Source organism: Vicugna pacos, chromosome 13 (genome assembly GCF_048564905.1).
Source record: "Vicugna pacos chromosome 13, VicPac4, whole genome shotgun sequence".
In the NCBI taxonomy this organism is placed as follows: Eukaryota; Metazoa; Chordata; class Mammalia; order Artiodactyla; family Camelidae; genus Vicugna; species Vicugna pacos.
This window is the reverse complement of record NC_132999.1, coordinates 44,833,204-44,944,227: the sequence shown is the minus strand read 5'-3', so window position 1 is coordinate 44,944,227 and position 111,024 is coordinate 44,833,204. Positions and strand designations below refer to the sequence as shown.

The 111,024-nt window shown below is 46.4% G+C and overlaps 6 protein-coding genes and 1 long non-coding RNA gene across 17 annotated transcripts; 3 read left to right on the top strand and 4 right to left on the bottom strand.

The window, feature by feature from the left end:
• The first annotated feature begins 739 nt into the window (after positions 1-739).
• HDAC1 (histone deacetylase 1) lies at positions 740-27,785 on the top strand. The gene is made up of 14 exons (XM_006196932.4): positions 740-897; positions 7,063-7,175; positions 15,615-15,732; positions 20,109-20,183; positions 21,604-21,742; positions 22,203-22,344; positions 23,427-23,519; positions 24,716-24,824; positions 24,906-25,046; positions 25,570-25,678; positions 25,776-25,906; positions 26,182-26,334; positions 26,872-26,920; positions 27,204-27,785. The coding sequence occupies exons 1-14, from the start codon at positions 849-851 to the stop codon at positions 27,229-27,231; spliced, it is 1,449 nt and encodes a 482-aa protein (XP_006196994.1). The 5' UTR covers positions 740-848; the 3' UTR covers positions 27,232-27,785.
• Positions 27,786-27,970: 185 nt separating this feature from the next.
• On the bottom strand, positions 27,971-30,367 carry MARCKSL1 (MARCKS like 1). The gene is made up of 2 exons (XM_072974874.1): positions 30,073-30,367; positions 27,971-29,242 (listed from the first exon to the last, which is right to left on the bottom strand). The coding sequence occupies exons 1-2, from the start codon at positions 30,157-30,159 to the stop codon at positions 28,730-28,732; spliced, it is 600 nt and encodes a 199-aa protein (XP_072830975.1). The 5' UTR covers positions 30,160-30,367; the 3' UTR covers positions 27,971-28,729.
• A 1,878-nt stretch (positions 30,368-32,245) lies between these two features.
• LOC116282963 (uncharacterized) lies at positions 32,246-41,917 on the bottom strand. Its single transcript, XR_012079337.1, has 5 exons — positions 41,846-41,917; positions 41,578-41,661; positions 38,118-38,200; positions 36,926-37,036; positions 32,246-35,938 (listed from the first exon to the last, which is right to left on the bottom strand). It is a non-coding gene; the product is annotated as an uncharacterized lncRNA (long non-coding RNA).
• An 8,343-nt stretch (positions 41,918-50,260) lies between these two features.
• FAM229A (family with sequence similarity 229 member A) lies at positions 50,261-51,129 on the bottom strand. The gene is made up of 3 exons (XM_072974875.1): positions 50,924-51,129; positions 50,696-50,842; positions 50,261-50,501 (listed from the first exon to the last, which is right to left on the bottom strand). The coding sequence occupies exons 1-3, from the start codon at positions 51,058-51,060 to the stop codon at positions 50,399-50,401; spliced, it is 387 nt and encodes a 128-aa protein (XP_072830976.1). The 5' UTR covers positions 51,061-51,129; the 3' UTR covers positions 50,261-50,398.
• A 474-nt stretch (positions 51,130-51,603) lies between these two features.
• Positions 51,604-53,177, top strand: TSSK3 (testis specific serine kinase 3). Its single transcript, XM_031683962.2, has 2 exons — positions 51,604-51,748; positions 52,457-53,177. Exons 1-2 carry the CDS (start codon positions 51,604-51,606, stop codon positions 53,116-53,118), a joined length of 807 nt encoding a protein of 268 aa, XP_031539822.1. The 3' UTR covers positions 53,119-53,177.
• A 116-nt stretch (positions 53,178-53,293) lies between these two features.
• Positions 53,294-76,636, bottom strand: BSDC1 (BSD domain containing 1). 6 transcript variants are annotated; one of them, XM_072974869.1, is made up of 11 exons: positions 76,528-76,636; positions 75,915-75,975; positions 70,684-70,800; positions 67,843-68,010; positions 66,438-66,492; positions 64,450-64,565; positions 63,959-64,027; positions 63,726-63,804; positions 62,438-62,917; positions 56,729-56,832; positions 53,294-54,461 (listed from the first exon to the last, which is right to left on the bottom strand). In XM_072974869.1, the coding sequence occupies exons 1-11, from the start codon at positions 76,548-76,550 to the stop codon at positions 54,420-54,422; spliced, it is 1,314 nt and encodes a 437-aa protein (XP_072830970.1). In that variant the 5' UTR covers positions 76,551-76,636; the 3' UTR covers positions 53,294-54,419. The 6 variants fall into 6 exon arrangements, with proteins under 6 accessions (XP_072830970.1, XP_072830972.1, XP_015096365.2 ...); XM_072974871.1 differs by lacking the exon at positions 76,528-76,636 and adding an exon at positions 76,285-76,356; XM_015240879.3 differs by lacking the exon at positions 76,528-76,636 and adding an exon at positions 76,241-76,282.
• On the top strand, positions 73,037-110,546 carry ZBTB8B (zinc finger and BTB domain containing 8B). 6 transcript variants are annotated; one of them, XM_072974865.1, is made up of 7 exons: positions 73,037-73,225; positions 79,184-79,360; positions 88,803-88,838; positions 92,378-92,851; positions 97,597-98,630; positions 106,761-106,939; positions 109,925-110,546. In XM_072974865.1, exons 4-7 carry the CDS (start codon positions 92,790-92,792, stop codon positions 110,240-110,242), a joined length of 1,593 nt encoding a protein of 530 aa, XP_072830966.1. In that variant the 5' UTR covers positions 73,037-73,225; positions 79,184-79,360; positions 88,803-88,838; positions 92,378-92,789; the 3' UTR covers positions 110,243-110,546. The 6 variants fall into 6 exon arrangements, with proteins under 6 accessions (XP_072830966.1, XP_072830965.1, XP_072830968.1 ...); XM_072974864.1 differs by lacking the exon at positions 73,037-73,225 and adding an exon at positions 78,116-79,094; XM_072974867.1 differs by lacking the exons at positions 73,037-73,225; positions 79,184-79,360; positions 88,803-88,838; positions 92,378-92,851 and adding an exon at positions 96,712-96,854.
• Positions 110,547-111,024: the final 478 nt, after the last annotated feature.

Genomic DNA, 111,024 nt, shown 5'->3' with positions numbered 1-111,024 from the left:
CCCACAGTGCACAGGGGAAGGACAATCCCCTTAGTCCTCCTAGATGACTGCATCAAGTAGGCTTTGGAGTAAGAAGGGCTGGGTTCCACCACTTTGTTATGTGCCTCTGGTGCACAAGTAGGCATTCAAAATCTATGACTGAAAATTGTGTGTAATGAAATTTGTAACTGAATGTGTGACTCTGAGGAAGCCACAAAGTTCTGAGCTTCATTATCTTTATCTGTAAAACTGCGGGGGAAAGCCCCCCTCCAAAGCCATTGTGAGGAATAACGGGGATCACTGAGATAACATCGATAACACCGGTAAAGCTATTATATAGCCCTTGGCTTACAGTAGTTTCCTGTCCTTTGTCGGCTTATTTCTCCTCGTTCAAACCCGCGTTCTACTCCAGGTCCAGCCGTTTCCTTAACTAAGTGACCTTGCGCAAGTCACTTTCTCCCCGTAGGCCTCAGCTGGTTCTCTGTCAAATGACAAAGTTGGCCTCTGATCTTCAAGCACGCTCCCAACGCCGGATGGGACGGCAAAGTTTGCAGCCCGGCTTTCTTCCCCCGGGACGAATGGTACGGTCCCGGGGCAGCCCCACCCCCCTGTCGCGGACCATGGTACAGGCCCAGGGGGCCCTGGGCCGCCTCGCCGGGCTGCCCTTGCCCCCCGCCGAGTTCCGGGCCGTCCCGGCGCCGCTGATTGGCTGGAGCGGTGCCCGGGCTGCGCGGCTATAGGTGAGCCCGGGCGGGGACGGGCGGAGCCCGCTGGAGGCCCGCCCCCTCCCCGCTGGGTCCGACGCTGAGCAGAGCCGCTGGCGGGAGGGTAGACGGACCGACTGACGGGAGGGATAGGAGGCGAGCAAAATGGCGCAGACTCAGGGCACCAGGAGGAAAGTCTGTTACTACTACGATGGTGAGCACCGTCCTCGCGCCGGAGGCGGGGGCGGGGCCGGGGCCGGGCCGGATCCAGGAGTGGGAGCCTGGGAGATCTGAGGGGGGAGGCTGAGACATTGGGGAGAGGCTGAGGGAGGAGGCTGGCAGGAGGACGAGGCTGCGAGAAGGAGGTAGAGGCTGAGAGAAGGAGGTCGAGGCTGAGGGCGGAGGCCGAAAAGAGGTCGGGGCTGGGGGAGGAGGCTAAGAGGAAAGGAGGTGGAGCTTGAGGGAGGAGGCTGGGGGGAAGGAGGTCGAGGCTGAGAGAGGAGGCTAAGGGGAAGGAGGTCGGAGCTGAGGAAGGAGGCCGAGGCCGAGGCCGAGGCCGAGAGGGTGGCCCGGGGAAGCCTGAGGTCACCTTGGTGGGGAATTCTGGAGAAGTCGGCTGTGGAGTTTGAGGGGGCCTCCTAGAGGGGAGGCTGAGTCCAAGAGGGGAGGTAGAACTTGATCGAGAAGGTTGCAGGATGACATGTTCCTGCTGAGAATCTGAAGATCTCTCACGTCCCTTTCCTTCCTCATCTGTTCCGATGAGAGGCCTGCAGGGTTCACCACCTAGTGGTCACCAATTCCCCTCCCCCTGTCTCCCAGCGGTGCCTGCAGTTGCTGCTGGGAAATGGGACCTCTGGGGTTGAGAAAAGAAGGATACAACCTGTTAAAAGACTTTTTCATTGAACAGAAATCTGTTGAGCAGCTGTTCTAGGTAGTGTTTAGGGGCTGGGGCTGTGCGACAATCAAGGCACTGCCATCTTCCTCTCAGTCTGGAGAGACTGCTCTCCACTATGAGGCTGAGAGGAAGGACAGCTCTCAGAGGGTTCTGGGAGCACAGAGAAGCACCCGCCCAGCCTGAGGTGTCAGGGAAGGAGGTGCCATCTCAGTTAGGACCTGAAGAACAGGAGTTATTAGCCAGGCCTCGGAAGGGCAAAGATAACAGAAAGCTGAAAGGTGAGAGAGAGGACAGCACCTTTAAAATGTACAGTGTGATGGAGGCATAGATTTGAGGGTACAGTGTTAGAAAGTAGGGAGCAGGGGTGAGGGAAAAGTTGCAAGTGATGAGACTGGAGAAGTAAATGCGGACCAGATCATGAAGGGTGGGGCACACTACCCTAAGGAAGTTGGACTTTATTCTGAGAGCCCTGTGAATCATTGAAGTTGTATGCAGGTTAGTGACATCATCAGATTTATACCTTAGAACTATCATCTGGGACAGAGATTAAATTCATGAATGGAAGAGTGAGGAAGAAGACAAGGTTTCTCGTTTGGGCAGTTTGATGCTGAGTGTTTGGAGAAGGCCATGTCAGTTGATAACTTAGGGTTTCATTTTTTAAAGAAATACTTGTTGAGATGTCTGGGGGATATCCAACTAGAGGTGTCCAGTAGGCAATTGGTGATTCAGGTCTGCAATTTAGAAGACAAATGAGAAGACAGACATTTTTAGTAGCTGCCAGCATGCATACATATAGGTGGTAATTTTAGTTATGGAAGAGGATGCGATCACCTCCGCATCCTATACAGGAAGTTGTATAGGATGGAAAGAGGTGAGGATCCAGGGTGAAATTCTAAGGAAGTGGATGAGAAAAAACCTAGTGTTCTTTATGGTCAGTACTCCCTTGTCATAGCACTTGTCACTGTGTATTGGAATTGCCCATTTGTTCTTACTTCTCACAGATAATAAGCTCCTTAGGGAAGGGGATCATGTCTTGTCTGCCTTTGTATGCTTGGTCCCCAAGACAGTGCCTAACTCATAATAAGTTCTGAATAAATACTTGCTGATTAATTGGATAAAGATACAGATAGAATGACCAGAGACATAAGTGAACCAGAAAGTGTTGGGTAATAGAAGCCAAAATAAGGAGGTAGTGGCCAAATCTTGGCAAGAACTGTTTCCTGTACAGGGTTTGGAACTGAAGATAAATTGCAGTAGCTTGAAGAATGAATGGATGAGTGAAGAGAAGACATCAGGTTGGACTCTTTTTAAAGGAAGCTTGTTGGAGCAGAGAGAGGATTGTTTGATAAAGAGATGTAGTGGCTGAGAGCTGAGTATTTGCAAATTCTTATGGAAAATAGCCAGAGAGAGAGGGTGAAGACATTGGAGAGAAGGGCTAGTAATTATGAGGGTTCCTGAGGAGACCAGGTGAGATGGAAACCAGAGCATAGGGAGGTACACTAGCCTTCCAACAGGAAGTTCCATTGGAACGAGAGGGTGAGTGGCAAGAACAAGTTCAAAGGTAGATAAGTTTGAAGGGGAGAAGATGGGGAGAAAGTGGAGGGGGTTTTCAAGATGAGGTAAGAGAATATTCCTTTTCCTGTGAGTAGGGGGAGGGCAGTTAGTAATGCAGGAATCTTGAAGAGAGACAGCTATTAAATAGCTGTTATGAAAGAAGGAGCCAGAAAATAAATTGGGAAGAGTTGCTGGGCAGTGGTAAGGGCCCATTTGAGGCTGAAGTCTGTGACTTTGTAGCCGTATTAGTTTGCACAGTTTTGTGATCTCCACACTCAGTTCAAAAAGAGAAAAAGTAGAAAGACTTCAGTCTTTAGAGAAGGGACATTTCTTACTTTTTGAGAAACTACTTGTGAATTTTGCAGTGAGGTCACTAGTTTGGGACTTAGATTTGGCTCTGCCACTCAGAAGCTTTGAAGTATTGGGCAAGTCATGTTACCTTTCCAAGGTTCAGGCCACTCCCCTATGAAACTGAAAAACTATCAGAATAGTGAGATAAGCTCTTTAAAAGTTTAAAAGTAGTACAGTGGTCCCTCAGTATCCACAGGGCAGGGTTAGAGGGGAGCTGCGGGGGTGTGTGGGGTGGGATTGGTTCTAGGACCCCTGCAAAGGATGTTCAAGTTCCTTATATAAAATGGCATAGTACAGGACCCCCCCCCCACCTTTTTAGGAACCTGTTCTTATCCAGGCTTCTGCATAGTGGATAGGGAGGGCCAAAAGTATCTAAAAGGATTATTTCTTTTAAAATCTCTCAGCAACCTGATTAAAAACTGTTAAGGAAAGGATGGTGTCTTTAGGCCCAAACCTCAGCTGCCACCTTAGCCTTCTAGATAAGTTATCTCAGTTTCCCGGGTCTCAACCTTGGTTGGATTCAGGGTTCATAGGCAAGGGAGTTGCTAGGGATCAAGGCCCTTGCCCAGGAATTCAGTTATATAACATAGTAATGACCATGTGACTTCTGACTGCCCAGAAATTTGGTCTGCATCTGAATGTCTCAGCAAATGCCTTGAGAACCTGTTCTCCCCATCCCAATGTTGATAAGGTTGTCTGAAGAGCCCTGGGAACAAACTTTTCTGCCTACCTTCCCTGCTACTGCATCTTAAAGTCTGTGTCTGTATGGGACAAGGGTCCCTATTGAATGCCACTGCATGCAGTGCTCTGGCTTGTGACTCTGGCTGAGAGCACAGTTCCTGCCCTTGGAGGCTTCACTAAGATTAAGAGAAGAGGATGAAAGGACATTTGGTAAAAACTAAGGAAATCTGAATAAGGTATGGACTTTTAGTTATTCTACTAATGTAAAATGTTAATAATAGAGGAAACTGGATGTGGAGTATCTAAGAACTCTGTACTTTGCAATTCTTCTGTATATCTAGAATTCTTTCAAAAAATAAGATTTATTTAAAAAGAGAGAGAAGAGGATGAGACCCTAAATATCCGGCTGTTCAGAAGTTTCGGATTATCCTAGGCCATGTCTATGCCAGAGAGAATTGGAGTATGGCATGGATGCTACTGGTGGCATTCCCCACAGTGCATTGCTCCCTGGAATGAACCCTGTTTCTGGAATTACCAAATCACAGTACATAAGAGGTTGGGACCTTTTTTTCACTGGTGCTGAAAGATCTGCCTCATCCTGATGGACTTCCAAGGAGAGATCTTTGGGTGTGTAGTTCATGTGATTTTGAAATACTGTTCTGGGAACTTTCTACCAAGTAGACTCATAGAGCCCTCCAGATTAAGTACAAACTGATACAGGTACCTGGGAAATCCCAAGTAGCTTTTAGCATACTGGATTTGGAACTAGAAGGGTTGACTCCCAGATCACTCATTAGCTGTGTGATCTTGAGCAGGCACTTAACTTCTCTGAGTCTCAGTTCAATTCCTTGAATCTTTATTGAGCCTATGTGATGTATAGGGCATATTCTTCGTTGCCTTTGAGGAGCACTAGACTTATAAAATATATATGTAAATAATTCAGATACAAAACAAGATTAAATGCTATATACAAAACTGCATGCAGAGGAAGAGACCATTTGTTCTGATCATAAATATGTTTGGAGCTTGAGCTGGGTTTTGTAGTATGAAGATCATCAGAGAAGAAAGGACATTCCAGGTCAAAGGCACAGGATACTTTGGTGTGGAGGTGAATGCCATGTTCAGGAAGCTGATAATAATCTAGTGTATTTACAGCAGAGATTGGCAAACTTTCTGTAAAGGGGCAGATAGTAAATATTTTAGGCTTTGTGTGCCATATGGGTGGGTCTCTGGTAACTGTTTAATTACCCAACTCTGCCATTATGATCTGAAGGCAGCCATAGACAATATATAAACTAATGGGCATGGTTGTGTTCCAGTAACATCATGTATCCAGAAAACAGGCAGCTAGTTGTATTTGGCCCAAGGGCCATAGTTTGCCTATTCAGGTCTAGAGCAGAGTGTGTGTGGTAGGGTAGGGTGGTGGTAGGAAGCTGGAAAAGTAGATTAAGAAAGTCCTTGAATGCCAGGCTACTGAAGTTGTTCTTTATTTTTTATCCTGTAGGTATGGGGGACCATAAAGGATTTCTGAGCAGGGGAGTGATGCTATCTATCAAAGCTGTGTGTTAGGAAAATAACTTGTGATAGTGTGGCAGATAGTTTGAATTGAAGGCAGAGGGACCAATTAGAAGGCTCTTACTATAGATGAAGCAAGAGATGATGAGTTTAGTTTTTTTTATCTATGAAATGAGAATACTCCCGGTCCTAACTATCTTACCGGGTATTGTGAGAATCCAGTAAGAAAATGAATGTGAATGTGTTTTGACACCGTAAAGTGTCACAATGTGCAAGAGGTGAACTGTGTTAGCTTAGGCCAAGAAAAGCCTTTCTCTGGAGCAAGAGATGTGTCAGTCCCACTAAGAGGATGGCTACTACATAATGGGAGAAGGGTGGGATGGATGCCAGAGAGGCAACCAATAGTTTTAGCTACAGTTTGTCTATTTGAAACCCATAGAAAAAGAATTCTGTACAATCAAGTTTCCAGACAGCTAGGGGTTCACTTCACTCCTTATGTGTTTATATATATATATATATAACCAGTTTGGATAACAGTTCAAAAGTGTACTTTTTATATCTTCTACTTTTAACAGAAGTATATCAAACATAAATTAATCATTTAATGATGATTTGAGATTATCCTGCTATAAATTTATTATTGTATCAATTATAATACAGAGACTGAACCTAGGAGTTACTGAACTGTGCATTGCATGCTTATGGCCCATTAAATGGAACACTCTGTACTTCAACAAATTGTAGGGGGGGAGGCTATAGCTCAAGCGTTAGAGTGCATGCTGAGTGCATGTCTAGAATGCACGAGGCCCTGGGTTCAGTACCCAGTACCTCCCCCCAAAACAAACAAATAAATCCAATTACCTCCCCCCACCAAAAGAAAAAATTGTATCTACTTTTTATGACTTTTCTTTCTCTTTTATTTAAACTGCTACTTCTAATCTACAGTGGAATTGGGAACCACATAATGAAGCTTTTTAAATTGTGTATAAATTAAAAGTAAAAAGAAATTGCCTAGGTGGAAAAACACAAAGAGGTGAACTGCGACTTACAATAATTCTCAGTATTGATGGTTACTTTTCTGTTGTGGGAGTGAATTCACTGGCTGCTGTTCCCCAGTAGCTTTGGAATGGCCCCCTCACACTAGTGCCTGTGAGTTTCAGGGGAAGAAACTAGGCTAGACTGACATCCTTAAGTGCTGACCTCACTGGAGTCCCCTGCTATTTTTGTTTTCTTTTGGAGTTACCCTTCCTTGAGGTGGGTGAGAATCTTGGAGCCTAGAATGAACCAGAGAGTTTGCCCGGAAGTTTGTTGTAAAAATTGGTGGGTTCTCCTGGGAGTGTGTGTCTAACTGTGTCACTGAAACCATCACTCTTTTTTCTTCAGGGGATGTTGGAAATTACTATTATGGACAAGGCCACCCAATGAAGCCTCACCGAATCCGCATGACTCACAATTTGCTGCTTAATTATGGTCTCTACCGAAAAATGGAAATCTATGTGAGTTACTGGGAGCTTCACCCCTCGTTAGCTCTGGTTCCCCATATGTCATTCATTATCTTATTTTTTCAACTACTCATTTATCACATGTGTTGGCTGGCTGTTCTGTGGCAGATACTGTAAATGATAGAGATCCTCTGTGGTTTTTTTGGAGGGGGAGAGGGGGGAGGTAATTAGGTTTTATTTATTTGTTAATGGAAGTAATGGGAATTGAACCCAGGACCTCGTGCATGCTTAGCATGCACTCTACCACTGACCTATATCCTCCCGCCAGAGATCCTCATTTTTAAGGAGCTTACTCTAGTGCTGGAGACCGACATGTACACAGATAAATTGTACAACAGTGTGTAAGTGCAACAATTAAAAAATGTGTAAGATGCAGAGATAATGAGGAGTGAAGGAGGGAGCCTTGGAATGTTTTCTAGAGGTGATATCTGAGCAGTGCTTTAAAGATTGAATAGAATTTAGCCTGGATTTCAGGAGGGGACTGGCAGACCAGGCCAAGAGAAGAATGTATACAAAAAGGCAGAGAGCTAAGAAAAATACAGTGTGTTTGGGGAAAATGTAAGTAATTCAGGGTGTAGGTATTGCTGTGTGTAAAGTTCACAGGTGTAAGCAAATCGAGCTGGAGGTGGAAAGGTCAGCAGTGATTGGATATATTATACTTAGCTACTCTGCTGGGCCAGAGTCAAAAAAATCCAATACCAAAAAAAAAAAAAGAGTGATTGAGACCTTGTTGAACTAGGTGCCAAGTCTCTAATACTTGAGAATATAGACTGTCTAAGCTCTTGACTCAGCTCTAACTGATGATTTTTGCCTCACCTACCAGTTTTTAAAGAGGAGCCAGCACTCTAGATTATTATATAAAATCTCCCAGGTTTAAAATGTTGGCCCAAGTTTGTTTGTACAAACAAAAATACATGAGTATATCTGTAGACCATATTTGGTCTGGAGGTTCCCAGTTTGAACCTTGTTTGGAGTCTGTGAAGAACAAATGAAGTATTTTAAATGAGAGAGTGGGATAGGCATGCATTTTAGAAGCAGGGAGGTCAGTTAGGAGGCTGTTCCAAGGGTCCAAATGAGAAAATTAAAAGAGGGGCTGGTGGCCTGTGTTGCCTTATGATTAGCATGTAAGAGTCTGTTGTTAAAGTCCGTACTGACAGCTTAGGTAACCTCACAACAACAGTATCCTTCCTCACAATTCTAGAGACTGAAAGATGAGTTTTCTGTCCCAGATGGTCATGTCATGTCCCGAGCCACTGGAGGCAGCTGGGGAAGCGAGGAAGGGAGGTAGACAGAGGAGCAGACGGGTCTTGGGACCAGAGAGCATTTTTAGGTGTGAAGGGCATCTGGGAATGAAAAACATGAAAGTTAGCAGAGGTTCTCAGGGACTCTAGGGAGCAGGCTAGCATTTAGATAAAGAGATGTCTGAATATGGAATAGTACGCACCAGGGCCTCAAGGAGCTGCCTGTAGCTTGTGCGTCTGCAGCAGGCTGATCTGACCTGGGCTTGCCTCCTTTCCTGCCACTCCCCCTCCAAGGCAGTCAGATCAGATTCTGCCTCTTTCCACCCCATCGTGATTGGGAGGATTATTTACTCTGCCCAGTCATATCTTACTCATTTTCAAAGTTACCTCAAGCACTGTTTCTTTTTTCTTTTATTCAACATATTTTTTTGAGTTCTTGTCATACCGCAGGGACTATATTAACCTCTATGAGTGATATTAATATTTAAAAATGGGTCCTACCTTTAAGTGGGAGGAAAAATGAACTAACATTTATTGTAGGTTGTTAGGGAAAAAGCCAAGGCTACTTGTTATTTCATGTAATCCTTATAACAACCCTAATTTGGATCACTTTCCACTGCCCTCACCCTACACTGTATTTTTTTTTAATTAAAGAGGCAAAACCGTTCCTTTACAAGCTTCCTAACAGATTTCCCCTTAAATCTCATTGGGTCATTTGCCATTCTTAGACCATTCACCAGCAATTGGCTTAGACTAATCACATTTGACCCTTGGGGCTGGGTACCTTAACATGCACCAAATTGAAATCTGTTAACAAGAAAGGAGAGAATGGCTTTTTGGGAAACAACCAACAGTGGCTGTCATAGGAGATAATAATACTTTATTGGTGGTTACTTCATTTGTGTGGTATTCTTGTTGTAAACTTCTGGAGCAAAACCCCAGTATAATCTCTTTCTGAAATCTCTAGACGTTGTTCTCTTTCACGTGATCTTTTTCCTTCTCTGGTTTTACCTCTTTATTAAGTTTAAATCTTTAGTCCTCTTCCCCCAACAGTGTTTCTCTGCATTCATCCCTTTGTCCTCCCTCTTCTCTGGGCTATAATCCTAGCATCCCTTTCCCAAAGCACAAACATCCATTTATTTTACTGTCTGTCCTGAAAGTGATGGCTTTTGAGAGTCAGTCCTGAAAGAAGTTCCCTAGACTTCTCATAGAAGTCGCTGTATTCTGTTCCTTTACCTGAAGGAGGCACGTTGGAGTCTTTTTTACGCGATGTCATCCTCCATGCTTCCTCCTCACCTCCTCCTCCAATTCCGTCTCTACACATTTAATTAGTCCCTCCCAGAACCTAATTCCTCACTTTTCATCCAGGCACCTTCCTATTTACGTAGTTAAGAATCCTGTTCTCTTCCTTGCCTTGGATGCTAATTTTGTATATTTGCAGGCTTCTTATTCATTGCCTCTGTTTTTTTTTTATGTCTTTATAAAATATTGAGTAGAATTTTTATAAAATATATGTAGGGTATAAAGAATCACATTATAATTAATACTACCTAGTTTAAGAAAAGGAATATGTTCATGGCTGCTAAAGCCCCTGTATGTCCTTCCCTGATCCTTTCTTCTTCCCCAGAGTTAATCTCTGCCCTGAACTTGGGGGTTTATTATTTCCTTGTTTTTTTTTATAAGTTTATCAGTATATATTCTTAAAAATTACATTTTTCAGTTTTACATGTTTGAATGTTATGTAAATAGAGCCATACAGTATTTATTATGTGACTTTCCTGTTTTGCTCAACATGTTCCTGAGAGTCATTCATGTTGATACATGTAGCTGTATTTATTTTCACTGTATTTCATGGAAAGAATATACTACAAGTTGTCTATTTTATTATTGGTGGGCATTTGATTTGTTTCTAATTTTGAGCTATTACAAACACTGCTGCTGTGAACATTCTTGAACATGTTCCTTGGTGCACATATGCTGTAGAGTTTCACTAAGGGATGTACTAGGAGTAGAGTTGCTGGGTCAGGATGTATGCACAGTCACCCTTATTAGGCAATGCCAGAATGGTTTCCAGTTGCCACCAGTGTAGAATTGCAGTTGCTCCAAGTCCTTGCCAACACTTGATTTTGTCATGTTTACATTTTTTTGGCCAGTTTAGATATACACGAAATGGTATCTTACTACTTTAATTTGTATTTCCCTGGTTACTAGTGAGGTTGAGGATCTTTTTACAGATTTCCCCATTGAAGTTCCTGTTCAAGCCTTCTATATATTTTTCTTTTTGATTGTCTGGTTTTTGTTTTCTTTTTGTTTTAATAGGACCTCAGATACACAGGATTGGGTTACTCATTATCTTTGGCTTATAAGCATCAAAAGAAGGTTCATGCTTGGCCTTCTTTTTAAAAATTTTTTTATTTATTCATTCACTTTTTTACTTAAATATTTTAATAGTGCAATGAACATCTATATTCCTACATCCCAGTGTTCTAAATTTCATGTTTGTCATTCTCTTGCTTATCATATTATTCTCCTATGTTTATCATGTGTGCATGTGCCTAAACAATGTATAGTATTCATTTACTTGTTTTTGACTTTTTGAGAAAGGTCTCATGCTATGTATAGTCTTCTGGGACTTGCTTTTATCTCACTATTGTATTTGTAAAATCCATCCACCTGAATTATTTCATTTTTCTCTGCTGAATAATATTTTATCATGTTAGTATACTGCAATTTATCCATTGACCTATGATCTTAATTTGTATCTAAGCTTTAAATATTAGGACTATGAATATTCTTGTACATGTCTCTTAGTGCATACATGTAAAATTTTCTTGGGGCTATTTCTCTAGGAGTGGAATTGCTGGACAGTAGGGTATATGAATATTAAATGCCAAGTGTTTTTCAGTGTGGTTGAATAAACTGTCAATGTGTAAGAGATACCCTGATTCACATCCTCTCCTACATTTGGAATTAGACTTTAAATTTTGTCAATCAAATGGATGAAAAAAACGATATGTAATTGTGGTCTTGATTTGCATTTTGCTAGTGACCAGTGAAACTGGGTATCTCTTTATATGTTTATTAGCCATTTGTATGTCCTCTACTGTGAAATGTCTTCATTTCTTTTGCCCATTTTCCTCTTGAGTTGTTTGCCTTTCTTTTTCTTACCAATTCATAACAGTTCTTTATATATTTTGGTATATATACTTCATTGTTAGTATATTGCTATAAATATTTTCTACTCTGGTTTTGTTTTTCAATCTAATGTATCTTTAATGAACAGAGATAATTTTAATATAGCCATATTTATTGTTTCTTTTATAAGTGCTTTTTATGTCTTAAGAAATCCTTCCCAACCCATAAAGTATTCTTCTATGTTAATGTTTTAAAATCTTTATAGGTTTGCTTTTCACACACAGGTATTTACTATATCTAGAATTGATTTTTTAAATAAGGTTTGAAGTAGGGAATCCACTGAAATTTTTCCCCCATATAGTCCTACCTGATTTATTGAAAAGTCTATTGTTTCCCTCCTAATCTAAGTGCCACCACTTTTATATATGAAATGTCCATATTTATTAATTAATTGCACAAATACTTATTAAGCACCTACTTTATGCCGGGTACTATGTATGAGTCTGGTTCTCGGCTCTATGTTCTGTTGACTTGGTCTGTTTATTGCCCCATATGCCAGTACCACAGTGGGTTAATTATAATAGCTTTTTATTAAGTCTTCATATCTAGTAGCACAAGTCCTCCCACCTTGTTATTCTTAAAAAAAAAAGAAAAAGTGACTTGCTATTTGCTCTTTGTACTTCTGTATAAATTTTAGAGTTAACTCATCAAGTGCTACAAATAAATCTACTGGGATATTGGTTGAAATTTCATTGACTCTATTCATTAGCTTAGGGAGAATTGATATTTTGAGAATATTAACTCTTTGAATCCATGAACATGGTATATCGCCATTTATTTAGGTCTTTTTAAATGTCTCATATAAAGGTTTACTTTAGCTTCTTTACTGTGAAATATAACACATGTACAGAAAAGTGCATAAAACAAATGTGCAATTTAACACATTGATATAAAATTGATATAAAGTAAATGTACGTGTAAACACCAACTATTTCAAGAAGTAGGACATTGCCAGTACCTCAGAAACCTACATGTGTCCCTTCCTAATTCCAGCTTCTTTCCCCAGAGGTAACTAGAATCCTGACTTTTCTGTTAATTGCTTCCTTGCTCTTCATCATAATTTAAATACCTAATTATCCACACCTAAATAATTTAATTTTGCTGAACTTGATATAAGTGAAATTATACAGTATACATTTTGTGTGTGTAGCTGTAGCTTGTTTATATTAATTGCTGTATAGTATTTAATTGCAGATTATTCCACAACTTATCCATGCTATTGTAGATGGGCAGTTGAGATTTGGGCTATTAATACAAAGTTTTATAACTTTCTCTATAAAGGTGATGTACATCTTTTATTAGATTTTTTTCCAAGTACTTCATTTTTTTAATGCTACCATAAATTACATCTCATTTATTTTAAAATTATTTGCTAGTGTATGGAAATGCAATGAAGTTCTTTTTTATTTAAACATATATCTAAGGCCCCTGCAGATCTGATTCTGCTGTTGGTTGCTTCTGTGGGCTCTCATTCCTGGTGCTTTTGTTTCCTCATGTGTTTTTTTGATTGTGAGGTCATGTTTCTTGGAACTTTGTGGCCTGGGATGAAGATGGGTTCTTAGGGTGAGATTTGCTTTTACTTTGTAAAAGAGGTGGTTTTTGAGATGGGTTTTGTCCTTCAGACTCTTGGGATAGGGATGAATTTCAAATGGTAGGAAGGCGTGATCACAGACACTGAGGTGGGAAGCTCTCTAGGTCTTGTTGAGGAAGGGTTGTTTGTCTAGAGTATAATATTTACAAAAGCGGGTAGGGAAGAGTTAGATTGGAAATGGAACCTTGCAAAGTTTCTTGATTACCATGTTAGAATTTAGAATCTTTTCTTGTGCCATTGAATGTTTTAGAGGAGGACATTGACTTTTTAAAGATTTTTGTGACACCATTATGGAAGATAGTTTGGAAGAGGATAAGGCTGGATATAAATGGAACCAATTAGGAGGCCAAAAAATAATCCAAATGAGAGTTAATTTATTAGGACAACAGATATTTATTGAGCATCTGCTAAGTGCCAGGAGTCTGTGCTATTTTCTAGAATGAAGACAGGCCTGCTCCTGGCCTCAGAGTAGATCTGGCAGTTGGGCCCAGATTCCTTCATGGCAGCAGTCAGCTAGAGCTGTGTAAAGGCTTGCCCTGTGCTCACTAGTTTTTTATTTGTTTTAAGTACCAAGTTAGCTAAACTTCCTGACTCTTATAAGGGCTTTAAATTTGGGCTACAGCATAAAATATTTAGAGGGATTCTAGAGAAGTGAGCAGGGACCCTACTATTTTGATTTTTCAAGCCAGGTTAAAGAGTTTAAGCTTGATCTTGTGAGTAATGAAGCTGCTGACAGGTTTTTAGAGGGGAGTGACATGATTCAGTTTGAATTTTAGACAGATTACTCTGGCTGTAGGATTGAGAACAGATTCACAGTTGTTACGGTTGAGAGTGGAATACCAGTTAGGAGATTGTTGCCATGATCCAAGCTAGAATGTGGTGGCCCGGGGATGGAATTGGACAGATTTGATGTCTGTCTTGAGCAACTGAGTGGGTGGTGGTGAGAATAGGAAACCTGGGAAAGAAGCACATAGGAGAAATAAGGTGGTGGATGCAATTGAGATGACGGAGATATAATGAAAGGGATTGGCAGTGGATTGAAATGGAAGTCAGGAGAGGACAGAGTTAAAGATGACACTTCGGTTTTCAGCAGGAGTAGATGAAGTTAAGTTAAATTTGAATGCCTCTAGGCTCTCAACAAGTCATGTCCAGTTGAATTTGAAGTGCCTCTAGGGTTCGTGAGTGGGGCTGGTTGGAAAGTTGTTTGAACTGTGAATCTGGAGCTCAGAACAGAGATAAAGATGGAGTGAGAGTCTGGGCAGTCACCTATGTAGACGAGATAGTCAAAGCAAGGCTTTGACGACATTGCCAAGAGGGTCAGGGCTTAGTATAGTACAAACAACTTAGTATTTGGAGCCAGATCATGCTTCTTTCACTATGGGTGTTTTTAATAAAGCAGTATCTGTCTTTCAGTCTTAATATTCCTCATTATATTAAGTGAGGATTAAAAGAGAGTTAAATAGTACCTGGAGCCAGACCTCTGGGTTCCTAGTCCAGCTTACTAGCTGTGTAACCTTGAGTAAATTACATTTAACCCCTCTCTACTGTAGTTTCCTTATTGTAAAGTAAAGATAATCATAGTATGAGCTTTAAAAGATTGTTGTGAGGATCATATGAGATAGCATATAAAGTGCCTGAAACAGTGGCTGGTACAGAGTAAACACAATTAATGTTAGTGTATTGAAAATGCTTTATAAACTACGAAAGTACTGGTAATTAGAAAAGAAGAGGGTTATCTTTGAAGGAGACCCACCTTTAAGGGATGAGAGGAAGAGAAGAGAACTTTTTAAAAAGAAGGGGCGGGTAAATCAGAATGTTGTGATAATCAGGAAGTTACTATGTCAAGGAAGTTTTAATGGGGAGGATGTGAGCAGAATTGTTGGTGTGATGATGATTTATACAGGGTTTCCCATCTGTTTCAGCTATTACTAATCACTCCTTTTTGAACTCTAAAGAGCCATTTGGCCCATAATTATATATTATATTTAATACTAAAAAGAAGTAATAATTTGTAAAGTGCTTTACAGCTTACAAAGAGATGTAACAGTCTCACCCAATTCTCACAACTTCCCTGTGTGGTAGATGTCATTATCCCTGTTTAGTCAATGAAACTGAGGCTCAAGAGATAGACTTGCTACCACTACAATTAAAAACTTAAAAACAATTTTTTAAAATGAAAAACAACAAAAAAAGCAGACTTGCCTAAGCAATGAGCTTGAGTTGCAGTCTAGGTCTTGAGATACTGAATATCTCTTGATAATCTTATTTGCTTACCTAGGTTGTGAGTTTCTTGAGACCTGAATCTGATCAGTAATTTTTTTTATTCCGTGTAGCTCAGTGCTCAGTGCTGAGTGAAGACTGGCAGTGGTCAAGAATAACATGCTCTTTCTCCCCTCTGCCCTCTAGCGCCCCCACAAAGCCAATGCTGAGGAGATGACCAAGTACCACAGTGATGACTACATTAAATTCTTGCGCTCCATCCGCCCAGATAACATGTCTGAATACAGCAAGCAGATGCAGAGATGTAAGTCCATTCTGTTTCCTCCCTACTCTCAAGCCCCCAGTTGGATCGCCCTTCAGTTAGAGAGGCTCACCCTGCCTTCCCTTGTGTCCCCTATTCAGCTGACACCTGATTTTCCCTGCTTTGTAATAAGGGTGCCGAAGTGCTTCTTTTTTCTCGAGTCTGGTTTTCCTTATTTCCTGATTGTAAGGAATAGAGATTGAACTTTGTCCAGTTTGGTTCACAACACTATACCCCCAAACTGTAATTGTTGTAATGGAGAAAGCACTGACGTGGAGGGGGAGACAGGAGATATAGGTCCCAGCTCTGACTCTTTAACTGACTGGGCAAGTCACTTCCCCTAAGATTTTTCTTTTGTAAAATGAACTGGATGTCATTCCATGCAACTGTAACTACTCTTACTTTGTGCATATTAATTGAGAATTTAGCACCACTTTAGAATAGACTCTCTATGATGTAACCTTTGAGTTGAGGTGATTCTACCCGTGTTTCCTGGGACTTGAAACTCAGAACAGGTCCCATCTCAGAAGCCACACTCTGTTTGTAGGAATTACCAGGATTATTTTAGCTGTGAGGGAAAAATATGTTAAAATTTGGCAAGAAACTGTCATATCTGATTTCTCCCTTGTGTTATTTTATAAAATATTTCTTAGCACCTAAGATCTCATAATCAAACAATGTAACAGCATTGTCCAGAAGAAGTTTTGATTAGTTTATTATAGCTTATTTTGAGCTATCAGGAAATCTGTGGCACGTTTTTGTTGCTACTGGCCACAAGGTAGTCTGATTTCCAAGGTTATTTGTTACAACAATTGTGCAGTGGTAATGATTACAGAACCACAGAGACCTTTTCTGAAGCATTAAGCTTTTTTGCCACCCACAACTCCAGGAGCTGCTGCCCCGTCTAAGTGAAGTATTTACGGTCTGAATTGGCAGGGTCCTGTTTCCTTCCAAGGTGAGGCAGTTTTATTCCTTTGCACTAGATGGCTTTAGGGGTTTCCATAACTTATTTAGGCCAGCAATCAGGGTCCACTATCAGCAGAGAGGGCTCTCATTAGAGAAGCAACTTGGTATTGAAGCAAGAGAATGAACTTTGATATCTTGATTTGAATCCTTTAGCTCTGCCACTTAGCTGTGTGTTCTTTAGTAATCCCCTAGCCTCTCAGAGCCTTGTTTTCCCTTTAAAAAGGAGACAAGGTGGGGGGGTATAGCTGATATAGTAGAGCTCATACTTAGCATGCATGAGGTCCTGGGTTCAATCCCCAGAACCTCCATTAAAAAAAAAAACGCAAATAATAAATAAGTAGACCTAATGACCACTCCCCCCCAAAAAATAAAAAAAAAAAGGAAGGCAGTAGTGCCTATTTCATAATGGAAGTTGGGGGATAAGTAAGATAATGTATTTAAAGTACCGACTATCAGTAAGTGGTAGCTTTTGCTCTCCTTAGCTATTTTCAAATCTGTCAAGGCAGACAACATATTAGGCCCTTGGGAGGGCACAGGTTTGGCTCTGGCTCCCAGTCTGCTCCAGTTTTCTTGAAACCAGCTTTCTCAAGTTGTGCATGAGAAAATTAGGTCTGAGATTTTCTCTCATTGAAGGTGGCGGTAGGAAGAACGAGGCTTTCTGAGGACTTCAAGGCACCTTACTGACTTGATTCAGGAAGTTCTAGAGGGGAGGGTATAGCTCAAGAGGTAGAGCATATGCTTAGCTTAGCATGCAGGAGATCCTGGGTTCAATCCCCAGTACCTCCTCTAAAAGTAAATAAACCTAATTCCTTCCCCCCCAAAAAATAATAAATTAAAAAAAAAAGAAGGTTCTAGAGAGGTGTCACTTAGGGCAGTGCTTTATAATCAGAGTTGTCTACAGAAATAATAATAGCGTTATAAAAACTGAACTCTTTTTCAGTATTTACCAACACCTGACCTAGGAAGTTATACCTGTAATAAGAGCAAATAAATAAGGTTTCCTTGCTCCTGGCTAGCATATAATTTAAATGCTTTGTGGTCACTTTGAGAATCTTAATGAGAAGTTCTAACCTAGTATTTAAGAATTGAAAATGGGAACATGAATAAATGCCGTTTTTTTTGACAGATAGTCTATCAGAACATGAGGCCCATGATAGAAACATGATAAAAGGGACTTGCGGTAGTAAAATTTAGGGGCATTCTTGTCCATTTTATAGATATATAAACTGAGACCCAGGGAGGTGAATGGACTTTCCCAGGGTCATACAAGATAGTGGTAGAATGGAGAATGGAAATCTAGTCTCTTAATTCTGGAGTATTTTAAAATATGCTGCATATAAAATATTTCAGACATAGCAAAAAAAGTGTAAAAATAATATAATGAACATCCATGTCCCCACAATCACCCTAAGAAAGAAAACATTACCAGTACAGTTGAAGCCCCCCGGGCGCATCTCCTAGATCACATGCCCTTTCTCTTCTACTCCCACCTCCCCCAAATTACCACCACCCCCAAGGCTTAAGCACCATCCTGAAGTCAGTGTTTAATCCCATGCATCTCTTTCTGCAATAGGCTTTATACTGCCTTCTCCACCTATGTCTGCTTCACCATCTCTCACCCAGTATTGCTCCCGTTCAGTCCAAAGCCAGCCTAAGAATGAGAAAAGTATTTATAGTGGGAAGAGGGAAAACTCATATTAAAGTCTTCCCTTGCTTCACAGATTAGCCCACGTGAAGGTCTGCTCTCCCATTTTACCCTTCTTCCATCTGTAATCACACAGCTCCATTGGGCTGGGAATAATGGGCTGGCCATTTGAGCTACATGTTGGTTTAAGGCCTGAAGGAAAATACTTTTTTCCCCATTTCTAAAATACTGATTTAGTCTCATGGGGGCCCCACATCCCAAACAGGAGTATAAGCAAAGCTTTGGAAACCCAGGCAGGCCAAACTCACCGAAGGAGGAAGTAGCCAGAGGGGGAAATCGATTGCCAGTGGATAAATAAATAACTTAGCCTTAGGGAGCAAAGTTCTTATTGACACAGCCTCCCAGTGTTTACCTGTTAAGTGGGGGAGAGAGCTGCCCACTGCTCACCACTTCGTGCACGCCACACTTCCTCGGAGCACTTTTCTTGGCAGGGCACCAGATCAGGGCATCCTCCAAGTTTAGGACAGTGCCAGTGCCAGAGTTGGTAACTCTTGTGGTTACTGCCAATCTTGAGCTTCAGCTGTGTCTCAAGAGGCTACTACAGTCCAAGCTGGGCTGTCCTGCCTGCCTCATCCTAGAGCTCCTCCTCCATGTTCTGCTTTGGGAAACCCTGTGGATAATAGTGGGTGCAGTGGGAAGGCTGGGGCAAGAGAACAAGGATCTAGCCCAACCCCTGCCTCTAACTTCTGTGTATCATTGATGTCTCAGCAGTTTTCCTTTTCTGTGAGAGGAGACTTGGAGCCATAAGGTTCCTCTCTAGCTCTGAGTCTGCAACCTTCAGGTGTGCTTCCCTTCCTGTCTTTTTCATTTCATTTGCATTTTTGTTTGCATGTGTTTCCTCATTACGTGTTAGTTTGTACTTTTACCCCTTTAGGCCTGAAATAACCTTACTCCAGTTGTCACTTGGTGTAGTAGAAAAAGCACTGGACTGTGGGAGTCAAGACACCTGGACTCTGGTTCTGCCACTGCCTGGTTCTATAACCTTGGGCAAGTCGCTTAACTTCTCCACATCTGTTTGTTCCTCTGCACAGTGGGGCTGATATTTGTCTTGTCCAGCTTTTATGGGTTGTTAGGAGAATCATGTGAGATTGTCTATATGAAATTACGGGGGAAAAGGCCAGCATATATTTTCACAGGCTTTTAGACAGACCAAATGCTTGAATACCACCTCTGTCACTTACTGGCAGATCTCCTCTGTGAGCTTGTTTCCCCATTTGTAAAATAGGACCACATCCTACTTCAGAAGTTGTGTGAGGATAAGTGTCATCAGGTATTTAAAGCACTTAGCACAGCGTCTGGCACACTGTTACGCATTCAGTTGGTGATAGCATGGGTTTCTGTTCCTTGCTGGTCAGCTGCAGTGAGGTCCAGGAACGAACCCAGGGTGGAGTAAGAGGCTAAATTTTTCTCCCTCAGGAATGAGCCAACATTTTCCAAGTACTTACTTGCTAAATGCTTCCCCATGTAGGATTTCTGTCAATCTTCTCAACAGTTGGGTGAGGTGGGTGTCATTATTGCTTGTTATAGATACCAAGCCAAGGCTCAGGAAAGTTACGTGACGCGGTCACACGGCCATTACATAGAAGAGCCTAGACGAGAAGCCAGGTCTTCTGAATCCAGATTCTGTGTTTTTTCCATCAGCTCATAAATATGTAAATAAAACCTAAAGGAAATTGTGGAAACTAACCTTCTGCTTATGTGTTTCAAGTCAACGTTGGTGAGGACTGTCCAGTATTTGATGGCCTGTTTGAGTTCTGTCAGCTGTCTACTGGTGGCTCTGTGGGTAAGGAATATACATCCCTTCTCAAGGGCTGCTCTGGGTTGTGCTGGGAGGTCTGTCTGTTAGGCCGCTATCCCAGTGGGGCTGAGCTGTGACCGTGTGAAATGGTCCTGTGGGTTTTCACCTTAGGTTTTTAAAATGTCCTTCTGGCCCAGTCCCGGCCCAGGTTCAATCTGACATTGAACAAGGACAGGTGTCCTTGACTGTCCTCTCCTACCAAGACATCCTGTGTACAGGAATTCCCTGCAGACCTCATGGGGTTACTGAGATGCTATACTTGCAAGCAATTTGTGAACTGCAAAGTGCTATAAAAATGGGAAGTGTCATCATCTGTGTCTTACAAAAGAGCATGGTAATTACCTTTAGAGGCCAGAAATACTCTCCACATATCTCTCGCTTCCATTAGTAATTTCTAGATTACCTCCAGGATTACTCTACTCCTTCTTAACAAATATTTATTTTTCTATGATCATTGTTTTCTTTCCTCCTTACTTCCTACTGCCTCACAATATAATCTCAGAAAACAAAGAAGTGCATAGGAAGAAAAATGCCTACAATCACACTGTCCACAGATAACCATCATTACCATTTTGATGTTTGTACATCCATTCTTTTTTCTGTGTGCATGTATCTGGACATAACATATATACATCTATATTTTACAAAAATGTGTGATTTATATAGATGTAGTTTTGCACCTACATTTTTTGCTTAGTACATCTTTAAAATTTCTCTAACTGTAATAATCTATAGCATGATTTCCTGTGGCTCCATAATCATTCCATGTTACGGACCAACTTCAGTTGATATAATTGATTCCCTCGGGTTGCTCTCTTTCTGCTGCTGTTTTAAGTTAGGCTGCCATGAATGCACTTGTACATATGAGTGTGCATTTCTCTCACTTCTTCTTGTACCTATTTGTACTTTAAGCCTCTGCTACCTTTGGTATCTTCAAAATTTTTTGACCATGAACGACAGTAAGAAATACATTTACACTTGCAATCTGGGTTGTGCATGCACATGTGTACACACACTGTGCGCCACCCCCCCGAAGCCAGTTTCACAAAAGAGCTAAAAAAGGTAACAAAAGGTTACCATTACTGTTAATTCTGTTATTTCCATTGTAGTCTATCTCATTAAAAAAAAAATATATATATATATATACTAATCATGACCCACTAAATGAATTTAAGGCCTACTGATGAGTTATCACCCTCAGCTTGGAAAACAGGGTTTTTTAGAGTAGCCAATATCATGTTTATTCCTGGTTGGAATAGAGTGTGGGGAGAGGACTGGCTTGTGAACTGTGGAATACAGCTGTTGAATAGGTAGGTCCCACCTCTCAACTGGGTTCCCTTGGCTTTTTGGGGGAAGGGGGAGTGTGGCTTGGTCACAGGCTTGTGTTCTTTCTTCCCATGCCCAGCAAGTGCCGTGAAGCTTAATAAGCAGCAGACGGACATCGCTGTGAATTGGGCTGGGGGCCTGCACCATGCAAAGAAGTCCGAAGCATCTGGTTTCTGTTACGTCAATGATATCGTCTTGGCCATCCTGGAACTGCTAAAGTATGCCTGCCTGGCCTTGTCTCTTGGAGGAGCACCTTAGGCCAGGTTCCCACTTCCCTCTCCCTTGGGCTTGCCTCCCTAGTTTGCTTTTCCTAGCGTTGTGCTGGCTAGGATGTGTTCGGTGAGTGTCTCTGGCCATCCTCTCCTTGACGGGGTCTTGATTTGATCTGAGCCCACGGCAAGATCAGGGGCAGGCGCTGCTCAGATCCTGCCTCCAGAGTGTCCCTGTGTGGCTGGAGTTGACCCTGGCTGTAGAGTAGGAAGATCGGACTTGGTCGGCTTGGTCAGGCCTCTGGAGACACCCTGCCGCTCTTCCACCTTCCTTCAGCCAGTTTCCACGTCTCTGGTGCTTAGAGATACCTGAGGGAGGCAGCCAGCCCGGTAAGCTGGGACCTGGCGCCCTTGGCGCGTCCCACTCCCAAAGAGCCCCCAGACCCCCCTGACCCCCTTCTGATCCTAGGTATCATCAGAGGGTGCTGTATATTGACATTGATATTCACCATGGCGATGGCGTGGAAGAGGCCTTCTATACCACAGACCGAGTCATGACTGTGTCCTTTCATAAATATGGAGAGTACTTCCCAGGAACTGGGGACCTACGGGTGAGAATTCCCTTCAGGGGCCAACCAGCTCACCCTCAGCTGCCAGCTCTAACTCTCCTATCTCATGTCACCAAAAACCACCTTCTGCCTCTACTGCCATTCAGACCACCACACCCCAGCCTGGGACACCTGCCATGGTCTCTTTCCTTCTCTTATTCTGGAGGAAGGGAATGATGGTACATAAAGGGTTGGGAGGGATGGGGGTCTCCTGACTCACGTCACTTCCCTCCTGGTCACAACTGAGTTGCATTACACTATTCAGATGTCCCAGACAGCATGAATTTTAGGCTAGAAACATCAGATTCTCTCCCATGGGCTAGGAATTGAGACCTTTATGGACCATCTCAAGGGTTCTTAACATTTTTAGGTTACCTTCCCCTTTGACCATCTGACTGATAGCTATGTACTCTCGCCTCAGAAAAGTACATGAAATTTTACATTTGATATCAAATTGTTAATAGACACTTCTTACTGAAGCCCATCCATGGACCTCAGGATGAGAATCCTTGGAAGCTCATTTATTAAACTGTTCTGCCTGTATTAGCATGAATACAATGAGACCAGCCACTTTGCCGTGCCAGTAGCCCTTGGGTGAAAAAGTGGCAGTAATTCAGTTGTTTGCTATGGCAAACATTAGAATAAGTGAGCATTTATAGTCTTGAAGAATTCTTCCCTTTCTGCTTTCCTTCCACACCTCGCTAGAGAGGAGAGTGGGGAGTAGAGGAGTGAGCAGTAAAGCTCTCTGGAAGGGAAAGGGTTGTCATGAGGTAGGTGTTATTTCTGTGGCCAAGCCCCCAGCCACAGGCCAGAGCGAGAGGTCTCATGTTGCGGGGTAGGATATTCAGTCTCTGGCCCCATGAGCAGTTCTCAGTCTGGGTGCAGACTCAGTGGTGTGTCCAGAGACGTGAACCAGACTTGCCAGTGAGGGGAATGGTACTAACCTGCTTTGTCCCTGGCCCACCTCATGGGCCCAGCTTATCTCTCTTAGAACCACTGCCTCTTTCCTTAGCCTTCCAGCCCCCAGCCTTGAACTTCTCCCTAGCTTCATCTTTCAGTTTTACTTTAATGTTCCTCTTGATTAGGATATTGGGGCTGGCAAAGGCAAGTATTATGCTGTTAACTACCCGCTCCGAGATGGGATTGATGACGAGTCCTATGAGGCCATTTTCAAGCCGGTAAGTGGCTTATCTGTCACCTGGGTTATAAACTGGGTTGGTCTAAGGGAGGGGTAGCAAAGCACCCCCAGAACAGCTCAGGGATCTCTCCCCGCGGAGGGGCTGGTTGGAAGATGAGATATGTTTCAACCCTGGATTGCATGCTGTATGGCCAGTTAGGGGAACAAAATTCATCCAGATATTTATTGATGCCTTCTGTTGGATACAAGAATATCTAAGACAGTCTGTGCCCTTGAAGACCTTAGTCTGTGTTGTGGGAGGCAGGCACATCCCCAGCGGTATGTGGTCAGTGCTGTTTCTGAGGGATGAACAGAGAAGCAAGAGAGAAACTGCTGCCTAGGCTGGGGAAAGGGCAGTCAGAGATGATTTCACAGAGGTGGTGACATTTGAGCTGGACTTTGAAAAATGAGGAGTTACCTGTGTGAAGGAGGAGGTGGGGGCTGGAGGGGAGGGGTGGCATTCAGCAGAGGGAACAGCACCAGCAGAAGCACAGAGGTGCCAGTATGTAGTACGTAGGCTAGTATGATGTCGGGGAGGAGTGTTGAAGGATGTGGTAGGAAATGTTTGTGGGGTCAGTATTTCAAAGGGAACCTTGAATGTCATGCTAGGGAGTTAATATCTTCACCTGTAAGCAACAAGGAACCAACCATTACTAGAGTAGTAACCTAATAAGTTCAGGTAGTTATTTAGCAAACACCAGTGCCTACTACGTGCCTTGTAATAAGGGCAACAGAGAAGCCTGAGTTATGGTCTCTGTCCTCAGAATCTAGTTGTGAGAATGATGTATACGAAAGTGAAGTTCCTCACAGTATAAGGCTCAAAGTCTGTAGGACCAAATGCATGGGGCAGATGCAGTGAAGGGTCAGAAAGACTTCTTAGAGCAAGTGGTACTGGAGCTTGGAGCAGAGATAGAAGGGAAAGATTCAGGAATCGATGAGGAGGCCATTTTAGGTTCAGCATTACTGAAGCTAGAAGGCTCTTGGCGATCCTTTCAAATTGGAGAACTGAACAAAGTAGGGAAATGAGAACCCCAAGTTGGTACTCCCTTTTCTGTATGTCAGCACCCAGCATGAGGGAGTGTGGAAAGGTAGGAGTGGGTAATAAGGAGCAGAAAAAAGTGCTGCACCGACACTTTTCAACCTGAACCTTGCATAGCTTTTCTTGAGGCTGGTAGTGAGCAGGTCACGTCCTTTCAGGTCATGTCCAAAGTAATGGAGATGTTCCAGCCCAGTGCGGTCGTCTTACAGTGTGGCTCGGACTCCCTGTCTGGGGATCGGTTAGGTTGCTTCAATTTGACCATCAAAGGTGAGACTGAGTAGTGTAGGGATGGGTGGGCAGGGTCCTGCTGGGTGCTCCTGTAACTCAGCACTCCTTCTCCCACCAAAGGGCACGCCAAGTGTGTGGAATTTGTGAAGAGCTTCAACCTGCCTATGCTGATGCTGGGAGGAGGTGGCTACACCATTCGTAATGTTGCACGGTGCTGGACATACGAAACAGCTGTGGCCCTGGACACAGAGATCCCAAATGGTAATAGCTCCAGGGCCAGGCTGGAGCTCTTGGGTCCTTAAGTTCACGGCCCCTTTCCCATTGGCTATACAACCTCTCCTCTTCTGACTCTGATTCTCCTGCCTGTCCTGTTATGATTTTTCAGTCCATGGCGGTCAGTTTTTCCTGAGTCCTGCAGTTGACCTGTCCCATCTCCCCCTTGCTTCTGGTCTGGACAGAATTGTCAGTGGTTATTTACAGCTCTGGAGTTTGTGCTCTGTAGGGTAACTGTGGTAGTGAGTAAGGGAGTTTTCCCAATGAGCATTGCCTAAATTTTTCTAAACGAGGGTCTTTGGCCTCCTCAGTGACACACACACACACACACACACTACTGGTATGGACACTGGAGACTGGCTTTAGAAAAATTAAAATCCAATAGGTACCCAAGTCTCACCCTATCTTGGAGGCATGCTTCTCTGATAGTTGGGATAAACCTACAAATGCTTTTCTCGGGGTCCCCTGGTGGCCAGGTCTCTTGACTCTCTTATCCCCCTGCCCCAATTAGAGCTTCCATACAACGACTACTTCGAATACTTTGGACCAGATTTCAAACTTCACATCAGTCCTTCCAATATGACCAACCAGAATACTAATGAGTATCTGGAAAAGATCAAGTGAGTATACCCCACCCCACCCCCCAATTGAACATTCCAGGCTCTGGTTGATCGCTGACCAGAGCCCAGTCACCCACATGTCTACCATTGGCCACAGACAGCGACTGTTTGAGAACCTGAGAATGCTGCCCCATGCACCTGGGGTCCAAATGCAGGCCATTCCCGAGGATGCCATTCCGGAGGAGAGTGGAGACGAGGATGAAGAAGACCCTGACAAGCGCATCTCGAGTAATACCCAGCACCGGGGGCCTGTACCTGTGCACTCTGTAGGCAGTTCTGACTTCCCTGCACTGTTCCTGGCTCCATATACTCCCCAAGCTACCCACCTGTTGAGAAACCCAAGTTCCTGTGCCTATAGGGATAATTTAGGGAGTCCAGGTTCCCTCCCCCTCCTTGTCTTGGTCCTTCCCTTGGTGTATTTTGGGGGAACATGTAGGAAAGCACTGGGCAGACCCTAAGATAAAGAATCTGCTCTCTAACCCATAATTAACATTACCTCCCAGTCTGCTCCTCGGACAAACGAATTGCCTGTGAGGAGGAGTTCTCCGACTCTGATGAGGAGGGAGAAGGTGGTCGCAAAAACTCTTCCAACTTTAAAAAGGCCAAGAGAGTCAAAACAGAAGATGAGAAAGAGAAAGATCCAGAAGAGAAAAAAGGTGAGTTTGGGTTGGACCAGGACTTGGGTCTTGAGCCCCAGGCCCTGGAGCAGGAATTTATGTAGGGCACTGGGAGGAGGCAGCTGACCAGGCCCTGCCAGCTCCTGTGGGGCTCTTCCTCTGATCCTTCGACCTTTCAGTGGTTCCCAGAAGTGGCAGGGCCCACAAAAGAATGAAACTCAATTCGTCATCTTCACTGGCTGATTGAGCCCTGCCAGGCTGCAGAGCCAGGGACACGCCTGGGCTTCCCGTGGCCAGAGCATGACTCTCACATACCACCCAAGCCCTTTTCCCAGTGCTTTACCCGTTTCCCAGGGGGCTGCCTCCGCCCACCGAGTTCAGGCTCTAGCAGGCTGAGAAACTGGTCCGACCTGTTTGTTCTCTCCAGGGCTGTCTGGGAGGACCTGTGATGGGCTTTCCTCTTTTCTATGTCCAGTGAGCTCTAATGTTGGGGAAGGGGTTTTAGGGTAAGTGGAGAGCCCACGGGCCTTTCCAGAGGGGCTGTACTCTTGAAATCCTTGCACTCTTATGTTCTAGAAGTCGCAGAAGAGGAGAAAACCAAGGAGGAGAAGCAAGAAGCCAAAGGGTGAGGAAGGAGTTGTCTGTCATCCCCCTGGCATTGGAGCACCCGCCCCTTTGTCCCACCATGCTGAGAGGGAAGGAGCAGGGACAGCTGGTCCAGTTTACAAAGGCTTCTTTCAGGGACCAGTCTGTCTCTCTCTGCAGTTCTAGGCAGAGCTAGGAAGCCCCAGCCCTCAGCAGTCACCTGGGCAGCCCGGGTCTTGTGAAAGTCGTCCTCGTACCCACTTTTGCCTCAAGGCCTCTGGGGTGGGTTGTCTCATGCCAGTCTCTGCTCTCTCTCTCCACAGGGTCAAGGAGGAGGTCAAGCTGGCCTGAACAGACCTCTCTAGTTCTGGCTTCTTGCCAAGTTCCCCACCTTTATCCCATAACCCCTCAGATTTTATATTTTCTATTTCTCTGTGTATTTATATAAAAATATATTAAATATAAATATCCCCAGGGACTAGACAGGAACCAGGGCCCTGAGCTCAGGGCACACGTGTTAGGTGAGCTTTTCTAGTAGCTGCCTTGCCACGCATCCCTCCCCAATTCTTAATTTTGAACCATAAAGGATGCCAGGTCTCCGTGTAAGGGATACGCTTAAGCAGCCATAGGACAAAATCTTCAAGTACTCAGCTTTGAAAAGGTGCCCTTATTGAGCATTTTAGAAGGGGTGGCTGGGTTTCCAGGGACCCCCCTGTTCTTTCCAGGCTCCTTAAGGTGACATCAGCCATTTTTAGATTGGTTCTGTTCTCATACCTTCCTACTGGCCTTCTGTCCTCCCCCAATTCTGCAGGTGAAGATTGGTAGTCTAGTTTCCTTTTTGAGATACTATTTTCATTTTTGTGAGAATCTTTGTAATAAAATGGTACATTTCTATACTCTCCTGATCTCGTCTCCTAGTAGTATCCCTGGGTTCGACAATACTTCTTTGTGCTTCTGGTGTCTGTGAGTATCTCAGCAACCCCTCAACAAAAAAAAACTCCACAAACTTACCTGTCTTAGTCCCTCCCTCAAGGTTTGAGGTTAATCAGTCTCACCCTACCCCAGAAGACCACTCATTAAAAAGCACCACTAAAGGGACAACATTTATTCCTTTTCCAAATGTTACAGTAAAACCAGGTGGAAGAGAATGGTTTTAGCAGTTAGAAAAAAAAAAAAGTACAAATCTGGGGTTTGGCCATTAAAAGTTATTTACAACAATGGGAGGGGGAAAAAAAAGACAAGAAGTTGTTTCACATTACAGACCTCCCCCCCACCCCAAAGCTTAATACTTGCTTACCAAGTCAAAAAAGAGACACAGTTGATTCACAAGCTGGAGGTTTGAACTTGAGTAAGACATTTATAAAAACCTAGACAGGGGCAGTGTCCACCCCAGCCCAGGTGCCACTAGGCACAGCACAAAGAGACTAAAAACTCAACAGGGAAAGGCTGGACACACAGGGTTTGGGAGTGTAGGCACCCCCACATCTGGCTCAGGGATTTGGGGAGTAAACAAAACCTACTTGGAAAAGAACTGGGGAAGAAAACCAACAATTGCCTTTTGTAGGGGTAGGGACAGGGAAGGAGGTAGGGCCAGGGCAGGAGCATTTCACATCACTAACCTAACTTGGGAAACTGCAAGGGACCATCTTCAACTGGCCTTAAGAGGAAGACCAGCTGGATGATGGGAGAATCCACAGGAGGGAGAAGAGGAGTGGGAACGTGGCTAGGGGGCAACAGCCCCTTCCTTTCCGGGCACAGGAAGGCAGCCAGGGCACCAGGTCCAGGCAGTGACCTCACAAGGACAGCACAGTTTTTGCAGCTTAGAGATCACCCACCTGCCCCCACCCAGCTACTCATTCTGCTCACTTGCTTGTGTAGGGCCACTCTCCAGCCCCGAGGGAGTGGACGGCTCTGCGGCCTGGGGCCCTGCCTCTTCTTCTGTGTCTCCTCCCTTGGAGGCAGCGCTTGCCTCTGCCCCTTTGGCCTGGGGCTCCTGGCTCTCAGGGGTGGCAACAGCTTTCCCTTCCTGGGTAGTGCCTTCCTCGCTGCAGGCACCGATTTCCCCCTGCTCCTGCTCTTCCTCTGTGGGTGAGGAGGCAGACGAATCACCCCCACCCTCCTTCCGATTTCTCTTGAAGGACAGGCCACTCAATTTGAAAGGCTTCTTGAAAGAGAATTTCTTCTTCTTCTTGGGGGTCTCCTTGGGGGGGGCCTCCCCCTTGGCTTCAGCGCCCTGGCTAGGGGGTGCTGGCTCGATGGCATCGCCAGCGGCCCCGGCTGCCTCCTCTGTTCCGTTCACCGGGGGCGACTCCCCTTCACCTTTGGGGGATAAGTCTCCATTGCTTTTCACGTGGCCGTTCTCCTGCAGGGCGGAGGAGACAGCATTGAGGGCCGGGGCTCTGACACCCCTCCCCCAGCCCACCTCTGACCTCTTTCAGATAACGGGGTCCCGATTCATTCCGCCGCACCCCCAGAGCCTGGTAGCCGGCTCACCCCACGGCCGGCATCCCGTCAAACATCTCCCTCCTGCCCCGCACAGGCGCGCAGAGGCCGCGGCCGGCAGGAGGCGCTGGGGTCTTGGGGCCCCCACCCATCTCCCCTGGGGCGCGCTCTCTATTCGGCGCAGAACCGCCCGCGACCGCGGATCCCCGCGGGCGGGAGGGCGAGAAAGCCGTGCAGCCGATATTGGGCGGGAAGCCGCCCCGGGGCGCTGTTCCCCGCACCTGGACGGCCTATTTTCCCAGTCTCCTGCTTTGTGTAAACGGCCCCCCACCCACCTCAGGCTCTCCCTACACCGCGACTCCTCCCTAAAAAGAGACCGTGGGCTATTGAGGTCGGATCTGCAGGGGGAGTGCCTTCTCCTCCGGGCACCCGCCCCGCGGCCCCTGGGCGCCCCCTTGGCGCGGACCAGCAGCGCCTTTGTTCCCCGCGCGGCACTCGGGGCGGCTGGGGGGCAGCGCCGGGGGCCGGGGCCGGGAACAAAGAAGGCGGCGGGGCCCGACCGGCGCCCCCTCCCCGCCCCTCCCCTCGCTTCGCCCGCGGGGGCTGCGGCGCCGAGAACAAAGGGACCGGGCGGGGGAGGGGGCGCCGCGTGTCCCGGGCCGGACAAAGCGCGCGGCCCCGGCCCGGGGCCCTAGAAAGGGCGAGACGCGAGAGGAGGGGGCCGGCTCGGGCCATGCCGAGCGCACCCACCTGTCCGTTGGCCTTAGCGGGGGAAGCGCCTGCTGCCTCCTCGGCGGTCACGTCGCCCCGGGGAGCCTTGGAGCTCTGGCTGCCCATGGCGGGGGTTCTGCTGGGGGGCGCCCGGAGCCGCCCTGGGCTCGCGCCGCAGGGGATAGTTCGGTCGGGTGGGCCTGGTCGGCGGAGGGGTGGGGCTCTCGCCTGAGGGGGAGGGGTGTCGGGGGGAAACCAAGCTGCACCCCCGCTCGGCGCCCAACCCGCTTGCCGCGCCCGCCGCCGCTTCGCTCCGCGCCAGAATGCCGCCCGCCGCCCGCCGAGCCGCCTATATATATGCGCCCGGAGCTTGGGGCGGGGCCGGACATTTAAATGAGCGCCCAATCGAGGGGCGGAGGCGGGCTCAGGTCGCGGGCCCCACTTGCGCAGTGGGCGACGCTGGCGGTCTCGTCCCCCTAGCCCACACGGCTCCCAGGGGCAGGTGGTGTCCGGTGTGGGAAAGAGAAAGGCGGGTCCTTCCGCGAGCTAGGAGGAGGGGGGCTCCTAGAGGAAAGGGGAGGGAGCAATCATCCCCTCTTTTCTCACTGCCCACCTCCCAGGGTGGACGCGGGAGCTCCCGGAGTGGCTCCCATCACCTTGGTCCTGCGCTGGCAGCCCCCGTCATTCTCCTAGAACTCTTCGAAGGACTCACATGCCCAGACTCGTCAGCCGGCTGGTTCCGAGTTACACTCTAGAGAATGTGGTCATGGAAGCCGCAGGGCCGGAGCTGGGCTCTATGCCCCCTCAGGCCGACCTGTCGGAAGTCCCGCCCACGTGTCCGCCTGCCTGCCTGCCCTGTCCAGCCTGGGAGGTCTGGCCCGCCGCAGGGTCACTCTGTTCAGACTGGTGAGGCCCGTCCCTCATCCCTCTTCTTGGTCTCCAGGTGGCCTGTCAGACTAAGCCCCTACAGACAAGCTGTCACACTCCGTCCTTCCTGCCCTCAATTTGGACCTGTTACAAACTCCCATCTGGGGTGGTCTTGTGACCTTGAGAGGCTTCTCCATTCCCATTTGAAAGATGAGGAGCCTGAGGCTCAGGGACGTGAACATAACCAGTCTGACTTTGGTGCTCTCCCATCTGCTCCCCTACATCAGGACTCCCCTCAAGCAGGCAAAGGAAGCCCAAGACGGGGCTCAATAAACCTTAGAGCACCCAGTTCCTGAAGAGGAGGGCCCTTGGATAGTCCCTTGAAGACAGCCCCCAAGGTTGTCCAGCCTGGCCTTCAGCTCTGCCCAAGTGAGGGACCCTGGAGGCTGGGCAGGATGGCAGTGGCTGGAGACTCTCCAGCTGGAGTCTTCTACACTCCTCCTTGTCCTAGACCAGGGGGAACCCCAGAGTCCAGGCCAACCCCGGATGTATGCGTCCAACTGCCTGCCTGCCCTCAGCCCCCAGGAAGAAGGGGGTGGGGGGTGGAGGAAGCAAAGTATTGCAAAAGCAGGGCTGTGCCCTGGCCAGCTCAGCGTGTCTCTCCCTCATGCCCTCCCTCCAAGTAAAGCCTCCTGGGAGGCCTGAGGCTGTGAGGTGTGGAGACACCTCAGGGCCTGAGAAATCAGGAACTCCCACAGATCTGACCACATAGGGCCAGGGAGGGCTGAAGTGGCTTCTACATTCAGTACTCACTCCTGTAGCCTCCAACCCCAACACCACTCTGAGACTACAGAATGCTCTCAGCTTCATTGGCACCCCTCATTTTACAGACTGGAACACTGAGGTTCAGAAAGGGAAAGTGACATGTCCAAGGGCACACAGCAGATACCAGTAGCTGAGGGTGAGAGAGCATTTGGAGAGAACAGCTAAAAGGGGGTGGGGGCTGTAAGGAAAGCCTTGGAAGAACTCTCCATTGAGATCTGGGGCTGCCAGGTCAGAGTGGGAGGCAAGAGGAGCTAGCTTTTAGGACAGGGAGGGGCACCATGCCCCACTGCAGTTTACTGACAGGACAATGACTTCTCCATCCACTGCCACTCAGGGATGGACATCATGACCCGAGTCTCTGTCTCGGCCACAATAAGAAACCCACAATGCTGCCAGGCGCTGCCCGCACCGGCTGGCAGGGCTCAGATGGAGGGCGTGTGAGTCCTGGAGGGGTTGGAGTCAGAGGTTAAGAGCTGCTCCCAAGACTCCCATTGCCAGGCACTGCCCTGTGGGGATAAGAGGTAAATCACCCAGATGATCCCAGGAGGAGAGGAGCATCAGGGCTAAAGGACCCTGAGTCCCCAGAGCCCCAGAGGGAGCCTGGTTGTGGACCAGGGGGGGAACCCCTGCATCTCCCAGCAGACATCAAAGGAGGCTGGGGAGGGGGTGCTTGAGAGTTGCATCCCTCAGCAAATCCAGGCCCTAGCTGAACCCAGCTTCTGGAAGAGAGAAGAGGCTTAGGATGCTGCGGGGGTGAGTGGGGGTGGTTCAGCAGCCCCCACGGCCTCCTCCGTCCACACTGCGCTCCTTCCTCCCCAGCTGCTGCCAGCCTAGACAATGTGCCCATTGTTCTGTGTCTCCAGGGGCCTGTGTGCAACTGTGTGCGTCTGTTTCTCTCTGTGTGTGACTGTGTATTGCTCTGTATCTGTCTGTGTGTGAGAGAGACTTTGTGACCGTGCGCGTGTGTGTGTGACCAGGTGTGTAGTTTTGCGGTTGTGTGAGTCTGCGTCTTTGTTTGGCTATGTGTGTTCAGAGTGTGTGAGAGAGAGAGAGACGCTTGGTGACTCTCTGAGACTTTCTGGGTGTGTGCCTGTCTGTCCTTGAGATTGTGTTGGTGACTGTGTCTGACTGTGATTGGGTGTGTAGCTCTGAGTGTGCATGTAGCTGTGTGAAAGAGTATCTGAGAGTGTGGATGAGGGAGTGGCTACTTTGTGTTTGTGTGAGTGTCCCTGTGGGGGGCTGTGTGTGCCTCAGCAGGTCAGGACCTTTGAGATATGAGCTTTTGTCAAGACAGAGTGGCAGGGAAGGGAGGAGTGGGGAAGACAGGGGACTCTGGGATGGAAGGGAAGACTAGAAACCCCATGTTTTCACACATCTCTCATCTGTCTCAGTTATCTGGTAAAGGCTCAGACCTTAGTCCTGGCCTGAGATGCTCCCAGCCCCCATGGACAGAAGGAAATGGGACCCTGGGAGAGCACAGGGTGGGGCTGAAGGAGGAAGGAGAGCAGAAGAGAACGTTGCCCCATAAAGAAGGTTGTGGGGGCACTTTGAGGCCTCTGAGGAGGGCTCTGGGGTGGGGATCAGATTAGATGCTACGTGAGGCCTGAGTGGCAGTATCTTGCCAGAGATGGAGGATGGGCCTTCCTGGTTGGAGGGTGGGTGTGGGGAGGGCCCAGCATACACAAAAGCCGGGGGAGGGAAGAGACACCAGAGAATGGCTGGGTCCCAGTGGAGGCCTCAGGAATGGTGACTTGGCACACACATCCCAGTTCTCCTTCCGTGGAGCATCAGCTGGACCCAGAGACCTTATGCTAGCCCCAGGTCTGCCTCCGCCTGCTCTGTAACAGTAAGCCAGTCTTTTCTCCTCTTGGGCCTCAGTTTACTCATCTGCACAGCGACAGCTTGGCCTCTGTGATTCATACTCACAGAGAATGGAGTTCCTCCTTCTGTCCCTATGTGGCAGAGTGTCAGCTGTGAGTCACACAGGGCCCCTGCCCTCAGGGGTTTCCCATCCAGGGAGACTGGCAATGCCTTACCTAAGGAAGAAAGAGCCAGAGCCAGGTCAGATGAGGGGCCTGTGGGCTGCAAGGAGGAGGGGCCTGTGGGTGGGCTGGGGGATGGAGGAAGAACTTAGAGCATCACAAAGGGGAACAGCAAATGGTTTGCGTGAGGGTAGGGATGGAGGCAGAGGCCGAGTCTGGAGCAAGGTTTAAGGGACAGGACCCTAGGGTATGGTGACTGGCTGGGTGCAGGGATGGGGTGGGGAAGTGGGAGTGATGATGCTGTTGCCCACATTTCTGTGTTGGGTGACAGCTGGTAAGATGGACCCATGACTGAGATAGGGCATCGGAGGAAAAACAAACTTGGGAGCGAGTTGCTTGATCTAGCCTTGTTGAGTTGAGTCTGAGGCGCCCAGGGAACATCTCGGGAGACATCCAGGAGGCAGCCTGAAGTCTATATGCTTCAGCACATAGACATGTGATCGTGTTTCCTGAGCCCAAGGCCAGGACTCCAAGGCCAGGGTCTGGCTAATGACCTTACAGGGACAATAGACAGAAGGTTTTAAGTCAGAACTGACCCCAGGAAATCTGGGTCTCTGTTTGTTGCTAGGAAGAGGGTAACTGAAGCCAAGCAGTACATGAGGTCATCCAGGAAGTTCTAGGGGGCAGTGGGAGCTCTGCCACTGCAGGGGTTGTGGGGGGCAGGCAGCAGGAGAGGGCCCCCAGGAAGGGAGCCAGCAGAGATGGGGAGGAAGAACCCTAGAGGACAGAATCATGGGGATCCTTGACTATGGGGGAGGGGGAGAGTTTTAAAAAGGTAAGAATGACCAATAGTAGTAATAATCATAGCTGCTAGCACTGATCACGTGCCCACTGTACGCCAAGCCCTGTGCCAACTGCTTTCCATACGTTACCTCGTGACCTAGTGAGATGTGTACCATCATTGTTCCCCTTTACAGAGGAGGAAACTGAAGCCCAGTGAGGTGGCGTGTCTGCGTGAGCAGAAGATGACGAGGAGGTCAGGACTAAAAGAAAGCAGTTTTCGGGACCTCTGAGGAGCAGGGCCATGCTAGGCTCTGGAGGCCTCCAAGAAGGGTTCTGATGCTCCAGGTCTGGGAGGAGCAGTTAGGGATGTCGGCAGGGAGACACAAAACAGCTGCAGGCCCAGGAGCCCTGGGACTTGACTCCCCAGCACCCTGGGAAAACTGGGTTATGGCTTAGTTGTCAGCAGGACCCAGGTCTGCAGCCTCTCTGCCAGTCCTGGGCCTTGAACCTGGGTCTGGATACTGGAGCACCTCAGGGGCCCTTTCCTGGGACCCAGCATCCAACCAGTCACATCACAAAAAACAAGGGATTCTGAAAGTTCCCTTCAGAATTTTAGGCCACCCAGATCTTTTATTTCTTCCTTTCCCCTCCTCTTCCTCTCATCTCTGGGGTGTGTGTGTGTGTGTGTGTGTGTGTGTGTGTGTGTGTGTGTGTGTGTGTGTCGTGTGTGGGTGGTGTGGTGGGGATAGAGGCAGAGGCTGAGTCTGGAGCAAGGTTTGGGTTGTGTACACTGGACAGGGCCCAGCCACTATCTAATAGAACAGTTTCTTTGAGGCTCAATTTCTCCAATAGCTAAGAGGTTTGTGTGTAATCCCAGCTCGCCTGCCCATCTCCCCCAGGCTCAGTGAGGTCACCAGAAATTCAACCCAGTTGTTCTGGGCTGCCTCAGCCTCTCCCTTACCCCCGCCCCACCCTCCCTTCCTCCCAACTTTCAGTTTCTTTTCAGATCCTGGATGCCTTTGGGGAAGGCACCCAGGAGGTGGCCAGACCCATGGAATGTGGATTGCTAACAACTTTCCAACCAAAATCCCCCATCCAGGGGAAGTCCCTTTAAAAGGGAAACTGAAACTCTCTCCTAGTCCCGTTCAGGTCCCCCTCTCCACACTGCTCAGATCTTGCCCCATGACCTCTCCCATTCAGCCTCTTCCTTCAAATGATCTGGAGCCACACTACTGCTCCCTTCCAGCTTTGTGACCCTGGACAAGTCCCTTCCCCTGACAAGTCCTGCAGTGCCCACCCTGTAAAATGAGGACACCGGGTGCCACTTGGGGTTGTGGCAAGGGTTCCGTGAGGCATCGCTGTGCTGAGGCAGTCTTCATTGTGCAGAGCTGGCCCCATCACATCCTAGCTCTGTGGCTTTTGGTCCTTCTGAGCCTCAGTATCCTCATCTGTAAAACAGGAACGATGATCGCCTATTTCTTAGGTTTACTGTGAGATAAACAACCTACTGCCATGATGTCAAGCCCCGAGGCACAGAGCACATGGGAATATTCAACAGTGGTCCTAAATGCGGTTACATGAAATGCTGGGGGAGAGCCTGACATAGACTTGTGCCCATTCCCTTCCCTCCTCTTCCCTTCCTGCCCTAAGGCGAGGAGGTGGGAATCTGGGACCCTGGGATAACCAAGTATCCCCTCCATCAACTTTCTTCTGGGACAGGTGAGGAAGGGACTGATCTAAGGACGCTGAAGTGTTCAAGGGGAAATTTATTTGGGTCAATCAATCCCTTAAATGGTAAAGGAATCTGTCTCTCCCTAGAACCCTGAGGATTTTCTCCCCTCTCTCTCACCCCTCAGAAGTTTCCCGTTGAGGCCTTCTTTTAGTGACTTTTTCCAGAAAAGATATACTCTGGACCCTCTTCCAACACACACATCATCTGTCTGTCCCCTCCCAGCTCTGCCCCACATTCTCCTTCCTGCCTGTGTGACAGGGAGGCTTTACATCTCGGGGGACCAGCCCATGATGCTCCAGGTTGTGCCTCAAAGAGATTGGGCTCCCAGCCTCACTTCCCTTACATCCCTCCTCTTTCTCTTTGGCCCACGGAACTTCAACTCTCCCAGCCATCTGATTCCTCAGAGTGCTGAGCTTCTCCCACCTCAGGGCCTTTGAACAGGCTGTTTCATCCACTTAGCATGCCTCTCTCCACTTCTCTGCTTGTCAGATTTCTAAATCTCTTAAAACCCAGATCAAACCACTCCCGAGGACTTTTCAGATTCCCCAGGAGGAAAGGAGGGCTTTCCCACACCTGATCCACACCTCTGGGCTTAGGGTTCCCACTAGTCAGTCGCCCAAACCAGGAACCTGGGCTGCATCACCAGGCCACCCACCTCGGCTCATTATCCCCTTGTCTCCCCCTCCCAATCTGCCCTTCTCACCTGGACCTAGGCTGTTTCATCAGCTTCTCACTGTCTCTCTGTACAAGTCCAGCCATTCTCCTCTGTGTCGGGGTCACTTTCAACAGAGGGTGCTCAATACATACCTGTTAACTGGGGGAGTAAATGAGTGAAGGAATGAATGAAAGAGTGAAAGAAATGTAGCATCAAACATATTCCCCTGGCTTTAACCCTTCCCATGACTCCCTACTGTCCTCAGGACAGTCTGCACCTTACATGTGAGGTTTCCACTGTCTGATCCCCATAGCACACTCTGGGCTATCCGCCAAGCCATAACCCCGTTCTCCTTCCTGCACTTACACAGGCTGTCCCTCTGACTAGATTGTCCCTCTTCCCTGCTACGCAGCAGAGAAACAAGATGGGTTGTTGAAATAGTCCAGGCAAGGATGATGGGGACTTCTGCTAAAGAGTGAGGGAGAGTCAGCCAACACCAACATGTCCTGAGCTAGGGACTATTCCCAGTGCCAGGGACTGTGAATGTGCCCTTGAAGTTGAAGTTTTAGGTGCCTGTGAGAGTCCTCGTGGGGACATCAGGCTGGCAGTTAATGGATCTATGAGCCTGGACTTCAGAGGAGAACTTGGAGGTGTCTCAAATTGGAAGCCACAGGACTGGATGGGATCCACTGAGAGGAACAGCTCAAGAAGACAGCACCGGGAGCACTCCGACATTTAGACTCTGGATGGGGACCCAGCAGGGGGATTTAGCTGATGGGCAGAGAGAAAGGAAGAGAACCGGGAGCAGGGGAATCCTGAAGGCTGAGGGAGGAGATGGCATCCAGAAGGAATGAGTGATCCACCATGTCAAATGCTCCTGAAGGTGGAAGAAGACACAGAAGTAAAGGAGGGGCTCAGGGGGCAGAAGTGACAGGTCTTAGCAAAGGACTAAGGATGTTGGAAATGAGGAGGAAGGACCAAGGATGGGGCCCGAGGGTATGGCTTGGGCAAATGGGTGAAAGGAGGGGCAAAGAGGAGGAGCAGCGGGTCTCCATGGAAACAGAGAGGTCAACTTTGGACAGGTTGACTTGAGGTGTCTTTGGGGTGTCATCAGGATCTGTGGGTCTGGAATGAAATCTGTGCTGGAGAGAAAAAGAGAAGATCTGTGTGTGTGTGTCTGCCTGTCTGTCTCTCCTCCATCCTTTTCTATTTGTATCTACAAAAGCGTCTATAAGCTGACCATGAAGAAATCTCTGTCTCCAGCCCAGATCTGTCCAAAACTCCGGCTGCCCTTGGAGATCACCCTGGATGTCCCACAGGGATCTACAAAACATAGAGAAACAAAACAGGCTCAGGACACGGATTAGAAAGGACAGAGTTGGAGGTAAGATAAACCAGGAAAGAGTCGATAGGACCGGTCCAGACAACGGGGTAAGTGGCCTGAACCAGGCAAGGGCAGAGAGCAGAGGGGGAGATGAAGTGCAGACATTCAGAATGTGGAGAGCACCAGAGGTGGGAATGAAGTTCCATGTGGATGGAGAGTGGGGCTAGAGGAGGAACGGAGACAGCTCTAGGGGTCCACTGGGTGTGGGGAGCTGGGGTGGCTGTCATGCAGTTAACTGTTTATGTGACTGAGACCCCTAAAAAAAGGCAGAGGATGGGTCATAAGTGGGTCTTCAGGGGTGGGGGAGGGAGCTGCTGTGGACCACTGAGTGGATGAGTCTGGGTAGTGGCCCAAAGACTCCTTCCTCTAGCCATCAGCTCCCTCTGCCTGACCTCTGCAGGGAGGTTTGCATGAAATCACTCCTCAGAGTGGGCCTCCGTCCCAGTTAGGACCTGCGAGAGTGTGTAGGGGGAACACGGGAACACAGGGACAGGTGCCCAGGGCCTTGGGCCTAGTTGAGGGCCAGAGACCACTCGCTCACCAGAGCGGATTCTGAGACCTCCGGAGGGCTCTAGGCCAGGAGATGCCATGATGGGGCCATGTCCCTCCCTTGCTTTAAACCTGTCCATGGCTCCCTGCTTCCTCCTGGAGAACCTAACCCCTTGTTCTGGCCTTCAAGGTCTTTGAAGCTCCAGGCCCAGCTGGCCTCATTTTAGGCAGAGCCCACCTGGCCACCAGTCTCATGATTCGCTCAGTGGGATGCCCAGACCACTTCAGCCTGCAAACCACCAAACCTTTCTCCATGCTGCCAACTCTGCTTGGATTGCTACTCCCCGTGTATGTCTACCAAGGGCCTACCCACCTGTCAAGATTCAGCTCAAGGAACTTCTAAGGGCTTTCCTGACCTTCCAGAAGACTGATTGTGTCCCAGTGTCCCCCTCCTGTGGCACTTTACTGAGCTGGTGGATGTCTCTACCTTTCTACGGCACTGTGAGAGCCTGGGGAGCGGAGCAAGTGGGGTTCATCCAGTCTAGCCCATGGGGGTTTGTGGGTGCAATGGGATGGTCAGGGGTGGCTGCGGAGGCCCTCCCAGCCCTGTGGGTTCAGTCTAAGTGTGTGTGACTGGGGAGAATAGAGACCTCAATCACCCCCTGAAGTAGGGAGAGCCAGAAATCGGCGAAAGCAGCTTTATTTGCGCAGTGAAGGGCAGAAACACAGAGACCCCAGGAGAGAGGGCAAAGGTGGACAATCTTCACCCACAGAGAGGGGACATGGGACTGTGCAGTGCTCCCAGGCTGTCTTCCTGCTCATCCTGGCTTGGCACAAGTCGGCCTCAGGACCATCATGCAATGAACCTGAGGCCTGCCTCCCCAAATCCCTGGAAAAACAGACGTTGGTGACACTCCTCTGAAACCCAGGGCACAGGGTGTGGAGCTGGGCATGCCACACTGCCTGGGCTCATGTGCAGCTCAGCTGTGAAGCCGCTGGGTGTTCTCGGGCGAGTCATTTAATGGCTCTGAGCCTATCCCCTTATCTGAGGATAATGGGAATAACAATGATACATCATAGGGTTGTGATGAGGCAGCAAAATTTTAGCATAGTACCTGGCTGAGAGGAAACATGCAATAAATATTACCTGTTATAATTATTACTATTTTATCGAGAGACCTGAGTTCTGGTCCCAGTTCTGCCACGTTTTCCTCTCTGGATCTGCCTGAGTGTCTATCTATAAAATGGGATGCTGAAGGATTAAATGAAACAATGGATGTGGCAGAGGCTTCTAATATGAGTGATCATCTCTGCCCCTCTGAGGTTCACCTCCCTGGGGCTGCAGAGGGGTGGTCAACTCCACTCTTTCAGGTCCTTACTTGGGTTCTCTGTCCAAGCAGGATCTGCTGCCTCAGAGACATTCCATCTCCTCCCCTCTGCCCATGAGGCTGAATGAGAGGAAAGGGCTGCGGTTGCCCCAGCAGGGACTGTGGTTACACAGGACGAAGGACTTCCTTCCGGGCCGCAGGATGCTATCCTGGGAAGGAGCCAGAGATCGTGGGACTGAGGCCACTGTGGGGAGGGGTTGCTTCCAGGGGAATGGCCAGACCAGGCTGGTTGGGTCAGAGTGGGTCAGTGGAGTGACTCAGCTCAGAAGTGACCTCACTTCCAGAGACCCTGGAGAGGCCCTGTTTAAACCAGCCTACAGCTCCCAAAATCACAGAGACAATAGACAGGAACAGAGACATGGCCAAAGGGATACTCCAGGAGAGACATCCAGAGGCAAAGGGCCACCATTAGACATATGCTGTTCCCTCCACACACAACACTCTTCTCAGGGTCTGGAGTGGCTGACCTCTCATCCTTTTAAGTCTTGATTGAGAGATACCTCCTCAGCCAGGAACTCCTGGCCATGCATTCATGCAATCTTTAGTAAGCCCCAGTTATGAGTCAGGCACTGTTTTAGATCTGTGAGTAAAACGAAGTGCCTGCCCACTCCATAAAAAATAGCACCTGGCCCACCTTGTTCTTCCCAAACACAGCATCCTGTTTATCTTGGACCTCTCTTTATTGTCTCCCCAACCAGAATGTAAGCTCCATGAGGACAGAGACTTCAACTGTTCCTTTCAGCAATGTAAAGTCAGTGACTTAGAGTACAAACCTGGCACAACCCACTAAAGTATTTGATAAGTATTTGTTGAATAAATAAATAGATACAGAGACCAGGGATAAACAGACACACAGAGAAACAGAGCCATGCTCAGAGGTGATGCAGAAGACATTCAGAGATGTCCCAAAATGTGAAGCTAACACAGACACACACAGTATGATCACAGGATGATGGTCAGGACAGTGCCTCTTAGGCAGACCCTTTCCCTTAGGTCATTTAGCTTGGTCACCAGGCCTGGGGCTGGGGTCACCCCTTTCCTGGCACTGACCCAGTTGGTGCCCGAGGGCATAACCTATTCTGGTTCCCACACTCCTTGTACTGGGCACAACGCTGGCATTACTCTTGAGGTGCCCTCTTTGGAACTCTATTTTACTTCTTTGGGTCTCTTTTGATGAACAGAAATTTTAATATAGTCCAATCTGTCAATTAAAAAAAATGTGGTGGTTTGAGAATGGTGGGAATGAATAACCCGAAGAAACTCACACGTAGGCCTGCGGGGCCTCTCACTGCTCAACCCCTCCTAGTCCTCGACCTTGGAAGTCAGGGCGGACGGACCTCGTGCTCAGCCCTTGCCCTTCTCCCCGCCCCATTCCTCCGTTAGGCCCCGCCTCTAGGCCCGCCCCGCCGAGGTAGCGCCCTCTTCGCCCCGCCCCTCACCGGCTCTCACGGGCGCAGGGGAACTAGATGTCTCTTCCTCTTAACCAGGTATTGGTAGTTAATATTCTCCACCGGTGCTTTCACCTGGAGGGAGGGAAAGTTAGGCCGACAGTATGAGAGTAAGGCTCCCAGTTCCCTCTGCGTCTACTCCCACGCCGCCTAGCCCCGCCTCCTTCTTCCGTGCTCAGCCGCTTCAGGCCCCGCCCTTCCCAGTCAGTTCCGTCCCCTCCTCCCGCTCCCAGGCACCGTCAAGCCCAGCCTATCCAACCTCTGACCAGTCCTCGGCTCTGGGGATCCGCACCTTCCCACAGACCTCGCCCCCTACCATAGGCCTCGCCCCTCTCTTTTCAAGGCCTTTGCCCCGCCCCGCGCGCTCACGTGAAGCGCGGGCGCGCGCCGTAGCAGCTGGGCCCTCGTGCGGAGGGCACGTCCGTCAGCCCGGTGGTCCCTGAGCAGCAGCAGGTTGTGCGCAGGCCAGCGCCAGGCACCGCCCGGCGGGCGGTGGTGCTGCGGGCTCAGCCAGTAATCGCCCACTCAGCGGGCGCCGGACGCCGGCAAGGCTGGGCCCCGACAGTCGAAGAAACACAGTTACCGGTCCAGGCGGTGTGGGGGCGTGGCCCGGGGGCTCTTGCCGGGGAGACCGGGCAGCGGTCACCCCCAGAGGCACGACGGGCGGGGAGGAGGCGGCCGCCTGGGGTCATACGCAGCGGGGCGAGGCCCGGAATCACTCTTGGCCGACTTAGAAGGACGGGGAGAGGAATTGGAGGCCTCTGTCGGGGCCTTCCCAAGAATCTGGGCTTCTCCTCCCCTCTGAGCTGCGAGACCTGGGCTCTTCATCCCGCCGGCGCCCTCCCCCCAGGTCCCCTCACCAGGACAGTAGAAAATTCACCACCAAGTGGGCAGTTTCAGTGAATAGCATGGTGTCCAGTAGGCCTGGCCCGGCTTCAACCTCTTTAATAACTGCCCGGGCGTGGAGGGGGAGGCCTGAAAGCCCATAGTCCCCTCGGGCCCCGCTTTTTTTTAGCAGGAGGAGTCAGCTGGCAGAGGGGTGGGGGTGGGGCAGCGCCAGACCCTTGGGCGAGGTCTAGTTCGTGGTCGGTCTTCACCAGCCGCTTCAGTGGGAAGGCACTGGTCACCAGTGTTTGGAGGATCCCCTGAGACCTTACCGTACTTCCCCCAGGATCAAGAACAGAAGGCAGAACACAAGCAGGAAGGTCAGCTGCGGGTAGAATAAACCCTTCCTTATTCCACCCAGGGGCCTCCAGCCTCTGCTCACAACCCTAATGGTGTGCTCGCCAAGAGCTCACACTTCCAAAGGCCTTGCTGCTCCTGGGCTTAGGACCCCCACTCCCCTGCCTCCCACAGCCCTTACAAGCGCCTTTCCCCTGCTCCAGGGCACGCTTAATTATCAGAAGCAGAAGGGCTCCTCAGCCAACTCTAGTTCAGGTGTTCCTATCCAGAGGCCAGGGGTAAGTTTATGGGGGCTCCTGGACACCCTAAACTGTCTACACAGTTCCAGACACACATATATTTCTGAAAATGTTGCAGAAAAATGTGTTATAGCTCAGTTATGACAGCCAACTGACAGCCAACTAACTGGGTAACAGACCAAGGAGCACTCGGAGTTGGAGAACTCAGATTTACTATGCTAACGGGCTTAAAGAAGTTAACACTCCAAGTTCTGGACCCTGTCTGCAGGTTTACACAGGCCTTTATAGGCTGCCAGTTTTACACTTTGCAACATCATATGCAAATAAAGTATAACAGAAGTTGACCAACTAGGAATAAGCTTTGTAGAAATAGACCAATCAGGAGTGAGAGAAGTAACCAAACAGGAGTGAGCTCCATGCAAATGAAGTACTCCAAATGGACCAATCAAAAGTTAGGGAAGTTGACCAATCAGAAGTGAGAGTAATAACCAATTGGGAGTGAAGGAAATAACCAATCAGAAGTGAGCTCAGGGAACCAATAGCATTTTAGGGGTAAGTAAGCTGTTTCAGAGGCAAAAAGTGAGAGAGAGCTTCTGGGCCAGGGAACTGGATGGTGCTGGCAGGAGAGTAGTGGCTCTGTTTGGGGGTCTTGCCGGTCTTTTTATGGGGCTTCCCGCCTCAGAAACAATCTAAAAGGGGTCCCAGACATGTATGACATTCTCCCCACCCCCACCAAAAAAAAAAAAAAAAGCCATACTTTGCAGAAAGGGAAAATGAGGTTCCAAGATACGCAAAGAAGAGCCAAAAGTAAACCCCAGGCTTCCTACTACTCTGCCTGCCCCTACAAAAGGTGAGACAACCTCTCTGTGCCCTTGTCTTGGTCAGAGCATGGGGTTCAGGGCTCAGAGCCCAGGCTGGGCCCTGCTCCCCCACCCCTCTGGGGATCCTGAGGAATATGCTGGCCTCACTCCCTTTCCCACACAGCCAGTGTGGGCTATTCCCCACCCCTCCAATGACTCACACTGGCTGCTGGGGAGAGTGGGCAGCTGTTCTGAGCCCCCAGAGCCTGGTACAGGCTCCGACTTGCCCCGCCACCAAAGTGTGTGGCCATATTTGGGGATTTAACCTCCTCTTTTCCCTCCTTGGGGAATCTTCCTCCTTTCACCCTTCCTCCTTTCACCCTTCCTCATCTCCAACCTCTCCCTCCCTGATGGCTCCTTCCCAGCAGCAAACAAACAGCCTCTACTCTTTCCTATCTTTGAGAAAGAAGAAAGCCTTCCTTCGACTCCAGCTCCTTCTCCAGCTCCCCCTTCACAGCCAACATTCTTGAAAGAGTTGTGTACATACGCTGTTTCCACTTCCTCCCTCAACCCCTGCAGATGGCTTCCTCCCCCATCACCATTCCACAGGATCAGCTTGTCAAGGTCACCACTGACCTCCTTGTTGCTAAATCTAGGGATGCTTGAGTCTTTATCTGACTTGACCCCTTAGCAGTGGCTGACTTTGACACAAATGCTCCTTCCTATTTGAAATATTCTCGTGCCCTTGTTTTTCTGGACACTGCACTCTTGATTTTTTTTGTTACTGTTGTTTTGCTATCTTACTGGTTGCTGCCACGTGGAAAGTTTCTCATCCTTTGTTCACTGCCTAATCATGGGTGTTCTTGGGCAGGCTACAGTTTTTCCCAGGAAATCTCACTGGTTCGCACGCCTTCGATGTCCACCTGTGTTAGACTCACTTCTCTGTTTCAGCCCAGACCTCTTTTCCCTGTCGACACTTGTTTCCTGGACCCCTCCCCCGGGATGGCTCACCTCACAGCAAACGTGCCTCACATCTGCCCTTCCTCCCATGTTCTGCAGCTTGGCCATATTCTCGGTTGCCTGAACTGGAAATCTGGGATTGGTTCTAAACTCTTCCCTGTCTCTCCTTTTTTATATTCAAGCAGTTACAAAACCTCACCCTCTCTAGCATGTGTCTGAAATCCAATTGCCTCTCCATCTCCACTGCTAACACCTGGTCCAAGGCCCCATCATCTTTCACCTGGGAGGCTGCAGCAGCCTCCTGAATGATCTTCCTTCTGTTACCCTTGATCTCTTATGTGATCTGTTCTCACAGAGCAACTAGGGTGGTCTTCCCAAGACATGAACATGGCACTCTTCACAGTGTCTTCAGCATCACCTTCACCTGTGGCACATAGCCCAGGGCTAGGGCTATATCCTGCCTTCATGTCCTTGTCTGGGTAACCGCTTCTGGTTTCAGTTCCAGTGTAAGTTCCTTAGGGATGCCATTCCAACCCCCACCCCACCCCCACCCCAGGCCCCCACTGGGTCTGCTGTTCCTTCTCCTCACAGCACTCAGCCTCTCCTTTGTGGACTGATCAAGCAGTCATTCACCAGCTAGTCTAATCTGCAGACATTCTACAAATTCCTAAGCCCTTCCATTCTAGGCCCCAGGGATGTCATGATGAAAATGACACAACCTCTGCCCTCAGTGAGTCCACAGTTTAATGAGGTAGATGGGCATTCAGCAGGGATCAAGGAAGAGGTAAGTACACAGTGCGACAAGCAGGTGCTATGGGAGGGGAAGGACAGGTGGGTAGGGGAGACTTTTTTGAGGAGTGACAATTGGTGGAGATCTGAGGGGTAAGTGGGATGGGAGGGGGCTATTCCAGGCAGAAGGAACAGTATGCTGAAAGGTGGGGAGAACTCAGTGATGTCTACATGGTTGGACAAGTGATTTAAAGAAGCTGTTGATGAGATTTAAATAGGAGAATGACATGGCTAGCTTTGTGGTCTTTATAGAATAATTCTGGGCTGGAGGAATCAAGCAGGGAAGGAAGCACAAGACTGGTTAGAAGGCTGCTGGAGTCACTCAAATTAGTAGTAATAGGGGCCTGATTCAGGGTGGTGGCAGTGGAACTGGAGCAGAATAGATTGTGGTGACCTGGACTGAGGGTTGGGGAAGAGAGAGCGGATGAGAACGATTCCAGTGTTCTTACTCCAAGGGCAAGTGGGGAGAGGCCAGTGGGAGCTGGGACCTCCATATCCCTGTGGGGTCCAACCTACTGATCTACCTGATGTCAGGTTGCCTGATGTCTTTCCCATGGCCTTCATCCATCCTTTTTCCTGGAGAAGCAGATGGAGTCCCAAGAGGCAGAAGCGCTACTAAAGAAGGCCTAGGAGGAGGCGGGGGGGGGGGGGGAGAAAGGGAAAGTTGGGTCAGAGTCCGGATGTGATGGGGTTTCAGGGAAAGTGGCATCTGGGGTTTCCTCGGACTCTGGAAATTCCACTCTATGGCTTTCATCTTCAGACCCCCAAATTCTGAGATGCTCAAACTCAGGGCCTAGTTCTTTGGAGTCCTGGGGGCCTTCTATGGGCTGTGAGTCTGTATCTGAAAAGCCACAATGCCCTGACAGGTCCCCAGGATTCTAGAGAGTCACTAACATAGGTGTGCACTTCCCATGAGCTGGCTCAATGCCTGTTACCTGCATGATTCCCTGCAATCCTCACATTAACCCTCAGAGGCATGTAGCTCTCTATCCCCGTTGTACATACTAGATTTCCAGGGTTAAGGGACTTGCTCAAATTCAAACAGCTAAGATGATGTAGAAAGAGGATTTGAACCAAGGTTTGACTGACATCAGAGTCGGTGCTTTTAACTCCTGTGCTATATTAAGCCTGTCGACCCCTTGGTTGATTGGCTCAGTAAAGGAAGGAGGCTTTGTGCTTATGGTTGGGGTGGCTGCCCCCCTCTCATATCAAGCGATGGGAAAGGGTAGTGCTGACGTCAGTTGTTGTCATGGTGATACAGCAACCCTTTCCCTGCCATCTCCATGGTAACCTGGGGGGTCCATCTGTACCTCGCCCCCTCCTTCTAAAAGAGGGTCTTTAAGGGAGGGGCTGGCTAATAAGGTGTCTGAGAGAGAAGTCAGGAAAGGCAGTGAACTGAGTATGCTCCCTTCCCTGGGTCTCTCCTCATTCCTCAGGCCCAGGGAATGAGGCTGGGATGTGGGGGTCCTGCTTTGGGGTCTGGGGACAGCTTTACCCTCTAGGGTGAGGGAGGCAACTCCGCCTTTCCCATTTGGGATTCCCCTGAAAATGTCCACCCCCACCAAGTTCCTCATCTCCTGAGCAGAATTGCTAGGAAGTTGGCAGAGGGAAGCAAGATTCCCCAACCCTCTCCAAGGCTGGGCATCACCCAGCCCCTGGGGACATCGCTGGATAGCTCTCTGCTGCCCCTTGAAGCCAACCAAAGGTAGGAGCAGCAGCAATCTCTGCCCGAGATTCCCGCCAGTGCTATACCTGCATGACTTTACTGAAAGCTTCCATTAGGTGTCATTAGCCCCATTTTACAGATTTGGAAATAGAGACTCAGAGAGGCTAAGTAACTAGCCCAAAGTTGCACAGCTAGTAAATGGCAGTCAGGACTCAAATCCTGGACTGGAGTTTACGCCAGTGACTTCCAAGGGGAAAGAGGAAGAAGCAACAGAGAGCAGGATGGAAAGGGAGAGGAGAAATAGAGTGAAGTGACCCAGGTTAGTTCCTGTCATCCTCCCATTCACCTACAGAACAAAGTTCAAACTCAAGGCCTCCATGATCCAGCTTCTTTTCTATTAACTCATCCTTGGCTCCCCTGAATTCTGAGCTCTGCACAGGCAAGGGATCTGTCAGATAAAGCATCCAGCGAGGCCCAGGGAGGTGTTGGTGAATGTTGATTGAACTGAATTAATTGAATTTGTTCACTTTTCTGCCTCTAGTCCTTTGCTCACAGTGTTCCCTCCACCTGGAATGACCTTTCCCCTTGCGCATGATATTTTAGAGCTATCTAGCCCCAGGTTCTGGCCCACTGGCAAGGTGTTTGTCTGGAATCTTTGTATCCCTCATTAACCTAGCATCTGGGAGATGGCATTCGATCTTTTTTTTAAAGGAAAGGAGGGTTTGAAAGACTGGAGAAAGGAAGTGAGGGAGATGAGAAGAGAGAAAGGAAGAACAGGAAGGCTTTAGACTTTGGGGGCTGGCAAGGTCCATAGAGATCAGCTGGTGCTTTTTTTTTTTTTTTTCCAAACTAGTGAGGAAATGGGCCCAGAGGGAAGGGACCTGCCTAAGTGAAGCCTCATTGCTAGGCCATGTGAGATCCATGAGGGTCAAGGCCCTTGTCTGTCAGGTTCACTGCTGAATCCCCAGTGTCCTGCACAAGACTGGCCGGCAGATCTTATTGACTGAGACAGGGACAAAGCCTGAACTAGAACTCAGTGGCCTGACTCTTGGTCAGACTGTCCAAGGCTCCTCATTGCTGTGAAATAGAGTTGTCACACTGGCCCCTTCCACTCTCTACCCCTCCCTTTTTTTTTCAAGCTTCTTTTCCTCCTAGGCGTACGCAATCTTTGCCTAAGCTGTCCCTGCTCCTAGAATGTTTCTTTCTCCATTTTTACCCATTATTTTCTTGTGATGCTGTCAATCACTTGGCTGTGCTGGCACCTCAAGGGTAGGCTTACGGCTCAGCCTGATCAATTAGTCTCCCATCTTCCCGATAGTGGTAATTGGCCCAAGGAATGTGTATGTGGTCTAAAAAGGGTCAATCACTGCTCTTCCCAGGGATAGGTACACTGAGACTGGGAGAAAGCAACTCTCCCTTCCTGGGATTTCTAAGCAGCTGCAGCCATGTTCCCTGCCCAGAGGAGCTAATAGGGGATGAGAGAGGAACAGAGCAACAGTCTCAGTGAGTTTGAATCCTTAATTCCACCCCAGTGGCTGTCCTGGTTCCTATAGTTCTTTCTTTTAATCCCTAGCTTATATCCTTCCCAGCCACTTGAAACAGTCAATTCCTTTTTTGCTTGAACTAACATCAATCACTTGCAATAGAGAGACTTTATCAATACAGAGGCTAAAAGTTTTTTCTTGCTAAAATAACAACAAGGGCCTCCGAAGGAGGGTAAGGAGTATTTACAGAGAGGGAGGCCCTTTTTCTGCAGAGTGGCAGAATGGGCTGTTAGGCAGAGTAGGGCCTGCATGGAGTTTGATGGGGAAGGAAACAGCAGGAATACTTCACTTAATGGAGAGAAGAACAGAGTCCTGGGGTAGAGGTGGGATGGGGTGGGTCTCCAGGAGGTAAGGGTGAAGGGGGAGAGGAGTGAAGGAGAGAGAAGCCAACACTATGACCTGAAGCCAAGGATTATTCCGGTGAAGGGGAAAGATAGGCATGGAGGGGCTTTCAAGAGCCAGAATGTTAAAAGAGCAGCGCACTGAAAGTTCAAGTCTAAAGTCCAAGTAGACCCTTTCAAATAAATATCTCCTCTTTCAATAAGCCTCCAATATTTGGGGCTGCCTGGGAGAGAGTTTTGTGTGGAAGTTGAGAAAGGTGTCCCTTTCAGGTGACCATGAGATCTAAAGCGCTCTGGGGGTCTGGGGCTTCTACTCCATGTGTATTAGGGGAGGGCTGTTGAGTCAACCATACTTAAATCTCAGGGGACACGAGACTAAACCTGACCTTTGGGTTACATTTATTTTCCAATATTAAAATAATACAGGTTTATTAAAGCAAACTTGCAAAATAGGAAATACTCATTCAGCTTAAATACTACACTTTCAGGCAGCCTTCCTGTAGTGGGCCCCTCCCACAGACGGATTTTGTGACATCAAGTCTGAGGATGCTGAGGAGTTTGCTAGCATCGCCTGTCATCTGGGGACGCCTGGCAAGTTCGCTTAAGACTCAGTTCCCTCACCTGTAAAATAGAAATATGAAATCAAAGTTTTTCAAACTCCTTCTTCCCCAGTCTTTTTCTGGCTCCAACAGTCCTCGGAGAAACCAAGGCTCAAGATGTACAGGGCAGCCCATAACCCCTCTAACAAAGCCAGAGGTGCCCAGGGTCACAAAACAGCAAGCAGCAAAACCAAACTCCATCTTGGGAGAATTAAATGGGCCTGGGCCCAGTGTGGGTGGCCATTCTCTTTATTCTAAGTTGTCTATCCACTCCCTCCAGTCACATGATTCTCTGAACCCTGGGTCCCGCATGGTAATGCGAATTTTACTGGATAACCAAGGAGAGCGATGGGGAGAAGGATGAGGGGAGGGCCCTAGAAGACTAGCAAGAAATGGGAGGACAGGCTTGTGCCCTACAAGAAGAAAGCAGACCGGAAAGGGCAGGCCCCTAGGGCTGGGTCCAAGGGAGGAGGCAGCAGAAGGGAAGGTGCTGTTGGAGGCGGAGCAGCCGGCGGCCCGATCCGACGGGACAGACATACACTGCCAGCCCAGAATAGAAAGAACAGTTTATGCTGTGCTTTATTAAAATGTGCATCATTGTCTCGTGCTCGGCGCGCGCGACCTCAGCGTGGTGGCCCGCGGCGGGCCTCGTCCCCGCCCGGCTCCCGCGGTGTCGCCGTGCGCAGGCGCACTCAGGTGGCGCGGGCCCGGGGGCTCCCGCCCATGGCCAGGTAGACGTCGATGGGCACGTGCAGCAGCGTCAGGCAGTGGCAGCCCGGGCAGCGTCGAAGCGGCCTGGGGAAAGCGGGGCGCGACAGTGGGCGCTGAAGGCGGGGGCGGCCCATTCTGTTGGGGACGTATCAAGGAGTGCACTTTGGGTCCTCCAGGTTCCGGCGCGCATGTGGGACCTTACGTGGGGCGGGGGCGCGGGGGCTCTGGGGAGGAAAAGTGGGCCGGGGGGGGGCGGCGGGGAGGGGCAGCGGCCTCACCTGACCGGGTTGTGCTCCGTAGCTACCGGCTCCGGGCTGTCCTGGGACTCGGGGGCGGCGGCAAGGCCAGGGGAGTCTCCGGCCTCAATTGGGAATCTCCGACCCTGTGGGGGCTCCTGAGCACTCATGTCCAGGCCCCGGGGCGCTCTGCGCGGGGAGTGGCGATCAGGCCGCTCCAGGGCAGCCTGGCGCTGCCTCCCCGCGCCCGCCCCCTGGGCTGTTGCTCACCTGCCGGAGGCCGAGGCCGGTCCCAGGCTGGAAGCAGCTGCCCGAGCCCTGGCCGCGGGAGGACGCTCCGGTCCAGGCGGAGCCGGGCAGGTGTCTGCGGCGCGTCCGGGCCCGGGTGCCGAGGGGGAGGGCTGCATTGTGACCCGGGCCGCGACGCGCTGACCTCACAGAACCCGTTCCTCCCGCCAGGGAATCTCGCGCCGCCCAGACACTTAGCGCGGCGGCGAGCGGGGAGTTGGAGGGCTCGCGCTATGGGTCGCGCAGGCGGCGGCTCCCATGAAAAGGAGTCTGGCATCCTGGGCCCCGCGCAGAAACCCGGAGCGCCCCCGACAGGCGGGGCTGCGACTCACCGCCAGGTGCAGGCCAGGCGCGGGGTGCGATGACTTAACCCGTGCTGGGTTTGGTGGTGGCTGCGAGGGCAAGTAGGGGCATTGCCCATTTTGGCCAAGGGTCACACAGCATTTACATCACAATTGGGCCAGAGTTTTAAAATGTCTGACCCTCTCCCTCCCCACTACCCGCGGCTGCTGTGTCCAGACGGAGAATGTTCTAGCGCTGGGGGCGGCTGTGGATGAAGTCCTTGGGGGGAAAAGGAGCGGGCCAAGGGCGATGGTGGAGTAGAGCTGCCTCGCAGAGGCAGCATGAGCTGAGAGGGTGATAGGAAGGAGGTGCTAGACAGCATGGAGGACTTTCTGCTCTCCAATGGGTACCAGCTGGGCAAGACCATTGGGGAAGGGACCTACTCAAAAGTCAAAGAAGCAGTTTCCAAAAAACACCAAAGAAAAGTGGCAATTAAAATTATAGACAAGATGGGAGGGCCAGAAGGTGAGCTGGGGCCCCTTTGGAGGAAGGGAGGGCTGGCTGAGGTGGGTGGGTGCTTCCTCGAGTCAGAATGATCATTCCCTCCTACCCTTTAGTCTGGAACCAAGGAGAGCAGGAGACTGTGGCTCTGGGGCAGGTCAGTGGGGAACAGAGGGATGCTGGGAGTGAGGAAAATCACATCCTCCAAAGTCCAAATTAAAGTGGCAGGAGGTGAAGGATCCCCAGAAGCAGACCCCAAGCTCACCAGGCCTTTCCTATTCCAGGAGGGGAAGAGAGATGGGCTAGGCCATGGCCAGAGCTAGCAGAGGGCAGGACCTGGTGCTAAGGCAGGTAGAGATGGGAAAAAGATAGGGTTCTTGGAAAGAACTGTGGGTCAGAGGCAGAGGTGAGAGGAGCTGGCTCACTGTGTTGTGGGCAAATCAGGCCTCATAACTGGAATTCAATAGCTTTGTCTAAAACTCCCCAAAGCACTTTGATATCCATGGTCTCACAGGCTGCTCACAACACTTCCTGAAGCTGACAGAAAGTAGTTCCTTTGAATAATATATTAACTACAATAACAATAGAAGTGAACATTCTTTGCTGTGTCCAAGCAGCTAGACATTTAAGACTGGTTGAAGGGAACCAAGGCACAAGACCCAGATGTAGTGGGCAGACAGGCAGACAGAAGGCTGGACTTGATACTCCATCTCTTTCCCCTTGTTTCCTTAGAGTTTATCCAGAGATTCCTGCCTCGGGAGCTCCAGATTGTCCGTACCCTGGACCACAAGAACATCATCCAGGTGTATGAGATGCTGGAGTCTGCCGACGGGAAAATCTACCTGGTGATGGAGCTGGCTGAAGGAGGGGATGTCTTTGACTGTGTGCTGAATGGGGGGCCACTGCCCGAGAGCCGGGCCAAGGCTCTCTTCCGTCAGATGGTCGAGGCCATCCGCTACTGCCATGGCTGTGGTGTGGCCCACCGGGACCTCAAATGTGAGAACGCCTTGTTGCAGGGCTTCAACCTGAAGCTGACAGACTTTGGCTTCGCCAAGGTGCTGCCCAAATCACGCAGGGAGCTGAGCCAGACCTTCTGCGGCAGCACAGCCTATGCCGCCCCCGAGGTGCTGCAGGGCATTCCCCATGATAGCAAGAAGGGTGACGTCTGGAGCATGGGCGTGGTCCTGTACGTTATGCTCTGTGCCAGCCTACCTTTTGATGACACAGACATCCCCAAGATGCTGTGGCAGCAGCAGAAGGGGGTGTCCTTCCCCACTCATCTGGGCATCTCAGCCGAATGCCAGGACTTGCTCAAGCGGCTCCTGGAACCAGACATGATTCTCCGGCCTTCAATTGAAGAAGTTAGTTGGCATCCATGGCTAGCAAGCACTTGATAAAAGCAATGGCAAGTCCTCCCCAATAAAGCAGGGGGAGAAAGCAAACCCAAAAACCCGCTTCTAAAATGGTGATATATATTTTACACTTTAAGTTTAGTTATCCTAAAACTTACCTACACCCTCCCCAGCCCTACTTCTCTTTCCCTTTAAAGATCTTCATGGAACCAGAAGGCCTCATTCAGACTTCCCTTTTATTACAGCTGACAAGTGATTTTTCATACAGGTGTTTAACTAAAGTTAATTAAAAATAGACCCTAGAATCATACACATACAGGAGGAGGAGAGGAGAAAAATGACCAAGAGCAATTAGAACTACCACTGTTGCAACTTCCTTTCCAAATAAAAGCAGAAGCGTTGGGAATGCAAAAATGGCCCTTGACTCCTTGTCTTGGTGAGAGGCCTGTTGGGGGCCCTGTCCCTTCCTCATCCCAAAGGCCAAACAGTCTGGGATGAGGACAAGGGACTTCCTCAGGACTCCTCCCCAACTCCACCCCTCCCCCAGGCTATAGCAGGAAGCCACCCTGCACATTGGCTCTGGGGCAGCTGCTGTGGGGACAAGAACAGACCCCCAGGCATCTTCTAGCTTCTGGTTGAATCTCTTTAATGCTGTTAACGGCAAGTCTGGAAAAGGTTCAGGACAAAGTTCTTTTTTCTTTCTTTTTTAATTACAAAACTAACAGCTGTTAGAATCTTTTTTTTTTCCTTTTTTCTTTTCCCAGCTACAAAATACTCTGGGGAGATGCATTATAATTTAAAATATATAATATTGCACAAACAACCAAAAGGTTAATTAAACTAAAATAATTACAAAGAGAAAAAACCCCACCCCGTCAAAAAAAGATTCAGCATTCTCTCCATCCCACCCCCATTGAAGGTTTGAAGTGGAAGTGACCACCACTCTCTTGGCGTCCCTGACCACAATCCCTTTAAATCATTGGTGAACACACCAGATTATGTACAAGAATCACCAGAGCAGCATCGTGAAGCACCAGGGTCTCCAGGAATTCCTGCAGCCCCTCAGTCCCCCAAGAGAGGTGCAGCTTTACCAGGGTGGAGGTGAGAGCCGCAAAGACTGGGCCTGCCTTCAGGAAGAAGAGCTTCTGCAGAAGCCTGATGAGTCTCAAGAAGTTCACCCCCAGCATGTCCCTTCAAGAAGCAGAAGGGTTGAGGCGGAGAAGCTGGGCTTACCAGCGTTGTAAGTACTCAGCTCTGATCACTGCTCTGTACCGCTGGTAGCTGGCTTGTGTCCTAAGCTACAGGGGAGTCGAGGTGGGTTGCTGGTTGGACAGGGTATCTCGTCAGGCAACGCACGGAAGGGCCTGAAGTGGCCCCCTCCCTTCCTGGGGAGAGGAAGAAAAGCAAGAGCAGACTCTTGCAGGTGGCACAGCTGGGCTAAGGACTCGGGTGCATCTGACACGAAGAAGCCTTGGGAAAGGCGGTGGGGAAGTACCAGCCTAGACTGGATGAAAGGAGGGAGGTGGGATCTCAGAGTTTGGTCTCTAGATTCTGAACCAAAGGAATCTTTCTACGAATGGAAAATGCCTGGGTAGGGGAGATTCCCAAGAGAGGCAAATTTCCCAGAAATGAATGCCTCTTACCCCCTGAGACAGGAACCAAAATGTATTCACCATCCCTGTCTAGCCAAGGGCAGGTGGCATGGCCTTCCTTGTCTGCTTATGGATGACAGAGTATATTGTCTTGGCGTCCTCCAAGAGATTGGTGGTTTAGCCTCTGTCTACACAGGTAGATGGGCTAGGGCTCTCCCTTGGGAGTTCCCAGCAAGAGTCCCCAGGAACAGTGGGTGTTCAGCAGAGAAATGTAGGCTCTTCTGGTGAGAGGGTAAGGTTTCTTCCCCCTCGGGTCATCCTATGGTTGGCACAAGTCAGAGTTCCAGGTTTGGATTTAACGAGCCCCTTCCCAGAGTAGAGGCCTAAAGGGCCAACAAGGAACAACCCAGAATCTGCCTAGAGCTCTGGTTGACAGAGGCCATTTGGGGGACATTCTTAGTGTCTTCCAGGGCTGGGCTGAGACGAGCGAGGGAGTTGGGAGGTGCTGTGGGTGGGGGAGCTGCTTGCTCTGGCTCCCCTCATTCCCAGTCCTCCCACTCTACATCTTCCAGCTGCAAAGGGAAGAGGTAATGGAGAGCACAAACACATATTTACTCCTCTGAGTCAAGCCCAGACCCAAGCTCCCCAGCTGCCTCCATTTCAGGATAGCTCTCCCCCCCACCCCCACTGACCCAGGTCATACCCTGCCTCCTATGAGAGCCTTAAGGAGTATCTGGGGAGCAGAGCTGTCTTCTGCCTAAGGGGTGGATCTGCTGCTCTGACTGTTCCAGACCCAGAGGAAATACTACTACCAACCAACACTGGACACTACAAGGGGACGCCCTGCCTGTGAGAACCAAATAGTCAATCCCTTAAGGAGAACTTGTCTCTGGCTGAGCAGATAAGATCATGGCTCTGACAGGCAGGGAACCTGAGAGTGGCACTGTACACCTCACTGTACCAAGTGAGGTACCAGGCTGCAAGTGCTCACAGGTTCTTCACTAGGGGCTCCAGGACCCTAAACCCCCAGCTGAAGTCTCCCCAGGCAACTCTCTCCTGGCCTGCTGTCAGTGGATCCCTGGTATGACAAGTTGTGGAATGACTGTCCAGGTATACTGTATGCCAGGTTTTAAAGAGGGCTGCAAAGACACAAAAGCCATGAAGGCGCTGTGGCATGTGAGGGCACCATGGGCCTTCTCTACCCTGGGTATAGTAAGGTCACAGGTGCAAAATACTCTAGTGCAGGTCACTACCTCCCTGCAGGCTTTAGTCTCCCAACATGAAAAACAAGGTCCTTCCCGTGTCTCTAATCTGTTCACTTCTTTCCAGTGGGTTCTTGAACTACATGATGGAAGAAATCATGTGGTACTTGTGTGACGGTGGATGTAATACTGACTTGAATCAGATGTGTTGGCTGAAGCCTCAGCCCTGTCCTTTACTAGCTGTGAGAGCTTCTTCTCCCAGGTTCTCATTCAAAATGACCCTTCTTGATTCTGACAGGTGGTGAAGAATAAGCCTCTGAGCTTATAACTGGACTGGGTTTTGTGGTGCTTTCAGTAATATCTATTAGTGCTCCCATGTCCAAGCACTATGCCTCACGTGTGTACATGCATCATCTATCACAACATGTAAGATTAAGGTGATCAAGTCCATGTTTTAGATGGGGAAACAAGCTCAGGTTAAGTGACTTGCCCTAGATCACACCGTCTTTTGTCTCTAAGGCCAGGGGTCTGCTCAAGTCACACATCTGGAGACCATGAGTTAAAAGATCTGGGGCAGGGTTTGGCATCTGTATTTTTTAGCAGTTCCTCAGGTGATTTTGATACGAGCTAATGTTAAGAACTCTCCCATCCATGCACCCTGGAACTGAGGGGAAGCAGAGGCTGCTGATGACAAAAATTCAGGCAGGGCCTGCGTGGGAGGCCGGAGCTCCCTTCCTGCAGCCTGACACCTCAGACAGGACTGGGATCCACTCTGAGGGGACTGTTGGGCTTGGGAAGGGGAGTCCTCAGACCTGGGATCACTGGGCTTGTCTCCCCGTGGCCAACAGGCCCACTCACCTCACCGGAGGCATCCACTTTGGAAAGCGCCATCTGCACTTCTTCTTCAGTCATGTCCAAGTCAAAGTCCTTCTCCCAGTCCTCACTGATGTCTGTGCTTGATCCTGGAACCATGATCCACAGTGTGAAAGACAGGAAGGGGCATGTGAAGAGATGGGAGTTGGGGGTGACAGCACTTCATAAAAGGGCCTGACAAATACACATCAAAGGTTTTTACATTCTGCTTTCTCCAGCTCAGTGATCCCACTTTTAGGAATCTATTCTAAGGAAAAATCCTGGATTCAGTAAAAAATTTAACCAAAAAGATGTTTACTGTAGTATTGTTATAGTGATAAAAACTTAAAAAAACCACCTGAAAGTCCACTGATAGGGAATTACAAAAATAAATGGTGTCATCATATGATAGAACATTATGTTTTTATATTAAATTAAAACATTATGCTTTTAAAGGTTAGGCCATAGAACATTTATATACATGATGAAATAGTCTTAAGTTATTAAGTGAGAAAAAGCAAGTTACTGAACAGTGGAGAAGCATCTTGGTCCAGAGGCTCCCTGGGGCTATGGAAATCTTTCGGAAGAAATAAACAATGAACTTCTTTCTCCTCACTCCATCCTTACCCTGATCCTGCTACTCCTGAAACACACCAGGTGCAATCCCACCTAGGGTCTTTGCTAGGGCTGTTCCCTGTACCTGGGACTCTTCCTCAGATATTCACAGGCCAACTTGCTCACTTCCTTCATGTCTTTGCTCAAATCTCACCACCCCAAATGTGGCCTACTCTCACTGTCCTATTTTCCATTGCAGCCCCAATCCCCTCACTCTGCTTTGGTTGTTCTTTTCCATTCTATTTGTCACTTTCTAGTGTATTACACAACCAGATTTACTATGCTTATTGTCTAATAATAGAGGAGCTAGAATGTGGGCTCCCCAAGGACAGGGAGCTTCTGTTATGTATTACAATTGACTAGAACAAATAGTTTATACTCAATAAATATTCAAGGACCCTTCCTCTAAATCAGGGGCTGGCAAATTATGATCTGTGGACCAAATCCAGCCTACAGCCTGTTTTTGGAAAAAAAATTTTGGAACACAGCCATGGCCATTCGTTTACACATCATCTATGTATGACTGTTTTCAAGCTTTAATGACAGAGTTGAGAAGTTGGACAGAGACTGTATGCCCCCAAAAGCCTGCAGTATTTGTGACCTGGCTCTGTATGGAAAATATTTACTCCTCCCTGATCTAGGTGATTCTGATGCCTACTAAGACTTGAAAACCATTGCTCCAAACATTCATATTCAGGAATGACTTCTTATAGGCAATATAAAAAAATGTATATGGGAAATAATATTACTAAGAAGAAAACTACAAAAATAGTTCCTGTAAAAAATGTATATGCAGTATGATTCCATTTAAAAAAATACACACACAGATGCATGCACACATACAGAAAGGATGAGCAAAATATCCACAAGAATACTAACAGTAGTTATCTCTAGGTGATGAGGCCATGGGGTAATTTTTCTTGTTTTTTTTTTTTTTGGTTTCTAAAATGAACACATATTACTTTGTAACCATTTTTTTAAAAAAGCACTTTTCAAAAAGAGTAAGCTCTGAGCCCTCAATGGCACCACCTGTAAAATCTTGTTTCTTCTTGTCAAGCTTGCTCCTCACCAGGTGCCCAGACTTGGAGATCGCCCCCAGCCCATCCCCATATTCCTTGTAAGGGGTGTTGCCCTGTTCTCTCTAGCCACCTAGCTAGCCATAAGCAGTGTGGTAAGAGCAGGGTCTCTGGAGCCAAGCAGACCTGGGTGGAATCTCGACTCTTCTATCTACTATGGGCAAGTTATTCTGGGCTTCAGTTTATTTATAAAGTAAGGGTAAAACCACCCTCTTTGAAAGAACCACCAGAGGAGGTTATCAGAATGCAGATTCCTGCCTTCCCATCCCCCTCATTTAGATTCAGCAGTTCTAGGCGACAGCCCAGAATTCTGCATTATAAACAGGTACTGGGATGACTCTGTGTAGACCTAGGCCTGTAGTTTGAGATACAACAGTGTTAAAATTAGCAGTATCATGTAAAGTGCCTGTAACATATCTACATAGTGGATATTTAACAAATGGAGCCATTAAAAGCTTGGTCTTAGAGTTAAGTAATTTTGCACATGGTCCCACAGCCAGTCAGGGGCAGACCTGCAACCATACCCACTTCTTCTGACTCAACATCTAAGGCTCCCTGTGCTTTCAGGACACTGGTGGCTCGTGCCTGGCTCTGTCAGTGCAGGTTTCCTGTGGATTAGAAGTCAGGACTCCTGGCTGATTCCTCCCTTCAGAGCTGTGGCTGTGACAGCTTTCCCTAACCTCAGGAAACCCTCTAGGGATTTGAAACTCTCTTCTTCAGGCTTAAATGCTAGGGCAGACCCTTCGGTGTAGAAAAGTGTAACAGCTAACATTTTTGGAGCACTTCACATCTATCCTCTGGGGTGGGTATTAACAGTTCCATTTTACAGATGAGAAAACAAAGGTGTTGAATGGCAGAGATGTGAATCTGGACTTTCTCTACCACCTGCCTCCTCCCACCATTCTGTCCTGTCACACAATGAGACCACTAAGATCTCCAGTACACTGTGCACGCAGCAGAGAACTGATCTATGCAACAACAATTTAAGAATTCATGATGGAGTTTTACTGCCGGGCTCCTTCCAGTCCACAGGCCACAGGATCTGCCCCAGTCTCCCCTCCCTGCTTCCCGCTGAGGGACCTGAGCGGGGTAAGTCTAGTCTCCTGGATAAATGGGTCTCGGCACAAAATGCAGGTGGGAAGCAGCCCTGCAATGACAGGGAGCACCCTGGGCCCTTAGCAGGCCCTGTGGCTGGGCCACCCCCAGAGACTGCTGTACTCATAAACCAAGCCTCCCTCATGTCATCTTAGGACGTGGACACAAGAGAGAAAAGGAGTCACCAAGCCTCCATTCTTTTAAAACTTACTCCCTCTATTTACCCACTGTCCCACTCTAGTCCAAGTCCCCAGCTTCCCCCCACTAAGTGACTACTTCTGGTAGGTCTTCTTCACTGAATCCCCAGGCCCTCCTTCTGTGAATTCCCGAGTGCATTAGACACTGTGTAGCAGAGTGATTAAGAGCTTATACTGCATCTCCCTCATAATCTCATTTTTTCCAGTCTCCACCCACCACTCATTTTTTCTGATCATACTCTCCAGTAGCCCAATTCCAAACCTGTAATTCTTTAACCTTTCAACTGTTTCACTGTTATTCCCTCTCTTACCCAGTTCAGATTCCATGAAGCATCAATCTGATCACTTCTTGCATACACCTGGACTCTAGTCTTTTTGAATTCACCTGGCTAAACTTGAAACCTGGTTAAATCCAATTCCCCATCTTACCTGTGCCCGCACCTGAGCAACTGAATGTGGCTGGACAAAAGTACAACAATGCTGACTGGGCTCTCCAAAAATTCACGACCATTACCTCAAATGGACCCTTTGTACCACCCACCCACCACCCATACCACCTGTCAGGTCCATCACCTACTCTTCACTCTCCTAAAGGCTATTTCACACTTTTCTAAATGCTTATTGGGTGGGTGATTGATCTCAGTTTCCTACCAGTAAGAAAAAGTGGGGAAAATCTCACAGATCTCACAGGGCTTTGGTGAGGACTGAGTAATATGCGTATCAAGGGCTTAGCACAGAGCTATATAGACATAAAGAAGGTGCTCAGAGAATGGCGCCTCTTATTATCTTCATCATTTCCCCAAAGCAGGGCTCTACCCTCATTTCTTCCCTGAGGACCTATCATGAAACAATTACTCCCAACATACAGAAAAGAAACGGAGGCTTAGAGAAGGTCAGTAACTTCTCTGAAGTCACATAGCTTATGAACAAAGCTGGGATTTGAACCCAGAACTGCCTGAACTCCGGAGCCTGAGCCCAAGCCTCTACACGTAAACCTCCTAGTACAGGCTGGGCATATAACATAAGCAACATACCCTGCTGCTTTGTGGCACCAAGTCCAACTTCCTGAATTCAGCTTAAGATTTTAAGTTCTTAAGTTCTATTTCTGAGCCAAACCCACATCTCTTCTTACTCCCTTCCTCTCGTAGGAGACAATACAGAAAAGTGGACTTTGGTCACCACCTTCAATGTGCCTCATGCCATCTGCTATCTGGACTTTCTAGGCCCCCTCAGCCTGGGCTACTACTCACCCGCACCTACCCCAAACTCTCTGATTCTCCTATACAGTGCCTGTCTCCTTGGTGAAATACCTGCTGATGGTCGGAGGTTCCTTCTTTCTCTGAACTCCTCCGGTACCAAGCCTGTCCCATACTGCTTTGCGCTTCATCATAAAGACTGTAGCTTTTGCCCCTCCCTCCTCAGTGTCTCATAAAGAGCAGGAGTTCAATGGATGACCTCACTGAATCAGAGTCAGAAGGAAAGCACTCTGTTGGAAACTGGAAATCCCACAGTTTCCATCAGGGAGTGGGTAGGGTATGAGGGGGCCCATTTCCCCATACACAGCAGCAAGCCAGTCCCTTGCTGCCAGCAGGCCAGCGCTCACCTCCTGGGCAAGCTTTGTGGCCAACTGGTGCTGAGTGTTGGCAAAGACGGGATGTGTGTGTGTGAGAAGCCTAGGCGAGCTCTCGCTAACAATCCAGCTATCTCTGGAGAAGTATTTTGGATGTGGCAAAAAGCTGACACCAGAGCTAAAGCTGATACCACTTCCTTTAATTGCAGGAGTTAAAGAGAGGTTCCCCCCTTACATAAAGTCAGTCTCCAGTCTAAAATTTCATTATGCAGATAAGAAACTAAAGCTCTGTTATTTAAGCTGGGTCACTGCAAGTTCATGAGTGTTCATTTTATTTTTCTTTAAACCGTACATGTAAGTTTTGTTTATATAGTTAATAATTGTGAAGATCTAGGGAAGCTAAATGAACTTCCTGAGGTCATACAGGGGAGAAGAACCTTCACAGCAATCAATATCACAGGAATTCCCACCCTAGGATAAAGTTAAATTGTCCAAAAGGATAGAAATTGGCACAGTGTGATAGTTAAGGCTATGGGTTTCAGATCAGACAGATCTGGGTCTGAATTTGGGTTTGCTACTTCCTGGCCATGTGAATTTCAGCAAGTTACTTAACATGTCTGAGGCTCACTTTCTTCATTTTTTTTTTTAAATTTTTGGTGAGGGGAGATAACTAGGTTTATTTATTTATTCATTTTTAATGGAGATACGAGATTGAACCCAGGGCCTCGTGCATGCTAAGCATGGCTCTACCACTGAGCTATACCCTCCCCACTTTATCTATTAAATGAGAACAGTAATACTGACGTCATGGGGTTGTGACATGTCAATTAGAAATTAACAAGCTCCCCTGGTAACTGAGAAATTAATACAATACTACATTCTTAGCAAAGGGTCTGACATAAACCTTATTTTGTTGAATCTAAGACCCTAATAATTACAACGTGCATCCTAATTTCAGAGAATAAATACATCTTAGAATTGATGGAACATGGTAATAAATATTCAACCTATAGCAGCTGCCATCATCATCATCAGTATCACAAATAAAGGCCATCTGCTCCTAGGATCCTCATAAGGGACAAGGAAACAAGTCTGTCTTGTGAGGTGGCAATTCTCACCTGCCCTGCCCTGACACATTCCCTGGGCCTTGGTCTTGACTTACCTTTCTTTCCATTGTTGGAGGGTGTAGACTTCCCACTGTCCGAGTTCAGCTCAAACACCCGTAAGTCTGTGAGCACCTCCTCCCTGAGAGTCTCTACTCTGGCTGGAGGCCTGGGCTCTGGGCCACTGGGGCGGCCAGCAGGGATGTGGGGCTTGGACTGAGCTAGGGGTGGGGGTCCAATCTCGCCCACGTCCACGGCCGGGCCCTGTTCCTCCAAAGATGCCTCTAGAAGCTTCTGGGACAAGTCCTTGGACAGCACTGGTACCTCAGGTGCAGGGGTACGTTTGGCAATCTGTGTCACCAGGGAGATGCTCTCACTGCTCTCTGATGGAGTCACTTCTGTTGGAGGCTCAACTGGGGTCACCAGAGTCTCTTCACAGGGGCTCCGGGGGCCAGGTCCTCCTTTAAGGGATGTGGAAGTTTTGGCCACAGGAACCTTCGCCTCTTTTGGAGATGTGGGTGAAATGCCTACAAGCTCCTCTGTTAAGAGAGAAAGGCAGAGAAAGAGAGTGATGTGCCCTGGTCAGCACCAAGATAACCTTGGCGCTCTCTGAAGACAGACCTCAGATTCCCACCAAAGTGCTCTCATCAAGACTAACAAGTGCTTCACTAAAGATAGGTCCAGATCATTGTATTTGCTTATTTGTAACAATATCTAATGCATCAAAACTCAATGTATCTCCAAGTGAAATCTAAATAAATAAGTAACCCCCTCACCCTCGAAAAAAAGACTAACAGGTGCCAGTTTCCTCACACCTTCTCTGTCATGGTTCTTCTGCAGATACTCCCTGTTGGTCAAAGTCTCTCCTACCAGTGAGGCCTAGCGCATGCTTGGTGGGCACTCAGCTTCCGGTAGCACAGCCCAAAATTGTATTTTAGCTTAGAAAGCCAAGACTTGAAAGTAAGCCAGTCTGAGGTTCAGGTGGGGCTCTGCTACATCCTAGGTGCATGATCTTGAGCAAGCCATTTAACTTTTCTTTAACCTACCTGCCTCATTTGCAAAAGAGTGATAATGAAGTTATGGTAGGGACTATACATGTAAAGCCTCTAGTATAATTTGGGCATATAATATAATACCTGCAATTTTCTGTACCTAAACCTGGGTTCCACCAGCCTTGGTAAACATCCCCTTGCTAGCTCAGCCTATTCTCCACGTGTGCAAACACTGTACTCCTTCCCTCCTCTTCCCTGGGGGTGCCACATACCTCTAGGCTTCAGAGAGAATGGCCCAGAGAGTACCTCACAGGCAGGACTTTGTACCTGCCTACCACCTCTCAATATCTCTTACCTTCTTCCTCCTCCCAGCCAGGCTCTTCAGAGATGCTCTGTTCTGCCCGCTGCTTCAAGGCATCCCTCCGGGCCTGTTCCTGAATATGGGGGGGCAGTCAGGGAACCCTCTTCCCAGACCCTGGTCCTGACCCCAGAACTCTTGGCACCCTCTATCCCCTTCTTCCCTCAACAAAATCCAGCCCACTTCCCCCACAGCTGAGTGGAGTATCTCCCCAGGCCAGGCCAGCATACCTGCTCTAGTTGATGGACTTTATAGAAATAGCGATGCCAGAATTCTGAATGGGAAACAGCTGCTGGCACCTAGAGGGAAAGGGCAGCAGAAATGAGACTTTGGGAGTGGTTGTGTGGGATGTATCCCCAGCCTTATCAGCCAGCTCCCAGCTGCTCTGGATTTCAGATGGTCTAAGTGGCTGAGCAGTGATTCTTAGAGCACTTGTTCCCACCAGGCCCACCTTCCTGGCCCATCTTGGCCAAGGAGGGAGAAAAGAACTCCCATCAGGCTTTGCTGGCCCTCTCATTTCTCCCTGTGAATGCCAGAAGCCTGGCAAATTGTTTCCCACATGTGGTTTCTTGGCTCAGGACCTGGCTGGCTCGGCTCCACAGGGCCTCCCACTGTGCTGTAAGCCAGAAGCCTCCACAATGGCTCTCTCTGGTCATGTCCCTCCCATCTCCCCACACCTCAAGCCGGGAGCTGGCTGAGGTCCTGCTGGCTGGGCCCTCACCATCTTGGTGTAGAGGGACCGGATGGAGGGGCTGCCTACAAGGAGCTCTGAGATCTCCCCCTTCTTCTCCTCCAAGCAGAACTGGGAAAGCCAGGCGTCAAACAATTCCGGGGGCCCTGCAGAGGGACAGACACTGATGGTCAGTTCCGTGGGTCTGAGAAAAGAACACTGGGCCTATTAAAATCACACCTAAGCCTGGACATGGACAATGAGGAAAGCTTATCATTTTTTTCAGAGCCATATGGCCCAAAGTGGAGGGAGGGGTCAGGCAGGATGAAGGGGTGATCTCCAGGAGGGGCTGTGGTCTCCACTCTCTCCCATGGCTGCTTATTAGCCCATTGCACTAGACTACTGAACCCTTTCCTCTCTGAAACAGCTGTTCTCAGGTCACCAGTGACCCTGTGCTGCCAGATCCAACGATGGCTTCTCTGTCCTCTCTCGTGTTTCTGACCATCCTAGTTTCTGACCCTGGGAACCACTACCTTCCTCTTAGAGCCCTTTTCTCTCCTGGCTTCTTACTCTTTTGTGTATTTCCTCCCACTTGTCTAGTTCCATCTGAGTCTTCAGTGGGCTCCTCTTTTTCCTTTCCTTATCTCTTCTCATTTTCCATTTTCTCCCACAATAACCTCCACTAAACCATGAGTTTCAACCTCCTCCTCCCCCTGACAATTCCTCAGTCTGTCTTTGCAGCCCAGACTACCATTCTAGGCTCCAGATCCAGAGGTCCAGGTGCCTGGACATGTCCATCTGTACAGATGCCACAAACCCAGTGTGCACTCATCTTCTGCTCTCCCTCACCTGTCCCGCCCAGTTATTCACCAGGGGGCCCTCCCAGACGCTCCTTTCTCCAGTCACTCTGGACTGCACCTCCTCAGTGTCTCTTATATGCACACCTTCCTCTTCATTCTACCTGCCACCTCCCTGGTTCTGGGTCTATCTCTGACATGAGGATTCCTACCAAGCCTCCTAATTGGTTTTCCCATCTCTGTCTCTCCCTATTTCAACCTACACAACACTGCCCAGAGACTCTTTTAGAAAATGCAAAATCTGATCACCTCAGGCCTCAAAATCCTTCAACAGTTCTCTACAGAAGGTCTTTTTAGGTGATATCCAAAGATGGGCTTCAAAGAGTTAAAAAATTCCCATATTGCATACAAAAATCTGTTGAAAGAGGGCTTGTCATTTTCAACAGATTTTTAAAGGTCTTTGTGACTTAAAAAAAGGTTAAGAACCACTACCTTGAAACTTTTAGGACACTATTCCAACTGCTTAGTCTGGCACCCAAAGCCCTTCCAGTCTGGTGCCCCCAGCAGCTCTCACTGTTCTCATTCCCTCACCCTTTATCCAGCCTTCCCAAATGCCTAGATTTTTCTGGACCTTCAAGTGTCCTGTTCCTATACTTGAACACCCTTTTCCCACTTCTAAAAATAAAATTAGTTTACTTCTAATTCATCGTCAAAGTCTCAATTCAAGTGTCATATCCTAGGTTTCCTAGGCTGGATTGAGTGCCATCCTCCGGGTTCACAATGCCTTCATCTTTCACAGGAGCAGTCACTCCATCTCTACTATCTTTCGTTTATTCCCTGTTTTCCTCTCCTAGCGGCAGGTTCCTGGAGGTCTGGATAGAATGGAAGGTTTGACAATTTCTGGTTTCCAGTTCCCAGCCTAGAGCTTACTGTACAGCAGAGGCTTAGCAAACAGGACGAAGGGAAGGCAGGCAGGGCACAGAGCGGGGAGGGAGCCTGAGCTGATGATGAGGGACAAGAGGAGCAAAGCTTCTGCAGAAGGGGATGAAGACAGTCTGGGTTCAGGGAGGAAGAGGGACCATCCACCCATCCCACCAAATGTAAGGTTCAAGCAAGCCCCACTCTGGTCCCTCTACACAGTGGGTGCCTGGCCACTGCTACCAGAGATAAACATGGCACACAGTCCAGACCCCCTTGGTCTCCCTGCCCAGCAAGCCTGCCCCCTCACTGCTACCTCCTTACCATCTGGTTCATTGCAGTAGGTTGCTGGGTCTGACTGCAGGCTATAGAGGCGAGCCTATAAGAATCAGAGAAAAGAACAGAAATTCTTGGGTGCTTCAGATAGAAAGTAGCCCCTCTCAGCCAGTCAGCCACCACGAGCTTCTCCCTGTGGGCTCCCACACCCACAGGACACTTGGCAATTAATACTGTGGGCTACAGAGTGGAGCACAGGCATAGGAATCCAAAACTGGAGTTCCTAGAAAAATGGTCTTTCAACCCATATCCCACCTCGGGAACTAAGAAAATGAAGTACAAGCAAGCTACAAAACTATATGTATAAAATGCTTTTGAATTATGTGAAATATGAAAAATGGTAATGCAAATATATTAATAAAGTCCAAATTCATTGGCACATTTTGAAATAAAGTAACTCCTTCAAATTAAAACAATTCATCAAGAATTTCTTAATTTCATAGCCAGTCTGCCAAATAAACTGCAAGCTGTATTCCCATTAGGGCCACAGGAGTGGCAAACTTTAGTTAGTAAACAGAAAGTCCCTCCTTCCTTCCTCATCATTACATGAAGCATGGGATGGCTGCATCAGAGCTTCAGCAAGTGATTCTGGTGATTTACTGTTATAATTTAAAATCCTATAATTGAAAAAGTTTCACAATCTACTCAAATGTGCACTAAGTAGTAGTGCAAAGACCAGCACTGAAAAACATGCACGAAAAACTGTGTTTGGAATGGAAATTCAACGTGGTAAAATGCTATGAAGGCCAAAGTGCTGTGACACCACCCTGTGAATTTAGGAGAAAACACCCCACAAAATATGAGAAGTAACCATGAGAATATAAAATGCTGCAGAAATATACTACCATTGTTGTTGACTTAATTGCTTTGAAGACATCCTCCCCTGAACATTTATTCCTATTGGAAATTAGTCTTAAATAACACAAATGTTATTTAAGATGCTTTCACAGCATTCCTTATTGTGGTTGAAAGCTGAAAGGAATCCAAATGTGCAACACTAGGGGAATGACTGAAAAATTATGCTGTATGTACTTGCAAGAATTTAAAGACATTAAAAGTAATGGTGATTAGGAAATTAATTGTAAATTTTTTAAAAGTGGGTTACAAAACTGCGTATGTAAAGTGCTTCTTTTGTTAAAAAGGAAAAACCAAAACTATATCAGTGTTTGCGAGCAAAAAGAATTGGAAGGCTATACACCAGTGAGAAATCAGTAGTTCTTTTTGTGTGATGGGATTATAAGTTTAGAAATGATTATCTTCTTCAATATCAATATTCTCCAATTTAGCTATATACATATATATTTTTTTATGAATATGTATTGTTTTTGAGCTCAGGTTGGAAGCTACAGCCCAGTGCCATTAAGCATTTGCAGGGGAGACGATGAGTGAATACCTTGGTGCCATCATAGGGCTCAGCTGTGCCAGAGGGCGTGCCCATCAGGGTGATGACATCACAGTCGATGGTTTTGTCTGGTGAGGGAGCAAAGGTGTCGGAGATCACCCCTAGGAAGTCAGACAGCCCTTTCTTCATTTTCTCCGTCGCTCCCGACGAGCCTTCAGTCTGCAGAGAGAAGCCAGGAGAAGAAGCAAGTGGCCCAGGAGCAGGCTGCAACCTGGGGTATGAGGTATGGAGGGTTGAAGCATGAGGGGCCAAAGTGTACTCTCTGTGTGGGACCAGAGAAATGTTCACAACCTTTCAGCTCATACCTCTGGCTGGAGAATGAGAGAAAGGGAGCCAGGGACCTCATCCCCCAGATGAAGGTACAAAACAGGGCCACAGTAGGCCTGTGTAGGTCAGAGCAGAGCTCCTTGACTGGCTGGTTCACCAAAATTTCAAGGCCAGTCAGGCTGATCAAATATTGATGGGAGAGTATGGAGGGTATATAGCTCAGTGGAGTGTGTGCTTAGCATGCACGAGGTCCTGGGTTCAATCGTCTGTACCTCCATTAAAATCAATCAATCAATAAATGAACCAACCACCCACCCTAATTATCTCCCCCCCTCAAAAAAAACAAGGATAAAATAGTAGGCTTTAAAGAGAAAAAAATATATAGAAAAAAAAGAATAAGAAAAATGAAGAGGGGAGGGTATAGCTCAAGCGATAGAGCACATGCTTAGCATGCATGAGGTCCTGGGTTCAATCCCTGGTACTGCCATTAAAAAACACATAAATAAATAAACCTAATTACCTTCCTCCCCTCTAGGGGGGAAAAAAAAAGAGAGAAAAATGAAAGTTAAAAAAAAATTTTGTCTTTAAAAAAAAAAAGAGACAAGAGAGGATCCATGCCATAGACTTATGGGTAGAGTGATGGGAAAGCTACTAGCTTTGGGGTCAGTCTTGGATTTGAATCCCAGTTCTACTGCTTGTTGGCTACAAGACCTAAACCCTCTCGGAGTCTGTTTCCTTATTGATAAAATGCAGGTAAATAAATTTCCTTCAGGGGGTTACTGTGGAGATTAAAAGAGATAAGGCATGCACAATGCACACAGCAAATAATTAATAAATAGCAGTACTGTAATATTACAATATCATCATAATTATTCAGGAAATAGAGTATTTTGCTTTTCTTTTTCTCTTTTTCAAATGGAAGTATTGGGGATTGAACCTCATGCATGCTAAGCATGCGCTCTACCAGAGCTTATACCGACCCCCAAGGAAGTATTTTGTATGAAAGGTTGAAGAAACATGGGCGGGATGAGAACAGGCAGCCTTCCCTAGAAGCAACCCTGGGACCAGCTGAGGGCCAGTGTATGGACTTTGTAGAAGGGGCAAGTGGGGCACCACTTGAGCCAATTTGGACAGAATGCCCTTGAGCAAGCGGGGATGGGATGTTGAGAGACAAGGCCAGGCTCTGCAAACCTTGTAGAAAATATTTACTCCTGATAGGCTGCCCAGGCATTTTAAACCTAGAGCCTATCAACAGTGCCCGGGACGTGTTGGCACAGGTATACAGTCATATTTGTGAAATGAAAAAAGGAATAAATAAATGAAAGGAACGAGTGGTGTCTGTGCCACTGGCTGGACTTAGAGCAGTTTAGCAGGATTACTACTTGTCATTCATATTCATCAGTAGCAGTGGTTAGCAGACAGACAGTATTTTACAAAATTTAACAGAAGAATTTGGCTAAAAAAATTCCACAACATGTTTTTCATAACATGGCCTCTAATCACAAGGCAACTGATTCAGCTGGTGAGTAAATGAAGAAACTGAAATCTGTTCCAATACTAATGGAGAAACTATAATACAAAACCAGTGTACTGTCCTTCATTGGAAACTTGCGGTTTGCAGGGTATCTTTGACCCTGAAGTACAATTTTCACTTTTCACATTGACTTCAGAATCTAACTTCTATCTTACAAGAGAATTCCATTATACATCTCTGATTGATTAGAAAAACAAAACAAAACAAAAACAGGGCCAGTAAGACTGTAAGTTGGCAAAATCTTTCTGGAGGGTAGTTTTGCAGTAGATAGTAAAAGGTCTAAGACTGTACTCACCCTATATCCCCTCCAGTGCTTCATTATAAAGAAATATCAGGCGCAAAGATTTAGCAGTCAGAATGTTCACTGTAGTTGTTTACAATATTGTAAAGAACTGAAATAGGAAACTAGGAACTGGTTAAATCCACATAACAGATTACCATGCCATTTATGATGCTGTAGAATAAGGTCTGCAATGATTCAGTCAAAAATAAGTTATAGGAGGAATGTATAGTTCAAGTGGTAGAGCACATGCTTAGCATGCATGAGGTCCTGGGTTCAATCCCCAGTACCTCCATTATAAAAGTAATGAAATAAATAAAGCTAATTACCTCCCTCTGCCAGAGGGGGAAAAAAAAGTAGATTATAAACCATGGTATTCAGTTGATTCTAGTTTTGAAAAAGAACTTGTACATAAGGGATGTGCTCCTCTAATACAAACAGCAGTTATCTCTGGGAAACTGAATTACAGGTGTGTCTAGGTCTTTTTATTTTATTTATCTCCATTTTCTAAATTGTTTATAATGCTGACTTTGCTCATAGGAAAACATTTGCTAGAACAGTACAGAAGTGGGAAAACTTATTATAACTTAATGTATGTAGCTTATTTGCCTGACAGACACAATTCTTTCAAAATGGGAGTGATGGGGAAAAACAGTCACCTAATGGTAGAAAGGCTGGGAACCCTCACCAGGGTCCCAGAGCAGGTCAGGCTGTGAGGGACAGATATTTGGAGGGTGCAGGTGGTACTCACAGCCAGCTTCTCCTTGACCACGCTGGCGGTGGCTGCAATGGTGCAGGCCGTGTCGTGTTGCACCACCTGTGTGAACTCTGTCAGGTCCCGCTTCATGAACTCCAAGGCTTCGGAGGACTAAGGGAAGACAGAGAGGGATGACAGAGCCAGCTGGCTCCGCCACCTTTTGTTCCTGTTCCCTGTGCTTCAGTTCCAGACAGACAAATGGAAAACTCAAGAGATATGGCACCTGGGCTCAAAAACAATGCTTTCTTGTCCCAATTCCATGACCTGGGATTACCCAACAGCAGAATAGCAAGGAGGAACTTCCTGCTGCTCTGAGAACAGGGACTGAGCAAGATATGTGGCCAGGAGGAACTCTCATCTAGTCCTCGTTTTCCTCTTAGGAAATGAGGGAGGTGGACTAGATCAGTGGCTCTCGTGAGCAGACTGGGGAAGGGGACATGTGGAGTCTGAAAATAAAACAGACTGATGCACACTTTGCTACACTGTAGAAGTCATGACCTTTGCTTCTAATTTCAAACAACACGAAGAGAAGGTGTATGATTTTTTTATGAAAGAAAAGTGTTTCTATTTTTACTTTTTTGTCATGGGGAAATTCAGCAGAAATCTGAGGCAGTATGTGAAATTATTTACTTGAAAGTTTTCATAAACATGTTGCATTGGTGACAGCAACAGTTTAGAAAGCTTTTATGAGCAATTTTTAACACCAGGAAAAGGTGTGTGAATTTTTACATTCAACAAAGCAGATGTTAAGAGAAATATTGGACTGGATTCTCTCCGAGGCTTTCTTGGTTCCACCATTTCAAGGTTCCATTCATCCATAGAGCTCCTTTGGAAAGAACTGATATTTGCTTCTGTCAGACCAACCTACCTCTCACCCTGCACTCAGACCCACTGTGAGACAGCAGGCCTGCAGCTCTTGTCTGAGTCTTTCCTTGTCTTGCTTCATACTCACCCACTCTAGGACACCTTCCTGGACTATTTGTGCTCACCCCTGTAAGCCCTTCCATTTTACACAGGGTTAAGTACCTGCATTTTTTAAACATGTTTTTGAGAGTTCTGGTCATTTTTGTTTCTTTGCTGAATGGCCTGCCTGGGAAGCTCTGAATGAAACAGGCTCATCTGTCAGCCAGGGGCTTCTCTGGGGTTGAGGATGCCTCCATTTCAGACTGGGATTCCTTAATTGGAGTGGAAGAGTCATTTATTAATTCTCTCTCCATCCACACTGCCACCACCTTAGTCCAGACCAACATGCTCTTTCACCTGGACTCCTTTCCCAGGTTGATCAGATACCTCTACTACCTTCTCCTTGTGACACCAGTGGGAACTTTGAAATTGGAACAGCATGTTGCCCTTGCCTTACATTCTTCAGTGGTTACATGATAGCCTTACGTTCTTCAGTGGTTACATGATATCCTATGGCAAATATAAAATCTTTACCTTTACTTACAAGACCCATATAATCTCACCTCTGGCAGACTCTCATCCCCTCCCACTGTGCCCCTCACTGAGCACCAGGTGGCCTTCAAGTTTCCCAAATGCTCTAGCATCTTCCCTACCTCAGGACATCTGAACACATCATTCCCTCTCCTTGACACACAGCTCAGCTTTTCAAAACAAGCGAACAAACAAAATGAATGAACCCTCTCACTTGGCTAACCCCTGTTCCCCCTTCAGATCTATGTTTACATGTCGCTTCCCTGGGGAACCCCCCCTGATGCCACCTCAGACTAGGATGGCTCTCCTGCTTTATGGGCACCTCTTTAACATTTGCCTTGCTTTAGACGTGTGATTATCTGTTCAACACCTATCTTCCTGCATAAACTGCTGAGATCCATGAATATAGAGCCTTTGTTTTCTGTTCATTGGTGCTTTCCCAGTATCTGACATGGAGTGTGGCATAGAGTAGGCCCTCAAAAAATGTGTGCTTGTTAAATTGACATGTAGTAGGACAGTTTTAATTATATAACCATTCACATGATTATGTGATGAATGGTTGTCTCCCTTACTAGACTGTGAGCTCTGAGGGAACATAAATGAACAGACATGGTGTCAGCTCTCAAGAAGGTCAGTCTACCAGGGAAAATGCTCACACAACAGTGCTGGTGTGCGAGGGCAGAGCAGTGACCAGCATGTTGTGGGGAGGCTGGAAAGACCTGGTGAAGGGAATCCTGGACTGAGCTCTAAAGAATGGGCAGGAGTCAGCTGAGGAAGTCTAGGCATAGTGGGGCCTGGGGTTTACTGAGACCTACAAGCAATGTAGTCCTAGTGAACATAAAACGCAAAACAGTGGTGGTAAAGGATAAAGCTGGAGAGGGCAACTGTGGAGGGCCTGGTCAGGCCTGTGGGTGATGGGGAGCCACCAAAAGTTTGAAGGAGGTTGGACATAATGAGATTGCATTTTTGATAGGTCACTCCAGAGACTGGCATGGATGATAGGTCCAGGAGCAACAACATTAGAAATGGAGGAAGACCAGTCAGGAGGCTGCTGCAAAAGTCCAGGAAAAAAACCAGAAGAATATGAATAAGTACAGTGCTGGTAAGGATGAGAGGATGGGGGACTGGTTCAAGAAATATTAGGCAAAAAGGGTGGATCTGGTGATGAAATACATGTGTTGACTCAGGGAAAGAAAGTCAGGGAGAGCTACTCGCTACTAAGCTAGGTGACTGGGTGGTTGTAGTGCTGCCAGCTGAGGGAGAAAATGCTGAAGGGAGAGAAGGTTTAGAAAACAGATGGTAACAATGACTTTGGTACATAGAATCTGTGGTGACTGTGGGCTACCTGGGACAGCTGTCCAGCAGGAGCTATTCTCAAACACTAAAGCTCAGGAGTCACCCCAAAATGAAAATGGAGGAGGTCACCCAGGAAGAGTTTGTTTTGTAAACAGAGCAATGGGCTAAGAACAGGCCACCTTTAAGGGGAAAGTAGAGGGGAGGGTATAGCTCAGTAGTAGAGTGCATACTTAGCATGCACGAGGTCCTGGGTTCAATCCCCAGTACTTCCATTAAAAAAAAAAATTAAGGGGAAAGTAGAGGAAGAGGAACTCACAAAACAGGGAAGGAAAGTATGGGGAGGGTATAGCTCAAGTGGTAGAGTGCATGCTTAGCATGCATGAGGTCCTGGCTTCAATCCCCAGCACCAACTCCAAAAATAAATAAACCTAATTACCTCCTCCTGCCAAAATAAAATAATTAAATAATAAATAAATAAAACATTAAAAAAGAAAAAAAAGAAAGGAAAGTCTGGAGTAGTATGTGGAGAATTGAGAGAGAATCATGCCACAAAAGCCAGGAAAGTAGAGTCTCAGGAAAGAGGGAGTGATCACTAGTGTCTAATGCAGCAGAAAGGTCCAGGAAGATAAGGGCTGAAAAACATCCACTGGATTTGGCAAATGGTAGGTGAAAACGAGTGTTTATACAGATAAGTTATGGTGTAGTGGCTTCAGGGGTGCTGAGGGAGTTAAGAAGAAATCATGCTGTTGACTTCAAATTTTAAAAAGGAGGAGGTGAGGTTGTCTCCGGGAAGTAAAAGAGGAAGTGGTCGAACAGGGGACTTGAGGGAAGAGTTAGGTTAGGGGACAGTTTCTGAAGGCAAGGGGAGAAGCACATATGAGACTGAAAAAACTTGCTGGGGTAGGTGTTGGGAGATCTGAGGGGCTCAGGCCCAGATGAGTTGGGGAATCTGTGGTGGGGCCAAAGAGCAACGAGACTTTCCCTACCAGTGTCTGTGGCAAGCGCACGCACGCGTGCGCGCGCGCACACACACACACACACTACAAGAGGAAGTAAGGAGCAGAGGAAGGCAGATTACAGTAGCGTTTCCGAGCTGTATTTTCCAGGGCAATATATGCTATGGGGTGCAAGAGAATCAGGGGTGCTGGGAATTGAGTGGTCCAGATGGAGCCAGGATAGGAAGGGAAGGAAGGGAGGCCAGGAAAGCCCTGAAAGACTAAGAACAAAATTGAAGGAAAAATGGATTGGTGGTATTTAAGAAGTTTCCCCATCACTCTCAGTACTTAATAAAAATAGTTAACACTTATATAGTAATTACTGTGTGCTAGGTATTGTTCTTAGTGCTTTACCTACATTATCATTTAATCCTCACAATCCTATCAGGTAAGTATTATTAGTATTCCCATTTTAGAGATGAGGAACTGAGGCTTTGAGAGGTGAAATAACTTGCCTAGGTTCACATAAGAGTATGAAATTAAGCCCTCTCTTCCCAAATGGGGAACTGTCAAAAGTGAAACACCCACCCCGCCCTTGCTTCAAATGAGAGAACAAAGATGGAAGGCTAATCAACTATCTATTTTTGTGTGTGTTATGATGAGATCAACCTTGAGGGTAAATCACAGGAGGTCCTCACACATTTGCTAAATGAATGTAGGACTCTCCTTCCGGCAGACTGCAACAAGAAGCAAGTTACTTTGGGGTCTCTTCTATTAAACCTCAGTGTGAAATTCTGAGTCCTCATCAACAACATAAACAGCTTGAACTATTCTCAGATTTGCTGGGCTGTAGCTGAGAGGCTATCTAGGAGTATGCAGGCTAGATGAGGATAAAAATACTCCCAGAGTAGAGGACTGATTTAACTGAAGCCGGAAGCCTCTTGGGAGTCTGCCCTGAAGCAAGACTCACCCCAATTGCTTGAGGTAAATAGTAATTAACTTTTTCTAGAATTCAGTTGGGTTGGTTTTGACAAACTAGCATGGAATGAAACAGGAACACAATGGCATTGTCCACTGGCAAAGTCAACCCTCACTCATCCCCCAGGAATTGCTGTTACCCCACTAGACTGTGAGTTTTGGGAGGCCCAGGATTGCATCTGTTTGACTGAAGTCGGTATTCTCAGGACCTGTTAGAAAGTGCTGGCTGTGGCATACACTCCAGTACCTGAATGACTATAGAAGGAAGATTCTATTGCTAGAATCCTTTCTCTTCAAGGCCTAATCAAATGTTCTCTCTTATACGAAGAAGTAGATTTCCCGAGCGGGAATAAATCACTCTTTCCCATGGATTCCTACGACAGGGTAGCTCCAGCCTTTAAGACCAATTTTATTTCACTGTGGCTAGAGTCATACTGGTCTGAGTAGGGGTCAGAGCGTAGGGCCCCAGTCGGCTTCATCCCCGAAGCCCGGCGCCCCTGTAGGTCGGGCGGTGCGGCTCGGACCAGGTTACCGTGAGGCAGCGCGGGGCCCTACCGGAGCAAGGACACCAGCCCGGCTTACCTTCTCCTTGACTGCCTGGTAGCTCTGCTGCAGCCAGCTCCGCCACCATCCCACGTCCTCCCTGTGGAAGACAGACACATCTGGCGGCCCCGCGGTGCCACTCCTGGCCGCGCAAAGATCGGCTCTCAGTTTCCCCCTCAGATGTGGCCCGGGGGCCGAGGCTTTGCAGGCCGCTTCCCCACCCCCTCACTCTGTGACTCCACCCCGCCTTTTCGGCTCCGTCCACGCCCGCACTGGCTTCCTGTTCCCTGCGGTGACCCTGGCCCAGCGCCCCAACCCTGGGAAAATTCAGGGCCCAACGCCGGAGAACTGGATGACGGGCTCACCCTTCCGCCATCTTGCCCGCCTGACATCACCACTATTTACTGACCTTTGACTTCCGACACGGCACCGCCCCCTCAAGCACCGCCCCGGAGCGCGCGGCCGAGTCCCCGCGCCCACACCACCCTCAGCCCAATCTCCGCCCCACTCCGTTATTAGGCTCCACCTCCTTGAGCTCAGTCCAGTCTCTGTCCAGAGTTCAGATTTCAACTCCTCCCCTTAACGCTCTGTCCAATCCTCACCCAGTTTCGTATTCAGGCCCCACCTCCAGTATTAGCCCTATCCCAACAACCTCGGTCCAGTATCAGCTGACATCCGATACGGTGGCTGCTTTGGGCCAAGATCGGCCCTCTGGCGGAGAGGCCGGGAGCTGGGAGTAGAGGGGAGGAAGGAAGAGTGTGGAGCTGGAGCTCGAACGTCCGTAACCCAGAGCTCAGGGCTAGGACCGCCTCCCTTTATGAAACCAGCCGCGTAGCAGCTGCCTGGGGTCTCTTCGGGTTAATTCAGCAAGCGCAGTATGCGGGGCTCTGGGCCAGGGTTTGGAGGTGTGCGGAGGAAAATTCTGAAGTGTCTTCGTTGCAGCCTCTGGAGGGGCTCTCAGGATATTGGGGAGACACACACATTTATTTATCCAACTCTTCGCGACCCAGCTTAGCGCAACATGAGCTGAATGTGGTCTGGAGAAATCTGGCGACAGCCTGGAGGAGGAGGATTGAGTGTGTGTGTGTGTGAGACAGAGACAGAGTGACAGAGAGACAGAGACAGGGACTTTCCGGAGACTTCCACTGCTCTTACTGCTTCATCTGCTACCTGCATCCGCACCCTCATACTTTTTACTAGATCCCATCACCTCTTGTCTAAAGACCTAGCTTTAGTAATTCTTTACCAACCCCGTTCTGTTTTCCCTCTTTACAGGGTTATTTCTGTCATCATGCATACTGTTATTTCTCCCGTCTTAATAGCAAGCAAAGAAAAACTAACCCTCTCTTGACCCTACACCATTTCACTACCCCTCTTTACAGCAAAACTCCTGAAAGAGTTCCCTATACTCACCATTCTCTCTTGAGCTCACGTCAGTCAGGTTTTTCCTTCCCAAAATACTTTAAATCACTTTTGTTAGGGTGCAAAGAGCAATGGCTAATTTGCAATTCTCATCTTACTTGGACTATCAGCACCTTATTTAATAGAGTTGGATCACTTTCCTTCTCCTTCAAACACGTTCTTCACTTGGCTCCCAGTACATCATGCCCTCCTGACTTTATCCTACCTCACTGGCTTCTCGTCAGTTCTTTGCTGTTTTTTTTTTTTTTCCTCATCCACTTCTTGTTGCTAAATTGTCCTAGGGCTCAGTCCTTGACCCTCTTCTTTTCGAAGTCTGAAATCATTCCCCGGATGATCTCCTCAAGTCTTATGGTTTTTAAATCTATACACTGGCTCTCAAATTTTCTCTCCAACCTACACATCTTCTCTGAACACCAGGATCATTATCTATTTTTGGATGTATAATAGATATATAAACTTAATACATCCCCAAACTCCTGATGTATCCACCTCAACTTCCTGCAAACTTTCCCAAAGCTGTAAATGGCAACCTTACTCCTCCAGTTTCTCAAATCAAAAACCTGGGAGACAGCTTTGATTCCTCACTTTCTTTCATACTCCAAAGCTAATTCCTTGGCAAATCTAGTTGGCTCTACTTCTAAAACAAAACCAGAATCCAGTCACGTCTTACCACCTCCACTGCTACTGAGTAGGTACAAGCCAATATCATCTCTCATCTGGATATCTGGTATCTCTGCATCAACTCTTGCCTTCCTATAGTCTAGATTTTTTTGCTAATTAAAAATTTTTTATAAATTGAAGTATAGTCAGTTTACAATGTATCAATTGTCAATTTCTGCTGTACAGCATAATGTTTCAGTCATACATATATTCATTTTCATATTCTTTTTCATTCATTATAGGTTACTACAAGATATTGAATATGTTCCCTGTGCTATACAAAATACACTTCTTGCTTATCTATTTTATATAGTAGTGTCTGAAAATCTCAAACTTGGAATTTATCCCTTCCCCCCTCTTTCCCTTTGGTAACCATAAGTTTGTTTTCTATGTCTTTGAATCTACATAGTTGATTTGACTTTGAGCTACTAGGCCTCTTAGTCCTTCTGCTTCAACCACATTGGCCACTTTGATGCTCCTTGAAAATTCTCAGCACTCCCCTGACTCAAGGCCTTTAAACTTGCTGTTTCCTCTGCTTAGGATGCTCTTACCCAGATTTCCATGTGCTTCAAACCTTCACCTCCTTCAGATCTTGGCTCAACAATCATCTTCTTACTCACTCTGACCACATTATTTAAAATTACATCCTGCACTCCAAGCATTTTCATTCCTCTCCCCCGCTTAATTTTTCTCTCCACACCATTTATCACCATCTTACATACTACACTTTTTACTTTAAAAACAATTATCTGTCCTTCTTTGACTAGAAATATGACCTCCACGAAGGCAGGGATTTTTGTTTGTCTTGTTTACCTGTCTACCCCTAGCATCTGGTACAGTGTCTGGAACATAATAGACAATATTTATGGAGCAAGTGAAAGAACAAATGCAAGGAGAATAAGGATAAAACAAGACTAATTTGGAGCACACTGGAGTGGCTGAAAGAAAAGGGAAAAGAGAAGATGGTGGTGAGGCTGTAAAGGTCATTAACATCTAGATTCCTGAGAATACAGGATACAGGACTGAAAATTCAAACCTAATCCATGGACACAGGAGAGTCACCAGAGGTTTTTGACTAAGGAAATGACTTATGCTGTGAAGGCGATTGATCTAGTGACCACACCACTTAATAAACAGGTAAACATTTTACACAGAATATCTTGTGTGATCTTCCCAATAGTCCTATGAGGTAAAAACTATTCCTAATCTCCATTTCATGGTTGAAGAAGCTGAGATTCGGAGAGATGGAGTGATTTTCCCAAGGCCATCCAGCTAGGAAATAGCAGAACTCTGATTTGAACCCATGGCCATCTGATAAAATCAAGTTTCTGCACATCGCATGCGCTTTAACCTGGTCCAGCCTCATGTCCTGCTTCCCCACTCAGCCCACAAGCTGCAGACAGGCAAGTACTGCATCCTCTCCTTCTCTACTCACCTTCTCTCATCCCCTCACCCCCAGGCCTGGCACAGTGCATGACCATGAGGTCTTCAGTGTGTGTAGACTGAGTGGGACCCTCCTGTTGGATCTCTTTAGTCTTCCCCATCTGTTCATCCCCACACCTTGACCCTTGGCTCCCTTCAGTGGCATCAGCCAGATCTGGATTCAAATCCCAACTCAGCCACTTTCTAGCAGTGTGGCCTTGGGCAAGTTAACTCCCCCTGGCTCTAGTGTCTTCATCATTAAAATGAGGATAATACTCCTTGTTGTTGTGAGAATTAAGTAAATAAAACACCTAGCATATCGTATGGCATAAAGTCCTTAATGTAGTCATTATTATTGTCGTAGCCCCTTACCCTCTCCTAGGCACTGGTAGAGGATTCATAAGCATTTGTTGAATTCAATGGTATGTTGAAAGAACACTGGATTGGGAGTTAGCAAATGTGGATTTTAATCCTGGGTTATGGGCATTGGTCATTTTTTGCCTCTAGAATTGTTTTTTTCCCCCATCCTCAGGACCTCCAAGTTCTCTAGCGCTTAGGTGAAATATGAATGTATAATCTCACCCCGTCCCTGACCTTCAGACCCTCCTTTCACTCACATCCCCTCTTCTATGTTGCTGGATCCCTCTTGGCAAACAACTCTTGTCCCAGGAGCCTCTGGGTTTTCGTTCCCAGGAATCCCTGACACTCAGGTGCCACCAGATGGTGCTCTGACTCATTCAAATGAAGCTGGTTTCTAGTCTGCAGTAGGGCTGACAGGAGTGGTCCTAGGATGGCCTTCTGGCTCCTCTGGAGAGGCTGAGCTTCCTCAGTGGAAGGCAGTCAGGCTCGGGATGCTCCTGGGAAGTGAAATTTCCAAAGCCTACCCTAGTTCCACTCTGGAAATCCCAGTGTAGAGTTGGCAGCGGGACCAGCTACATAAAATGTGGGATCCAGTGCAAAATGAAAATGCCTAAATTGCTGGTGGAGGCAGCACAGGACATGCCTAAAAGCCAGCAGAATGGTTCTAGTTCAGCCTTCTAGAGCTGACTGTTAAAATTTCAGAAATTTTATGATCTGGTTGTTGAATATAGCCATTATAAAAACTTAAATCATATAAACTTACATTTAAATAAATTATATAAAAACAAAGGTAATAAACAGCCAAACATATTTTTTATACATTTCACTATCTGTGCTTTTAAAGTGACTTACGATTTATTGTATCTATGTGGAGGAAATACTATATAATGGTGTTCTCTTCCCAGCTCTGCATTCAGTGTCGTCACGCTGTAGTCTAAAATTGATGAATGTGGGAGTGTTTACATCATTAAATCTATAAACATTACAAATCATGCTCCCTACCCCTTCACAGGCGGTTGTTAAACTGTTCCCAGTACACCCCTCTCCTGGTTGTACTCCTAACATGCTGTGTTTTGTGATCTTGAGCAGAGCCCTGTTCCAGCCTCCAAGAATTTTATGCATCACTTTATAATTTACAAAAGGGGGACATCCTTTGTGTACTGGGCAGATTATTGTGGTCAAAAGAGGCAGGTAGATTATAGTGGTCCAAATAGCCAAAGAATGTTGCTGCAAAAGAGCTGATGATTTCACCAAGGCTCCCAGAAGGTGGCGCTGTGGACTGATTTCAGGGAAGCAAGTCACATTACCTTTCTGTGCTTTTTTCTTGCGTTGGAAAAATGATAATAGTTTTCCAGCTGCCTCCAGCATTGTTCTTGGGACTTCTATATCATAAGCTTGCTCCATGGCTGTATCTAAGAGTGGGTAGAGGAAAGAGCTAACTCGCTTTGCTTCTGTAGAAGGACACAGCGGTGGGAGGTGAGATCTGGCATTTTCTTCTTCCTGTGACAACAGTGAGGGTTTTTCTAAAAAGGGAGACTGGGATTGGATGCTGAAGGAGTTCAGGAAATGTCAGCCCAAAATATGTTGCCTTGGTGTAGTGATTATTTTGCGCTGATGTCTCTTGAAAAACAGAAAATTCCAGGAGAGGTTTTCTCTGAACGTCCCTCATCTGCTTAAGGACAGGTCTTCCAAAAGGAACTCAGTTATCATAAATCCCTTCTCCTGGAGTTTCATCAACCAGGGAAGATAAACTTTTATCACAGAGGGGAGGCTAGAAGTTGACCCAACACCCAGACAAACTTTGTCACAAACTGTCATATCTCCTATATGTTCTTCTGAGGACCCATTCATCTTTCCTAAAAAAATCATTTACTCTCTCCTCTAAGTGGCCTACCTCTCCCCTCCCCTTTTGCTATTAAGACAGTATATAAGCTTCCAAATCCCACCACTTTTTTTGGTATTTACTTTTTTTCCCCTATATTACCCCCATGCGCACAATATTAAAAATGAATAAATTTGTGTACCTTTTCTCCTGTTAATTTGCCTGTTAGCAGTTTATTTCACAGATCCAGCTATGGAACCTAGGAGGGTAGAGGGTAGAGTCTTTCCTGTTCTTGAGTTCATGCATAATCTTCTCCCCTGTCATCATGGTCTTTTGTTCATGAACCCATTGAACAAGAGCTGGACTGGGTGGGGTAAAACCATTGAGTTATCACCCACAGAACATTTTCTTGGCTGATTATTAAAAGCTTCCCCACCATGGGGGCCCATGGTGACCATTCATTTGGCATACCTGCTGTCTCATGATCTACGATCATTCTAGAAATCCATCTTTTGCAAACTTCTTTCTCATGAACTTCCAATCTTTATGATACTGAGCTGTGATGTCATTAGTCACTGTCCATGACCTGGTGCAGATCTTGACCTCGGGCCATCTCTCTTTCCAGGCAAAGTGGACAATGAGTTATACAGCGTACAGTTCTGCCTGCTGAAGGATTTCTTTCTCCACTAATCACATAACCATTTCTATAAAGCCATTTCTTACTCTTTCAGAATCTGCCATCTGGAAACCAAGCTCTAATATTTTTTTCTTTACAGGGAGCCTTGTCGCAGTCACTCCCACAGTGAACATTCTAATAGTCTGGGCCTATTCCAGCAGGTCTGTCCTTGTTCTTCTGTCCCCAACCTTTTGTTCCCAAGCCTCTCATCTTGTTTCCTTCAGTAGCCACTGCCTGTGATTTAATGTCAATCTTGATTTCAGGCCATCTCGCAAAGTGGAAAACCACATGCCCCATTCCATGTTCTGCCACTAGCACAATTTCCTTCCTGAAGGACAGGGTTGTCTTGGGTGGGGTGCTCAAACCACAGCAGTCCATTTTTGTCTGATACCAGCACATCTGGCTGTTTGGGCCATGTTCTAGATGAACCATTTCACCTTGAGAACTGCAGGCCTAGGGATCAGAAAACATTCAGTTCACAATGGGCAGCTCAGGTTACAAGGTCACCTGGTGCCCCTTGAGCAGGTGTGCAATCTATCATAGCCCATTAAGACTCCAGGAGCTATTAAAAAAACACTCACTTAAGAATAAAGCATGACTTTGCCCATAAACCCTAAGGGCCTGTCTGTAGTGACCCCTCTACCAGTGTTTGCAATAAGTTCCATAGAGCATCCTGATTTACCTCAGGCACTTTGAGCCAAGGATCTGTTCGGTCTTCAGCACGAAAAGACTGAGCTACTTGCACTGCAGCCTGGACCAGCTAGAGGGGTCTCACTTGCCCTCTTTTGCTCTATGCTTTACTCAAAGCTGGAAACTGGCTGATGGATAGGAGTAGTGCACCAATCAGGCTGTTCGTTGCCTCCCGAATCCAAAGAGACCCACCAAGCCCTGGGGCTCCTTCTGTCAGGAAGGAAGTCCAAAGTGCAGCAACCTGTCCTTTGCTTTGGAGGGAATGTCCTGATGTGTCTCAGGCCATGTGACTCCAGAATTTTCATGAAGTGTCAGTCTGCTATATTTTCACTGGATTTATTTGGCACCTGGTATTTCCTACTTTTTGTGTTCTATCAGTATGGGGCCACCAGTGTGACTGCCTGTGGGATGAAGTGACAGGTACTTGGATTGACCCTTGACCTCTATTCCACCCTCCTTCTATTTGAGGAATCGTAAAGCTAAAAAAAAAAAAAAACTTCTCAGACTCCCTTGCAGCTAAGTTTCTGGATGTGGGTTAGGTTCCTTTGAGTAGATGCAGCCACATGAGACTTCAGAAAGCAGAACTGAGGCAGAAGACATCTTTCTGCAGCAGTGGCTGCTGGCAAGCAAGATCTACAAATACCTGGAGTGGTTTCTACTTCCTGCACTGAACTGACTGAGCCAGATGGTGGCAGAGTCCAGATTCCTGCAAGCTACCTTAGGGCTTAGAGCAGAAGGACTGGCTTTTCTCTGAGGAAAGATTATAAAGCTAATAGTTTCTTACATTTTCTGTCACAATGCAGAAAAATGCATTTGACTGATGAGGTTTTGGGGGTTGTGCTGATATACTTCCTCTAAAAAGCCCACATCTGGAGCAGCATTTGCAACTGAAGTCACCATTTGATTAAGTTTACATCTTCTTCAAGACCATCTGTCTTTCCCACTGTCCGAGTGAAGAATAGACACTGATGTGACAGAAATCACCACATCTGCATATTTAAAGTTTTTATGGTGGCATTAATCTGTGTAATGCTGTCTGGAGTTTTCACCTTAATTTACAATTTGTGGGAGTAATAAGCTTCAATAATGTCTACTACATTTTTCTTATAATAGAAGATTTTACCCTATGGTCTGGGAGCCAATGTAGGATTCTGTCAGTAGTTGAAGATATTTATTCCAGTTACGCAAATGAGGATAAAAACTAGCACATAGATTTGGGACCTAGATCTATCCTTAAGTAGACTTTGGTCAGAACTCCATTTATTGCCTGATTTCCTATACCTCATATTGTTTCTTAGTCTCTCATCTGTCCCTTTGTGATCTCCCCTGTACTGCCAGGGCTAGAAGCCTGCAAACTACATTTCCCAGATTCCACTGATAGTTGGGTCCCAGTTAGGTTCTAACAATGGGAGGCACTTGGTTATATTTGAAGGTGGAAGGAAGGGGAAAATGCTCCTGCTTGAGGTGACTTATCTTTGGCAAAAGTGTGTCCTCTGGCACTGTCAGTAGTGAGTGTAGGATTGTAGGCATCAGTCCAATGGTACAAGCAGCTTCCTGGGCTCTGGAGAATGCTACCTTTTACCCCTAGCTCCTCAACATTTCTAATATCATTGTGACCAAGTTGCTACATTAAATTCGTCTCTGCTTGGAATACAAAGGGTGGTCTCTGTTTTCCTAACTGGACACCAATTCACAAATTTCCATAAGCCCACACTCTTGTGCAGCACAGAGGCATTATGGATGTCCAGAAATAAGTGTGGCCAGTGTCCGAGCACAAGTTCTTTGGACAAGGCAGTAGAAAGACTCACAGTATGGTCTTACGGTATTTTTGTTGGATCTTTCCTTAAGGGTCCTCAACTTTCTTTTTTTTCTCAGTGATCTGTACACTTGTGAATTGATTTGGGTATGAGGATTGGATGAAAGATCAAAATTGTTTATTATGTCATTATAGGCCTTTGTTTACTGGCCATAGAAATATTTTTCCCCCAGTTATTGTTATAAAAATTAAATGGGAACTTAGTAGGCTATCCACGATTAGTTAGTTGTTTTCAAAGATCTCTGTGTATCAAACCACTCTGATTTCATAACTCTACTGCTTATTGGTAACCTTTTCCACCTTGTATTAGATAGGTAACTGCCACCACTTGGGCTCTATCACCCCAGAATCTGCCCATCCTCCCTGAAATGAGAGTTTATTTCGATTGTAGATCCATTCACCACCACTCCTGGCATGGAGAAGATAGTCAGGAAAGTGCTTTTTAATGATTTTGGCACTTCCCTCATCAATTGTCCTTTACCTTTGGTAGAGGAGGTGAATTCTGGGCCTTTTCAAAGAATATAATATTGGCCTGGTCAGCAAGATGCATACATAGATTCAATAAATCATCCTGCCTCCTGAGATCTTTGAATTTCTTCCTCTGGTTTATGCCAAGAGATTTCCACTGTTATACAAATTAATGATGGGTCAGTATTGTATCCACATTTGCATAAACCAACACTTCAAGTTGCTAGGATAACAGCTGCCAGCTGTCAGAGTGAGCACATTGAATGCAGACTCTCTAGTAAGTACACTCACATCAATGTATTCATTTTTATCTGAAACTATATTCAGGCTTTCCTTAAGTACTCTCCAGATCCACCTCCATCAATAGTCTCCTGCTTTTTCATTATATAAAATAGCAAATTCTTGTACTTTTTTTCTTTTGGCAGACCTCTTCTTTCCTATTTTTTGTCTGCTTTTCATCCTACAGGACATGTTAGGTTTGGACTTTGGTTCTGTCCAGAGGGACAAGAAGGGACTTTCTCCAGCAATGAGGGTTCATTCTTATCAATTAAGAAAGGATCAAATTCTTCAGGCAAGGGAGGAGAGAATACTTCATATGGCTCTGTAGACAATTCTCTACACTCTTGCTAAGAAATTTAATGAAGTCTCACAACTTGGATTAAATGTATTAGAAGAACTTCTCTTAATTGACCTACACTTAACTGACTTGCCCTTGATTATCTGATACTCTCCATGACCACTATTTTCTCCACACTTTTTAAAAATTTCTTTTTTCGGAGTGGCAGTAGTTAATATTCATTTTTCAGTGGCAGTACTGGGGATGGAACCCAGGACCTCATGCACGCTAAGCAAGAACCCTACCGCTGAGCTATACCCTCCCCACCACTCCATGCTTTTAAACAAAATTGAGGTAAGATTCACATAACATATAATTAACCATTTAAAAGTGTACAATTCAGTGTTATTTAGTGCCTTCACAATGTTGTACAACTACTATCTCTCTCTAGTTTCAATTTTTTCATCACCCTAGAAAAACACCTCATATCCTTATTTTCCCCTCCTCCCATCCCCTAGTAACTACTAATCTGCTTTCTGTCTCTATGGGTTTGCTTGTTCTGGACATATCATATAAAAGGAACCAAACAAACTATGACCTTTTGTGTCTGGCTTCTTTCACTTGGCATGTTTTTGAAGTTCATCCAACTTGTAGCATATATCAAAACTTTGTTCTTTCTTATGCTTGAATAATATTCCATTGTATGTATATACCATATTTTGCTTATTCATTTATCTGTTGGTGGACATTTGTGTTGTTTCTACCTTTTGGCTATTATGAATAATGCTGCTAAAAATATCTGTGTACAAGTTTCCCTGTGGACGTATATTCTCATTTCTTTTGGGTGTTACATAAGAGTGGAATTTCTGGGTCATGTAGTAATCCTATCTAACTTTTTGAGTAACTCATCAAATAGTTTTCCACAATAGCTTATGCCATTTTGCATTCCTGCCAGCAATGTACAAGAGTGTCTGTTTCTCCATATCCTTGTTATCCTCTTCATTATAGTATCTGTCTTTTCGGTCAAAGCCATATTAGTAGATGTGAAGTGGTATCTCATTGTGGTTTTGATTGCATTTTCTTAATGACCAATGATGTTGAGTATCTTTTCATGTGTGTACTGGACATTTATATACCTTCTTTGAAGAAATATCTATTCAAGTCCTTTGCCCATTTAAAAATTGGCTGTCTGTCTTTTTGTTGTTGAGTTGCAAGTGTTATTTATATATTCTGAAACCTTATCAGAGATGTGATTTGCAAATATTTTCTCCCATTCTATAGGTTGCTTTCACATTCTTGATAAAACAAAAATTTTTAATCCTTTGAAGTCCAGATTATCTATTTTTTCTTCTGTTGCTTGGACTTTTTTGTTGTCAAATCTAATAAACCATTACCAAATTTGAGGTCATGAAGATTTACCCCTATGTTTTTTTCTGAGGGTTTTATAGTTTTAGATCTTATATTTAAGTCATTGATCCATTTTAGTTAATGTTTGCATGTGGAGTGAAGTAGGGATCCAGGTTCATTCTTCTGCACATAGTTATCCAGTTGTTCCAGTACCATTTGTTGAAAAGAATACTCTTTCCCTATTGGCCTTGGCTCTCTTGCTGAAAGTCAATTGGTCACAGATGTTTGAATTCATTTCTGGACTCTCAATTTTATTCCATTTGTATGTGTGTCTACCCTTATACCAGGACCACACTGTTCTGATTACTGTAGCTTCATAGTAAGTTTTGAAATCAGAAAGTCAGAGTTCTCCAACTTTATTTTTCTTTTTCAATATTGTTTTGGCTATTCATGCAATTCTACATGAATTTGAGCATTAGCTTTTCTATTTCTACACAAAGGCCATGGAGGGTTTTTTGTAGCATTTTTTAATTGAGTTATATAGTCATTTTACAATGCTGTGTCAAATTCCAGTGTAGAGCACAATTTTTCAGTTATACATGAACATACATATATTCATTGTCACATTTTTTTTTGCTGTGAGCTACCACAAGATCTTGTATATATTTCCCTGTGCTGTACCGTATAATCTTGTTTATCTATTCTACATATGCCTGTCAGTATCTACAAATTTTTAACTCCCAGTCTATCCCTTCCCACCCCCCTCCCTGGAGTTTTAATAGAGATTGTGTTGAATCTATAGTTTTTTGGGGTGGGGAGAATTGTTATCCTAATGATATTAAGTCTTCTAATCTGTAAACATGGAATGTCTTTCCATTTATTTAGGTCTTCTTTAATTTCAGCAATGTTTGATAGTTTTCAGTATACAAGTTTTTCCCCTCCCTGATTACATTTATTCTTAGGTATTTTATTCTTTTGGATGCTATTATAAATAGAATTGTTTTCTTAGTTTTCTCTTCAGATTGTTCATTGATGGTATATAGAATCAAAACTGATTTTTGCTTGTCATCCATGCTTTCTTTAAACATACTAACTGATGCCCACAGCGTGTGGGATGCTCATGGCTAGTGGGCTATGCTCTAGTATCCCCTGTCAATGCTGATCCCACCAGCTGAGATATGCTTACCAATATTCCTTTCCCACTTTCTTTCTTACTAACAACGCTGAGACAGCAGTACTCCCAGCTAAGAAATTACATTCTCTAGTCCCCCTTGCAGATAGGAGTGGCCACATGACTACATTCTGGCTAACAAAATGTAAGTAGGAATTACTGGGTAAGGCTTCCAGGAAAACTTTACAAGATGAGCTAACTCAGTTAGTGTATGTCTCTTGCTCCTTTACATTCCCCTTCTTCCTTCCTGGAGCTTGGCTTTAATGACTGGAGTTCCAGCAGTTATCCTATGACCCGAGGGAATCTTGAATATGAAAGCTGTGTGCTAGATGACACACAGGATAACAAAAAGAACCTGAGTCCCTGATGATTTCCTGAACTACACAGGCCTGGCTGCCTACCTCTGGACTTCTCATTTTACTAGAAAAATTAAATCCAGAATTTAAGTTATAGGTTTTTCAGGTCTCTATTATGTACAATTCCTACTTTAATCAGAATTTCATATCTGTTGCTGCAGGAAATGGAACATAAAGGAGATGGATTCAGGGAGAAGGTAAGTTCTTCTGGGGGCAATGAGGAAACAGATTTTTGCAGACTGGAAAACAGGTGACTTTTAAAATATAGAAGTATAATATTTATTCCCAATATTGCCTGTCTTATCTTGGAAAGCAGATCATAAGCTGGCTGAGGCAGTAGCTTTAGGGGCAGTGGTATGGAAATGCAGATTGTTGGGGTGTGCTGGCTCCTTCTTGCTACATTTAGCAAAGTCCTTTGATAGAAAGAGGAACTCACAGTAGAGCCAGCCAGTTTGCAAGAAGAGATGATTGGAGCATAACTTTACTAAGGAAGGAACTCTGCCTAAAGCCTGCAATCTAAATTGACTAGAACCCCATAATTTTGTCCCTCGTGCAGCTGAAAAAGCCATCTGCTTCTGTATCCCAAATTGGACAAGTTAATAGTGATGGCAGCAAAGTGGTTACTTTGGAAGGAGAGAAGACTATGGCTCCCAGACTTTTTAAAAGCACTTTTCACCTGCCAGCCCTCAGGAATGAGCTCATATATTGTTTCTATGGCAGTGGCCATTAAGTTAAGAGAGAGGTTGATAGGCAGAAATCAGAAGTCAGCAATAAAGAGCCAACAATTCTAGAGGAGCATTTTGGCTATAGTTGTTTACATATGGAAACAAGTTTACAGGAAGCAAAGAGACTAAAGGCCTACTACATTTTTGAGGGATTGTATTTGAGGCCATTCCAGGGTCCCAAAATCCACACCGCCAGGAAGTGGGCTCTGCTGGTTTATCAATCAGGATCCAATCAGGAGGCAGAAAATATATCAATTCTTTTAAGAGAGAGAGTTTAATATAAATAATTGTTAAGCAGATGCTAGAGAACCACAAAGGCAAAAAAGACAAACTAAAGTATCACAAAGAGAGTAACTGCAAGAAATAACTACCACCCCTACCTACCGTTGGGGCATCGTAGGGGAGGGGGTGGAATCACTTCAATTTAGAAGTTCAATTTAGGAACTAGGTTGGCAAGATTTCACAAAGAAAAACACTGGACGCCAGTTAAATCTGAATTTCAAATAAATGATGAATTATTTTATATGTAAATATGTCCCAAATATCTCAGGGGACATACGTGTACTAAAAAATTATTCGTAGTTCATCTGAAATTCAGATTTAACTCGTGTCCAGTGTTTTTCTTTGTGAAATCTGGCAACCCTAGCTGGAACCCAGATCTCTGAGAAGAGGCTGCTTGCAGTGACTGGTGTTTCTGAGGGAGGCACAATGAAATAGATTCTATGATTGTTAGAAAAGTACAAACCAAAATCAATCACTGCTACTGGAACAAACTGTAGCTGCCAGAGTGAAAAATCATTGCCGAGGTGACGTTGGGGAACAGGAAGTAGACAGGAAGAAGGATATCCCTTCAACCTCTTCTAGAATTGCTATCTCCCTTGGGTATTCCATATTGGCAGGTGGCAAAAAAGAACTGTGGTTTTCTGAGTCTCAGCCCCGGCATCACAAAGCGGAGCCTAGAGGGTGGATTTGGAGCTGAGAGACAATAGATTAATAACCAGAACAGCTGGGTAGCTGCCAAGAAGGACATTTTCTCCAATGTCCACCTCAGATGTGGACACAGAAAGCAACGGACTAAGAAGATTCTTCCAGAGAAGAGATCCAGGGGCTGGCTGGCTGGTGGACTCAAGAATTTACAATACTGACTGGGCAGGGAATCCTCACAGTTTCTGCTCTAGAGGTTTTAACAATTGCCATGGACAATTTCCATGACTTCTGCAGGTTTCCTGTATTTTTCTTTACCATTGTATATTGGGAGTATTGGGAGTAGATGATAGGCAGATAATGTTTTCCACATCTGGACTTGATAGAGAAGACTGCACATCACACAGAGACTTTGAGTAAAATGCAGTAACTGGATAGAACTTTAGATGGTCTGTTAGGGAGGACATGAACATGTTTGATGTTTGGGAAGAAAAATGAGTGTGGATGTGGGTATCCAAAGAAGTGGACTGTGCAGAGATGGAGTAATTACCGTCCTACACAAGTTCCTCTGGAGAAGGAAAAGAGTGGGAACATTCTCCAATGAGTTTTGTGTTCTCACTAAGACAGGTGTTGACAGGGGCTGGCCACAGTAAATGCAGAGATTATGCTGGAAAGAATATGATTGTCACTGTTTTTAACCTCAGCACTGTGGCAGATTCTATGATCACTGTCTCATCAGTGGCCCCTGTAATAGGCAACACACATCCCAAATCCTGGGGCACCAGCATTGTTGCTGCCCATTGAGAGACTGAGCATCAGAAGCGTTTGCTCATTGCCAGGGCTGCCTGAATGCTGACTTGGAGAGGTTTTATTGGTGGTCTTTTCCTGACCTCAGAGCATGCTCAGACTTGCCAGGGTAGCTACAGGTACATTATATTTGCAATTATTCCAGTCCCTCCTGCCCTGTGGAGAAATATAGATGGTCTTAGTGAAGGGTTATAGCCTTTCCCCATCTTTCCAAAACAGAAATCAAATCTAGTTAATGTATACAATTTGGTAGTTGGGTATGTCCATATAGGTTCCATGGCCTTGAACATGTAGCTGTGGTTGTCACTGAGATCACACAGGTTGCATGCCCATTAAGCTGGTCTGCCTGTCATCCACCACCTCACCCCAGGGGCCATCTTCTTGTTTCTGTTTTAGAGCCTTTGTACTAGTTCTTCCTCTCCCTGAAATGCTCCCCTGTTTAAGCTTAGCATGGCTCATTCCTCCTAATTAGGGTATCAGCTGAAGTGTCACCAAAAAAGAGAGGCCATCCCTGACCCTCAACCTAGCCTAGCCACTGAATCATTCTTTGTTGCTTCAGCACCCTGTTTTCTTTGCCATGTACTTCATCTGTTTCCTTTTTTAAGTTGTCTATTGGCCATCTCTCCCTGTTACAGGTTGAATTGTGTCCAGCCATTCCCCACCCCCACCACCATCCCAATTCCTGTGTTGAAGTCCTAACCCTCAGTACCTCAGAAGGTGACCTTATTTGGAAATAGGATTGCTGCAGATGTAATTAGTTAAGATGAGGTTGTACTGGAGTAGAGTGAACCTCTAATCCAATATGACTAGTGTCCTTATAAAAAAGGGGAAATCTGGGCACAGGGATGTATTCAGGGAGAACACTATGTGAGCATGAAGAAGACCATCTACAAGTCAAGGAGAGAGGCCTGAAATGGATTCTTCCTTCATGGCCCTCAAAAGAACCAAACTCGCCTTCACCTTTCGGACTTCTAGTCTCCAGAATTGTGAGACAATAAATTTCTGTTGTTTAAACCAGTTTGTGGTACTTTGTTACAGCAGCCCCAACAAACGCACCCCCCGCCCCCATTAGAACTAAACTCTCTGAGAGCGGTAATCTGGTTTGTCTATTTTACAGCTGCCCCAAAACGTGCCTATACGGTTACTTAGCAACATGTACATACTGCTGTTTAACAGTTTCACTTGTGTATATAAACTTGAAAGCCTTTCAGTGGAAGAGTCAGTTGCGGGTGCTCAAGAAAAACCTGTTGAGTAGATTAAACCTTTTCTCTCATTTCCAGAATTTTTTGCGGAGTGCCCGTGGACTGACAGGTCGGAGCTCTTATTCTCCAGGCTGTATTCATATGCACAACGTGCTTTTAGCTCTCCGGACAAAGAGACCGACACTTCGCAGGTCCCTCAAGTGGGACTCCCAAGACCGAACCAAGCTCCAGCCTTTTGCAAGCGCTGGTCCTTGCTCCTTCTGGCATCTTGGTACTTGTAGTTTTGTCCACTATATTTTTGCCCGAAAAATGAACAGTGAGACCACAACTCCCATCACCACGCGAGCATTAGAGCCTTCAGAGCGCATCCTCCTGAGGGGGCGCCGGAGCCATTGACCAACCTGCTGGCCGAAGGGCCCGCCTTCCTGAGCCCAGACACACCTATGATTGGTCAGCCACCCAGCCTCTCACCGGAGGGGGCGACAGGTGAATGAAAGGGGGGCGTGTCGGTGAGCATAGCTCGGCGGCGGAGCGGCTGGAACCCGCTGGAAGGTGAGAGCCGAGAAGCGGTCTCACGCTACCGCTTTCATTGACGTGGGGAGGATTTGGGGCGCCCAGAGAGTGGGGCAGCGGGCAGGGATGCCCGTCTCGGTCGGCTTCCCTCGGACCTCCCAGCCCTGGCGACTCCCTAGATCCCAGGGGGAACCCGCGCTGGATGACTGACCACCTCCCTCCCCTCCGACGTGGGGAGGGGCGGCGCGGCGGCAGGTCTGCCTCCTTCTCTGGCACTGGGCTGCCCCCACCCCGGCGTCGTCCGGCTGGTGGTTTGGGCGCGCTCTTTCTGATGGTACCAGTGCGCGAGGATTTCGGCCGGGCTGGGGCAGTGGACGTCGCAGCGATGGTCACTTTTTCCGCGGGAGGCCACGGGAGGGGCAAGGCCTTGATTCCCACCCCCGGGGGCCAAAAACCGTGTCTAGTAACGGGTTCTGGTGATCTCTGCAGGGTGGTCTGGCTCCCGACGGGGGAGATTCCCTTGCTTTTCGAGCAGTTTGGCAAGTGAATCAAAGATGCACTTGACCCTGAAATACTTTCTACAGAAGCAAAAACTCTTCTTCCGAGTCGCTCCCCTCCACTCTGTGCACTGGGGAAAGGAGTGACATCCCCAACCCTTCTCACAGTGTCCTGGAGGTTTCAGGGAGTCAGATTGGCATAGTGGTTAGGGATGTCAAATTTGGACTCAAACCGGTGTCAGTTCCAATCCCAGCTTGAGCATGTTACCTGTAAATTTGAACCTCAATTTCCTCCTCTGAAAAAGATGTAATGATTTTGTCTACCACACTGGATTATTGTGAAGTTAAAATTAATTGATGCTTGTAAAGTACTTTTTACAGTGCTTGCTGAGGATTAGTGCTCAGAAAAATCTAACAATTGATGAGCAGATTTTCATTATCCTCCTGTGGTGAGACTAGAGGAATATTGTTGGAAAGAGTTTGTGGGTGGAATTCAGAGCTTATTTTGGTGCTGCAATGAAGACAGTCCTGTGATCCCCTCAGGGGAACATGGGAATTTGTTGCAGGTGGTAGTGTTGGCATCTTCCCTCTCCTGGAGGACATGCACTGTACTTCATTCATTTTTCTACTCCTGGCATCTTCCTTGTGTCAGGCATTGCATATAGCCAGTAACTGTTGAATTGAATTGGAACTGTTGGGAAGGTTGGGAGGGTCTCTGCCAGAGAGTGGATAAATGTACTTCTGGGAGCAGTATACCCCGAGAGCTTCTTTCAGAGAGAAGTGGTGATCCTTAGCATCTCTCGGGATGCAGAGCACCGAACACATGTGGGATTGATGTGAATAAATATTTCCACATGGTGTGCCAAATGCAGGATTGGAGAAAGGTTTGAAAAATGTATGTGGATAGGCTTTTGTAAAACCAGGAAATATTTATATGACCCAGTAGAATCTAGAATGTTTGTAGAGAGAAAACCCCAGGAAATGGGTTTTGGGTAGTATTGGTGGAAAGGTGCACTTCCAGTGAAAAATGCCAGTGCCCTGGGAGGAGGCCCTGTAGATAAGAGCATTCTACAAGTTAAGAAGTATTGTACCTACTTAGTATTTATCTCCCTGATTTTCCAACTCCTTATCCCTCTGTCCCATCTTCCTTTTTCTTCTTTGCTGAAAAGGAAAGAAAAAAAAAGCCAATATGTGTACACAGTAAAAGATCCTAACAGTACAGAAAAGTTATAAATGAAAAGTGAAGGTCTTTCCACACACCCCTTCCCCTTGTCCCTCTCCTCAAAGATATCTGTTGTTAACTCTTGCTTATATAACCTTCAAAAAGAATTCTTACATATACCAGCAGAAGTGTATACACAGATGGGATCATACTGTACAGTTTGTTTTGCATCTTGCCTTTTTTCCTTAATATATCTTGGTGACCTTTTCACACAAAGACACATAACTCTAGCTCATTAAAAGCATGATTGCATAGTATTCCACTGTGTGAATGTAGCTCATTGATTTAACTTATTCCCTACTGGTGGACATTCAGATTATTTCCTACTTTTGTGCTAGTACAAAAACCTGGTGTGATGAACATCTCTGAACTTATGATTTGATATACTTTTGGGAATACATCCAAAAGAGTAAGTTTTTAGCAATGAAATTTGGGGGCAAAAGATGTGTACATTTGAAATTTTGATAAATATTGCCAAATTCCCCTTTAAAATGATGTTCCAAATTACCTTTCCACCAACAGTGATTATAATTACATTGAAAAATGTGATTTTACCAGTCTGATAGATTTTCTTTCAGTTCTGAGGAAGAATAGGATGTAGTATTTAAATGTAGTATCCTCCTTTATCTTGTTTTTCCTTAATATTTTGATTGTCAAAGGCAGTGGCAGGAAGGCTTTGCTGGAGCAGTTGGAAGCAGTGAGAGTGACAGTGAAACCTTACCTTAGTCTTATGAGAATGCTTAGTGTTGATTTATTTGGGAAGTGTAGAAATTTTCAGATATCTGACAGTTCTCTTCCTTTCTGAACCAAAATGTTAATTTTAACTACTTTGGATGAAAGAAGTCCCAAAATTATAACTTCCATGAGTTTAAATTGAATATAAGAATCATCTTCATGATTGAGACCCAACAATTATATCCCTGGGCTATAATTTAGTGATGTCCTTAGGCCATTTCGAATATATAAGAGCATTTAATATCATTAGCTAAGTGGACTCAGGCTAATATTTTGAAAAAATTTCTAGGTCTAATTTTTATAACTTTTTTTTTTACCTTTTCCTGGCTGTCAGTTCTCATTTTTAAGTTTGTCACTTTGCTTGCTTATAGAAGCTCCTCTACTTTTTTTCCTAACTGGTTCTCTAGTTCCTAAACTTAATGCATCACTTGTTATAAATATGTATAAAGTAGATCTAAATTGCCATTTAATAAGGTTATTGTTGGTCTTTTATAAGTAAAGTCTATTCAGTTAGCTCTTAGGCCTTGAGGGATCTATTTTGCCAGTGAAAAGACTCTTTCTGAGGGGAGGAGGTGCTTCATTTCTGGTTGGATGAGGTAGTTGTGTTCCATTTGTAGAAAGGAAGGGTGCTGAAGAGTTGTTAGCTGTGCTTGGCAGCTTTAACCAGGCCTTTTGGGATTCCAGTAGGTGGAGATGATGTAGGAACTTCTCTGAGCTCAGTAGGTCAATAAGTAAAAGGGGTAAGTTGATGGATGGCTATACGGTTTGTGTGATGGGAAAAGATGGAGGAGAGAGCTCAGGGAAGAAGGTCAGCATCTGTCTTCCTCACTAGTAGAAGGATTTTAAACTTTATTTATACTTGTTCTACTCAGCAGCTTGTAAGAAAGGAGTATTCCTTTGTATTTAGCAAAACCTGCTTTGTCCAAAACACTGCCTGGTGCTGTGGGGGAAGCCAAATCAAATAAGGCATGGCATATGCCTTCAAAAGGCTTGTAAGTCCACTGACAGAGAAGGGCCAGAACATAAAAATACAGAGGAGAGAACCAAGGGTTGTGGAGTCAATCAGTTAGGAGTCTCTCAGTTACAAGAGATAGAAAATCCAACTCAGACCAGCTAAAGCAAAAAGGGACTTAATTGGCATTTGGCACAGCATGAGCTGGGGCTCAGATGGTGTCTCTGGGTTCCATCTGTTGCTCCTGCCTGAGCTGGACTGTCATCCTTGTTAGACTGGTTCCCATTGTGATGCGGCAGCAGCATCCTCACATCCCACATGCCCACAGAGCAGAGAGTGCGCTTTTTTGGAACCCCCAGCAAATGTTTCATTGCTTTTCATTGGCTCTGACCATGTCACATGGCCATTCCTGAGCCAATCACTGTGGCCAGAGGGTGAGCTATGTTGATGGTTTTCTCCTGTGTGACATCTTACACATCTGGAGCCTGGAGATGGTGCCAGCTTTATGCAAAGCACATTGGGCACAGATGGGACAAGGATGATTCCACCAAAGCCAAAGAGAGCACTAAAACCATAAGAATGGAGAATGCATGCTGGCTAGCCCAGGCATCCACCAAATGTTTCCACAAACTTATGGTAATAGGTGTGAGCTGAGACCGTACGGGTCAGTCTCTAAGTTCTGTACTGGGACATTGGAGACTGAACTGTAATTCTTAGATTCAGGTATTATCTCTGTTTTGAGCCTTGAAGAAAGTAGAATGTAATTCCTAAGAGCATGAACTCTGGAGGTTAACCAACCTAGTTTTGAGTCTTGTTTCTGTTATGGCTGGATCATTTCCTATACTCTCTAAGTCTCATAAGTACAGTATTAGTAAGTACAACATTTTAAGTATAATATTAGTACTTACAATACAAAAAAAGGAGACTAGCTAAAGGAAAAGAAGACCCTATATCTTCTTAGGAACTATCTCTTCTCTGTCAATGTATTAGTAATTTTTCATAATTGGCATCCTTCTCTAAACAGAAGGATATTTACACAATATTTTACAATGCCTCCTTTAACATTACAATCCATGGAGAGTACAAGTAAGTACTAATATTTTTATAAATATTTATAACATTTTTATAAAAATTCATTGAAGGAATCCATGTAAAACACTAAGTACTGTGCTTATATACGGTTAGCTATAGTTGTTTTTGTTGTTTTTGAACAGTTAACCCAGTTAGACAACTTTTGATTTTTGTTAGATCCCAAACAGCACATATTATAGACATTATTGAACCAGGGTTTTTAGAAGAATTAAAAGGAAAAAAAAATGAACGTTTTATTTGTAAGGTGGGGATAAGTGAATTAACCGAAAAAAAAAAATCTTGGCAGAGATCCACGCTACTCCCGCGCGGCAGCAGCTGGTGGAGAAATGGAGATGCAATCCTATTATGCCAAGCTCTTGGGGGAGTTGAATGAACAGCGACAGAGGGATTTTTTCTGTGACTGCAGCATCATTGTGGAAGGGCGGATCTTCAAGGCCCACAGGAACATCTTGTTTGCCAACAGTGGCTACTTCCGAGCCCTGCTCATTCACTATATCCAGGACAGCGGGCGGCACAGCACCGCCTCCTTGGACATTGTCACCTCCGACGCCTTCTCCACCATCTTAGACTTCCTCTATTCTGGGAAACTGGATTTGTGTGGGGAGAACGTGATTGAAGTTATGTCGGCCGCCAGCTACCTGCAGATGAACGACGTGGTGAACTTCTGCAAGACGTACATCAGATCATCCCTTGACATCTGCCGAAAGATGGAGAAGGAGGCTGCTGTGGCTGCAGCAGTGGCGGCGGCAGCGGCAGCGGCTGCGGCGGCGGCAGCGGCTGCAGCAGCGGCTCATCAGGTGGACAGTGGAAGCCCCAGTTCAGGCAGGGAAGGGACTTCCTGTGATATCAAGAGCTTGGTCTCTCCAGCTGAGGGGGAAGAGAGTATGGACAGTCCAACAGAGTCCTCCTGTGGTGACTGCAGAGGCTGCCATCCTCTGGAACTGGTGGCGAAAGACAGCCAGGGCAGTGGCTCAGGGGACAGTGACCTCCTGATCCTGCCCAAACAGATAGAGCCCAAGGTGGAGTTTAATGCCGACGAAGTGGAGGTGGAGGCTGGGGGACAGCTGCAGAAGTATGCTGCCCCACTGAGCCTGGCCCACGTGGAGGAGGCTTTTCCCAGTGGCCCGGCTGTTGACTTGGCTTACAGTAACCAGCACGTGAAGCAATTCCTGGAGGCACTCCTGCGCAACAGTGCCATCCAGAGCAAAGAGGATGCGGACAATCACTTTCCTCGCAGTTTGGAGGGAAGGCCAGATGGTGTGGGCGTAGCCATGAGTTCCATGATGGATGTGCAGACTGACTGGTATGGAGAGGACTCAGGTGAGCTCCATGAGCATCCATCATCTTTGCCCGTCATTTAGCTTGTGTGCCTTATGGTCTCCCGCCATCATCCTCATCATCGTCATAGTCACTACCATCATCACTGCTGCCACCATTATCACCACATTATCGCTGCCACCACTGCCAATAGGTATTAATTGAGTACCTGCTGTGTGCAGGGCATTGCCTATTCCTCTAGTTTGTCTTTTACCTCTACAACTAGAGTATAAGCATGTTGAGTGCAGTTTGGGGACATGGAAAGAACCTGTTCTCTTCTACTGACTAGCAGGGGGACCTTGGTTAAGGTCCCCTTCTTTGAACCCATTTTGTTCAGAAGATTATCACCCTCACTTTGCCTTTCTCACAGTGTTGAGGACCAAATGAAAAGGTCCTCACCTATGATAACATGTTCTATACTCCTTTGTGTCAACCATGGTGCCTGACACGTGTAGACACTCAGGTAACATGTCATACTTGATGGTGTCATCTACTTGAGAATATTTTAGAGTTGGATTTGGTGTCCTGAGAGCAGATTTCTTATGTTATTTGGTAGGTTTTTGTGTTTTAAGAGAAGTTAGTTGTTTGCCTGAACAATTCTGAGAGATGAGTTTAAGTGGTTAACTCTTCTTAACAAATGAGATGATTGTGTTGTAAATTGTTTTGTAGGAGATAGAAATAGACTTGGTTGTCACCTTACTGGTGACAGTACCCTATGGCTTCTAGAATCTCAAGCCAAGAAATTAATGAGTCACATTTCTAATTCACCGTTCAGTATTGAGCAGCGAAATTCGATCACGTTAAGGGAAGATCAGCTGCTTTTATTCACTACTAAATAGCTGTCTTGAGACTTTTTTTTTAAACAAGAGAAAATCAAACAAAAGTTTAATAACATATACATATAGGAGAGACCCAGGAAAACTGAAACTGTCTTGAGACTTTTTTTGTTGTTGTTTTGTTTTTTGAGGGGAAGTAATTAGGTTTATTTATTTATTTATTTAATGGCGGTAATGAACCCAGGACCTCGTGCATGCTAAGCATGCATTCTACCTGAGCTATTCCCTCCCCTGAGACTTTTTAATTTTACTTAAAAAAAAAAGAATGCTTTGATTGTCTGATTAAAACCTGAAAAACTTGAGAATACTGTTTCTTGTCCTCAGAGACAATGGCTTAACCAGCATTTACAAGGTAGCGGCTGTTTTCAGTGAACACAGTATGGGAACTTGTTCAAATCTAATTCCCATGTGTATAGAAGCACTTCACTGACTGTGTCTGCCATTTCCCATCCATTAGATCCTCATAATGCCCCGTGAACTTGGCAGAGGATGTGTGGAGAAACTGAGACCCAGAGGGTTTAGTGCATTTCTTAAGAATGCAGAGGGTGGGGTAGCTCAGTGGTAGAGTGCATGCTTGACATGTACAAGGTCCTGGGTTCAGTCCCCAGTGCCTCCATTGAAAATTAAACAAAAAGAAGTTAAAAAAAAAAGAATGCAGAACTGGTGAGTGACACAGCTAAAGCCAGAAACTCGGGCTGGCTTCACTTCACTCATAAAGCAAAGTGCGAAGGCAGCACAAGCGGGTAGAGGATTTCAGTACATTGGTTTCATCTCTCAACCCCCTGCCTATAAGCCCAAGTATCAAGAAATAGTAATTTAGCTCTACGCCACTTCCACCCAAGTCCATCTGTCAGTCTATAAAGTCAGTTTTCCAACTACAGGGGCCTGTGATAGCAGGGCAGCCACCCTGGCCACTGGCCATGCTGTTGTCTGCCAGGTTTTGGTTCCATTCACATGGCTCTAGGGTAAATTTATTCCAAGTGCCAAGGCACAGAGTAGGACTGATTTGTTTGGTCATTCATTTATTTGCTCAAGTATTTGAGCACCATGCTTGTGAAGATACAGAGATAAATCAGGCATAGATCCAGCTCTCAAAGAACTGAGGGGGTTCTTAGAGGAGCGCAGACGTGTAAATAGCACCACATGGTAAAAAGGTATTAGGGCTGGAAGACAGATGGAGGTGTGTTTCACAGCAGTCCAAAAGCAGAACTGGCTTCCTACTGGTAGATTAGAGAGGCTTCATGAAAGTGGCATCTGAGTACTCACTACTATATATAAAATAGATAAACAACAGGCGCTTACTATATAATACAGGGAACTAGACTCAATATTTTGTAATAACTATAATGGAAAAGAATCTGAAAGAGAATGTATATGTGCGTATGTATATATATCTGAATCACTTTGTTGCATACCTGAAACTAACACAATGTGGTAAATCAATTATTATACTTAAATTTAAAAAAATGTGGCATCTGAGGTTAAGAAGAGAAGACAGAGGGAGAAACTGGAATCAGATCATGGAAAACTTTAAATGCTAAGAGGTGAGGTGCTATCTGTAGGCACAGAGGAATTTTTGGTAGATTCTGAGCTTGGGAGTGGATGAGAGAGATTAATTTGGCTTTAGCACAAGATGGTGCAGAGATGGGCGGCCAGGGCAGGGAGATGGTCGGGAGGCTGTCATCATAGTTCTGGATTCATGTTGCTCATCCCTGACGTTAGTAGCCACTATCAGAGCATATGGACCTCTTATAATCTCTGTTCCCCTGGACCTCCCAACCCCAGCTCCTCCCATCACTTCTTGAAAAGTTTTTTTTAAGTTGGCCACCTCCACTATTTTACTCCCCATTCTTTTCTCAGCCCACTGTGGTCTGGCTCCCACCCCTACCTCCCACCCACTCCTGAAACTGCTGTCATGAGGTCAGCTCTACATTTCCAGAGCTGATCCAACGAATGATTTTCAGGTATTACCTTAATTGACCTCTCTTGGTAGTTAATGCTGATCTTTCTTTCTTGAAATACTTTCTTCCCCTGGCTTGTGACACCAGAAGTACCCACTGCTCTTACCTCTGCCCGTTCCTTCCCAGCCTCATCATGGGGTCGTTAAGTATCGGTGTGTCAGCATTCCATCATTGCCTTGCTTCTTCAACATCTTATCATTTCTGTTCATTCATTTCTTTGACAGAAATTTGTTGAGCACTTACTATATGTCAGGCACTGTTCATCACAGTGAACAAAAGATAGTCCTTGTCCACACAGAGCTGACACTCTAGTGTAGGGAGCCGGACAATAAACAAAAAAATACATGTATAGTATGAAGAAGAGCTGGAGCAGGGGAATGGTTGGTAGAGAGAGGAGGGCTGCTGTTTTATTTAATGTTGACCAGGAAGGTCTTTCTAACAAGTTGTCTTTAAGCAGAAACCTTGAGTAAGACCACAAACTGTACAGTTATCAGGGAGAACATTCCGGGCAGAGGGAAGAGCAAGATGCAAAGGCCCAGGTGAGGATCACACTTGGCGAGTGAACAAAAGGAACAGAAGGATGCTGGTGTGGCTGGAATGGAGTCAGATGGTGATGGTTGGATGGGTTCAAAGTGCAACCAGAACACAGCTGTGTATTTTTTTCCCAATGATGTTAGCTTGCCTTGTTTCACCTACACAATAGGCAGAGAGTTTTTTTATTTAACTAGATGAATGCGGATAGAGGGAGATAGTGGACCAAGGCAGTTGAAGGTATATGCGAAGGAGTGATTTCATTGATGGACTATAGGCACTAAATTGGGGAAAGAGGGGAATGAGGATCGAGGAGGGGAAGGGCAGTAAAATGATGATATAGTCTATGGCTGGGGCATCCCAGTGGAGAAGGAACACTATGGGGGTGAGCTGGAAGGATGCAAGATGGTGATTGGAAAGTGGAGTGTTTGAAATGTGGGTTATGGAGTGAATACAGTTATTGGCAATATCTAGATATGGGGCCATGATTCTCATCCCTCTCTCTACATTAGACAGGGAAGGGTGCTTTAAAAATATGATGCCTGGGCTCCACCTTATCTGTTTGCTTGGGACGGGGATTGGACATCAGTATTGTTTTTAATTTTAAGCTTCCCAGGTTATTCTAATACGCAGGCAGAACTGAGAGCTCTTTGTGTAGGATTGGATGGCTGAGGTGGAGTGGAGGACAAGGTCTGTGGAAGAAAGGAAGTCAAGGAAAAGAGAGGTCAGGGTGTTGGAAGGGTCATTTTCAATTCATATCAAGAATTATGCCAGGTGTCGTGCCTGGAGGCAAGGTGATCAAACCTCCAAGGAATGAGCAGACGACTGGGGGCTCCTGGATGACTAACCGGGGTGAGTAGCAGTATCATCTGGTGATATGAGCTTCAAAAGATCTTTGGGTTTTTAAGGAAGGAGGAAGGGACAGTGGTCTGGAGATGACAGTGAAGTACCCTTCTCTGTCCAGGGTGTCAAGGCAATGAGATAAGGGAAGCAGGGTGCTTGCGGGAGAGCCAGGCCTCAGTTAAAGCAACCACTCCAGTCTGCTGAGGACTCTCTAAACTATCTTCTTCCCTTCTTTCTCTGAGCTCCACATTTATCTGTCTGACCCAGCTATTGCCCCCATGGATGCTCTGAGCCTGCTTCAAACATCATAAAATCCAAACTGACCTCCTCATTCATCCCGTACCTGGTTTTCCTCCCAAATTCCCTGCCTCGTTTATTCCACCATCTCCTACCAAGTCAGCTAACCCAGAATCAGTGTCATTTAGAATCTTCTCCTTCCCTGCTCTCTCCTCCCCAATGTGGTCATCGACTACTGTTAATTTTACTTCTCAAACCTATCTCCTCCTCCCTACCTCCACAGCCATGGCTTTAATTCATGTTATCACTCACCCCCTCCTACCTGGACTTCTTGCCTTTAATCTTGCCTCTCTTAAATCCTTCCCCTGCATTATCCCCAGAGGGGTCCTTTAAAATTCAAGTCTCATCATGTACCTTCCCTGCTTAAAACCCTAGCTGGTTAGAGAACACAGTCCAAGTTCCTTAACATGTCAACATCACAAAGGCAGGGATTTTTGGTGTCTTTTCTATCCACTGCTGTATCCACAGGGCCTAGAACACAACCTGACACACAGTAGGTACCCAGTATGAATTTGTTGAATAAATGCAAGAATGTGACCTTTACAAGGAAGATCTTGCCTTTTTTTTTTCATTCCTTATTCTTCTCCACCCTGCTTTATATTCCATATTCTCATTTACCTCTGTGCCTAAGCATGTTTTGTTCCTCTGCCTGAGACACCTTTCTGTTTCTTGAACTCCCAATAACTCCTATTCATCCTTTAAAACCTTGCTTGGGGGTAGGGTATAGCTCAGTGGTAGAGTGTGTTCTTAGCATGCACAAGGTCCTGGGTTCAATCCCCAGTACCTCCATTTAAATAAATAAATAACCTAATTATCTCCCCCTTAAAATTAATTAATTAATTAAAAACAAAAACAAACTTTGCTCAAAGGTCACTTCTCCTGTGAAATTTTCTCTGCACTTCAAGAGAGAATTCATTACTTTCTTGTGTGCATTTCTCCATCACTTTGAACCTTGCATGTGTGACGTTATATTGTATGAATTTGTTTACATATCTTTCTCTCCTGCTAGACGTAACTTCTTGAGGGAGGAAACAGGTGTCCTGGTAAAGATGAACCTTGACATAGTGCCTTGTGTGTAACAGGCATTCAAGTGAGCTGTTGTTTTGGGGGAATCTGATTATAAGAGAGGAAGGAAAGTGTTGCAATAATTCATACTTTTCTGATGGGGAAATAGTCAATAGTTGTTTTTTTCCAGGGATTAACACTGGACCCATTTTACTTAATGTTTTTGCAGATAATCAAGAAGAAGGTTATAGTATAGTGCCAAGCTGATGGGGATAAATCATGGGAAGAGGCCATGGTGCCAAAGGAGTGAGCATCTCAGCACCAATGTGATCAGTGAGAAATAAACAATCCAACATGTGTGTCCAGTGCTGAGCCATGAACTCCCTCTTTTATTCTGGGAAGCAGATTTTGGAGTCACTATAGATTATGCAAAATGTTAGATATCATCAGGGTGGGAACTAGAAACTAAAGAGAAAAATCCCCACCCTTACATGGGGATGTTGGGTTCTCACTGTCAATTCAGCTTGCCATACTTTTGGCAGCACCTCTAGAAAGGTAAAGCCCAGTTAGGTGTCCTGAGAAGGTCCGGGAGAAAAGGAGTTACTCCAGTATTGAGAGAGACCCCAAGAGCCTGGTCAGCTTGATCAGGAAAGAAACACCGAGGCAATAATTATGGTGACAAAAATGGCTTACATTTATGAGAGCTGACTATATACCAGCTGCTGTGCTGTAGACATTACCTCATTTCATTCTTACCACAATCCTATTGTTATGGAAGCGACAGGCCAGCCAAGAAACAAGCACCACTCGGAGGGTTGGAGTACTCAGATGTATTACGCCGGCGGGCTCAGAGGGGCTTCTGCTCCGAAGCTCTGAGCACCTCCAAGACGTGCATGTGAGGTTTTATAGAGTTAAGTACAAGCTTGGGGTATTCGACCAATAGGCATGGAACAGCTTTAGCAGCATCATTATCACAAAAGTGGAGGCAGGGAGGCAGCAAACCAACATCCCAAAGCCAGATATATCTCTTTGAAAATCCAGCTGGCTAGCAAAAAAAACATGAACAGGGAATCAGCAAACCAACACTAATTAACTTAGATTTATGAGTTAGTCCAGCAGAACTTAGATCAGTATTCCGATACTTAGATTTGTGAGTTACCTTGTTAGCCCAACCCGGCTTTTCTTGTTAGCCCAGCCCAGCTTTTCTTTCACATTCTTAGACTTGTGAGTTATCTTGTTAGCCCATCCCAACTTTTCCTTCACACTGTGAGATGGGAACTATTATCATCCCTATTTTACAGATGAGTAAGGTAAAGTACAGAGAAGTCAAGTGAGATGTCCAAGGTCACACAGCTAGTAAGTGGTAGAGCCAGGACTTGAACCCAGGTTTCTGTGCCTGGAAAGCTTGAATTACTAGTGCCTTCATATAAGATATGATGTAATCAAAGTCCGTAAAATCCTGAAGGGCATGGAGAGAGGAAACAAATCTTGGAAAATGGCCGAAGAATAACTCAGGAAACTTGAAAGGATCAGTTTCTGTACATGTGGGTGATAATCATGTTGTCACCTTAGTGGTTGTATGAACAAGGTGAAAAAATAAAAGAATTGGAAAAAGATTTCAGTGACTTTTTAGATATTTGATGATTTCAGATATATAGAGTTAATATGAATTCTGAACAATGTAGGGTCTGCATCAGAGCAAACCTCTTCTAGACATGCCTGGAAGCTATTCCTAGGAGCTACTGTCAAAGAAAGCATGAATCCTGGTCCATCCATCATAACAGAGTTTTTTCAAACATTTGAGAGTCATGAGATCAACTCAGAAGGCCTGTATTAGTCAACTCAAGCAGCCATAATAGAATACCCCAGACTAAGTAGCTTCAACAACAGAAATTTGTTTTCTCACAGTTTTGGAGGCTCAGAGTGCAAGATCAAGGTGCCAGCAAGGTTGGTTTCCAGCGAGAGCTCTTTTCCTGGCTTGCAGACGACTGTCTTCTTGCTGGTCCTCACATGAACTTTCCTCTGTGCAAGTAGGGAGAGAAAACCATCTCTGGTATCACTTCCTCTTCTTATAAGGACAGCAGTCCTATCAGATTGAGCTCTACCCTTATGGCTTCATTTAACCTTCATTAGCTCCTTAACAACCCTGTCTTTATTTTTTTTATTTGTAAACTTTTTTTTTTAATTAAAAGCCCTGTCTTTAAATATAGTCACATTGGAGGTGATGGCTTCAACGTATGAATTTGTGGGGGATGCAATTCAGTCTATAACAGGGTCTCCTACAATGAAATCAAGGAGAACAGACATTATCAGAGTGAGTATTATTTGGGGAAGCTTTTCAAGTTATCCACATACAGGTATGTGTGTTGTAAGGTTGTAATGTAAGCTATGTTTCTAACTGTGAATCACAGAGAAGTTTGAAAGCTGATGCTCTACAGCATTCCTTGCAGCCTTATATCAGAAGCCCGCTTTCTCCTCTGGCTGATTGGGAGCCAGGCAGAGTTGGAATCTGCAGACATTGTCTTGCTGTAGCTGCTGGTAGTTGGGGTCCTTCCTCTCCATCTGGGCGGGTGGAATCCCCCCACTCTGGATCCCACCCATCGGAGGGTGGTGTTGCTGCTGCGTACAGTCCAGCTAAATCAATCCATTTGGTTCCCTAGGTGATGTGCTGGTGGTGCCCATCAAGCTGCACAAGTGTCCTTTCTGCCCCTACACTGCCAAACAGAAGGGCATCCTTAAGCGGCACATCCGCTCACACACAGGGGAGCGGCCCTACCCCTGTGAGACTTGTGGCAAGAGGTTCACTCGACAGGAGCATCTGCGGAGCCACGCGCTCAGCGTAAGTGTGGGAGCCGGCAGTCTTCTCAGGACAGCCAGGGTGGTTCATGACATTTGTCTAATGTAAGGGTAAAGCCAGCCTGTCTTTCATTTCTCTGTCCACTGAGGTATTTTCAGAGAATTTAAAATATGTATTTCCACTACAAAATTACAGCTGGGTTGGTAGCACTTAGAGAGAGTTAAAATTTATATGGTAACAGACTAGTCTGCTTAGGAGGAAAGTCAAGAAAGTTCAGATCCTAGTCAGGGATGGCTGTCAAAAGGTAGAGAACATTGGGGCTTAGGTAGGGGATTGTGAGTCTGTTCCCTCTGGTATGATGCCAAAGATAAGCTGCATCCTCGATTTCCCACCCAACCCCGGGGTGAGGAAGAAGTATGCTGCTCATTTATAGAGCTATTTGTGGGCAGCAGTGAGGACCCCTGTCCAAGGGGATCTCCCCTCCTGCTGGCTGCCGCCTAGGTGTCTGTCTCCCATGTGAGTGGGTGACTGCCACCTGCTAAAAAGCATTCAGGCCATTTAGAAAGGCATTGTATTTAAGATCATCTTTGAGCAAGGCAATCCAGTCTCTGGAAAATCCAACATAAAAAAATAGTTTGGACTTCAAAGGATGCTGTCAAGAATGTGAAAAGACAAGCCATAGAATGGGAGAAAATCTCAATGAATCATTTATCTGCTAAGGATCAAATAACGAGAATACATAAAGAACTCACAATTCAACAATAAAAAGACAAGTAGCCCAATTAAACAATGGATGTGATAGACATTTCTCCAAAGAAGATAAACAAAAGGCCAATAAGCAAATGAAAAGCTTCTCAGCATCATTAGAAAAATGCAAATCAAAGCCACAATGAGATGCCAGTTCACACATACTAGGACTGCTATAATCAAAAAACAGAAAATAACAAAAGTGTTGGCGAGGATGTGGAGAAACTGGAAACCTCATACATTGCTGGTGGGAACGTAAAATGGTGCAGCCATTGTGGAGAACAGTTTGGCAATTCCTCAAAAGGTTAAGCATAAAATTACCCTTAGGACCCAACAGTTCTACATGTGGGTATGTACCCAAGAGAACTGAACACATACATTCACACAAAAAGTTGTACACAGATGTTCATAGCAGCATGATTCATATTAAGCAAAAAAGTGGAAACAACCCAAATGTCCATCAATTGATGAATGAATAAACAAAATACGGTACATCCATACAATGAAATATTATTTAGCCTTAAAATGAAGTGAAGTCCTGATACATGCTACAGCATGGTGTAACCTTGAAAGAATTATGCTACATGAAAGATACCAGTCACAAAAGGCCACCTGTTATGTGATTCCATTTATATGAAATGTACAAATTGGGCAGAGACCCATGGAGATAGGGAGTGGATTAGTTGTTACCAGTGGCTCGGGGCATGTGGGAATGGGAGAGGCATGATGTAAATGGGCAGAGACTTTCTTTATGGAGTCATGGAAATGTTCTAGAATTGGATGGTGGTGATGGTTGTACAACCTGATAAGTATACTAAAGACAACTGAATTGTACACTTTAAAAGGGTGAACTTTATGGTATGTGAATTATGGTTTTGAAAGAATCCAGATTTAAGATAAGTACCAGGTTACTGACTGCCTCAGCTGTCAGGGCTGGCCCCAGCACACTTGTCTGAGAATGGTCTTATCCCAGAGTCTTAAGTTTTTGTTTGTTTGTCTCCCCCCCCCCCCAATTATATCTCCAGTCCATCTTGGCAGCAAGAGGTCCCTGGGTACCTCTTAGATGTTTCATTGGTTGGAATCCTCATTCTATTTTTCCACTTTGTACTAGGTCCAGTCTACTGCAGCCCAAAGAGGTGGTAGTCAAAGGTCCCATTGGGGTGCAAGGGTCACATGCACACTCAGGTTGGCTCAGGTATTGAGGGTTTAGCATAGGAGGCCCAGAAGATCTCATGAGAAGCAGGGACATTGGTCAGGATGTAATAGCAAGTCCAGCAACCTGGGTATCATTTTTGGCCCTTCTCCTGCATCAGCCTCTCTCTGTCTCTGCCTCTTGTCCAGAACTCTCTAAAAGAGAAGCTCTGATTGGTTCACAGACCCACTTTTGGCTGGAGTTCCTGAAGAGTGCACACATTAGAAATACAGTTCCTTATACAGAGGGGACCCCTGGGGCTGCTGCCCTCACAAGGAGCTGCATGGGTTAGAAGATCAGGTTTTTTCTAGTATGCAAAGCTCTTTTCATAAGTAAGGAATGCATTTGTCAACGAAAAAGTCAAAGGTGAAGCATCTGCTGGCATGTTTGGGGAATACACTATCCGGCAAATCTACCTTCTTAATAACTAAACAATCCAAGGCACATAAGAAACCATGCCTAAAATCCTGATCGGTTCACTGAGTACCCTTTATGTGCCAGACACTAGGGTATAGTAACAAATGTGATAGAGAACAGAGAACACGAATGAGGATCGTCCCTGACCTCTTGGAGCATATCATCTAGTGAATTTTACCAATGATTTGTTAGAAATAAAACAAAGAAGGGGGGAGGGTATAGCTCAGTGGTAGAGCACGTGCTTAGCATGCACAAGATCCTGGGTTCATTACCCAGCAGTTCCAGCAAAAATAAATAAACCTAATTCTCTACCCCCATCTAAAGAAATAAATAAATAGGTTAAAAAAAAGTTAAAAAAAAAGGAAGAAGCATAGGTGAGACTATACCACTGGGGGATCTAATCTGGCCTGGAACATCAGAGAAGACTTCCTTGAAAGGCATTAGTAAGGAGGAAGAGGGTGGCAACGGGAAGGATGGCACATTCCACGCATGTCCGATGGCCCTGGAGTGGAAAGGACCTTGGTGAGGCTGAGGCTGTGGCAGAGAGAGCAAGCGGGAGGGCGGTAAGAAATGAGGCTGGAGGCTCCGCCAGGGGCCATGTTGCATGGGGCCTTGAAGGCCATGCTCAGTCCATTTTCTGTGACATTTACTGCGTCTGCTTGCGATTTTAGGTCCATAGATCTAACCGTCCAATCATCTGCAAGGGCTGCAGAAGAACTTTCACGAGTCACCTGTCGCCGGGGCTGCGGCGCTTCGGGCTGTGTGACAGCTGCACCTGCGTTGCAGACACACACGACGATGATGATGAATCGATGCCCATCAACCTCAGCCTGGCGGAGGCTTCGTCCGAGAGCCAGGAAAAGAGCGACACAGACAATGACTGGCCAGTCTATGTGGAATCTGGTGAGGAAAATGAGCCCACCGGAGATGATTCTGGAGACAGACCCCAAATTCGGCCCAACCTGTCAGGTCGAGAGACATTTACATAGCGGTCAGTTGGTGGAGAAGAATGTTTAGAATCTGTTCTTGTTAATTATGATTGAAAGCCACCCTTCGTCCAGTTTTGTGGGACCTTGAGAGGACATCTTTTCACAGCTAATTATTTGCATTTCTGTTAGACTACATGGTGGAGGTTGGATTTTGTGACTGAAAGGATTAATGACTTTTTAGTGTGGTGCCCCTGGTTTGCGAAGGCTTTCTGAGTGAATCGAGGTCGTCCCTGGGGCCTCCCGTTTTTCCTGCTGTGCCACAAAGTCTGGTTTGGAGAAAGATAAGAAAATCTCCATGCTTGTTTTCACAGTGTCTCAATTCTCTGCATTCGTGTCATCAGCCCCTTTCTCTGAAAACGTGGGCAAGAATATATTAAGTTTTGAGATCAGCCTTACCTCAGCCAAGCCTCTCCTAATGAATTCCATACTTTACTTTTCTTGGGAAGTATTAAGGAGAAAGCTTCACTGATATAAGGCAGGCAGGGCCATCTGGCTATATGACTGTAAAAGGAACTTTCTAAATCTAAGGTTGCAATTTTAAAGGCTGGGGGTGATTTATGTGCAGACAAGCATGGAAATGAGCTGAAATGCTCCTTATGTCACTCTGGCTTGCCCTGTTGAATTAAATTTTAAGTTTACCCTGGGAAGGGAGCCTGTGAACCCAGGTCGTGGTGGTTTCCCTGTCTGGCTTGGTATTTGACAATTCTGCACACACAAAATAATCTGTTTTATGGTCATGAAAGAAGTCATTTGGGCAACACTAAAAATGCTCCCCTGCATTT

What these genes read in the sequence shown, in the direction of transcription:
- HDAC1 (XM_006196932.4), top strand. Translation starts at nt 849, where the DNA reads ATGGCGCAGACTCAGGGCACCAGGAGGAAAGTCTGTTACTACTACGAT. An exon ending in AGTCTGTTACTACTACGATG is followed by an intron (nt 898 to 7,062) that starts GTGAGCACCGTC and finishes TTTTTTCTTCAG; the next exon opens with GGGATGTTGGAAATTACTAT. An exon ending in AGATCCAGAAGAGAAAAAAG is followed by an intron (nt 26,335 to 26,871) that starts GTGAGTTTGGGT and finishes CTTATGTTCTAG; the next exon opens with AAGTCGCAGAAGAGGAGAAA.
- MARCKSL1 (XM_072974874.1), bottom strand. Translation starts at nt 30,159, where the DNA reads ATGGGCAGCCAGAGCTCCAAGGCTCCCCGGGGCGACGTGACCGCCGAG. An exon ending in CCGCTAAGGCCAACGGACAG is followed by an intron (nt 29,243 to 30,072) that starts GTGGGTGCGCTC and finishes TCCGCCCTGCAG; the next exon opens with GAGAACGGCCACGTGAAAAG.
- FAM229A (XM_072974875.1), bottom strand. Translation starts at nt 51,060, where the DNA reads ATGCAGCCCTCCCCCTCGGCACCCGGGCCCGGACGCGCCGCAGACACC. An exon ending in CCGGCCTCGGCCTCCGGCAG is followed by an intron (nt 50,843 to 50,923) that starts GTGAGCAACAGC and finishes CTCCCCGCGCAG; the next exon opens with AGCGCCCCGGGGCCTGGACA. An exon ending in ACGGAGCACAACCCGGTCAG is followed by an intron (nt 50,502 to 50,695) that starts GTGAGGCCGCTG and finishes CGCTTTCCCCAG; the next exon opens with GCCGCTTCGACGCTGCCCGG.
- TSSK3 (XM_031683962.2), top strand. Translation starts at nt 51,604, where the DNA reads ATGGAGGACTTTCTGCTCTCCAATGGGTACCAGCTGGGCAAGACCATT. An exon ending in CAAGATGGGAGGGCCAGAAG is followed by an intron (nt 51,749 to 52,456) that starts GTGAGCTGGGGC and finishes TTGTTTCCTTAG; the next exon opens with AGTTTATCCAGAGATTCCTG.
- BSDC1 (XM_072974869.1), bottom strand. Translation starts at nt 76,550, where the DNA reads ATGTCAGCTGATACTGGACCGAG. An exon ending in ACCAGGCAGTCAAGGAGAAG is followed by an intron (nt 70,801 to 75,914) that starts GTAAGCCGGGCT and finishes GTCTTCCCTTAG; the next exon opens with TCCTCCGAAGCCTTGGAGTT. An exon ending in CTCCAACAATGGAAAGAAAG is followed by an intron (nt 56,833 to 62,437) that starts GTAAGTCAAGAC and finishes TCATGGTTCCAG; the next exon opens with GATCAAGCACAGACATCAGT.
- ZBTB8B (XM_072974865.1), top strand. Translation starts at nt 92,790, where the DNA reads ATGAAAGGGGGGCGTGTCGGTGAGCATAGCTCGGCGGCGGAGCGGCTG. An exon ending in CGGCTGGAACCCGCTGGAAG is followed by an intron (nt 92,852 to 97,596) that starts GTGAGAGCCGAG and finishes AAATCTTGGCAG; the next exon opens with AGATCCACGCTACTCCCGCG. An exon ending in CTGGTATGGAGAGGACTCAG is followed by an intron (nt 98,631 to 106,760) that starts GTGAGCTCCATG and finishes TTGGTTCCCTAG; the next exon opens with GTGATGTGCTGGTGGTGCCC.